The 144,179-nt window shown below is 40.0% G+C and overlaps 2 protein-coding genes across 3 annotated transcripts; both read left to right on the forward strand.

The window, feature by feature from the left end:
- The first annotated feature begins 17,268 nt into the window (after positions 1-17,268).
- Positions 17,269-24,188, forward strand: LOC132344360 (serine/threonine-protein phosphatase 2A 65 kDa regulatory subunit A alpha isoform-like). The gene is made up of 2 exons (XM_059883873.1): positions 17,269-17,856; positions 22,373-24,188. The coding sequence occupies exon 2, from the start codon at positions 22,406-22,408 to the stop codon at positions 24,173-24,175; it is 1,770 nt and encodes a 589-aa protein (XP_059739856.1). The 5' UTR covers positions 17,269-17,856; positions 22,373-22,405; the 3' UTR covers positions 24,176-24,188.
- Positions 24,189-27,615: 3,427 nt separating this feature from the next.
- On the forward strand, positions 27,616-58,868 carry LOC616695 (serine/threonine-protein phosphatase 2A 65 kDa regulatory subunit A alpha isoform). 2 transcript variants are annotated; one of them, XM_005228364.5, is made up of 3 exons: positions 27,616-29,429; positions 30,021-30,098; positions 58,658-58,868. In XM_005228364.5, exons 1-2 carry the CDS (start codon positions 27,617-27,619, stop codon positions 30,050-30,052), a joined length of 1,845 nt encoding a protein of 614 aa, XP_005228421.1. In that variant the 5' UTR covers position 27,616; the 3' UTR covers positions 30,053-30,098; positions 58,658-58,868. The 2 variants fall into 2 exon arrangements, with proteins under 2 accessions (XP_005228421.1, XP_005228420.1); XM_005228363.5 differs by having other exon boundaries at positions 30,021-30,086.
- The last annotated feature ends 85,311 nt before the right edge of the window (positions 58,869-144,179 follow it).

A 144,179-nucleotide genomic window follows, 5' to 3' on the forward strand; every position in this document is an offset into this window, starting at 1 on the left:
TACCTTTAGAATAAAAAAAAACCTTTTTTTGGCCATGCTACACTGCTTGTGGGATTTTAGTTTTTTTGCCAGGGATTGAACCTGGGCCCCAGCAGTGAAAGCACCAAGTCCTAACCACTGGACCACCAGGAAATCCCCATAGAATAAAATATTTAAACATTCAAAATTACAAAGTCTAAAAAGAAATTAAACATCAACAAAAAATGTAGATATAAAATATATAAGCAAGGATTCTCACAAAAATAATGAAATAAACTTATTATCTACTGTAAGATATTAGCTTTAGTTATTGCAATATTTAGACTTCTTTGATAATTCTATGATAAATGAAAACAAACTTGATAATTGATTTAAAAACATAAAATATATCTAATAATGCTATTTCCCATTCTGGTCTTATTAGAACTTTAAATATATGTTAACAACTATGAGAGTAGAAAAATACTTTCCCCTCTACCCTTCTAGGTCTTTTGGCAGAACCCCCTCCCTGACCCAGATTAAAAGACAGATTAACAGGAGACAATAGAGTGGATACCTCCTGTATACATGGGAGGTATCCAGGAAAATACAATAATTCTCTAAAATGGCCCAAGTAAGTAAAGTAAAGTCACTCAGTCATGTCCAACTCTTTGCGACCCCATGGACTGTAGCTTACCAGGCTCCTCTGTTCACAGGATTTTCCAGGCAATAGTAGTGGAGTGGATTGCCATTTCCTTCTCCAGGGGATCTTCCTGACCCAGGGACTGAACCCGGGTCTCCCACATTGTAGACAGATGCTTAACCATCTGAGCCACTAGGAAAGTGCTGAAATGGCCCAAGCCACCCCTTAAATGTTTCTCCCTCTCTATACCAGGAAGACAAGGATGACTCTGAAGCTCTAGAAATTTTTATCACTGGATCTGACAGTGACTTAAATCTACATAAAAACCTTATCCTAGTTTACTGTGCTTTTCTGAGTGACCTCCCATAACTGGCTCTCCTTCCCCAACCATGTTTCCTCTCAAATACCCATCTCCAGCTAGAGAGGAAACACGGTTGGGGAAGGAGAGCCAGTTATGGGAGGTCACTCAAAAAAGCACAGTAAACTAGGATAAGGTTTTTATGCAGATTTAAGTCACCGTCAGATCCAGTGATAAAAATTTCTAGAAATTCAGAATCATCCTTGTCTTCCTGGTATAGAGAGGGAGAAACTCATATAAATAGGAGATTTTCTTTGTCAGTTGCTTCATTTGCTATTCTCTTCTCCCATTCTGAAGGCCATCTTTTCACCTTGCTTATAGTTTCCTTCGTTGTACAAAAACTTTTAAGTTTAATTAGGTCCCATTTGTTTATTTTTGCTTTTATTTCCATTACTCTGGGAGGTGGGTCATAGAGGATCCTTCTGTGATTTATGTCAGGAGATTATTTTGCCTATGTTTTCCTCTAGGAGTTTTATAGTTTCTGGTCTTACATTTAGATCTTTAATCCATTTTGAGCTTATTTTTGTGTATGGTGTTAGAAAGTGTTCTAGTTTCAGTTTTTCACAGGTGTTTGACCAGTTTTCCCAGCACCACTTGTTAAAGAGATTGTCTTTTCTCCATTGTATATTCTTGCCTCCTTTGTCAAAGATAAGGTGTCCATAGGTGTGTGGATTTATCTCTGGGCTTTCTGTTTTGTTCCATTGATCTATATTTCTGTCTTTGTGCCAGTACCATACTGTCTTGATGATTGTAGTTTTGTAGTATAGTCTGAAGTCAGGCAGGTGGATTCCTCCAGTTCCATTCTTCTTTCTCAAGATTGCTTTGGCTATTCGAGGCTTTTTGTATTTCCATACAAATTGTGAAATTATTTGTTCTAGTTCTGTGAAAAATACTGTTGGTAGCTTGATAGGGATTGCATTAAATCTGCAAGCAGCTCATGCAGCTCAATATCAGAAAATTAAATGACCCAATCAAAAAAATAGGCCAAAGAACTAAACAGACATTTCTCCCAAGAAGACATACAGATGGTTAACAAACACATGAAAAGATGCTCAACATCACTCATTATCAGAGAAATGCAAGTCAAAACCACAATGAGGTATCATCTCATGCTGGTCAGAATGGCCATAATCACAAAGTCTACAAACAATAAATGCTGGAGAGGGTGTGGAGAAAGGGGAACCCTTTTACACTGTTGGTGGGAATGCAAACTAGTACAGCCACTATGAAGAACAGTGTTGAGATGCCTTTAAAAACTAGAAATAGAACTGCCATATGATCCAGCAATCTCACTGCTGGGCATACACACCAAGGAAACCAGAATTGAAACAGACACATGTACCCCAATGTTCATTGCAGCACTCTTTACAATAGCTAGGACAACCTAGATGTCCATCAGCAGATGAATGGATTAAGAAAGTTGTACATATACACAATGGAATATTACTCAACTATTAAAAAGAACACATTTGAATCAGTTCTAATGAGGTGGATGAAAACAGAAAACAGAGCCTATTATACAGAATGAAGTAGTCAGAAAGAATAACACCAATACAGTATATTAACGCATATATATGGAATTTAGAAAGATGGTAATGACAACCCTATACACGAGACAGCAAAAGAGACACAGATATAAAGAACAGACTTTTGAACTCTGTGGGAGAAGGCGAGGGTGGGATGAGTTGAGAGAATAGCATTGAAACACATATATTACCATATGTGAAATAGATGATCAGTTCAAGTTCGATGCATGAAACAGGGCACACAAAGCCAGTGCACTGGGACAACCCTGAGGGATGGGATGGGGAGGGAGGTGGGAGGGGGGTTCAGGATGGGGGACACATGTACACCCATGGCTGATTCATGTCAGTGTATGCCAAAAACCACAATATTGTAAAGTAATTAGCCTCCAATAAAAATACAATAATTAATCTAAAAAAATAGGAGATTTTCCTTGTAAATGTCTCTGACAAAAGACAATTTCTACTGGGTTTTCAGAGCTTTTCTTATCTGCAGTTTCTTAAAAAAAATAATCAGCCTAAAACAAAGTCTCATGCCAAAGAACATACTTTATGGTGACAAATTCTGCTCCCCTTCACATCTAAACAAGTAAATGTCCACTCATCATTCTCCTCCAAAAGCAACAAAATCTCATCTCATCATGAATAATAGTAAATATATAAACTCTTTTAGAAATAATTCCCTTGTGTCATTTAAAAGCAAATGGCTCCTTACCTTTAGAATATGTAAATTCTGCCATTCTTGCTAATTATATAGATTTGAGCAACTGATCCCACAAAAGAATGTTTTGAAGACCACTATTTCATGTATTGATTAAATTTCTTCAGAATTTTTTAAGACCTAAAATTATTTACAAACACTCCCCAGTTATTAACATTTTGTTGTTTAATATTGAGAACTCAAAAATTATCAGATTTGTTTTTTAGGGTTAAATTGTGAAATCCCTATAACCTTTCCAACACAGTGACTTACCCTTTTGCTAGCTACAGAAAACCATGGATAAAATCAAACCTAGAGGACTTCCCTGATGGTCCGATGGATAGGAGACTGCCTGCCAATGCAGGGAACTGGGGTTCTATCTCTGGTCCGGGAAGATCCCACATGTCATGGAGCAACTAAATCTGGGCGAGCCACAACTACTGAGCCCATGTGCCACAACTAGTGAAGCCTATGTACCCGAGAGCAAGAGAAGCCACTGCAATGAGAGGCCTGCACACCACAACTGGAGAGCAGTCCCCACTTGCCACAACTGGAAAAAAGCCTGTGCAGCAATGAAGACCCAACACAGCCAAAAATGAATAAATGAATAAATAAAATTTAAAAACTCAAACTTAGGAAAACATTAGATATGCCAATAGAAATATGAAGAACCATTTTTTTTTAACTCTAGGGAAAAGGAAGGATATTGCAGCTACTGTTGGAATTTTGTATGCTAAAACACACAGAGAGAGAATTTTGAAAAAGAACTTACAATGCTGGTGTGGTGTCCACAGAAGTAGATTAGCAAAATAAAGACAGATGGCAATGAATTAATCTAACACCCAACTCTAACACTTAACAGCTATGTTGCCATCACACACTTCTCTACTGTACTAATTCAGACTTCAACTTGACATAGATCACAAAAATATATGCATGTGTTCAACACCATCTGCTGCATAAGTACAATTAAAGGGAAAGGAGCTTGCCACCATGGGATGTCAGTAGTAATAGCTCATTCTAGGGTAACACTCTTTTAGTGGGAAGAAGTAAAGAGCTTGGGTGGCCCAGTTGCTGACCCAGGTATATTTGCCAAAAGCCAACTGACACCTCTCCCAAAATATTTTCCTGAAAACAGAGTGGCATGATGCACAGACCTTCACATGAAGTAACCCTGTTGTGAACCCTGTTGTGAAAATTTTAAATAAATTTTCAAAATGAATTAAAAATCAGGCTGTATAAATAGACTTTTCATTTGCTCCTGTCAGTAAAGTCCTAAACTAACAAAAATGGGATGTTCAATGTACCCAGTGTGGAAAGGAGATTTTAATGTTCTGTATAGACATAGCTAAAAATATACAGGGAAATCAAATGCCATGCTACTGTACGGAAGCAAAATTCACCACTCTAAAATGTGCCTCTTTGACATGAAGATTAGTTCAGGCTGATTATTTTTAAGAAATAGTAGACTCAATAAAATTTTCTTGTTACCTGATCCTTAACAGCATAAAAGAATTTAGATAAAGGTCCTGTTCCTGGAATAGAGGTGTCACCAATCAACTTTTTCACCTCTTAAACCTAGATCAAGAGGCTTGAGATCTCTCCTAGTTGGGATGTAAGGAGGGGGTCACAGGCATGTCGCCAGCATCCAACCATCATGCATTTCAGGAAGGCCATCATGGGGAGAAGAAAATGAAACATTGGATCACGATGATTCAGATTTTAAATTAATGCAGTGTTCTGACAGACTCCAAACTCTTAAAAGTAAAAGAAAACTTCTTAATAATAAATCAGAAACAAAGGTGACTAAGCAACCAAGAATGTAACAGAGGATATTTGATGCGATTTTGACATATTCCCCGAAACAGTACATTTTGGGTAAATTTGTAAACTAAACCAAATATATTTATGAGGAGAGGAGAGAAAATAAAAAAGTTTTAGAGAATAAGTTGTTTTAAAATTACACCAAGCAGGGCTTCCCTGGTGGCTCAGTGGTAAAGAATCTGCCTGCCAGTGCAGGAGACACAGGTTTGATTCCTAGTCCAGGAAGATCCCACATGCTACAGAGCAGCTAAGACCATGAGCCTGTGTGCTAGAGCCTGGGAACCACAACTACTGAGCCTACGGGCCCCAACTACTGAAGCCCATGCACCTAGAGCCCGTGCTCCACAACAAGAGAAGACACTGCAATGAGAAGTCTGCACACTGCAACTAGAGAGTAGTCCCCACTCACCACGACTAGAGAAAAGCCCTCACAGCAACGAAGACGCAGCACAGCCAAATACATTTAAAAAATCATATCAAGCAGTTTATTTCTAACATCAACCCTAAGACTTAAATATAATTAAAAATAAAACAAAAGGAAACAAAAAGCAACATGAACATAATGTGGTTTGCCCTTACCATAGCTATGAATGTTCAAAAACCCCAAAAAGAAGGAAAACAGCCATAAATGATGATTCAAGCCTTTAATTTCCTGATAATGTAATGGAAGTTGAAGATAATTAATGCAATTAACCAACATCAAAGGAAAATAAACTTTGAGATAGCTGCACCTATAGTTATGCAACTCTGCTTCCCAAATGCTCCAGGACATTCCAAAATCATGAAAGGAGGAAACAGATAATGGGTTCTCACTTTTACATGGAATATATGAGATGCTGTGAGATTTAAATACAGAGTGCTTAGGAGTGTTTTAACTCTATGAGATGCTACATTCACTATCATGGTAATCCAAGTCTATGCCCCGACCAGTAACACTGAAGAAGCTAAAGTTGAACGGTTCTATGAGGACCTACAAGACCTTTTAGAACTAACACCCAAAAAAGATGTCCTTTTCATTATAGGGGACTGGAAGGCAAAAGTAGGAAGTCAAGAAACACCTGGAGTAACAGGCAAATTTGGCCTTGGAGTACAGAATGAAGCAGGGCAAAGGCTAATAGAGTTTCGCCAAGAGAACATACTGGTCATAGCAAACATCCTCTTCCAACAACACAAAAGAAGACTCTACACATGGACATCACTAGATGGTCAACACTGAAATCAGATTGATTATATTCTTTGCAGCCAAAGATGGAGAAGCTCTATACAGTCAGCAAAAACAAGACTGGGAGCTGACTGTGGTTCAGATCATGAACTCCTTATTGCCAAATTCAGACTTAAATTGAAGAAAGGGAAAACCACTAGACCATTCAGGTATGACCTAAATCAAATCCCTTATGATTATACAGTGGAAGTGAGAAAAAGATTTAAGGGACTAGATCTGATAGACAGAGTGCCTGATGAACTATGGACAGAGGTTGGTGACACTGTACAAGAGACAGGGAGCAAGACCATCCCAATGGAAAAGAAATGCAAAAAGGCAAAATGGCTGTCTGGGGAGGCCTTACAAATAGCTGTGAAAAGAAGAGAAGCAAAAGGCAATGGAGAAAATTTGAACACAGAGTTCCAAAGAATAGCAAGGAGAGATAAGAAAGCCTTCCTCAGTGATCAATGCAAAGAAATAGAGGAAAACAACAGAATAGGAAAGACTAGAGATGTCTTCAAGAAACTTAGAGATACCAAGGAAACATTTCATGCAAAGATGGGCTCGATAAAGGACAGAAATGGTATGGACCTAACAGAAACAGAAGATATTAAGAAGAGGTGGCAAGAATACACAGAAGAACTGTACACAAAAAGATCTTCATGACCCAGATAATCACAATGGTGTGATCACTCATCGAGAGCCAGACATCCTGGAATGTGAAGTCAAGTGGACCTTAGGAAACATCACTGTGAACAAAGCTAGTGGAGGTGATGGAATTCCAATTCAGCTATTTCAAATCCTAAAAGATGATGCTGTGAAAGTGATGCACTCAATATGCCAGCAAATTTGGAAAACTCAGCAGTGGCCACAGGACTGGAAAAGTTCAGTTTTCATTTCAATCCCAGAGAAAGGCAATGGCAAAGAATGCTCAAGCTACCGCACAATTGCACTCACACGCTAGTAAAGTAATGCTCAAAATTCTCCAAGCCAGGCTTCAGCAGTATGTGAACCGTTACCTTCCAGATGTTCAAGCTGGTTCTAGAAAAGGCAGAGGAACCAGAGATCAAATTGTCAACATCTGCTGGATCATCAAAAAAGCAAGAGAGTTCCAGAAAAACATCTATTTCTGCTTTATTGACTATGCCAAAGCCTTTGACTGTGTGGATCACAACAAACTGTGGAAAATTCTTCAAGAGATGAGAATACCAGACCACCTGACCTGCCTCTTGAGAAACCTGTATGCAGGTCAGGAAGCAACAGTTAGAACTGGACATTGAACAAAAAACTGGTTCCGAATAGGAAAAGGAGTATGTCAAGGCTATATATTGTCACCCTGCTTATTTAACTTATATGCAGAGTACATCATGAGAAACTCTGGTCTGAATGAAGCACAAGCTGGAATCAAGATTGCCGGGAGAAATATCAATAACCTCAGATATGCAGATGACACCACCCTTATGGCAGAAAGTGAAGAGGAACTGAAGAGCCTCTTGATTAAAGTGAAAGAGGAGGGTGAAAACATTCGCTTAAAGCTCAACATTCAGAAAACTAAGATCATGGCATTCGGTCCCATCACTTCATGGCAAATAGATGGGGAAACAGTGGAAACAGTGGGTGGCTTTATTTTGGGGGGCTCCAAGTCACTGCAGATGTTGATTGCAGCCAGGAAATGGTAACCCACTCCAGTGTTCTTGCCTGGAGAATCCCATGGACAGAGGAGCCTGGCAGGCTACAGTCCACGGGGTCGCAAAGAGTCAGACACGACTGAGCGACTTCACTTCACTTCACTTTACTTACTCCTTGGAAGGAAAGCTATGACCAACCTAGACAGCATATTAAAAAGCAGAGACATTCATTAGTTTGCCAACAAAGGTCCGTCTAGTCAAAGCTATGGTTTTTCCAATGGTCATGTATAGATGTAAGAGTTGGACTACAAAGAAAGCTGAGTGCCGAAGAATTGATGCTTTTGTACTGCGGTGTTGGAGAAGACTCTTGAGAGTCCCTTGGACTGCAAGGAGATCCAACCAGTCCATCCTAAAGGAGATCAGTCCTGGGTGTTCATTGGAAGGACTGATGTTGAAGCTGAAACTCCAATACTTTGGCCACCTGATGTGAAGAACTGACTCATTTGAAAAGACCCTGATGCTGGGAAAGCTTGAAGGCAGGAGGAGAAGGGGACGCCAGAGGATGAGGTTTTTGGATGGCATCACCGACTCAATGGACATGGGTTTTGGTGAACTCCAGGAGTTGGTGATGGACAGGGAGGCCTGGTGTGCTGCAGTTCATGGGGTTGCAAAGAGTCGGACACAACTGAGCGACTGAACTGTACAGTAAGGAAAACATAAAGTAAAAATAAAATATGAAAAACTTATAACTCATGGTCTTATAATTCTTTATTCTAGAATCAATTAAAAAAATTTTTTTCACCTGATGGATAGCATTAACTAGCTTTATAACAGATGCTCACCCAAAGAAATGCAAATCACATTAAGAAAAAGCCTACTTTAGATGTTTCCTTTTCATCACATGGAGCCAGACTGAAGAGCTAAGAAGAATGTCCCATTTCTACATAATAGCCACTAATGGTAAAGTTTGCAAGTATTTGGGTAAATTTTGTTAAAAACATGGCTTGGCTTTAAGACAAGTTTAGATTCATCACCTACATGCGCAATTCACAAAGGTTATGCAAAAGACTAAAGGACAGTTGTAGTAGTTTGGCATGAGAAACTGGACAGGTAACTTATCACTCCCTCAATAAAGGAGGGGAATTAATGGTTTCCCTGGGTATCTCCATGTATACAGGAAGTATAAACTCTATTAAACTCCTGTTAATCTGTCTTTTCATCCCAGCCAAGAACACAGAAGGGTAGACGGAAAATTAATTGTTCTCCCCGACAACAGAAACTCATAATGAAAGAAAATGTACAGTGCTATTCAAGTGCAAAATTCTTGGTCAGCCTCCCTGCTTCTTCAGCAGAGGGCACTCTGCAATGAAAAGTGGCCACCTTCCCACTATAGTACCCAAGAGTACAGTTGAATGAAGTGAAGTTTCCCACCTTCACTGGCCTATCAGTATGAAGCTCCAAGGGCCGGGCTACAGTGGTCAGTGGTGGTGAATACACAGCTATTCAGGGTTTGCCTGATGCTCAGCCTCCACCCACACTGTCTTCTCGATCTGTTCTAAGCAGGTATGTGTAGCAAAATGATCAATCCTAGGAAAGCTGAGAAGTTACTACAAATTGCTGAAAATATCAGTGGTCTGGCCTTCACACCCCTTACTTAAAAACTGATGGTTTCAGAGGGAAAACACCACGGAAATTCAACCTTCCTTTCTGCTCCAAGATAACGCTAAAAGTCAGATAGCCCTTCCTTCTACTTTCTCAGCACCATAATGGGATCATGGTTACCAGGTTCTAGGAGACTTAGTTACCTAAACAGGCATCTCAGGAAGCTGGGGGAAAAAAGTGCAGCTTAGCAGCTACCAGCACAGACTGGGGAGTCTGACCTGGGTCCTGCCACTTAGCTGTGTGTGAGCTGTGTCATCTGGTACAAGTTACTCAACCGTGCAATGCCCCGGCTCTGTAGTCTGAAATCAGTACACAGGTGTGAGAAATTAAAGGAGATAATGTATGTTCAGTGTTCAGCTTGTGACATAGTAAACACTCTGCATACTTCCATTAAATCATCATTAATAAGAGTAGTTTCTCTTTGTTAATGCCATCTGCTTCTCATTATTTCATTACTCTCTAACTCTCAGAACACAGTCACTTGTTTCAATATTTTAGACTCACAAAAATCAGTTATGTAAACAACTTAACAGTAAAGGCTCTAAAATAAGAATGAATGGTTCCACTTCTCTCTGTCCCTACAGTCCTACTTTATTGAAATAATATTGCTAAAATATAGCAGTAAAACTTTTATAGCTTATTGTTCCATAAATTCTCCCTGCATTAGCGTATATGGCATGCATACACACACACACACACACACACACACACAGTATACATCTTTTCTTTAACTTTTTAAAAAAAACTTCTATCTGACCTCTTTCACGTCTTGCCATGTCCTCCTCCATGGGGTCTTCCTGACCCCAGAAATGAACCCAGGTCTCCTGCATTGCAGGCAGATTCTTTACTGACTGAGCCATACCAGGGAAGCCCCCAGTTACCTATAGTGCTATCTTATTTTTTCCAATATAGTATTCTGGGCTAGACTATGATTTAACTGGTCCCGCATTAATGAATACTCAGGTTGTTCCTGTTTGTATTATAAATAATGCTGCAAAGAACCACCTCTCACATAAATCTGTGCTTATGTATGTAAATATATCCATACAGTAAATTCCTAACAATGGCAATGCTCAGTCAAAAATCATGTACTTTTTAAAAACGTTTTCTCTATACTGCCAAATGGGCACACAAACAGGTTATAACTCTCATACTTGTCAACCACTTAAGAGGATGACTACACATTCACTTTGCTAATATTCTTATTGAATTATTATTTGGGAAATACAAGCTATGTCTCAAATTAAAATGAACAGTTGAACAAGAGCAAGGACACTGCCTTTCCTGTCTTATCTATCCTTTTCTCCTCAACACACACAAATGACAGACTGTTTCACCCATAGGTGCCTTTTAGAACATGTGGATTTAGTGAGTGGTAACCCACTCCAGTGTTCTTGCCTGGAGAATCCCAGGGACGGGGGAGCCTGATGGGCTGCCGTCTATGGGGTCGCACAGAGTCGGACACGACTGAAGCAACTTAGCAGCAGCAGCAGCAGCAACACTGGAGACATGAGAGAGGAGAGTGGGTTCTATGGGTCATCTAGGAAAATTCCATACTCATCACAAGCTTTCCTCCTGTTTTCTCACATTTTCCATCTATCCATGGAAGTATTATTTGCCAGCAATTTCAGAGAACTGTTGTCACAAAAGCTATGGTTTATAAATAAACCCCTTTTTAAACTCAGAGTTCTAGTGTGCATTTTCTATGTCACTGTAGCGCACTAAGTCTTCAGGTGGTGGCACCTTAGTGGCTTCAGAAGTCTTACCAAGACTAAATTACTTCCCCAAAATTTTAGATGGGGAAATTACTATCAATTAATGCAATTAAGATCAATCTGAAAGCTAGCATGGGGTAGCATTTGAATAGTTCAAACCCCAGTAATTCAGATTTGGCAAAAAGTTAAATGGAGCACCAAAAATAGGCCAGAGAACTGTCTGTGGGTCTTACAGAACATTTCAGCAATACTGGGCATAGTACAGTACTGTCCCACCAATTACACAAGGTGGCAGCTAATGGTTTAGGGAGCTGCGGTATTTGGTGACAAGTTGCAGCACTTAAAATGCCAGCTATTAATTTTGTTGTCTATTATTTATTTTAAATATTAGTCATAGAATGTCAACTGGACTTTAGGCTATTAGAAATCCCCTAGATAGTATAATTTCTGTGAAGGGAAATGTACCTATCAGTTTATCCTTTAATGACATTTGTCATTTCTGAATGATGGGAAGGGGTGAAATGTTTTGACTCTTATAAGAGCACTTATTTGTGCTCTCCCATTTTCTTCAGGTAGAAAATGCTGCAAGGCATTCTTCTTTGAGGCATTTTCATATAGAACCAATGACATTTAATACCCATTAAAACCAAGGAATGGAAGTAAACATTTCTGAGCACCTGCTATGTCCCTGACACCATCCCAGGCTTTGTGTTCTAAAGGAGATCAGCCCTGAGATTTCTTTGGAAGGAATGATGCTAAAGCTGAAACTACTTTGGCCACCTCATGCGAAGAGTTGACTCATTGGAAGACTCTGATGCTGGGAGGGATTGGGGACAGGAGGAGAAGGGGATGACAGAGAATGAGATGGCTGGATGGCATCACTGACTCAATGGATGTGAGTCTGAGTGAACTCCGGGAGTTGATGATGGACAGGGAGGCCTGGCGTGCTGTGATTCATGGGGTTACAAAGAATCGGACACGACTGAGTGACTGAACTGAACTGAATTTCATTTAACCCTTATGTATGTACTATTTTGTGTGTGTATTTTTTTACATATATGGAAGTGGACACAGAGAGCTCGAGTAACTTGCTCAGGGATTCAAAGCTTGTTATCTGCCTCCAAAGTTTATGCTCTTTCTACTGTATGGCTGCTTTGTCTGCATCTGTCAAAACTTCAAGAAAATGTTTTCAGATAAGAGCCTAAGCAAAAAAAAAAAAAAAAAAAAAACAGCATTTTCATCCCTGGGAATTTTTAGCATTGAAATGAGCCAGCTTTTCCAATCAAGAATGAATGATAAAGAATGATGAATGCATGCCAATGTCTGACTTATAAACAGACAGAAGAACACTGTACATCATTAGTCAATTCTGGATTGCCTATACTAACAGCCAAGAGTGGACGTGTAGACAATCTGGAATTGAGAACTTTTAAAAATTATATTTGACTTCAGACTGCATTTTTGGCCTACGAATTATTAAAAATAGTAAATTATCACTGCCTTATTATTATGAGATGTTATTTCCTGGACATCAGCTTCCAAATCATAAAACACCAAAACATTAAATTTAAAGACAAAGAATTCCACAGGAAAAATTTTATGCGAAACCACAAAGCAGATAATTGAAGTTTGGACTATATGACTATATAAATTGGTAGCATATGAAAGATTTCACACTCTGGTGTGCTACACTCAGTTCTCTGACCCATGCTTCTTATGAACACAGACTCAATTTATCTTCTTCAGGCACTGGAATTACTTTATTCAAAGATAAAATAACAAATCTATATATAACTTGCATGCCTTTTTTAAGTTGCCCTATCAGGCTCTTAAACTTTTTACTTTTAAATCTGTGTATAATAGAAAAACTTCTTTAAAAAGAATTTTAAGTAGAGATACAAACTGCAGTGCCAATATGAGTACAATTAGCAATATTTTCTTCATTCTTAATTTATTCCTTTACAAATATAAAGTGATCATTAACTCAGGTACTATTCGTGCTAAGTCGCTTTAGTCATGTCTGACTCTTCATGACCCAAGGGACTGTAGCCCACCAGGCTCCTCTGTCCACAGGATTCTCCAGGCAAGAATACTGGGATGGGTTGCCATGCCCTCCTCCAGGGGATCTTTCCAACTCAGGGATCGAACCTGGGTCTCTTATGTCTCCTGCCTTGGCTGGCAGGTTTTTTACCACTGAGCCACCTGAGAAGCCCCAGGTACTATTAGTTACACAATTAAATTAAACAATAATTTCCTGTGGGCAAAGGGCTTTGAAAGAAAGAACATATTTGTTGAGTACTATGGAGAAATTAATAAACAACATGGCATCAGTCAGGCTCTCCTGTCCCACTCTCTCATGGCCTCATACCTTATGTTCTGCAAACAGTGATGTTGCTAACCTTGGTAGCACTGCGCCTGAGTGCCCACTTGGCCATGGGCCACTTTTGTATATCCTAGTATATCAGTAGTCTTTGAAGACTCGCTGCTGCTGCTGCCCAGAGAAAATAAACATGTCTGCAGTCCCCACAGCTCCTTGAGTCTTCTTCCATCTTCCCTGGCTGCACCTTATCTATCATGGGTTCAGTGAACAGTGTGAGTGGCAAGACAATTGGTATAGCCAGGAGCATACCTAGCAGGTAGGGGAGCCTGAGGCAGGGAGGAAGCCAGTGGCCACCACAGAACATGTGGTATCTGGTGGCCGCTGTCCTCTCAGTATGGGCCCTGATGGAAGACTGGGAGGTGGTGAATGGGTCATTGGATAATATTGAAAAGACACTATAGGCACTGAGCTCTCACTTGCCAGACAAATCTCCACACACTGCTGCTAACACCGTGAGGTGGATTTCGTTGACTGCCTTGAAGGCAAACATGGGGAATGCTCTCCCTGACGTTGCACAAGTGCACAGAGAGTATTATAAAGACGTTACAAGTGGTGAGCTTTCGGAAAAAAAAGTGGTGCGTGCTGCCGCTGACACCATGGGGTGAACTTTATTGACTGCCTTGAAGGAAAACATGGAGAATGCTCTCTGTGATGCTGCACCAGTGCATGAACTGCAGAGATGTGCAAAGGAACTAGAGCAACAGATGCAGATGCTAGGACGAGAGCTGCATGGCCTTGGGGACCATGGTGTCTCAGAATGCCAGGTGACTCACATAGGGTGCACCTAATCAAACACACAGCCTGATGAAATGGATCAATGCTGCCATCTGCACCATGCAGACCAACACAGGAGAGTTCCCAAATACCATAAGTAAATGGCATACTTGTGCCAAGTTAACCCAAGTGGTGAGAGAATTGGGCATGAGACAGGCGATGTTTAACCTAAATGCCTGGAGCCCAGATGATAAGCCTTTTACCGGTGGTATGTGAGACACCATTTTAACCAGTGCTCCATCTGCCTATTTTGGATCCCTATCTGCTATACTTACACCCTATGTGGGGCACCTCATCTGGCCAGCTTGAGAAACACAAAAAGGCAGCAGCAGCAGGCTAAAGGGATTAGAACGGTGAAAGCCCCCAAGCAGGGTTGAGCTGGTAAAGGCCCCACCTGGGTAACAGCAGTACAAGTGTGAGCTGATTCGCTAGCAGCAGGTCTTGACAGAAACAAAATTGATAAGCAACCTAATGCTGTACTCCTAGAGCTGTGGAAGCAATTGAGCCCGGAGCAGCAGTTTACTAAGTGTGGAAAGCACCCACAGCATGAGGTAAGGCAGTTCAGATAGAGGACTTTATGCCAACTGGAGATGTCTCTGTTGATGCCATTCTGTTTTGAATAGGGCTCAGGTCAAGGTACCCACCCAGAGAGCCCAAGCAGGGACTGGAGGCCCCATGTGGAACATGTAATTCACTGGTCGCTGACCAATGTACAAAGAGTAATGGCCCTTGTTGACCCTGGTGATGAATGCAGCCTGGTACATGGCAAACCAGAACAGTTTCCTGGCCGCAGTACATATATCAATGGCTACAGTGCCCAAAGCATTGAAGTAGAGGCTGTGTCTTTACCACTGGAAATTGGGCAGCTTCCTGTGTGAGTATACACTGTATATGTGTCCCCAATTCTGGAATGTTTTGGGGATAGATGTCTTGCAAGGTCTTGTGTTGCAGACCTCTGTGGAGGAATTCTGTCTCCAAGTGTGTGTTGTGAAGGCAGTCATGAGGGGATATGCAGAGCATCCCCCACAGATGTTGCTGACACCCTGGAGGGCAGAAACTGTGAGACAATATCGTCTACCAGGTGGCCACAAAGAAATAGGCACCACCATTGCTGAGCTGGTGAAAGTGGACACGTACGTCCTGCACAGAGCCCATTCAACTCCCTGTGTGGTCCATCCAGAAGCCCAGTGGCTCTTGGCAGATGACTGCAGACTACAGGGAACTGGATAAAGTGAGGCTGCCTGTGCATGCCACCGTGCCATCCATCCACGACTTGATGGACCAGTTAACTACAGTGCTGGGCACTTATCACTAAGTGGCGGACTTAGTGAATGCTTTTTCCTCCAAAGCTATAGCTGCTGAGAGTCAAGACCAGTTTGCATCCACTTGGGAAGGGTGTCAGTGGATGTTCCAAGTCCTTCCCCAAGTATATCTACATAGCCCAACAATCTGTCACGGGCTGGCTGCAGGAGATTTGGAAAAATGGAACTGCCCTGCATTGATGAAACTCTTTCATTATATTGATGATGTGCTACTAACCTCTGATTCTTCTGCAGATGTAAAACAGTGTACTGTGAAGGCTGTGTCCCATGATGTACACTGTACTGTAAAGGCTATGTACTATGATGTAGACAGTGAACTGTGAAGGCTGCACCCTCCTACTGAGGTAGTAGCTTGGCTACACCAGCATCTGCATCACACAGGGACAAAATCCATGTGGGCAATTGCCAAAGGGTGGGATCTTCCTATTTCTTGGAGAGAAATAGAAGATGCCTGCCATGATTGTTCCACACGTGCCTGGGAAGCTCTTCACCCCCACAGGCTGGCAGCCACTGATGGACAGGTGGTGAGGGGGAGAATTTCTTTGACTCAGTGGCAAGTGAAATTTGTAGGGCCTCTGCCACTAGCAAAGAATGCCAGCTTTACTTTAATAGCTATAGATGTAGCTACAGGTTCGCTGTTTGCCTGGCCATGTAAGGCTGCTGACTAACGCTGTACACTTAAGGTGCCTGACTGCCTGACAGCCATGTATGGCCATCCTCTGATTATAGCGAGTGACCAGGGTACCCATTTCACTGGAAAAGAAGTCCAGCACTGGGCACAGAGGCTGGGAATTCAATGGGTATTTCATGTCCCTTATCACCCACAGGCAGGGATCTGATTGAGCCATATAATGGTTTGTTAAAACAAGGCTTGAAGCTGTCTATTGATTCCCCGCTTCTTGAAGGGGTAGACCCGACACATATGGGGGGTTTTACAGATTCTCAATGAAAAACCACACAGGGGTGGAATCACCCCGGTGGAGGCTCTTCTGCATCGTGCTACTGCACCAATACAACTGCAGGTGGTAACAACAGATATTCGCCTAAATCCTGGCTATGGAACCCAAGGTAATATCCTGTTGCCAGCCCCAACAGAGACTGCACAAGGACAGATGGTGGACTGGACTTGGCCATGGAAGATAAAGACACCCCACATGTGGTGGGTAGCTTTCCTAGCCCCATGTGGGCAAGGGCTGCAACATGACTTTCAGGTTGTACCCTGGGTGACAAGCACCTGGTCCCCTCATGTGCAGGTCACCTGGCCAGGACCACAGGGAACTGCCTCAGTGTTGAAAGGTGTATTTGTACTCTCCCTGAGGTCTATCATGAGTTCCCCTGTTATGCTCCGTGTGGAGCCACAGGATGTGAGAAATCCATGACGTGCAACGCCTAACCGGAGACCCAGTGCAAGAATGGTGGGCAGCCTGTCCAGTCCCTGGCATTGGAGTTTTCTCTGTGTTGGGTGTGTAGCCTGCACTCTAGTGGTTTGTTATTGTAGCTTTCACTGTTGTTGTGGAATATGGGTACAAGCAGCAGCGGTGTTCACCAGAAAGAAGCCACAGAGGGCCGAGCCTATGTAAACAGTGGGACAGGAGACCCTGAGGGGTGGATTGTGGAGAAGTTAACTGACAACACGGAGTCAGTCAGGCTCTCCTGTCCCACTCTCTCACCGCCTCATACCTTACATTCTATCAACAACGATATTGCTGACCTTGGTAGCACTGGGCCTGCGCACCCACTTGGCCATGGGCCACTTTTGTCTGTCCTAGCATATCAGTAGTCTTTGAAGACTCCCTGTGGCGGCGGCTGCTGCCCAGAGAGAATAAACATGACTGCAGTCCCCACAGCTCTTCAAGTCTTCTTCCATCTTCCCCGGTCACTCCTTATCTACTCTGGGTTCAGTGAACAGTGTGAGCGGCAAGACAACTACTTACCATGAACACGGGATTCCGAAAGTACTTTATATCCATGATTTTCTCCAACTCTTAAGACAATTTCTGTGAGGAGAGCATTATTATCCGCCATTGTTGGAATGAGAAAGCCAAGTCCGTAAGAAGCGCCAGGTTCCAGTGATTATAACCAGCCACCTGGGTTCTATCTTCTAAACCACGCAGCTGCTGCTTCTAAACTTCAGGAATCCTGAGAAGCACCAGCTGAGAGTGACAGAGGTGAGTTTCAGCCCCTAGTTCACCGCTTCATATTTGGGGGACCTTTAGGAAGATGAGTCATCTGACTCTTCATTCTCTTATCTGTAAAATGGGAAAAATAATGAATTTAAAACTTAGAGTGGAATGAAAAAGATTTATATATATAAATATATTAAAAGTATACATTGGAATCACTTTGCTGTACCTAGGAAACTAACACAATATTGTAAACTATATTTCAATGAAAAAAATTTTTTAACTTAGGGAGGATGCAAACGTTAAATGACTGCTGGGAGGGATTGGGGGCAGGAGGAGAAGGGGACGACAGAGGATGAGATGGCTGGATGGTATCACTGACTCGATGGACGTGAGTTTGAGTGAACTCCTGGAGTTGGTGATGGACAGGGAAGCCTGGCGGTCGCAGAGTCAGACACGACTGAGCGACTGAACTGAACTGAACATGCTGATTAATATTATTAATTTCCAGAAATGTACAGTACAAATACAAAAATAATTTTGTAAAATGGAGCAGGACCATCCTATGAAGGAATAAATGTAGGAATACAAGGAGTCAGTATAGTTGTGTTAATCGAGACTATAAGCCTTCCAGAAGCCAAAACAACATACCATACCACTCTCTTTCTCCCAGAACGGATCTTACATCAGTTTCTTAGTGAAAACAGGGTTTTCAGAGTGGAGGAATTCAACTGGGGCCTTATGTAGAGGAAACTATGGCAAATAGCAGAGTCCATAAAATGAGTCACAGAAAAGCCTGAAGCAAATATCAAAGGTTGTTCCTTGTAGCAATCCTAACTGAAAGATAAAGGCCCAACACAAACTGTAATTCTGAGGCAGCAGTTGAACACAGAATTAAGCTAATGCCACTAAGGTGTTTTGAATCTATGGGCACTGCAGTCAGTATCAATGTGCTCAGTCTTGTCTGACTCTGTGACCCCATGGACTGTAGCCAGCCAGCCTCCTCTGTCCACGGGATTTTCCAGGAAAGAATACTGGAGTGGCTTGTCATTTCCTTCTCCAGGGGATCTTCCAAAAGAGAGATCAACCAGTCTCTAGCGTCTCCTGAATTTGCAGGCAGATCCTTTACCACTGTGCTACCTGGGTGATTGTTGTTTTTCAGTCACTCAGTTGTGACTTTTTGTGACTCCATGGACTGCAGCACACCAGGCTTCCCTGTCCTTTACCATCTCCTGGAGCTTACTCAAACTCATGTCCATCAAGCAGGTGATGCCATCCAACCATCTCATCCTCTGTTGTCCCCTTCTCCACTTGCCTTCAATCTTTCCCAGCATCAAGGTCTTTTCCAATGAGTTAACTCTTCGAATCAGGTGGCCACAGTATTGGAGCTTCAGCTTCAGCATCAGTCCTTCCAATGAATATTCAGGACTGATTTCCTTTAGGATTGACTGGTTTGATCTCCTTGCAGTCCAAGACACTATTAAGAGTGTTCTCCAATACCACAGCTCAAAAGCATCAATCCTTCGGCACTCAGCCTTCTTTATGGTCCAAGTCTCATACATGACTTGGAATTCATACATAACTACTGGAAAAACTATAGCTTTGACTAGATAGACCTTTGTTGGAAAAGTAATGTCTCTGCTTTTTAATATGCTGTTTAGGTTTGTCATAGCTTTTCTTCCAAGTAGCAAACATCTTTTAATTTTAGGGCTGCAGTCAACATCTGCAGTAATTTTGGAACCCAAGAATACAAAGTCAGTCACTGTTTCCATTGTTTCCCCATCTATTTTCCATGAAGTGATGGGACTGGATGCCATGATCTTCTTTTTTTGAATGTTGGGTTTTAAGCCAGATTTTTCACTCTCCTCTTTCGCCTTCATCAAGATGCTCTTTAGTTCCTCTTTGCTTTCTGCCATAAGGGTGGTGTCATCTGCATACCTGAGGTTACTGATATTTCTCCCGGCAATCTTGATTCCAGCTTGTGCTTCATCCAGCCCAGAATTTCACATGATGTACTCTGCATATAAGTTAATTAAGCAGGGTGACATATACAGCCTTGCTGTACTCCCTTCACGATTTGCAACCAGTCTGCTGTTCCATGTCCGGTTCTAACTGTTGCTTCTAGATATGCATATAGGTTTTGCAGGAGGCAGGTAAGGTGGTCTGGGATTCCCATGTCTTTAAAAATTTTCCACAGTTTGTTGTGATCCACACGGTAAAAGGCTTTAGGGTATTCAATGAAACAGATGCTTTTCTGGAATTCTTTTGCTTTTCTATAACCCAACAGATATTGGAAATTTGATATCTGCTTCCTCTGCCTTTTCTAAATCCAGCTTGGACATCTGGAAGCTCTTGTTCATGTCCTGTTGAAGCCTAGATTGGAGAATTTTGAACATTATTTAGTTAGTGTGTGAAATGAGAGCAATTGTGCACATGCTGCATTGGTAGGTGGATTCTTTGCCACTGACCCCTGCTGCTGCTGCTGCTAAATCACTTCAGTTGTGTCTGACTTTGTGCGACAGAGACGGCAGCCCACCAGGCTCCCCTGTCCCTGGGATTCTCTAGGCAAGAACACTGGAGTGGGTTGCCATTTCCTTCTCCAATGCATGAAAGTAAAAAGTAAAAGTGAAGTCGCTCAGTTGTGTCCAACTCTTAGCGACCTCATGGACTGCAGCCCACCGTGCTCCTCCCTCCATGTGATTTTCCAGGCAAGAGTACTGGAGTGGGGTGCCATTGCCTTCTCCAACCCCTAGGGAATTACAAATCACCTCGAGGGTTTGTTAAAACTCTGATTTCAGAGCTCCACCCGCAATGTTTCTGACTCAGTTGTCTCCAGTAGGGCTGTAGGATTTGCATTTCAACAAGTCCTGGGGGAGGAAGATCCCCTGGAGAAGGAAATGGCAACCCACTCCAGTATTCTTGCCTATGAAATCCCATGGGCAGAGATGCCTGGCGGGCTACAGTCCATGGGGTCACAAAAGTCTGGGAAATGACGAGGTGACTAAACAACAACAACAAGGTGATTTGGATGTTTGCTCACATGTGACACAAGAGTGTGTAAGACCTGAAATATCTCTGAGAAGAGGTGGGAGCGTGTGTGCTTCAGTCACGTCTGACTCTGTGCGACCCTATGGACTGTAGCCCACCACTGGTAGCAGCAGTAAATTAAAATTTCAGCGCCTGTAATTCTGGCCATCTCCCAAGACAAAGAAATTGCCCTAAAGAAGAGTCTGGTTCTAAGAAATAGGGCCGCCCATTTTGCCTACTAATATGTTAGCCACAAAATACACGTCTCGGAGTTTACTGGTCAAAGGAGCCTGCCAAATGCACTTATGATATTAATCACTTTCCGAATAGAAGGTTTGCCAATGATAATGATTTTTTCTATTACAGTTAAAATTCAGTCTTTCCTCCCTACACCGTAAGTGTGGAGTCACTTTCTTCCAAAGACCACAGTATAGAAAGGGGTAGAAAGAGCAACTTTACAATGAGGAAACAAAAATAGCATTTTACCTCTGTGGTCTTCTTCCCAAGGATACACAACCTCAGCCTATCCCTAAGATAAACGTCAAACACATCCCAAGTAAGGGACATTCTACAAAACACCTGAATAGTATTCAAAACGGTCAAAAGTCATGAAAAACAAGAAAAGTGTGAGAACCTATCATAGTCTAGAGGAGACCTGACAACAAAATGTCATGTGATAAACCTGGGTGGGATCTAGGAACAGAAAAAGGGTATCAGATAAAGAAGAGCAAACGAATCTGAACAAAGAATGCACTTCAGTTAACACTAATATATGAATCCTGATCCGCCCATTGTGAACAAAGTACCACACCAAGATAAGATGTTACAAAATGGAAAACTGGTGTGGAATATTTGAGAACCCTTTGTACTACCATAATAATTTTTCTGAAATCTGAAATTCTTCTAAAATTAAAAGTTCATTTTAAATTTCAGTCTTTCTTCTTTATAAGAACTAGATATGCAGACCATTTGCACGTCAAGTTTTCTAATTAATACTGAAATTAGAATCTTCCTCTCCTTTGCATGTGTGCATTAGTCACTAAGCCCTGTCCAACTCTTTGCCACCCCATGGACTATAGCCCGCTAGGTTCCTCTGTCCATGGGATTCTCCAGGCGAGAACCTGGAGTGGGTAGCCATTCCCTTCTCCAGGGGATCATCCCAACCTAGAGATCAAACCAGGGTCTCCTGCATTGCACTTGGACTCTTTACCATCAGAGGCTCCAAGGAAGCCCCGCCCCACTCCCCCAAGTTCCACGCGTTCCCCACCCCCAACCAAACACTGCGTGCTCCCCCCTCCTGTCCTGCACACATCGAAAACCAACCACACGCTACTGCAAAGTTAATCTGGTCCCTTCAGCCAATGGCAAATGGGTGGTAGGTGGGACTTCATTTGTTCAAATGAAATAAAGAAACAGAGGCTCAATTAGGGGTAGCATGGCCAATGACTGTGGGGTCGCCCCAGTAAAGTGGCTCAGGCATCTTCATGCCTTTCTTTACTCCTTCCATTCCACGCATTCCCTATCCCTGTTTTAGCAAAGCGCTGGCTGCAGTCTGAGAGGAACAAAGATGGCAGAGCCTGACAGCGATGACTCGCTCAACCCCATGTCGATCCTCATAGACGAGCTCCAGAATGAGGACATTCAGCTTCGCATCAACAGCATCAATAAGCTGTCCACCATCGCATTGGCCCTTGGAGTCGAAAAGACCCGCAGTGAGCTTCTGCCCCTCATTATAGACATCCTATACGACGAGGACGAGGTCCTCTTGGCCCTAGCGGAGCAGCTGGGCACCTTCACCCCTCTGGTCGGAGGTCCTGAGTATGTTCACTACCTGCTTCCACCCCTAGAGTTGCTGGCCGTGGTGGAGGAGGCCATAGTGCGGGAGAAGGCGGTGGAGTCCCTGAGGGCCATCTCGCATGAGCACTCACCCTCCCATCTCGAGGACCACTTTGTGCCACTTGTGAAGCGGCTGGTGGGCGGCGACTTGGTCAACTCCCGCATCTCAGCCTGCAGCCTTTTCTCCGTCTGCTACCCTGGCGTGTCCATTGCCATCAAGGCAGAACTTCTACAGTGCTTCCGGGATCTGTGCTCAGATGACAACCTCTTGGTGCGGTGTGCAGCAGCCTCCAACCTGGGGGATTTTGCCAAGGTGCTTGAGATTGACGACATCAAGAGTGAGATCATCCCCATATTCTCCAACCTGGCCTCTGACGAGCAGGATTCGGTGCGGCTGCTAATGGTGGAAATGTGCGTGAACATCGCCCAGCTCCTGCCCCAGGAGGCCCTAGAGGCCCTGGTGATGATCACTCTGTGCCACGCTGGCGAGGACACATCCTGGCGTGTCCGTTACATGGTGGCTGACAAGTTCACAGAGCTCCAGACAGCAGTGGGGCCTGAGATCACCAAAACGGGCCTGGTCCCTGCCTTCCAGAACCTGATGAAAGACTATGAGCCTGAGGTGAGGGCCGCTGCCTCCCACAAACTCAAAGAATTCTGTGAAAATCTCTCAGCTGACTATCGGGAGAATGTGATCCTGACCGAGATCTTGCCTTTCAGCCAGGAGCTGGTCTCAGATACCAACCAGCATGTCAGGTCAGCCCTGGCCTCCGTCATCATGGGCCTCTGCCCCATCCTGGGCAAAGATAACACCATCGAGCACCTCATGCCCCTCTTCCTGGCTCTGCTGAGGGATGAGTGCTCTGATGTGCGGCTGAACATCATCTCTAACCTCAATTGCGTGAAAGAAGTGATTGGCATCCAGGAGCTGTCTAAGTTCCTGCTCCCCACCATCATGGAGCTTGCGGAGGATGCCAAGTGGCGGGTGCGTCTGGTCATCGTTGAGTATATGCCTCTGCTGGCTGGACAGTTTGGGCTGGAGTTCTTTGATGCACAGCTCCACTCCTTGTGCATGTCCTGGCTTGTGGATCATGTCTATGCCATCCGCGAGGCGGCCACCAACAACCTGAAGAAGCTAGTGGAGCAGTTTGGGAAGGAGTGGGCCCTTGCCACTGTCATCCCGAGGGTCCTCACCCTGTCTGAGGAACCCAACTACCTGCACCGCATGACTACACTCTTCTGCATCAATGTGCTGTCTGAGGTCTGTGGGCAGGATATCACCACCAAGCACATGCTGCCCACAGTGCTGTATATGGCTGGGGACCCCGTCGCCAATGTCCGCTTCAACGTGGCCAAGTCCCTACAGAAGATCGGGTCCATCCTGGAAAACAGCACACTGCAGACTGAGGTCAAGCCCATCCTGGAGAAGCTGACCCAGGACCGGGATGTGGATGTCAAGTACTTTGCCCAGGAGGCTCTGACTGTCCTGTTTCTCGCCTGATGCTGGAAGAGGAGCCAACGCCAGCCTCTGGTATCCACTCTCCCCCTCCCTCCCCCCAAGTCCCTCCCTTGGGGAGACAGTGCCCTTGGCTGTCACTCCCTGTGCATGTTCTGACCCCAGGCCCCTCCCCCAGCATGGTTCCTGTCCCCAGCCTGGGAATCCAACTTCTCACCATCCACTCCCACGGGACTGGGGGTGCCCAAGGTAGGACAGGGCAGAGACCCTAGGAGGAAGGGTTGTTCATGCTGCGCTGTGGGAAGATGCTGGCATCCCAGTTTGCAGGCTCCTGTTGATATAATGGGGACCCCTCCCCCATCGATTTCTCCACCTCCCTTCCTTCCACCTAAATGGTTGTTTGTGTCAGTTGTGCCATTTTTATTTTATTCCTTTTACCCCCTTTCCAGAGAAATAAAGGTCTAGAAATTTTAAAAAAATAATGAAAATAGATTCATGGGAAAATACATATTTCCGCCAGAAAAAAAAAAAAAAGGTAGCTCTTTCTACAAATCACAAGGATTCTTACTGTTTTAACACCTTCTAAACTTCCTAATTTGCATCATTATTGTTCTAAAAATATTATGTGAAAAGATTGTCACGTTTTCATATTTTTCTCCCTTGCTTCTCTTTAGCTGGACATGAATATTCACCTTTTTTCTATTTGAATGAGTTATTGCCTGTTTTCCCACATCTGCTTAAGTGAATAATATTGTAAGCCTCAATTAACTGTATCTTGAATCTGCAGATTCAATTTCCTTATCTTGGATCCTTTTATTTAATGAACCTAAATAATTCTATTAAACATGAGGCATTCAGCTTCCCTCTAATTATCTGGAGAACTCTGGGAGAGAACTGGGACCACTTTGTTCCAGCTAACCTTAGACTGAGGTGGAAAGTCATCCTCCAGCTCTTTTTGCTACTTTGTGGAAGCAGCTATAAAAGGGAACCAAACACCCAAGAATTTCACAAACATTTGGCAAGGTAAAACGTGAGTGGGGAATTCTATATAGTCTATTAAATAAGAATCAAAAATAGAAGCCTCTTCTGCAGTGCTTGGCTCCAAATAAATTACTTTTTTTTCCCCTGCACCACGGAGCTTGAGGGAACTTAGTTCCTGGACAAGGGATCGAACTGGCACCCTGGGCAATGAAAGCTCAAAGTCTTATCCACTGGACTGCTGGGGAATTCCCCCAAATTAATATTTAAAAAAAAAAAAAAAGATCCATGTAAGAAGTGTGTTGTAAAATTATGTTACGAAGCTGATTTAAGGCAGGGAAATACCACTCTAGGTATAAATTGCAGATTTTTAGCATGGCATAACTGGTTAAAAAGTAGGAAAAAAAGGACCGGCTTAGGTGGTTTAGGCCACAACAGACAGAACAAGACCCATCAAATTAAACCAGTTGCTTCCTCTTACCCACAAAAAGACATTACTAAGTAAGATTCAGAAGTTCAGGTCTTTATGGAGAGTGGCATAACTTTAGAGTTCTGGTAAGGTCTCTGAGTAGCTAAGCAAATGAGCACATTTTAAAAGTTATACTCCAGTTGGAAAGACTATCAGACTGATTTAGGAGACCTGGTTCTACCACTGGTAATGGTAGCTCAGCTGGTAAAGAATCCACCTGGAATGCAGGAGACCCCAGTTTGATTCCTGGGTCTGGAAGATTCCCCTGGAGAAGGGATAGGCTATCCACTGCAGTATTCTTGGGCTTCTCTGGTGGCTCAGATAGTAATGAATCTCCCTGAAATTCGAGAGACCTGGGATCAATCCTTGGGTTGGGAAGAACCCCTGGAGAAAGAAACAGCTACCCACTCCAGTATTCTTGCCTATGAAACCCCATGGACAGAGATGCCTGGCGGGCTACAGTCCATGAGGTCACAAAAGTCTGGGAAATGACGAGGTGACTAAACAACAACAACAAGGTGATTTGGATGTTTGCTCACATGTGACACAAGAGTGTGTAAGACCTGAAATATCTCTGAGAAGAGGTGGGAGCGTGTGTGCTTCAGTCACGTCTGACTCTGTGCGACCCTATGGACTGTAGCCCACCACTGGTAGCAGCAGTAAATTAAAATTTCAGCACCTGTAATTCTGGCCATCTCCCAAGACAAAGAAATTGCCCTAAAGAAGAGTCTGGTTCTAAGAAATAGGGCCGCCCATTTTGCCTACTAATATGTTAGCCACAAAATACACGTCTCGGAGTTTACTGGTCAAAGGAGCCTGCCAAATGCACTTATGATATTAATCACTTTCCGAATAGAAGGTTTGCCAATGATAATGATTTTTTCTATTACAGTTAAAATTCAGTCTTTCCTCCCTACACCGTAAGTGTGGAGTCACTTTCTTCCAAAGACCACAGTATAGAAAGGGGTAGAAAGAGCAACTTTACAATGAGGAAACAAAAATAGCATTTTACCTCTGTGGTCTTCTTCCCAAGGATACACAACCTCAGCCTATCCCTAAGATAAACGTCAAACACATCCCAAGTAAGGGACATTCTACAAAACACCTGAATAGTATTCAAAACGGTCAAAAGTCATGAAAAACAAGAAAAGTGTGAGAACCTATCATAGTCTAGAGGAGACCTGACAACAAAATGTCATGTGATAAACCTGGGTGGGATCTAGGAACAGAAAAAGGGTATCAGATAAAGAAGAGCAAACGAATCTGAACAAAGAATGCACTTCAGTTAACACTAATATATGAATCCTGGTTCGCCCATTGTGAACAAAGTACCACACCAAGATAAGATGTTACAAAATGGAAAACTGGTGTGGAATATTTGAGAACCCTTTGTACTACCATAATAATTTTTCTGAAATCTGAAATTCTTCTAAAATTAAAAGTTCATTTTAAATTTGTCTTTCTTCTTTATAAGAACTAGATATCCAGACCATTTGCACGTCAAGTTTTCTAATTAATAATGAAAATAGAATCCTCCTCTCCTTCGCATGTGTGCATTAGTCACTAAGTCGTGTATGACTCTGCCACCGCATGGACTGTACCTGACACCCAGAGGCCAGGCTACTCTGTCCATGGAATTCTCTAGGCAAGAATACTGGAGTAAGTAGCCATTCCCTTCTCCAGGGGATGATCCCGACCTAGAGATAAAACCACGGTCTCCTCTGAAGCAGGTGCACTCTTTACCATAGAGGCTCCAGGGAAACCCCGCCCCACTCCCCCAACAACCTCTGCGCGTCCCCCACCCCCAACCCTCCGCTGCGTCCTCCCCCGTCCCATCATGCACTCCTCCCAACCCCACCACAGGCTCCTGCGAAGTTAATGTGGTCCCTTCAGCCAATGGCAAATGGGTGGTAGGTGGGACTTCGTTTGTTTGGACAAATGAAATGAAACGCAGGCTCAGGACAGCGTAGCATGGCCAATCACTGTGGAGGAGTCCCTATTAAGGGGCTCAGGCCGGCTGCAGTCTGAGAGGAACAAAGATGGCGGCGGCTGACGGCGATAACTCGCTCGACCCCATGTCGATCCTCATAGACGAGCTCCAGAATGAGGACATTCAGCTTCGCATCAACAGCATCAATAAGCTGTCCACCATCGCGTTGGCCCTTGGAGTCGAAAAGACCCGCAGTGAGCTTCTGCCCCTCATTATAGACATTATGTACGACGAGGACGAGGTCCTCTTGGCCCTAGCGGAGCAGCTGGGCACCTTCACCCCTCTGGTCGGAGGTCCTGAGTATGTTCACCACCTGCTTCCACCCCTAGAGTTGCTGGCTGTGGAGGAGGAGGCCATAGTGCGGGAGAAGGCGGTGCAGTCCCTGAGGGCCATCTCGCATGAGCACTCACCCTCCCATCTCGAGGACTACTTTGTGCCACTCGTGAAGCGGCTGGTGGGCGGCAACTTGGTCAACTCCCGCATCTCAGCCTGCAGCCTTTTCTCCGTCTGCTACCCTGGCGTGTCCATTGCCATCAAGGCAGAACTTCTACAGTGCTTCCGGGATCTGTGCTCAGACAACAGCCTCGTGGTGCGGAGTGCAGCAGCCTCCAACCTGGGGGATTTCACCAAGGTGCTTGAGATTGACGACATGAAGAGTGAGATCATCCCCATATTCTCCAACCTGGCCTCTGACGAGCAGGATTCAGTGCGGCTGCTAATGGTGGAAGTGTGCGTGAACATCGCCCAGCTCCTGCCCCAGGACATCCTAGAGGCCCTGGTGATGATTACTCTGTGCCAGGCTGCTGAGGACACATCCTGGCGCGTCCGTTACATGGTGGCCGAGAAGTTCACAGAGCTCCAGACAGCAGTGAGGCCTGAGATCACCAAAACGGGCCTGGTCCCTGCCTTCCAGAACCTGATGCAAGACCATGAGCCTGAGGTGAGGGCCGCTGCCTCCTACAAGCTCAAAGAATTCTGTGAAAATCTCTCCGCTGACTATCGGGAGAATGTGATCCTGACCGAGATCTTGCCTTTCAGCCAGGAGCTGGTCTCAGATACCAACCAGCATGTCAGGTCAGCCCTGGCCTCCGTCATCCTAGGCCTCTGCCCCATCCTGGGCAAAGATAACACCATCGAGCACATCATGCCCCTCTTCCTGGCTCTGCTGAGGGATGAGTGCTCTGATGTGCGGCTGAACGTCATCTCTAACCTCCATTACATGAAAGAGGTGATCGGCATCCAGGATCTGTCCCATTTCCTGCTCCCCACCATCATGGAGCTTGCAGAGGATGCCAACTGGCGGGTGCGTCTGGTCATCATTGAGTACATGCCTCTTCTGGCTGGACAGTTTGGGCTGGAGTTCTTTGATGCACAGCTCCACTCCTTGTGCATGTCCTGGCTTGTGGATCATGTCTATGCCATCCGCGAGGCGGCCACCAACAACCTGAAGAAGCTGGTGGAGCAGTTTGGGAAGGAGTGGGCCCTTGCCGCTGTCATCCCGAGGGTCCTCACCCTGTCTGAGGAACCCAACTACCTGCACCGCATGACTACACTCTTCTGCATCAATGTGCTGTCTGAGGTCTGTGGGCAGGATATCACCACCAAGCACATGCTGCCCACAGTGCTGTATATGGCTGGGGACCCTGTCGCCAATGTCCGCTTCAATGTGGCCAAGTCCCTACAGAAGATTGGGTCCATCCTGGAAAACAGCACACTGCAGACTGAGGTCAAGCCCATCCTGGAGAAGCTGACCCAGGACCGAGATGTGGATGTCAAGTACTTTGCCCAGGAGGCTCTGACTGTCCTGTCTCTTGGTCCTGTCTCTCACCTGATGCTGGAAGAGGAGCCAATGCCAGCCTCTGGTATCTACTCTTCCCCTCCCTCCCCCCCAAGTCCCTCCCTTGGGGAGACAGTGCCCTTGCCTGTCACTCCCTGTGCATGTTCTGACCCCAGGCCCCTCCCCCAGCACAGTTCCTGTCCCCAGCCTGGGAATCCAACTTCTCACCGTCCACTCCCACGGGGTTGGGGGTGCCCAAGGTGGGACAGGGCAGAGACCCTAGGAGGAAGGGTTGTTCATGCTGTGCTGGGGGGAAAGGCTGGCATCCCAGTTTGCAGGCTCCTGTTGATACAGTGGGGACCCCTCCCCCATCGATTTCTCAACCTCCCTTCCTTCCGCCTAAATGGTTGTTTGTGTCAGTTGTGCCATTTTTATTTTATTCCTTTTACCCCCTTTTCCAGAGAAATAACGGTCTAGAAATTTTTAAAACATGAAATAGATTCATGGGAAAATACATGTTTCCGCCAAAAACAAAAGGTAGCTCTTTCCAAAAACCACAAGGATTCTTACTGTTTTAATACCTTCCAAACTTCCCAATTTGCATCATTATTGTTCTAAAAATATTATGTGAAAAGATTGTCACGTTTCATATTTTTTCTCTCTTGCTTCCCTTTAGCTGGACATGAATATTCACCTCTTTCTATTTGAACGAGTTATTGCCTGTTTTCCCACATCTGCTTAAGTGAGTAATACTGTAAGTCTCAATTAACTGTATCTTGAATATGCAGATTTGCCAAAGTAAAATGTGAGTGGGGAATCCTATATAGTCTATTAAATAAGAATCAAAAATAGAAGCCTTTTCTGCAGTGCTTGGCTCCAAATTGATTACTTAATTTTTTTTTTCCCTGCACCATGGAGCTTGAGGGAACTTAGTTCCTGGACCAAGGATCGAACTGGCGCCCTGGGCAATGAAAGCTCAAAGTCTTATCCACTGGACTGCTGGGGAATTCCCCCAAATTAATATTTAAAAAAAAAAAGGTCCATGTAAGAAGTGTGTTGTAAAATTATGTTACGAAGCTGATTTAAGGCAGGGAAATACCACTCTAGGTATAAATTGCAGATTTTTAGCATGGCATAACTGGTAAAAAGTAGGAAAAAAAGGACCAGCTTAGGTGGTTTAGACCACAACAGACAGAACAAGACCCATCAAATTAAACCAGTTGCTTCCTCTTACCCACAAAAAGACATTACTAAGTAAGATTCAGAAGTTCAGGTCTTTATGGAGAGTGGCATAACTTTAGAGTTCTGGTAAGGTCTCTGAGTAGCTAAGCAAATGAGCACATTTTAAAAGTTATATTCCAGTTGGAAAGACTATCAGACTGATTTAGGAGACCTGGTTCTACCACTGGTAATGGTAGCTCAGCTGGTAAAGAATCCACCTGGAATGCAGGAGATCCCAGTTTGATTCCTTGGTCTAGAAGATTCCCCTGGAGAAGGGATAGGCTATCCACTGCAGTATTCTTGGGCTTCTCTGGTGGCTCAGATGGTAAAGAATCCGCTTACAATGTGGGAGACTGGGTTCGATCCCTGGGTTGGGAAGTTCCCTGGAGAAGGAAATGGCAACCCACTCCAGTTTTCTTGCCTGGAGGATCCCCATGGACAGCAGAGCTGGCGGGCCACAGTCGATGGGTTCACAAAGAGTCGGACACAGCTGAGCGACTAAGCACAGCACTTAGTTTGTTTTCTCCTTCATAAAAAAGTAATCATCATACATTTGAACAGGAGCTCATAGTTCCCAATAGACTTTTTGTATACTGTATCACTGTATCATTTCATCCTGACAAAAACAATACAATTTATAAGGCAGGGATTTTCTTACTTTCACAGATGAGGGAATAGAGTTTAAAGAATTTATGCCATGAGTTGGGTCACACAATGAGAAAGTGGAAAGCAGGAAGTCAACCTCAGGTTTTCTGACTTCCGTTCTCTGGTCTTCACACATCACCACAAAGCTATCTAAAGATGCCTTTTTGCTCTAAATTTCCATTACCCTTTGACTAAAATATGGCTTTGAAATTTCAATTCATAATCTCTCTCCAGCTAACTAAATATGAACATTCCTACATCTCCACTTCCCAAAAGTCAATATGTTTTTCCATTTTAAAATGAGAAAAAAGATTGGAGATTTTTAAAAGCATAAGAATCAATCATAATTTTATCATCTTTTATAGATTTAAAGGGCTTTGCCTGCTTTAAAAAAAAATCAAGGCAATTCTTCAGAGGAGCGTAGGGATCCTTAATAAAGCTGCAGTCTAAACATGGACCAATATGTTATCACAAAACAACATGAGTTATAGAGTCCATGAGCTTGTTTTGTTCCTCAGTCTAAATTGTGGTAGGTGATAAATAACACATTCCTACAAAGGTTAAAGTAATGAAGAGCAAGTAAGTAGGTTTTTTTTTTCATAAATCATGTTTAAAAGCTCCAGTAGACAATATTCCCCCACTTTTGGCATTTTAACTGTGAAATGAGAATCTAAGTGTTGAAAATTAGATTATGAGAAGTGAAAGTAAGATTTTGGTAAAATTCTGGCACTGCCACTTCTCTGTATAAGTATCAATTACACAAGTAATGATTTCAAATTATGTTGAGGGGTAATCTAAAAAAGAATTCTAAATATTACCTCAGAAATGAGAGAGGCAGACTGGTCTTTAAAATACTAGATTTATCTCTATCTCCAAGAGATATCCACACTTCTACGCTGATCACAGCATCATTTGCAATAGTCCAGATATGGAAACAACTCAAATGTCCATCAACACTTGATGAATGGATAATGAAAATGTGGTACATGTATGGAATATTATTTATTCTGTAAAAAGAAGGAAATTCTGTCATTTGCAACAACACATGAAAGTGGAAGACATTATGGTTAGTGAAATAAGCCAGACAGAGAAAAATACTGCATTATCTCACTCATATGTGGAATCTAAAAAGTGAACTCATAAAAGTAGAAAGTAGGATGGTGGTGGCCCGGGGCTGGTGGTGCGAAGGGTAGGAGGGAATTGGGGCTATTGGTCAAAGGGTACATATTTTCAGTTAAGCAGGATGATTATGTTCTGGAGATCTAATGTACTATATAGTGACTATAGTTTAAAATATAGTATTTCATACTTGAAATTTGCTAAGAGAATAGATCTTAAGTTTTCTTAATGAACACAAATGGTAACTATATGAGTTGATGGATATGTTAATTACCTTGATGGTGGTGATCATTTCACAATGTATACATACATCAAAACATCATGTTGTAACTTTAAATATATATAATTTTTAGTTGTCAAATATGCTTCTTTAAAGCTGCTGCTGCTGCTGCTAAGTTGCTTCAGTTGTGTCTGACTCTGTGCGACCCCATAGATGGCAGCCCACCAGGCTCCCCCATCCCTGGGATTCTTCAGGCAAGAACACTGGAGTAGGTTCATTAAAGCTAGGGAAAATATTATAGTTCTCCTAAAATAGCTACAAACTTGGAAAACCAAAATTCTTTCACTAGTCATACAGAACACACATACGTACAACTGCCTCTGTTTTTGAATCCTATTAAAAGTACAGGAGAAAGAGAACATACAAATAAATCTATATTAGTGCTAGAAAGTTGAGGAAGGTATCAGAGGACCAGAGCAGTAAGAAAAGTTATAAAGCAAGTCAAACTAACAGAAACTGTAAACACTATTAAAGAAATTGTAAACTTATCAGGACAAAAGCAAGGAACATGCAAGAAAATGTGGATTTTCTCAGAAACCTGAAATAATCCCCAAACTAGACCCATGGAGGCTTGGAAAAGGAAGAGGCAGTAAGTAAACAGGTGATTAAAGGAATAGAAAGGAGCTGGACTGATCCTCTAACCACAGAACCATGACTGTGGCATTTGCTACAGACTCTAAAGTATTCTCACCTGGAAAATACTATGGACAGAGGAACCTGGTGTGCTGCAGTCCAGAGGGTAGCAAGGAGTCAGACATGACTGAGTGAGCACACACTAAAGAATTTAGATCAACTCTGCATATAACACTAGGGTTTTGACAAGTACCCTCAGAATGTCCCTTGTGGTAAGAGAAGGAGGACACTGCCATGAGTCATGTAAGGCCATTAGGAGGGAACAGTAGACTCTGCATCCAAGAAACAAGCTCCCCATACACCCTAAATGAAAGGGGACGCAGCCATATAGCCCCTGCCTCCCTCAGTGAGTGCTGGATTGAGAATCCCTATCGTTAAAACATTTACCCATTGTCAAGGAAATGGAGATTCTCTCCTGGGATGCAGAAACTAAGCTTGAACTAACCAATAAGGATCAATCAAGGGCAGTTATGTATAAATATGGACGGAACACCAAGAACCCTCATACATTAGAGGAGAATCAACAAAATGAAAGAAAACTACCAAACTCAACAACCAGAAAAATTAACTTCACGAGAAACAGTGTCAGCATAGGAAATAGAAATGTAAGTTTTCAGTGTGGTTTAACTCCATTTAGAAATAACAGGCTTCTCTAAAAAAGGAACTTCCCTGGGTGAAATCTGAAAACAGTCCTGGTACAGGGAGGGCAAGGAGAGACCAAAAAAAAAAAAAAACAGGCACTCCAGATTGGTAGGTGGCAGGGTTAAGCAGCAAGGGAATTACCCAGGAGGCTTGTCTGGGCACCATGAAATGACTAGATCTCCATTCCCACTCGCTGGAATCTTGACTCTATATAGAGACCTTAATAGGTTTGGTCATGTATGCAGTCCAGCCTCAACACACCTGACTCTCTCAAGGCTGTGTCCTTGAAATGGCTTGGGCGAAAAGACCAGAGGATGGAGCATATATTGAAAGGACAGAGGAGGAGCTTCAGACAGCCTGGGTCAAGCAGCAGTCATGCCCTCTCCAGGTCCGCTTCTAATAAGAAGCAACCGAGACCTTGAAAATGTTAAATATTATGGCCACTTTCAAAAAGCTCAGTGGATGGGCTGAGGTCATAATAAAAAAGCAGGACAATAAAATCAGGAGTTCTCCTGGAGTACTATGCAGAAAAATAAAGCTGAAGAGTGTGAGAAAAACTAAAACGCTAAGAAGGGTAGGTAGATTCAGTGGTTCCATTGCACTATTAACAGGAGTTCCAGAGAGAGAGAACAGAATGGAGTTGAGAGAATCATCCAAGAAATAAGGGAAATTTTTCACTGAGCTGAGGAAACATGACTCTTTAGTTGGTAAAATCCACTAAGTGTCCTGTGGTAATGGAGGACGTCAGCATAGGCAAGTACTGGTAGAACTTCTGAACAACAGTAACGGCTTTGTGAGAGGTAAACCAAGTTAGTTACCAAGAAAGGAGAATTGGACTCACATGTACTTCCTGTCCATACCAGGGGAGGCTAAAAGAAAAGGAGGGGGGGAAAAAAAAAAAAAACGTGTCTAAGTGCTATGAATATGTTGCTCATGGAAATGTAAATTGATCCAAACTTTATATCAAGCAACTTGGCAATAACTATGGAAATTAAGAAAGCACATACACTTTGACTGTGCAGCTGCATTTCTAGGAATCTACCCTACAGGTAAATTTGCACAGGTACAAAATGATAACCGCAGATGCATACTGACTGCTACCTACAGTCAACCCCAACCCACCTTGGCAACTTGTCTCCTCCACCTAATCACCATGCCTATTCCTCTCCCTCTTTAACTCTCTCAATTTCCTCAGAGGTCCAACAGGCTGACCGTAATACTATTTCTTCCCCCTCCTAACCACCCCAGGATCTTACTTTTCTAAACAATTTTACATTTCTGTACATCTACAAGCAAGGTTTGGGCTTCCTAGGTGGCACTAGTAGTAAAGAGCCCACCTGCCAATGCAGGAGATATAAGAGATACAGGTTCGATCCCTGGGTTGGGAAGATCCCCTGGAGAAGGTAATGGCAACCACTCCAGTATTCTTGCCTGGAGAATCCCATGGACAGAGGAGCCTGGTGGGCCACAGTCTATAGGGTCACACATAGTTGGACACAACTGAAGCGAATGAGCATGCATGCACAAGCAAGGTAATGATATATATTGGGAAAGTATTTTTATGCCCAAATACTTCTCATTTCAATATAACCAGTGTATGGGGTGTGGAGAGTTTGGGGGAGAATGGGTACATGCATATGTATGGCTGAGTCCCTTCACTGTTTAACTAAAACTATCACAACATTGTTAATCAGCTATGCTACTGCTGCTGCCAAGTCTCTTCAGTCGTGTACGACTCTGTGTGACCCCATAGATGGCAGCCCACCAGGCTCCCCCATCCCTGGGATTCTCCAGGCAAGAACACTGGAGTGGGTTGCCATTTCCTTCTCCAATGCAGGAAAGTGAAAAGTGAAAGTGAAGTCGCTCAGTCGTGTCCGACTCTTAGCGATCCCATGGACTGCAGCCTACCAGGCTCCTCCGTCCATGGGATTTTCCAGGCAAGAGTACCGGACTGGGTTGCCATTGCCTTCTCTGGTTAATCAATATACCACAATACAAATAAAAAGGTGTAAAAAAAAAAAAAAAAGATAATCAGTGCTATTGGAGAATGCCAAACAGGAAGATTCCAGAAGCCAAGTTTTTCTTATTTTGAAGAAGGTGTCTTTTTTCTCTCTAAATTTCTGACTTTCTTAACTAATGTCACACATAAGATGTGTCACAGTTCTCCCTAGAAGTGTAAGATGTGTTACAATTCTCCCTAGAAGTGTAAGATATAGCTAGAAGTAGTCCATTCAAAGGGAGAAAAGAGCACAACATGAGAAAAGAGACAAAGAAGAGACTTTGAAAATTAAGTCTACAAACTACAGGTTGCCTGGAAAGAGTAGGAGGGTCTCCTCTATGAGCTCAGCATGGGTCTGTTTAAAGCTAATTCAAAACCCTTCCAAATGAGCTTATTAGATTCTAATTTGGTGGCTCAGAACCTAATAAGAATTCAGATCAAACTGTTCTTCTTTCTCAAAGAGAAAGCATTGTCAAAGAGCCAAAATTGGAGTGGGTGTTGGGGGAACTGAGTTATACAGCTTTCACATTATGATTCACCTCTCTACCAGCAAACCCTCCTCCATCTCAGTAGCATCTGTCAGACATTTTTATTCAAATTCCTTTCACTAAGGGCAATCAGAAGCTGAAGAGATGCTCCTACAGAAGTGACCTCCACAAAAATAAAAGTCAATAATGTGGCCAGCTGACACAGAGGATGTCAGGAAGTGCAAACTGACGATGACAAAGAAAAAGGCAAAACTGTGTGAAGCGGGAAAAAAGAAAACAATCACAGGCCAGGATGAAAAATTAGGGCAATTATCTGGATAAGTCCACCTCAAAACGTGCTACCTGTTGATTGACATAAATGTGTTTTCTTCTCTGGTCTCCGTTTTCACAATAGATGGAACAGTGGAACTGCAGTAACAGCTTTCTATTTAAATTTAAAGGGAATATACCTTCTTTGCTCCTGCTTTACACATTATATGTGGTGTGAAGGAATGCTTTATAAATATAATGCTAACTAACAGCTTGGCTTAGAAAATAATATTTGTCTGGATTATCCAGATATCAGTTCCAATTCTTCAGTTAGACTTCTAGAATTGGGTTAACTGGAGTGACTGATTTAGAAGCAACTTAGAGATCACTGTAAGTGAGCTAGGACCGGTACTGATACACCATTTCATCTGAATTTCGAGTTTACACCCATACACAGGTAATCACAAGCACACAAACTCACACCCTCACCACGGAAACACACAAACACACAGTCCCCTGTTTAACAGAACTTTGGGAAAGGTTATTCATATTTAGCAATGTTTAAAATTCTTTCCAAGGTAACTACGATATTGGCAAATTATAATCCTACTTAACAAAAATGAGGAAGGAGAAGGAAACCACTATTTGTTGAGCACCTAATTTGCACCATGTTTTACACTGCGCATTACTTTCTTCATTTCATTAAATCTTTATATAACCCTTGTCAGGAAGGCATTGTGAGATGAGAATCCTGAGGAGGCTTAGAAAGGTCTAGTACACCTTGCCCAAAGTCAAACAGCTAAGAAAAGGCAGGCCCAAGAGACCAAACTAAGATTCATCTTGTTCTGAAATCAGACCCACTGACACTCCACAAATTTAGACTTTATTTACCATGAGGCTGGTACATAGGAGTGAGTCACTTAGTGAGTAAGGTAACCTACTGAGGAAGGAAACCTGACAGGGCAATCCCAGAAAGGGAGCTCTTCCTTTGTCAAATATTGTATTCTCTCTCTTCATTCTCCATAACGGGCCTATTTAGACATTTCCACCACCAAGTATAAGATTTGAGTGCAGAAAGAGACCTAAGAAAGCACCTTGGCCAATGCCTCCCTGTGTCCTTCCCTACATCAGTCAGCTATTTGCTGATGCAGCTGTAACCCCAATATTTATCCCTCCATTCCCAGCTACAGGTCACAGCAGACAGAAATTCAGACCATGGCAAGGGACATGAAGTCAACAAGACATAATTAAGATGAGCACCCATCAAAATAGTTCAGATCTACCGGCCACGATCTGGTTTTATTTTCACTAGTGTTTTATCCAGAGAAGAAAACTAACAGTGCTCTAAGTACACCCACAAGCTTAATTACAAACACCAAAAATAAATTTTAATCAAAATTGCAGATATATAATAAAATACTCAGAGGAAGTTATAATGCCATTTTGCCACTATCCCTTATATGCAATAATGAAAAAAGGCAAATTTCACTTTCTCCCACTAATTTTTAAATTAACAGGTAATACCTCTGTCCTGAGTTCTGATTTCAATTCTCTGTACCTGATCCAAACATCATATTTAAACTAGAAAAGGAAACAGCCCTGCTCTAACTCTTGTGGTTAACTAACTAGCTTCACAAACAAGTGGGGAATTGTCCTTTTTGTCAAATACTGTATAAACTCTTTTAGCTATAATTCATAAAACAATGCACCAAGATTGGCATTATGGTACATTAAATGCAGACTCAGTTCGTAGTCCTCTTTTCATTGTCAAGTGAGAAATTTTGAAGATGAATGAACCCTGGGAATTTCAAGATCTAGAATGTGATACCAGCTGGTGCAAGGAGGAAATAAATTATATCAGGCTACCTGACGTCTCCTGCTGCTGCCTGGAGCTGGGCAGTCTGCAAGGTTGTAAGAGGAAAAAAAAGTCTGCAGTTTGGCCTTGTCTCTCACAGTGTAAGTGGCGGGGGTAGGGGTGGAGGAATGATCTCTTTAATTCTGTCTAAAGAAAGAAAAAATAGATAAGCTGAAGGATACTTTATAGCAAAGCTAATACACTGGATTTTAGAGACTGAGGTGGAATTTTGACGATTGATTCTAGCTATTATAGTTTAATAGATAGGAAGGCTGACATCCTATGATGGCTAGTTTCTAAAAACAGAGATGCATTTTTAAAACCAGACTTGTACTTTTAACCCTCTGGATCTCGGTTGACAAAAGTCACAGTTCAACAAGATGTAAAATCAGTATTTCAGAAGTTTGAATGAACTACTTACTGTTCTATGAATCATTGTAATTCATTTTACATATTTTCAATAGTGTCTCCAAAGTTCATTTGTGGGAGAAACATGTAATAACTACCTACTGTGTAGTGAATTCTGTGCTAAATGCTGGAGATAGTTTTAAATAAGATAAACTCTCTCCTTCAGGGGCCTTCAATTTCTATAACATAATGGTGAAAACTAAACCACAAATATCCATCTGCCCTTTTACAAAATCATCTGGTGACAACAGAAAAATATGTAATGATTATATTAGTCCCTGAACTTCAAGAATGGTGTGAGATAGAGCTACTGTTTGATCAAGGATGGAAATGAGTAAGATATGTCAGGGAGAGGTTATAATTAAAAGGTGTAAAGCTGGGAATAATATGCATAATTTTCAATTTAATCATAATATGCATAATTTCAATTTATACATCCCCCTTAAAGATCTGGTCCATTTTCATGCCCTCAACCATAACCTCTCTCTTGGCAACTCTGAGGTAACCTCATTCTCTGTCCTATGCTGAAAAGTTCTACTAAGATATCTATTACTTTTTGTTTGTTTTAATGTATTTATTTTAACTGGAGGATAATTACTTTACAATGTTGTGATGGTTTTTGCCATACATCAACATGAATCGGCCATGGGTATTCATGTGTCCCAATATCCTGAACCCCCCTCCCATCTCCCTCCCCACCCCACCCCTCTGGGTTGTCCCAGAGCACTGGCTTTGGGTGCCCTGCTTCACGCATCGACCTTGCACTGGTCATCTATTTTACATATGGTAATGTACATGTTTCAGTGCCCTTCTCCCAAATCATCCCACCCTCATCTTCTCCCAATGAGTCTGAAAGTCTGTTCTTTATATCTGTGTCTCCTTTGCTTTCCTGCATGTAGGATCATCGTTACTGTCTTTCTAATTCCGTAATATATGTGTTAATATAAAGTATTTGTCATTCTCTTTCTGACTTACTTCACTCTGTATAATAGGCTCCTCATTAGAACCAATTCAAATGTGTTCCCTTTTATAGTTGAGGAATACTCCATTGTGTATATGTACCACAAGTTCCTTATCTATTCATCTGCCAATGGACATCTAGGTTGCTTCCACGTCCTAGCTATTGTAAAGAGTAATGCAGTGAACATTGGGGTACACGTGTCTCTTTCAATTCTGATTTCCTTGAGGTATATGCCCAACAATGGGATTGCTGGGTTGTATGGTAGTTCTATTCCCAGCTGTTTAAGGAAATCTCCACACTGTTTTCCATAGAGGCTGTACCAGTTTGCATTCCCACCAACAGTGTAAGAGGGTTCCCTTTTCTCCACACCCTCTCCAGCATTTATTGTTTGTAGACTTTGTGATGATGGCCATTCTGACCAGTGTGACGTGATACCTCACTGTACTTTTGACTTGCACTTCTCTAATAATGAGTGATGTTGAGCATTCTTTTCATGTATTTATTAGGCATCTGTATGTCTTCTTTGGAGAAATGTCTGTTTAGGTCTTTTGCCCACTTTTGTATTGGGTTGTTTGTTTTTCTGGTATTGAGTTGCATGAGGTGCTTGTATATTTTTGAGATTATAAAGTTTTTTAAAAAATCAGCACCTCAGTCTTGCTTTCTCCATTTTTGTTATTAAGGCCGTTCTTAAATTCACTCAAATGCAAAAATTTGATATCATCTTTGACTCCATCTCCTTCTTGCACAATTAAATATATCACTAAGCTCTCTCAGGTGTCCTCCAAACTGCCTTAATTTTTCCTTCCACCCCACCACTCCAGTTCAAGTACATACAACATCATAGTTACACTGTGCTAACAACATAGTTACTACTTCATAATCTCCTTCTTGGTTCCTGGGCCTTCAGTGTCACAACTCTCCAGGCAGTCTGCACACCAAATTGTCCTCAACAAATACTTGCTAAATAAATATATGCCAAGTTAATTTCCTAAACCATCATTTCTCATCTTCTTCTCCAGACCATCTTTGACAATTTATTCACTAATTTCAAACAAATAAACTGGAACTCCTTAGTCAAGCACTGAAGATCTTCTTTAAACATATGACCAAGATACTTTTCATGAATCTTCCCTCCTGACTCCTGAACATGGACTTACATCTTCAGTGAAATTCATCCCTTCACTACCCACCCCCAAATACCCATCACTTTTCAGGGTCTTCTTGAATCTTTTCCATCTTTTAAGATGCAATAATTCTCATCTGAAGTTTACTATGTAGCCCCTTTTATTGTTAGAAATCTATAATATCACCTTCTAAATTCCAGTGTAACCTATTAGGTTGAAGCATATGAAATTGTCACTTTTTAATATTTTACCCCCAAAAAATAGCAGTTTCAATATAGTAAGTGGTGTATCTTTCTGCTCCAGAGTTCCTAGGATATCCCATCCATAATGGATATTCAAATCTATTTGATCCAGTTTTCTTTACCATTCTCATTTATAAGCTGGGTGAGGAAGTAGGTAGATAAGAATTTACTAGTACAGAGCTGGCAGTTTCTTTCCAGCGTGATGTTCCTTCAAGACTCATCTTCACTTTGACTTAGCAGTCACATTAGCATGTCTACACTGAAAAGACGGGAGAAGGCAATGGCACCCACTCCAGTACTCTTGCCTGGAAAATCCCATGGACGGAGGAGCCTGGTAGGCTGCAGTCCATGGGGTTGCTAGGAGTCAGACACGACTGAGCGACTTCACTTCCACTTTTCACTTTCATGCATTGGAGAAGGAAATGGCAACCCACTCCAGTGTTCTTGCCTGGAGAATCCCAGGGACGGGCGTGGTGGGCTGCCGTTTCTGGGGTTGCACAGAGTTGGACACGACTGAAGTGACTTAGCAGCAGCAGCAGCAACTGAAAAGACGATTTCCAGCTTCACTTAGGATAGCCTCACCTGTGGAGATAGGATGCTTCAGTCATATCGCTCTGGTAAAATTAATAGGTTCTGTGTTGATTTCCTATTGGCTGGCTGCTATACAATAGAAACTTATTTCCCGGCTGTTCTGGAGGCTAGAAGTCCAAAAACGAGGTGTCAGCAGAGCCATGCTTTCTCTGAGACTTTGGCTAGAATTCTTTCCTGGATCTTCCTTGCTTCTGGTAGTCTCTATCAAGCCTTGGCGATCCTTGACTTGTAGCAGCAGCACTTCAGTCTCTCTCTCCACTGTCACGTAGCCTCTCCACTTGTGTGTCATGTCTGTCGTCTCTTCTCTTCTTATAAGGACACCAGTCATACCAGATTAAGGACTCATCCTACTTTAGTGTGACCTCATTTTAACTAATTACATCTGCAGTGATCCAATTTCCAAATAAGATCATATTCTGAGGTGCTGGGAGTTAAGGATTCAGTGTATCTTTTTGTATATTTTGGAGGGGGAAACAGGTCAACCTATAGGAGGTTCATTCAAAGCTGTAGTTTATCTGAAATGTATACTTTTATAGGATTTACATTTAAATAACTGAAAATTTAAGATAATATATAAATTGAAGTACACATTTAAAGTCAGCAAGCATGCTGGCAGTATGCAGTAGCCTTCTGAACTATTATAAACTTATTCCAGTCCATAATCTTATGCATAGAATGAGTTACAATGTCCTCTTGTAACTTCCACAGTGAGGACTTCAACCCAGGCTTAAGGGGCTCCAGACTCTCATTTACTACCTGGCATGACCTTTTTTGCAACCTCTTTTCTGAATTCATGAGTTTTTACTCTCCTGTGACTGTTATTATCCGTCCTCTACAAATAAATGGAGAAAAGACATCATTTTACCTTTTAACCTTCCTGTTCACTTCTGTTTCTATTTAATTCCCCTGATGTTTCCAAGCACATTCTAACTGAACTCTCCACCATCTGTCTGCATGGATCTCACTCTGGGGCCCTCTTGTCTGCTGTCTGCCTGTCATTCATCTATCCTATTCTCCTTTAGCACCTTAGCCAATGCACTAGACTGTTTCTACAATCCCTTTACACTATATACCGAAAAGAATGTTATCCAATGGAGAGAAAACTGTTGATACTCATAAAGAGAAGACTGCTGTCACACAAACTCAATCCAGAAAATTAATGTACTGAAATAGAAATTCTACAGGCACAAATATATTTACCACAGCATTAGATATCATAATCATTTTTAGTCAATCATTTAAATAAAATTACACATAGTAGGGGAACAGATATCTGTGTGCTTATTTTAATTTTTTTTTAATTTATTCCTTTATTTCTCATGTGTTCCCCATCCTGAACCCCCCTCCCTCCTCCCTCCCCATACCATCCCTCTGGGTCGTCCCAGTGCACCAGCCCCAAGCATCCAGCATTGTGCATTGAACCTGGACTGGCATCTCGTTTCATACATGACATTTCACATGTTTCAATGCCATTCTCCCAAATCTTCCCACCCTCTCCCTCTCCCACAGAGTCCATAAGCCTGTTCTATACATCAGTGTCTCTTTTGCTGTCTCGTATACAGGGTTATCGTTACCATCTTTCTAAATTCCATATATATGCGTTAGTATACTGTATTGGTATTTTTCCTTCTGGCTTACTTCACTCTGTATAATAGGCTCCAGTTTCATCCACCTCATTAGAACTGATTCAAATGTATTCTCTTTAATGGCTGAGTAATACTCCATTGTGTATATGTACCACAGCTTTCTTATCCATTCATCTGCTGATGGACATCTAGGTTGCTTCCATGTCCTGGCTATTATAAACAGTGCTCTGATGAACATTGGGGTACATGTGTCTCTTTCCCTTCTGGTTTCCTCAGTGTGTATGCCCAGCAGTGGGATTGCTGGATCATAAGGCAGTTCTATTTCCAGTTTTTTAAGGAATCTCCACACTGTTCTCCATAGTGGCTGTACTAGTTTGCATTCCCACCAACAGTGTAAGAGGGTTCCCTTTTCTCCACACCCTCTCCAGCATTTATTATTTGTAGACTTTTGGATTGCAGCCATTCTGACTGGTGTGAAATGGTATCTCATAGTGGTTTTGATTTGCATTTCTCTGATAATGAGTGATGTTGAGCATCTTTTCATGTGTTTGTTAGCCATCTGTATGTCTTCTTTGGAGAAATGTCTATTTAGATCTTTGGCCCATTTTTTGATTGGGTCATTTATTTTTCTGGAGTTGAGCTGTAGGAGTTGCTTGTATATTTTTGAGATTAGTTGTTTGTCAGTTGCTTCATTTGCTATTATTTTCTCCCATTCTGAAGGCTATCTTTTCACCTTGCTAATAGTTTCCTTTGATGTGCAGAAGCTTTTAAGTTTAATTAGGTCCCATTTGTTTATTTTTGCTTTTATTTCCAATATTCTGGGAGGTGGGTCATAGAGGATCCTGCTGTGATGTATGTCAGAGAGTGTTTTGCCTATGTTCTCCTCTAGGAGTTTTATAGTTTCTGGTCTTACGTTGAGATCTTTAATCCATTTTGAGTTTATTTTTGTATATGGTGTTAGAAAGTGTTCTAGTTTCATTCTTTTACAAGTGGTTGACCAGATTTCCCAGCACCACTTGTTAAAGAGATTGTCTTTAATCCATTGTATATTCTTGCCTCCTTTGTCAAAGATAAGGTGTCCATATGTGCGTGGATTTATCTCTGGGCTTTCTGTTTTGTTCCATTGATCTATATTTCTGTCTTTGTGCCAGTACCATACTGTCTTGATAACTGTGGCTTTGTAGTAGAGCCTGAAGTCAGGTAGGTTGATTCCTCCAGTTCCATTCTTCTTTCTCAAGATAGCTTTGGCTATTCAAGGTTTTTTGTATTTCCATACAAATTGTGAAATTATTTGTTCTAGCTCTGTGAAGAATATTGTTGGTAGCTTGATAGGGATTGCATTGAATCTATAAATTGCTTTGGGTAGTATACTCATTTTCACTATATTGATTCTTCCAATCCATGAACATGGTATATTTCTCCATCTATTAGTGTCCTCTTTGATTTCTTTCACCAGTGTTTTATAGTTTTCTATATATAGGTCTTTAGTTTCTTTAGGTAGATATATTCCTAAGTATTTTATTCTTTTCGTTGCAATGGTGAATGGAATTGTTTCCTTAATTTCTCTTTCTGTTTTCTCATTATTAGTGTATAGGAATGCAAGGGATTTCTGTGTGTTGATTTTATATCCTGCAACTTTACTATAATCATTGATTAGTTCTAGTAATTTTCTGGTGGAGTCTTTAGGGTTTTCTATGTAGAGGATCATGTCATCTGCAAATAGTGAGAGTTTTACTTCTTCTTTTCCAATTTGGATTCCTTTTATTTCTTTTTCTGCTCTGATTGCTGTGGCCAAAACTTCCAAAACTATGTTGAATAGTAATGGTGAAAGTGGGCACCCTTGTCTTGTTCCTGACTTTAGAGGAAATGCTTTCAATTTTTCACCATTGAGGATAATGTTTGCTGTGGGTTTGTCATATATAGCTTTTATTATGTTGAGGTATGTTCCTTCTATTCCTGCTTTCTGGAGAGTTTTTATCATAAATGGGTGTTGAATTTTGTCAAAGGCTTTCTCTGCATCTATTGAGATAATCATATGGTTTTTGTTTTTCAATTTGTTAATGTGGTGTATTACATTGATTGATTTGCGGATATTGAAGAATCCTTGCATCCCTGGGATAAAGCCCACTTGGTCATGGTGTATGATCTTTTTAATGTGTTGTTGGATTCTGATTGCTAGAATTCTGTTTAGGATTTTTGCATCTATATTCATCAGTGATATTGGCCTGTAGTTTTCTTTTTTTGTGGGATCTTTGTCAGGTTTTGGTATTAGGGTGATGGTGGCCTCATAGAATGAGTTTGGAAGTTTACCTTCCTCTGCAATTTTCTGGAAGAGTTTGAGCAGGATAGGTGTTAGCTCTTCTCTAAATTTTTGGTAGAATTCAGCTGTGAAGCCGTCTGGACCTGGGCTTTTGTTTGCTGGAAGATTTTTGATTACAGTTTCAATTTCCGTGCTTGTGATGGGTCTGTTAAGGTTTTCTATTTCTTCCTGGTCGAGTTTTGGAAAGTTGTACTTTTCTAAGAATTTGTCCATTTCTTCCTCGTTGTCCATTTTATTGGCATATAATTGTTGATAATAGTCTCTTATGATCCTTTGTATTTCTGTGTTGTCTGTTGTGATCTCTCCATTTTCGTTTCTAATTTTATTGATTTGATTTTTCTCCCTTTGTTTCTTGATGAGTCTGGCTAATGGTTTATCAATTTTATTTATCCTTTCAAAGAACCAGCTTTTGACTTTGTTGATTTTTGCTATGGTCTCTTTTGTTTCTTTTGCATTTATTTCTGCTCTAATTTTTAAGATTTCTTTCCTTCTACTAACCCTGGGGTTCTTCATTTCTTCCTTTTCTAGTTGCTTTAGGTGTAGAGTTAGGTTATTTATTTGACTTTTTTCTTGTTTCTTGAGGTGTGCCTGTATTGCTATGAACTTTCCCCTTAGGACTGCTTTTACTGTGTCCCACAAGTTTTGGGTTGTTGTGTTTTCATTTTCATTCGTTTCTATGCAAATTTTGATTTCTTTTTTGATTTCTTCTGTGATTTGTTGGTTATTCAGCAGCGTGTTGTTCAGCCTCCATATGTTGGAATTTTTAATAGTTTTTCTCCTGTAATTGAGATCTAATCTTACTGCATTGTGGTCAGAAAAGATGCTTGGAATGATTTCTATTTTTTTGAATTTACCAAGGCTAGCTTTATGGCCCAGGATGTGATCTATCCTGGAGAAGGTTCCATGTGCGCTTGAGAAAAAGGTGAAGTTCATTGTTTTGGGATGAAATGTCCTATAGATATCAATTAGGTCTAACTGGTCTATTGTATCGTTTAAAGTTTGTGTTTCCTTGTTAATTTTCTGTTTAGTTGATCTATCCATAGGTGTGAGTGGGGTATTAAAGTCTCCCACTATTATTGTGTTATTGTTAATTTCTCCTTTCATACTTGTTAGCATTTGTCTTACATACTGCGGTGCTCCCGTGTTGGGTGCATATATATTTATAATTGTTATATCTTCTTCTTGGATTGATCCTTTGATCATTATGTAGTGACCTTCTTTGTCTCTTTTCACAGCCTTTGTTTTAAAGTCTATTTTATCTGATATGAGTATTGCTACTCCTGCTTTCTTTTGGTCCCTATTTGCATGGAAAATCTTTTTCCAGCCCTTCACTTTCAGTCTGTATGTGTCCCCTCTTTTGAGGTGGGTCTCCTGTAGACAACATATGTAGGGGTCTTGTTTTTGTATCCATTCAGCCAGTCTTTGTCTTTTGGTTGGGGCATTCAACCCATTTACGTTTAAGGTAATTACTGATAAGTATGATCCCGTTGCCATTTACTTTATTGTTTGGGGTTCGAATTTATACACCATTTTTGTGTTTCCTGTCTAGAGAATATCCTTTAGTATTTGTTGGAGAGCTGGTTTGGTGGTGCAGAATTCTCTCAGCTTTTGCTTGTCTGAGAAGCTTTTGATTTCTCCTTCATACTTGAATGAAATCCTTGCTGGGTACAATAATCTGGGCTGTAGGTTATTTTCTTTCATCATTTTAAGTATGTCTTGCCATTCCCTCCCGGCTTGAAAAGTTTCTATTGAAAGATCAGCTGTTATCCTTATGGGAATTCCCTTGTGTGTTATTTGTTGTTTTTCCCTTGCTGCTTTTAATATTTGTTCTTTGTGTTTGATCTTTGTTAATTTGATTAATATGTGTCTTGGGGTGTTTCGCCTTGGGTTTATCCTGTTTGGGATTCTCTGGGTTTCTTGGACTTGGGTGATTATTTCCTTCCCCAGTTTAGGGAAGTTTTCAACTATTATCTCCTCAAGTATTTTCTCATGGTCTTTCTTTTTGTCTTCTTCTTCTGGAACCCCTATGATTCGAATGTTGTAGCATTTAATATTGTTCTGGAGGTCTCTGAGATTGTCCTCATTTCTTTTAATTCGTTTTTCTTTTATTCTCTCTGATTCATTTATTTCTACCATTCTATCTTCTAATTCACTAATCCTATCTTCTGCCTCTGTTATTCTACTATTTGTTGCCTCCAGAGTGTTTTTAATTTCATTTATTGCATTATTCATTATATATTGACTCTTTTTTATTTCTTCTAGGTCCTTGTTAAACCTTTCTTGCATCTTCTCAATCCTTGTCTCCAAGCTATTTATCTGTGATTCCATTTTAATTTCAAGATTTTGGATCAATTTCACTATCATTATTCGGAATTCTTTATCAGGTAGATTCCCTATCTCTTCCTCTTTTGTTTGGTTTGGTGGGCATTTATCCTGTTCCTTTATCTGCTGGCTATTCCTCTGTCTCTTCATCTTGTTTAAATTGCTGAGTTTGGGGTGTCCTTTCTGTATTCTGGCAGTTTGTGGAGTTCTCTTTATTGTGGCTTTTCCTTGCTATGTGTGGGTTTGTACAGGTGGCTTGTCAAGGTTTCCTGGTTAGGGAAGCTTGTGTCGGTGTTCTGATGGGTGGAGCTGTATTTCTTCTCTTTGTTCAGTCGCGCTCCTTTCGAAGAGTTGGATTGCTTTTCTGGGTGCCTGATGTCCTCTGCCGGCATTCAGAAGTTGTTTTGTGGAATTTACTCGACGTTTAAATGCTCTTTTGATGAATTTGTGGGGGAGAAAGTGTTCTCCCCGTCCTACTCCTCCGCCATCTTGGCTCCTCCCTCCTTATTTTAATTTTATATACATTTTAAATATATAATCATTGCAGATGTAATTAGTTAAGATGAAGTCATACTAGAGTAGGGTATGCCCTTAATCTGATATATATTTTATATTATAACAATCCAATAGAATGTTAAATAGCTATTAAAAAATAACTATGAAGGTGTTTAACAACAGTGAACATATATATATAATATTAATAAAAATCTATCATGAAAATGTTTCTCTGATTTTAGTATAGCTATGAAAATATTTTAAGAAGAGAATAGTGATACTAATTGATTCTAGAAGTGGTAGAAAATGTTTAAATGTGTGGTGAATTTTAAAGCTAGCTAATAGAAGAGCATAAATAGCATATGCAATTATCAAACTACTAGAGATAAAAACTGAAACAAAGGAATTTCAATAAGTAAAACAAAAGGCTAAAAATTAAAAGAGAAATCATGGTTAAGAGAAAACATGAAATAAATCAGATGGCAAGAATGCATCCTACATATCCAGAATAACAGTAAACGTAAAAGTGATTAAATAACTATGTTGAAAGACACAGTCTCAGGGGAAAAACACAAAATAAATTCTAGACAATTGTTTACAACAGACATTCTTTTTCTTATTTCACTGAAGTACCCTTGGACTGCAAGGAGATCCAACCAGTCCATCCTAAAGGAAACCAGTCCTGAATATTCATTGGAAGGACTGATGCTAAAGCTGAAACTCCAATACTTTGGCCACCTCATGTGAAAAGCTGACTCATAGGAAAAGACCCTGATGCTGGGAGGGATTGGGGGCAGGAGGAGAAGGGGATGATAGAGGATGAGATGACTGGATGGCATCATGACTCAATGGACATTAGTTTGAGTAAACTTGGGAGTTGGTGAGGACAGGGAGGCCTGGCGTGCTGTGATTCATGGGGTCGCAAAGAGTTGGACACGACTGAGCGACTGAACTGAACAGTTGATTTACAATGCGTTAATTTCTGCTGTACAGCAAAGTGACTCACTTATAAATATATTCTTTTCCATTCCAGTCTATCACAGGATATTGAAGACAGTTTCCTGTGCTATACAATAGGACCTTGTTGTTTATCCATCCTATATATAATAGTTGACATCTTCTAATTCCAAATTCCTAATCCTTCCTTCTGCCCTCCTTCTCCCCCCTTGGCAATCAAGGTCTCTTCTCTGTGAGCCTGTTTCTGTTTTATACATATGTTCATTTGAGTCATATTTTAGATTCCACATATAAGTGATAAGTGATATCATATGTTACCTGTTTACTTCTTACTTCACTTAGGATGATACTCTCTGTGTCTATACATGATATTGCAAATGGCATTATTTCATTCTTCTGAATGGCTGAATAGTATCCCATTTTATATGTGAACCACATCTTCTTTATGCATTCATCTGTCAGTGGACATTCAGGTTGTTTCCATGTCTTGACTATTGTAACTAGTACCGCTATGAACATAAGGGTGCATGTATCTTTTTGAATTATAGTTTTGTCTGGATACATGGATAGGAGTGGGATTGCTAGATCATATGGTAATTCTAGTTTTAGTTTTCTGAGGAACCTCCACACTGTTTCAATAATAACTGCACTAATTTATAGTCTCACCAGTAGTGTAAGAGAGTTCTCTTTTCTCCATAATCTCTCCAGCATTTATTATTTATACACTTTTTAATGATGGCCATTCTGACCAATGTGAGGTGGTACCTCATTGTAGTTTTGATTTGCATTTCTCTAATATTTAGTGATGATGAGCATCTTTTCATGTGCTTATCAGCCATTTGTATGTCTTCTCTGAGAAATGTCTATTTAGGTGTTCTGTTCATTTTTCGATGGGGTTGTTTGCTTTTTGTCATTGAGTTGTATAAGCTGTTTCTATATTTTAGAAATTAAGACCTTGTTGATTGCATCATTTGGAAATATTTTCTCCCAATCTGTAGGTTGTCTTTTCATTTTGTTTATGTTTCCTTTGCTGTGGAGAAGCTCGTAAGTTTGATTAGGTCCCATATGTTTATTTTTGCTTTTATTTTTATCGCCTTGGGAGACTGACCTAAGAAAACATTGGGAATGACAGGGAATGTTTTGTCCATGTTCTCTTCTAGGAGTTTTATGATGTCATGTCTTATGTTTAAGCCATTTTGAACTTATTTTTGTGTATGGTAAGAGGGTATGTTCTAACTTCACTGATTCACATATGGCTGTCCAACTTTCACAGCACCACTTGCTGAAGAGATTATCTCAAAAGGTATTCTTAAAATGAAAAATAATGCTTTAAAATACAAGGATGTAAAACGATATCCAAGCTAGATGAAAAGTGGAATGGATTTCAAGGTAAACATTAAAATGCACAAAAACTTTATATTCCTTTTTATATTGGCTAATGACATAATACAACATGGAGATACAATTATCACAAACTTTTTGTGCATGTAATAAAATGGCTTCAAAATATTTAAATGGTAACTACTTACAAAATGAATAAACAATAAAAGGATAAATTTTGAGTCATGAATTTCAGTGGAACACTGTAATCACTTTTTGAAGAAGTTCAGTTTATAAATTAAGTCAGAAGAGTAAGATGACTGACAACTGAATGCCATATACTAAATATCTTATATACTATCTTTTTAAATATCCATAAAAATATTTACAAATGACCATGTTAAGCCATATGAAAATTTTCAAAAAAAATTAAAAAGAACATTTGAATCAAATTCTCTGAAAAGAGTGGAAAGAAAACAATTTTAATTATGAAAACTTTAAGAGTAGCCTTCTATGAATTCCAACAAATTTATAGATCCTTTCCAACAAAAAAAAGTAATTTTACTACATGCTACTTTACTAAAAGTTAAATGGAAAAAAATCTTAAGATGCATTGAAAAACTGTATTTTAAAATCCTCTAGAAATGACTGATAATCAGAGTACTACATCTCAAAACATTGCATTAAGGGCTAAGTGATACCCAAAGAAAAATTTATTGCATTAAAAGTGTTCATTAGAAAAACACAGGCTTCCCTGTGGCTCAGTGGTAAAGAATCTGCCTGCCAACTCAGGAGACCATGAGTTCAATCCCTGATCCAGGAAGATCCTACATGTTGTGGAGTAACTAAGCCCTTGTGCCGCAGCTGTTGAGCCTGTGCTCACGAACTGCAATTATTGAAGCCCACATGCCCTAGAGCCCATGCTCCCCAACAAGAGAAGTCACTGTGATGAAACACCCACACACTGCAACTAGAGAGCAGCACCCGCTTCACAACTAGAGAAAAGCCCAGGTAGCAAGGAAGACCCAGCACAGCCAAAAATAAATGAAAATTTTATTAAGAAAAGAAAACCAAAAAGTTTCATGTAGTTGACCTGAATAACACTGCCAAACAGCTTGACCTGACTTTTATAGGACACTCCATGAAACAACAGCAGAATAAACATTTTTGTCAAATATACATGGAACATTCACCAAGATAAGCTATCTTCTAGGTTATAAAACAAATCTTAACAAATTTAAAAAGACTGAAATAATACAAAATATATTCTCTGAAAATAGTGTGCTATGCATAGTTGCTCAGTTGTGTCCGACTCTTTGTGACCCCATGGACTGTAGCCTGCCAGGCTCCTCTGGCCATGGGGATTCTCCAGGCAAGAATACTAGAGTGGGTTGCCATGCCCTCCTCCAGGGGAGCTTCCTGACCCTGGGATCAAACCCAGGTATCCTGCATTGCAGGCAGATTCTTTACCATCTGAGGTACCATAGGATTAAACAATTTTATAGAAGATAGAGTATATGCCTCTTATTAATTTCTTAAAAAAAAGCAAAAACAAAATAAGCAAAACAGTTAAATCCATGACAGTTATGGAATTTTTTAAATAGTTATATATTCCAATGACACAAACAGAAGAGCAAACTGAAACACAGTTTTGGAACCTGAAAAGCAAATGAACAAGTTTGCTTTTCATAGGTAAAGTTTGTTTACATAGGTAAACAAAATGGTTTACCTATGTAATAGAGTTGAGAAAGCTGAATCCTCTGCAAGCAATAGAGAACACCAAGGAATAACTTGATTTATACCACAGATCCTCCAAAATGCTTCAAAATGTGTTGTTCCAGCTATTTCTGAAGTAGTGATGAAGTAGCTAAGACAAGAAGATAAAATCAACATCTGGTGAGGGAGAAAAAAAAAATCTCCCTTCTCATTTCATGCTGCCAAGTAAGCTTCCTTTCCTATCCAGAAGACAAGAGTTTATTCTCTGGAGGGGAAAAAAAATACAGGTTCTGTAGACTGCAGGATACTATGCACAATTAAGAGAAAGAAAACCACACTAAAACTGTGGTATGTTGTGAAAGTCTGCATGCTGAATGTTGAGACTTCTTTCTTCCTCTCTTGGCTCTCAAAATATGGCAACCAGGATTATACACCACTACCACCCCTCCATCCCCACCCAGCAGGGAAGTGGAAGAGTATTTTTCTAGGAACTCTGACCACTAAGAAAAAATATACTCAATAAAATGACACTGTGGAGTTTCTCTACAGAAAGGTCTAGCCAGAAGCTATACTCAACAAGTCTCAGCTATCTGCAAAGAAATACCCTGATGAGCATTTTAGTGCTCAACTGTTATGCCCTAGACATTAGAAGACCTCTCTCTCTCTCTCTCTCTCTCTCTCTCTCTCTCTCTCACACACACACACACACACACACACACACACACACACACGGGGGTGGGGGGAAAACAAAGCAAAAGTTGGAATGGATAGATTATACAAGGGAAAGAAAGCTTAAAGAAAAACTATTGTTATTTTCCTCATAAGAAAATGAGATGTTGCTTCTCCGAAAGAAGGGAAGGATGCTACAGAAGAAACATTTCAAGAATTAAAAAGAGCTCTTGGAAACAAAAGTTAAATGATAGCTGAACACTTCCAAGAGGTCTAACACCCCAATAAGAGAGTTCCAGAAAGAGAAGACAAAATGGAGAGGAAGAAATCATCAAAACCATTATCCAAAAATACTTCCCACAACTGAAAGACCTGAGTTTCCAGATTGAAAGGATCCACCAATAGATAAAAACAGATCCTCTCCATGTCACATCATCAGGAAATTTCAGAACACTGAGTAAAGAGAGGATCCTCAAAGATTTCAGATAGAGAAAGAAAAATAGGTTCTCATAAAATATCAGAATGACATCAGACTTCTCAGCGGCATCACTGGAAATTAGAAGACAAGGAGGCATTTTATTTTAAAATTCTGAAGAAAAAATGATCTCCAACCAACATCTGTATAGCCAGCTAATTTATTATCGTAAAGATAATTTCTAAAAAGTTACCTTCTCTGAACTCTTCTCTCTAGGGAAGTCATTAAGAGAGGTGCTCTACCATAATGAAATAGTAAACCAAGAGGACAAGAAGACATGGGATCCAGAAAACCGGAGCCAAAGCAAGAGAGGAGAAAGGAATTCTCAGGAGGCCGGTCAACTAAGATACTGAGATGACAATAGGTAGCTTAGAGCCCAGCTCGGTAAGGCAAGAACTGTTCTGAAGGCTACCACAGTGATCTCTTCCAGAAGATGACAATGAATGAACACTTGACAAACATGAATATAATGAGAGGAATTTTGAGTTGATTTAGGGATAAGAATATAGAAAATAAAGCAAATATAGAAAGATAATTAACAGCTCCAAGGCAAATTAAAAATTTTTCTAGAAAGGAAAGTTAAACTGAGTAATCAACTGTGAATAACATTTCCTTGGTTCTCAACACTGGACAGACATTAGAACCATCTAAGGAGCTTTTAAAACTTCAGATACCCAAACCACATCTGGACCAATTAAATCAATAATAGGCATCAGTATTTATGTTTTAAGCTCCCCAAGTGATTTAAATGGGCAGCCAATGTGAAAACCACTGATTTAGTCATAATAATGTAAACAAGAAATATTCATGTAAGCAAAACAACAGCAAATCAGGAGCCTGGGAGTATGGTTAGAAAATGGGGGGAGGGGTGATAAAGATGAGGAGTAGGTGGACAGAAAATTAATTCTTCCTTATATATAAAGGGAAGTCAGTTAATAATGCTTGAAATTGAGACATCAAGAAGTAGCCACAAACACATATTATATAGAGATATGGAGATAATATCAGATGAATCTTCTAAAACACTGGAGAGTAAGAAATACGAGCAGGGGGACTCCGTGTTTCTTATAACATGCCATATAGAACTGCTTGATTCTTTAAACTATGTGCATATGTGACTTTGACAAAAATGAAAAACAAGTTTTAAAAATAAAAGCTAAAATAATAATGTAGAAAATAACCACAAAAAAAAACAAGTCTAGTTTTTTCAAAAAGCTAATTAAGTAACAAAAACATAGCTAAGAAAAAGATAACACACATACATACATACTTGGATTCTGAAATGAAAACATAACTAGAGATAGAGATGATACTAAATAAAATTGTAAAAAAAAATATGTATCACTTTGTACTTAATAAACTTGAAAGCAAGATGACCTGAATGATTTTCTAAACTATGTAAGTTAGTTACCGAAATAGGCTTGAGGTAAAAAACATCAAGACACTGATAACCATGAAAGAAATTTAAAAACCTACCATGACAAAAGTTACCAGGCAGAGAAGGTTTCACAAAGGAAATATTCCTGTACTTTGTATAAACAGTTCAAGATCATAGGAAAATAAAATCTTCTCAAATTATACTGTAAGCTTAATTTAACCTCATTACTATATCAGACCATGGTGACAGTAACGTGGAAACATACATTACCATATGTAAAATATAGCCAGTGGGAATTTGCTGTATGACTCAGGGAACTCAAACCAGGGCTCAGTAACAACCTAGAGGGGTGGGGTGGGGAGGGAGGTGAGAGGGATGTTCAAGTGAGAGGGGTCATATGTAATCTATGGCTGATTCATGTTGATGTTTGGTAGAAACCAACATAATTCTGTAAAGCAATTATCCTTCAATTAAAAATAAAAAACATAAGACTGCTACAAATATAAGTATCAATAAAAATTCTAAGTAAATATTTGCAAATTGAGTCTGTGATTAAAATACTATCATCAAGTAATAAAAATAAAAACAATTTCTATCCTTTTGACCCATCAGATTAGCAGAATATTAAGAGATTTATTATAGTCAGTGTTGGCAGTGGTAGTGGTACTCTCTTGCACTACTGCTGGGAGCATAAACTTTATAGCATTATAAATGAGAAGTTGACAGTTTCAATCCAATCTAAATTTTATTAAGCAGAAGATAGATTTCACCCAACAATTCCACTTCTAAATATCTATTCTAGAAAAGAACAAATACATATATTCAAGGATACTTACTTCAATATTATTTATAAGAATAGAAAATCAGAAACAATCTAAATGTCCATCAATAGAGGAGTGGTTAACTATCTTATGCTTCATATATATTTTGAAATACTGTGTAGCAGTTTTAAAAATGAGACAGATTTCAAAGGAAAAATATGTCAAAACCATAATAAGTGAAGAAAATGTGTTGCCCCATTGGTATAGCTTAAAATTTTATTTGTGTTTGTATGTGTATATATGTATATTATTAAAAGAATTAATTGGATGCATATTAAGCCTTTAAGAATGGTGAGGTGAAGTGAAGTGAAAGTCACTCAGTCCTGTCCGACTCTTTGCAACCCCATGGATTATACAGTCCATGGAATTCTCCAGGCCAGAATACTGGAGTGGGTAGCCTTTCCCTTCTCCAGAGGCTCTTCCCAACCCAGGGATCGAATCCAGGTCTCCTGCATTGCAGGAGGATGCTTTACCAGCTAAGCCAAGAATGATTAAGGATGATCTAATAAGGATCATGAGATTTAAGAGGAGAAGAGTAAAGAGGAGAAGAGAAGAGTAAAGAGTGGAATTTCTGCGTTTGAATTTTTCCAATGAAAATACATTCATGTAACTGTGTGATTAAAGTGTAAATATTGGGACTTCCATGGTAGTCCAGTGGTTAGGACTCCATGCTTCCACTGCAGTGAGCACAGGTTCAATCCCTGGTTAGGAACTAGAATCCCACAGGCTATGCACGGTGTGGCCAAAAAAAAAAAAAAAAATTAATAAAAATTTTTTTAAAAAATATAAAGATCACATATGCATGTGGAAATATCCTTAAAAGAAAGAAAAAAAAATTAAACAATTGTACATTTTGATTTAAGGTGGTATGATCCTGAGCATTTAAAAAAATATTCCAAGGTTTTAACATGGATCTGGGTTGTATGGCTGCTCCAACTCAATGAGAGAGTTTAAAAATTACCAAACATGGCAAGAAGATTTTGGAAACAAAAGTCTGAAGTGACTAACAAGCTAATCTCCCATTTCAAAATGTGTCACTGTTTCACTACTTAGAAAAAAGACAAATATGTCCTTGGAATATTTCAAATTTCAATTGAACTATTTCCTCACTCACAAATTTTGACAATCCAATGAGACACTTGCCTGATGTAAAAATGCTACTGGGTCCAAGCAAGCCTTCCCAGAGTAGATAAGAGGGATTCTTTTTGTTAATCAAACAAGCAACTTAATACATGATTAAAGAGAATATGCAATTGGTCCCAAATTGTTTCCCATTTCTCCTGATAGTAAACAAATCCTGTGACATACATAGACATTTTAGAAATCAAATAACTGAGTGTGATATAAAATGTTTCACCTTTGAGGTACATTAAAGAGTAATCAGTTTGATAGAATCAAATCCTGACTTTACTAGCCTCAAAAATACAACCTTCATATACTAATTTAAGTATCTAAGATATAATTTCTGTCCTGTGGTCCTAAAAATAAGTAGTTAAATATGAAACTTTTTGGCATAGCTTTGTAATAGAGACTTCTCTGTTTTTATCTTGTTTGCAACTTGGTGATATTATTTCCCTTAATTTTTCTGTTTCCTTTAGAGGTAGGATAATCAGGCCATCATTTACTTTAATGAAATTCAGAGAACAGAATTTCCACATAAAACACTGCCAACATACCTCTACACACTTAAGGATCCTTGTTTCTCACCAGAAATATTACGTGGCTACTCCATAATAACAAATTAGACAACAAAAGCACTTAGAGCTTTACATTAATGCTTTGCACTTTGCAGACTCCAGGGGCCCCTTTAAAGTACTGTAGGACTACTATATATAACATATGAAACAAACAAGAACCTACTATACAGCACAGGGAACTCTACTCCACACTCTGTAGTGACCAATTATGGGAAAAGAATATTAAAAGGGTGAATATATGTGTGTATATATATATAGCTGATTTACTTTGCTGCATGACAGAAAATAACCTAAGACTGTAAATCAACTATATTCCAATAAAAAATAATTTAAAAAAATAAAGTACTGTGTGAAGGTGGGGCAGAAGACAATGAGTTGTGAGGTTACTTCCCTGCACCCCCCTCCTTGTCACTTAAATCACCTTTCCTCGCCTTAAGGCTTATCCACTCCCATGTTCCAAGATAAATCCTGACCTTAGTCTTCAGAAATTTAAGTCTATTGCAATGACTTAGGATCAAGTCACTCTACACCTCTGGCTTTGTTTGACAGGGTGCCTAATTATAATTGGTAGGTTTTCCACCATTTTCACAAGGTAAGGTTTCTCTCAGTATCCTTGTTCTAGCAGCTAAGTACATGACTTGTTCTCTAGTTCCAGAATCCCTGAGAACCTAGAGGCTAAACCAGACAGATCTTGGTGTGGATCTCAACTGCAGTACTTGAGAGCTCTCTTACTTTGGGCAAGTTTCTTAGTTTCTCCAAACCTCAGTTTAAAATGGCAGGATAACAATACTTAGCACACAGAAAATGTAGCACAGTGTATGTCACAAAGTAGACACCGGATAAATGTTAATCCCCACCACACACATCTTTTCTGCTGATTTTTCTTTGATAACTGAGCAGTTTATCAGAACCTCTGGAACTGGGAATTTGTCTTGCTGCTCTTTCAAATCTATATGCCAGGCCTAGGGCTAAGCCTCTGAAATAAGTCAGCAACATCTTCTGCCTACTCAAATTTGCAACTTTGCTCAACACTGACGTCTGTGGGACCTGTGTTTCTTGAGACACATGACTGATTTTCTTTTCTCCTGATGATCTTTCAGAATACTATGCTTCATCCTGGCTCAACAGCTCTGTACCACGGGACCTGAGATTTGTACCCCAGTGCCTGCCCTGAACGTTGGGTAATTCAACTGAGAAGTGTCTCCAAAATCCTGCTGAGATGACTCCTGGATCTACCCATGGAATGCCTTCTGAAACTCATGTATCACAAGTGTTTCTCATTTTCAAAGCATAAATAAAAAATAAAAAGTAGTGGGTTGACTTTGCCCCAGGTCCCTTCCCTGACTTTGAGAGAGCTATTTGGATAAGATGGAATCCTACTAAATTATTGCCTGATTCCTATTATATATACCAGCATTATGCTAAAAATTCCATATTCATTATTGCAAATGCTCACAACACTGTAAGGTAGCACTGCACCCCACCTCTTACTAGATGGAAAAATTTAAGATTAAACAATGTTCTCAAGTTGACAAACCAGCAAGGAACAGAGCTCAAAATGTAAACCCTTGTTTGTTTTACTTCAAGGTATCTATAAGAGCTCTTCAAAAATGGTAGATTGCTTTCTCACTCTATCACATTTCCCATCACTACACCATTACCTATAAATTAACAGACTACTTCAAAATGTTTTTTTTAATGTTCAAATTCCCAAAGTAATATACTCCTTGATCAACAAAAACCAGCTCACGAATCTGTATACATATTTCTTTTGTTTAAATGATAGTAACAGCTAGCACTTACCGTTTAGGTTTGCCACCATTCAACGTATGTGTATTAACTCATTTAGGCCTGTGAACTAGGTAATGTTAACATCCCTATTTTATAGTTGAAGAAAGCAAGCACAGAGAGGTTAAGTAAATGGCCCAAGACCATACTGGCAGACCTGTGATGAGAATCTAGGCAGTCTGGCTGCAGAGCCCAAGCTCTTAGCACCATGTTTTACTGCCTCTCATCAATCAGAATAAATGTGTAAATTCTCCACTTAACTTTTCATGTATAAATAACTTAAGGATCTAATCAGTTCCTTTGATATCTGAAGCTACCAAAACCATTTACTGAAAAACAAGGAGTAACATGTTGCTTGTGCATCATACTCTGATTACTCATCACACTTTAGTGTCTGGCTCTTTTTCACCTTAAAGATGGAAGACATAAAATTCTTCAAGTTACTATAGAGGTCACACTTGTCTGAAAAGGGTATATTTCAGTATAAAGTTAGAATCTTTTTCCAAGAAAATAATCTCTCCTCCCATAACAATAAATACTGTTTTATTCCATTTGGTTAGCATTCTTTAGATTCTGGCAGGAATATAGTATACCAAAATCAGGGTTTATCACCTAAAGCCTGTAGTAAAGTTATTTTTAAAAATTTATATACTACATGTTCAACAATCCTGTACATTATAACTTTCTGGTGAGAATAATCAATAAAGCATTTAATTTCTGAAAAATCAGGCTTGTTTTGCTTTTCTATTGAATGAGTCAGTGTCTGGCACATGTAAAGTAAAATGAAGAAAATGAGCTTATAAATCACAGTAATCTCCCAGATAATCACTACTCATTTAGTGAAGGGACAATGTGCTCACTACATGAGGCATTCTTATAAAAGACACCAAGCTGCAATTAACGATCTATAGATCTCATTTGCTCTGAATTAGTAAGTGCTCTGATTCTAATAAATTCTCGATACCTAAGGACGTTTTTCTGATTATTTTTATCTCATGTTTCTTGCCCACAGAGAAAGGAAAAGGAAAATGACTTCTCCTTAAATACCAGCTCAGTACATTCTTTTTCCTCTATTTCTCATATATCTAACTCAGAAATGTATTCCAACCAAAATACTGTCAGAATACATTTAATTTTTTAAAAGGATTACAATATTATTTCTTCCAAGTCTTGTAAATAAAACATTTAGTTATTTTGGGAATACCATGATAATGTTCAAAATATACTTAGCTAATGAAAAAAAGTGCTGGAGAAGACTCTTGAGAGTCCCTTGGACAGCAAGGAGATCAAACCAATTATAAAGGAAATCAACTCTGAATATTAATTGGAAGAACTGAGGCTGAAGCTGAAGCTCCAATACTTTGGCCACCTGATGGGAAGAGCCAACTCATTGGAAAAGACCTTGATGCTGGGAAAGATCAAAGGCAAAAGGAGAAGAGGGTGGCAGAGGATGAGATGGTTACAGTATCACCGACTCAATGGATATGAATTTGAGCAAACTCTGGGAGATCGTACAGGACAGAGAAGCTTGGCATGCTGCAGTCCATGGGGTCGCAAACAGCTGGACATGACTTAGTGACTGAAAAACAATGGAAAAAATCCTAAAGTACCTTCTAAATTACATGGGAAAAAATTAACTGATTTAGCTTTATTTTAAAATATTTATGCTATAAAACATATATTCTAATATTTGAAGTTAAATGATTACCTGTATGCTAAATGTTACACATAAACCAGAATTTGATTCCCCGAAAGATACCATTGCCTGGGTAGAACATATAATACTAATAGCTTCATCATTGCTTTTCTTATAACAAAAGAAATATAATTTCACATTCCTGGAAGGCATTCAGTTCAGTTCAGTTCAGTCGCTCAGTAGTGTCCGACTCTCTGTGACCCCATGAATCGCAGCACGCCAGGCCTCCCTGTCCATCACCAACTCCCAGAGTTCACCCAGACTCACGTCCATCGAGTCAAGGCATTAAGGGTTAATAAATGCAAAGAGGAAAAATCACCAAAGACTCAGGTTTGAGATACAGAAGAATGAATCTAAAACAAATTTCAGAATCCAAACACTCATTAAGTGAAATCCAAAGAAAATCTAACCCACTGTTAATAGGTTTTGTTTCAGTCAAGGGCCCAGAGATGAGGCACTCAGATTAGAACAATGCAAATCAAGTTTAACAGGTAAATTTTTTTTTAAAAAAAGACTTTAATGTTTATAAAGATTGGGCAAGATGGAGTTACCATCCCGAGAGTATCCCTCCTTATCTTAAGCAAGGCTGAGAGAATCTTATGGCTGAACCAAGGCATAGGTCACTTAGTCATATAAAGTGTTACAGGGAGTGTCTTTGAGCAAAGAACAAAACAAGGACATTCTAGGAACAAATGGATTCATCTCAAGTAAGCCGGCAGAGCAGAGGTGTCACTTTGAGAGGTGCCCCAAAGACTCAGCTCTTGAGGAAGTCTCTAAGTATGTAGATGATGCTAATCTGTGCTCAGTGATGAGGGCCTCGAATCTACCAGGTTCCAGTACACCGCTGTGGACACTGGGGAAAGAGAAATCAGAACACAAGAAGGTAACTCAGTTGCAGTCTGGTAAGTGTCTATCGAATCCAAGAAGAGAGAAGGGCCGCAATCAGATACCTGAGTTGTGCTAAAGGGCAAATATCCCATTCATGCCACATCAAGGAAACAGATGAGAAGATCAGACCTCAAATGTCAGGAAGGCTGGTATGGAAAAATCCTTTCTCCAGGACCTGTGACATTCAGAATTCTTTGTAGAATTCTGAAGGCAGGATCACTGATGGCATTTCTGTTACCATAAGCTCCCAGTTGCATTAGAAATGCATCTGCCAAGCAAATCAAAAGAATGTATTTTTCTATGACTTTGGTGAGAAGTGAACTCACATTACAGTAAAAGTAATTAAAGCTTTCTGGCTATTTCAATCTCAAACAAGAGAAGAGGTATTTCTTCCCTGCCTTCTCAAGCAAAACAGTAGTGATAAGTGTTTAGTCTTCATGATGAGATGTTGTCATACTGAATACCAACTTGGGTGAGAAGCTATAAAACACAACGCAGTTTTCTCTTTGGGGATCTCTCTTCTCCATCTAACATGAAAAATAAATGGTCACCTCTTGCTGCTGCTATTTTTTCCTGTCTCTATCATCCTTCCACTCACCTTCCAATTTAGACTTTTCATTTGCTGTCTTCAGAGAAAGACACATAAAGAAACTTGTTAAGAATTATATATTTAAAATACATTATCTGAATGTCATACGTTACATGTTTATGGCACTTTTTTGCATCTATTTTCATTGTTTCCTCATTTAAGGATTTTAAAATTTCTCACCACCAGCACCATGCTCTACAAAGATTTTGATGTAACATACAAGAATCCATACAGCAAAGTAAGACAAATAAAATTGAGAAAGAAACACAGTAATGAGATCAGGTAAAATATAAATTAGAATTGATATATAAATTCCAGGGAGCAATTCAGGATGCATATCAGCCACCCATGGGAAACTTCACTATAGTGTAGAGCACAGAGAAGGCAATTTGTACTTGAACTCACTGGAAGCTAAAGAAAAAGAGGAATCTGGTCTTTTACCTGATTTATAATGCCCAGAATATTTACCTATTGCCCTCTAATTTGGGGTCACTGAGAACACCAGAAATCTGACCTCTGTTCTATGTTAGAATAGGTTATCTGAGCTGAAAAGGACTGAAGATCATCTAACCCAAAGAGTACTAGAGGGAGGGATCAAGTGAGTTTCCAGTCTGACAAAGAATAGAAGAGCCAGCTGTAGAACCCTGACAGCTGGAGTTGAGTGAATTTTTCAATCAGCAAGTTTGCCACCTCTCTCTATTGTAGAGCAGGTTACCAAGAATCTAAGAATCTTCTGTTTGGGCCTCTTTAAATTTAAACAGGGCTTCCCTGGTAGCTCAGATGGTAAAGCATCTGCCTGCAATGCAGGAGACCTGGGTTCAATCCCTGGGTTGGGAAGATCCCCTGGAGGATAGGGGATTGCCCTAGGTTCATACTTACAATTAAGAGAAAGTGTAAAGTGAGGAGGTGAGCATCATATGTATATTTTCTAGAGCCTTCTTAGAATCAAAAGGGAGACAAAAGAGTTCCCACGTCAGGAAAATACAAACTGTTTTCATATACCAGTTCCTACTCTATTTAGTAGTGTATCTATCTCTCTCCAGCTTCTCCAATGAATTCATTTTTCTGGTTAGAAGGAATTATCAGAAATTGGTGAGACAAAAATTCCTAGAACACACATGGAGCTAAGAATCACTAGTATTTTCAACAACCAAAGTAAACAGAGTTCAGAGAATAAAAGGATCACTCAGTAGTGAAATCAGAAGGACTATTTCTTAAAAGTCAGACTAAATCAGCATCTTTTGTTGCTTTTTTGTATTTTTTAATTTATTTTTTAATTGAAGGGTAATTGCTTTACAGAACTTTGTTGTTTTCTGTCAAACATCAACATGAATCAGCCATAGGTATCACTAAACCGTGTCTGACTCTTTGCGACCCCATAGACTGTAGCCCACTAGGCTCCTCTGTCCATGGGATTTCTCAGGCAAGAATACTGGAGTGGGTTGCCATTTCCTCCTCCTGGGGATCTTCCTGACCCAGGGATTAAACCCGCATCTCCAGCTTGGCAGGTGGATTATTTACCATTGACCTACCAGAGAATCCCAATTGGCATCTATATCTGCCTTTTTAAAAGTTTAAAAACAAGCTCTGGAATGGTAAAACTGATCCACAAGCGAGCTAACTGTGGAACAAAGCCCGACACTATCTAAAGGAATACAACTAACCCCAACATTTAGTGTAAACTTCACACAGTCCAGCAGCCAATAAAAAAACTACTAGACCTATGAAGAAGCACGAAAACTTGACATATAACCATGAAAAAAATCAATTGATATATAGAGATCAAGATTCGACAAAGAGGAAGGAATTAACAATTATATTAAAATCACAATGGAAAATATAATTGAGATGTTCTAATTTTCTAATAAAAACATGAACATAATGAGGAGAGGACAGAAAATATAAAGTCAAATGAAAGTTTTAGGAATGAACAACATAATATGTAAAATTCACTGAACACAGCAGATTGGATACTACAGAAAAAAATATGAAACTTGAAGACATTAGCAATATAAACTAACCAAACTGAAGCACAAGCAGAAAAAAATCTGGAAAAAAATGAATAGAAACTCAACAACCTATGGAACAATATTAAGTGGTCTAATGTACTTATTGGAGTCACAGAAAGAGAACAAACAGAAGGAAGAACAGAAAACTTATTTGAAAAAATAATGGTTGAAAAATTTCCAAATTACGTAAACTATAAGCCCCCAGAACCAAGAGTATCAATGAATCCCAAGAAGAATAAACAAAAAGAAAACCAGAGAGAGGCATATCATAATCAAATTGTTTAAAAGAGAAAATATTAAATGCAGCCAGAGGAAGGTGGAGAAAAGGTGCTTTATGTACAGAGGAACAAGACTAAGAATCATTGCAGAGTTCTTGTTAGAAACCATTAATGCCTAATGACAACAAAATGACATCTTTAAACTAGTCAAAGAAAATGTCAACTTAAGAATTGTAATCCCAGTGAAAATATCTTTCAAAAATGAAAATGAAGGAAACTTCTTGTTTCAGCTCCAATATGTAAAGAACTTCGAAGATGTCACACCTGTCCTTACAACAAAAATACACTGAACAAACTGAAAAATCAAGATTTTACTTGGAGCCATCAGAGAATTGAGGTCACAGGGCAAACATCACCTTGAAATCTGGAGAGACAGATGCATCCAGAGAGGCATAGCCAAGATTCCCTAACCTGGAGCAGAAGCTGTGGGAGCATAAGCTACTAGGAACCCTGAATGGGAGGGCTGACCAGTTGCTGGAGACTGAGAATGCACGAGTGTGAGAGTAGGAAATTTCTGAGGGTCACTTCTTGGGGGCCCCCACCTTCTCACAGGCTTTACCTCCAGGAAACTGACCAGGTTCTCACAGTGAAGATCTAAGAAACACTCATGACTCTGGCAAGGGAAAGGGAAGAGTAATCACTAAGAAACATGCCTTCTCCATGATGAAGGTCCACTATCCAGAGGAAAAGACTTTTCCAGAGCTTTATTACAACTGGAGGAAGGGAATTTCTCCCACTCCAGCCACTTATCTAGCATTCCTGTCTCACTGAAGACAGAATTTTTTATAGGAGCTATACCTCTTGGATTAAGAATCTGCCTGCCAGGCAGGGGACATGGGTTTGATCCCTGGTCCAGGAAGATCCCACATGCTGTGGAGCACCTAAGCCCATGCACCACAACTACTGAGCCTGTGTTTTAGAGCCCAGAAGCCACAACTACTGAGCCCATATGCTGAAACTACTGAAGCCTGCTCATAGAGGATGCTCCACAACAAAAGAAGCGGGCACAATGAGAAGCCCACACACCACAACGAAGAGTAGCCCCTGCTCGCCACAACTGGAGAAAGCCCACACACAGCAACGAAGACCCAGTGCAGCCATCAGTAAATAAATACATAATTAAAAAAAAAAAAAAAAGCTGTACCACTGGGTAGATAAATGTGGAATACCTATGCAGAGGAATACTACTCAGCAATAAAAAGGAATAAATTACTGCAAATGCAACAACAAAACAGATAAATCTTAAAAACTTTATGCTGTGCAAAAGAATCTCAATACAAAAGAGTATATACTGTATAATTTCATTTATCTGAAATTCATTTGTTTTAAAAGGCAAATCTAATTTATAGTGATAGAAAGCAGATTAAGTGGTTGTTTCTGGGCACAGATAGATACAGAATTAACTAGGAAAAGCTCAAGAAAACATTCTTGAGTTATGGCAACATTCTAAATCTCTTGTAGTGATGGATACATGGGTGTATATATTTGTCAAAACTCATCAAAAATGAACACTTAAAATAAGTGTATTTGGGTGCCAAATCTTTTTTTAAAACTTTGAAATTTTTCTAGTCTACATGGTAAGCATATTTCATCTTGCTCCTTCTTGAGCAGAACTAAGAATGTCCCCTTCACCAATACTCACCAGACTGATCCCCAGACTTGAAACCAGCAACTCTATCATCCCATATTCTTCTCTTCTGAAGAGAAAAACAATAGGAATTACACTAATCTTTTGTCATCCCTTGCATTTACTGGCCCTTAAATTATTTTTTTATTTACCACCATAAATTAATATTTATTGAAGATTCATAGAATGCTTTCCAACTCCTCTTTTTCTCATGTCACATACTTAGTACTGCCATAATGTTATTTTAAATAAGTTAATAAATTAGTTAAATGAATAAATTATTATAATTTCTTCATTTTAAAAAACTGATCTTTAATTACATATAAAAAAGGTGGCTGAGACACTGTTCTTTGTCATATCTTAAAAATGTATTGCTTTACCTCCAAGTTCAACCTCACAGTCCTTGTGAAATAACCTGGCCCTCATCTTCCAAACCTCTACCACAGAAACTTGCTCAATAATACCTTCTTTCCTGTTTCTAATTAAAAAGAAAACAAACCCTTGCTCATAAAGCCTTCTTCTTCCCCTATGAAATCCAAAACTCTTTCCTAATGTATTCCCTGATGAATTAGGACAGTGACACAAAATGTTCCTTAGCTAAAGAAGCAATTTTCTCCAGTTGTCACTACATTTATCACTGTTCTCTTTTGTTCACTGACTAGTTGTGTAGATGAATACATGTCATATTGGGGTCCGGGAGCATCTGATGCTTTTCTACTACTCAGTTTGCACATGTTACTTCTTAATGAAGATGGTGATAAACAAAATCAACATAGTCATCCTACATCCTAAATGTAGCCACATGCTACGTTCTCTTGAGTCAATCTTGGCTTACCATTAGCTAAATAGAGATATTAATTTATAAATGCTGATAATCAGCCTTACTACAGAACTGTGTGCAGTAGCTCTACAGAACACAATATACATCTAGAGCCTAAGAAAAGAAATTAAAGTAACCATTTATTCAGTCTGCCAAGGGACTATGGAACCTTATAATTATCTGGCTTTAGATAGAAGAGATAGATTGCAATTGGATACACATGAGGGCACAGGTTTATGCCTCAGCTGACAGACGGCAGAGAAAAAGCTCAAGAGTGCAAGCTTTCTACCAGACCTTTTTAATTTATTTTCCCCAAACGCATCAAATTTTAATGCTGCCTCTCTGACCCAGTATGTTAGCTTTTTTATGAACTTATGATTAACTAGTTCCAAAGTAGCAGGAGCTAAATTTTCTTCCATTTAAAACTAAATTTTACTCATAGAAGTTATAACCCCTAAATACTGGGTGAAAGAGACCAAATGAGGAATGAAAGTATTTTAAAAAGACAAATGAGAACAGAAAATTTAGTCTTGCACTATAATTACCAGAGCATCTAGAATTCTATAAGCCAAATCTAGTCAGGTCCAACCCTGGGCAATTCAACCTAAAGACCAGGGTTCAAGAATTAGCCATATCAGCTACAGCCCAGCAGCTTGGCCCCCAAATGAAGATGATCTCTTTCAGACCATACAGTAATTCATAGCCTTGGATGGAATGGAAACAGTGCTTATAACATGGATATCCCTTTTATTCAAAGACTGTAAGATGTAACACTGTGTTCAGGTGCCGAAATTATGTGGGCAGGATCTGGACTTCCACATATATGACCAGGATATGAGCTTGGTTTGGGGCTGTCCCAGAATGGAAAACAGGGCAAGGTTAACTTTTCAAACATATGGCAGAGACCTCTGGTCAGGTAGCTTCAATCACTGTGAACACTCTTCCTACTCATAATGCATGCTCTGACTACTGAGAGAAGAATTTGGAAAAAAAGATTTGCTAAAGCTGATGACTATATGCCTCTTGAGAAATCTGTATGCAGGTCAAGAAGCAACAGTTAGAACTGGACATGGAACAACAGACTGGTTCCAAATAGGAAAAGGAGTTCGTCAAGGCTGTATATTGTCACCCTGTTTATTTATTTTTTTTTTTTTTTGCATTTATTTTTTTCTTTTTTTTTAAATTTTATTTTATTTTTAAACTTTACATAATTGTATTAGTTTTGCCAAATATCAAAATGAATCCACCACAGGTATACATGTGTTCCCCATCCTGAACCCTCCTCCCTCCTCCCTCCCCATACCATCCCTCTGGGTTGTCCCAGTGCACCAGCCCCAAGCATCCAGTATCGTGCATCGAACCTGGACTGGCAACTCGTTTCTTACATGATATTTTACATGTTTCAATGCCATTCTCCAAAATCTCCCCACCCTCTCCCTCTACCACAGAGTCCATAAGACTGATCTATACATCAGTGTCTCTTTTGCTGTCTCGTACACAGGGTTATTGTTACCATCTTCCTAAATTCCGTATATATGCGTTAGTATACTGTATTTATGTTTTTCCTTCTGGCTTACTTCACTCTGTATAATAGGCTCCAGTTTCATCCACCTAACTTATATGCAGAGTACATCATGAGAAACGCTGGACTGGAAGAAACACAAACTGGAATCAAGATTGCCGGGAGAAATATCAATAACCTCAGATATGCAGATGACACCACCCTTATGGCAGAAAGTGAAGAGGAACTCAAAAGCCTCTTGATGAAAGTGAAAGTGGAGAGTGAAAAAGTTGGCTTAAAGCTCAACATTCAGAAAACGAAGATCATGACATCCAGTCCCACCACTTCATGGGAAATAGATGGGGAAACAGTGGAAACAGTGTCAGACTTTATTTTTCTGGGCTCCAAAATCACTGCAGATGGTGACTGCAGCCATGAAATTAAAAGACACTCCTTGGAAGGAAAGTTATGACCAACCTAGATAGCATATTCAAAAGCAGAGACATTACTTTGCCAACAAAGGTTCGTCTAGTCAAGGCTATGGTTTTTCCGTGGTCATGTATGGATGTAAGAGTTGGACTGTGAAGAAGGCTGAGCGCTGAAGAATTGATGCTTTTGAACTGTGGTGTTGGAGAAGACTCTTGAGAGTCCCTTGGACTGCAAGGAGATCCAACCAGTCCATTCTGAAGGAGATCAGCCCTGGGATTTCTTTGGAAGGACTGATGCTAAAGCTGAAACTCCAGTACTTTGGCCACCTCATGCAAAGAGTTGACTCATTGGAAAAGACTCTGATGCTGGGAGGGATTGGGGGCAGGAGGAGAAGGGGACAACAGAGGATGAGATGGCTGGATGGCATCACTGACTCAATGGACTTGAGTCTGAGTGAACTCCGGGAGTTGGTGATGGACAGGGAGGCCTGGCGTGTTGCGATTCATGGGGTCACAAAGAGTCGGACACGACTGAGCGACTGATCTGATCTGATCTGATACACTGATTAAAAAACTTCCCCTATGAATATTGGTCAAGGAGCAACTCAAAGGATGCAATATGACACTGGTAAAAGAGAACAAAAGCCCCAGAAAAAATTCACCCTCCTCCCAATTTTTATTGATACCTTTGAAGTATATTTTGTAGTAATAAATTTATGTTTAAACCAAGCTCAGTCCACTCACTCTCATCAATACCATTACAACTCATATCTCAACACTTTACCTTAAAAAAAAAAGTCCTTGCACAAGTTAGTAAAAGTTTTAGATTATTTAAGTTCTCTCTCAATAATGGAATGACCTCACAATAAATCTAAAGCAGGAACTCTGTGCTTCTTGAATGTCTAACAAACTTTGGTTTTTCTCTTGTAAAACTTTAGCTCATTTTCTCACATGCTCTACAGGGGAGCTAGGCATGCTGAATGTTCCACAAAAGTAGATTATCCTATATTCTTTTACATGATACCATTTGCTATCATCTCTATCTTCTTAGAATTTAAGCACTTGTCCTCAGTACTGATTAATCTAGACCTTTATCATTTTCAGATAAATTAATGTGTGTGTGTGTGTGTATATATATATATATATATGTATTGGAGTATATATGCTGGTGAGTTTCTGGAGGGACAGGGAAAGACCTTGGATATACATCTTTGCAGCTCTCACTGCACCTAAAAGAGCACTAAAGAGTATTAAATTAATTGGTAGTTCTCTCCCACATAAGCCTGGAATTTGGCAATAGTGACAGAAGGGTCATACTCAAATCCCAGATATGGCAAGTCAAGATCCAAGAAATGAAGTGTAATTCCATCAACAATTACACACCACTTACTATTTATCAGGCAGAAGGACACAAAAATAAGTAAAACATGGCTTCTGTCCTCAAGGATCTCACCATTTAAAAGAAAGAGTAGGGGTAAGCAATTAGATACCATAAGGTAGTGTTATAAAGACAATGCTATGGAGCATCATCACCACCACCATTTATTGAGTACTTACTATGTACCAGGCTCTATTCTAAGAACTTCAAAAGTGTAACTTTAAATCACATGCCCATAACAGCTCTATGAGGTAGGTTAATCCAAGGAAAGATCAAGCCATGTGCTGGAGGTCACACAGCTGATAAGTGGCAAAGATGGCTTCGGACCACAGCAGTTTGACTCCAGGAGTACAAACTCATAACCACTAGGTAATAACGTCTCTCATAACTTCCAGGAGAGTACCATAAAGTCTGTTACTGGACTAGTATGTAATGTCACATGGAAGGATTTTCAGGGAAGATGATACTCTAGTTAATCTAGGAACAAAATCTGAGTTGACTTTGTGGTCATCTTTTTAAATTCAAGCAAATTTAATTATTTTTTTTATTTTGGAACTTTTTAGATAATAAAGAGAGTTCTCATATCCCTCACCCACTTTGTTGTTGTTGTTGTTTTTAGTCACTAAGTCGTGTCTGACTCCTTGTGACCCCATGGACTATAGCCCACCAGGCTCCTCCATCCATGGGATTTTCCAGGCAAGAATCCTGGAGTGGGGTACCATTTCCTACTTCAGGGGATCGTCCAGATCCAGGGCTTGAACCTGTGTCTCCTGCATTAGCAGGTGGATTCTTTACCACTGAGCCACCAGGGAAACCCATAGGGAAAGAACTGGATTAAAAATCTGGACTTCTCAAACTTGTGACCAAACTTGCATGAGTCTACATGAAATCAGGTATAAAGTAGTACTGATAATTTACCTTTGTCTCAGAGTTATTATTGTAATCAAATACTATGCTTCCTAATTCACATATCTTGAGATGAAAGTTACAGGCCTTATTCCCATAAAACTTATTATATATCTATTCCTTATATTATATATACCTAATATTTCATCCATTATTAGGATGAAATCTGAATCTCCAATAAGAGTCCCTGCCCTAAACCAGTGGTCCGTAAGTGTTAAGTATGATCATACTAGAGGCGACACCATTTCACGGAACTAAGTTTCCAGGGAAACAAAGCAAAATAGGGATAAATCCAAAATATGAGAAGCCTATTTCATCTCACTGAAGGCCTGACACTAGAGAGAACCACAGAAAGATGTGAGTCCATCAGGGGTTAACTTCACATATTCACCTAGCTCATCTGATGCCTGATTTGCAAGCCCATGTCAAGGCACAGGCACTTGGGTGGAACTGGGCAAGTAGGGAGCATATCACAGACTTAAAGGCCCCAGCTTTCTTGACTTCAGCATTTGAGGAAGTATAGTTGATGCTGAGGCAACCACTGTAGCATGATTTAAGCCCACGTTATTTATAGAAAAAGATCTGTAGGCAGAAATTAGTTTCTGAAAGATAAAGATACTTATTTTAATTTTTTACTTAGATGACTATAGTGTTTAATAAAACTGTTCTTTTTCAAAGTATTTAAAACAAATTAATGCTTATAATTCTTCAGGCTCTGCCCACAGATGACATGCATATTAAGACTTTATCTGCTAAAGCGAATGAGTAAATTGCATTTAAATACCAACATTATAGGTCTGTTTGTTCTAAAATCTTCCTCCCAAAGATTCCTCCACCCTCTCGCCTCCCTCTTCCAAGCCCAGAAGGTCACTCATTCTTACTGTAGTGCAGAATCATACTTTTGCTTTAGATATTACTGTTAGTCATTGCATTAGTCATTTTCAACTTCCTTGAAGCAATACTGAAACCTTCTTTGCCAACTCCATTACCTGTTATGACTAGAGCTGAAATCATCCTTCTCCACTCTCCACTGCCAAACTCTCAGCCCAATGACTTCAAGGATGTGTGTGTGAATGGGGCATGCCCAGAGGAAAGAAAATAGCAGATAGAAACAAGTCACACAGTATATTATAGCATCTCTGCTGAGCATAATCCCTCATCAGGAAGAAATTTTCTTTCCTCTGCACAATTTTCTCAGTGGTTAAGCCACTTTTTTGCAAAATTAAATCAGAGTTACCAAAAAAAAGGAAAAAAACCACACACAAGGGGTTCATAGACCAGCAAGGGATAGTATTGTGGCCCATAGTAGCCTTTTTTTTTTTAAGAAGAAGAAAAAACTCATCTCTGTACCTTTCCTTCCTATGACCCCAGAGCAATATGATTGTTTCAGAGGATATAATTTTACATTTCAATATCTTCCCAACACATGATGGAAAAAACTGCAAAACTGGAGCCTGAAACCAGAAAGCCATGCAGAGCTGTGTGTGTGTTTTGGAGGGAAGGGGGAGCAAGGAACAGAAAGGAAGCAGAAACCCATTGTGCTATTCTGGTCTGCAGCCAAACCACCCTGCTTACTCCTGCTCCTGGTGCCTCAGGGAGTTTGTTTTTCAAGCTTTTTATGGCAAAAAAAAAAAAAGAAAAACGTATTGGGAAATGGGAAAAAAAATATTGTCTTCAAAGTGATATTATTTAGTCCTATCCCTGTAATCTATAACATAAAAGATGAAGGCATGCAATTGACTTTTTCAGAAAACTCTTACATGAACGAGATTTTTGTATGTAATTGCTGTATCCTCTAAAGATCAAACAACCTCAATTCTTTGATGTTAAAATCTGGAGTTAGTGTTTAATTTTTTTCCCCACCAATCAAGTAGGGGTTTCTTGTCCCCATTTGGCACATTTGGAAGTAAAATAAATGACCTTTCTGCAGGCATCTCAGGAATAAGTGTTTTGGCGTCACATGTTTCATTAGCCCCTGACAGGACAGTGGAGTGCCGGGGTGGAACACAGAGGGTAGCAGTGAGCAGATGCCTTAGAAAAGGTCATGTCTCAATCTGCTGACTCCCTGAAAGCTGGGGAGCTTCTTTTTAGGAAACTCCTCAGTCTTAGAAAGCTGAAAGCTTTAAGCAAGTCGGCTTGCCCTTCTGTATGTCAGACTATTTTCTTTGCATGGAAGAGTGAATGAAAAAATGTCAGAGCTTAGCTATTAATGCTCTCCAAGTAACTGTTATCAAAACATAATAAAATTTTAAAGTTAATCATATGACTTGGTTGTGGTCTTTCCAATGGTGGTCTCTTTTGAAAGATGAAAGACTGATTAGGTAGACAGATTTTTAAACCTATATAATAGATGATTCATAGTATCATATGTAATAAATGTATGTAATATACAAACATCTATATCTAACATAATACATAACATTCATATATACATATATTATTAATTTCAAGCATCTAGCAAGAATTTGATCTCTGGCTTTCTCAAACTTAATGAAAATGAAGATTATTCATAGTGAGAACAAATATATATATTGTTAGGAACCCAGTTTATATTCCTGTGATCATGGTATTATATTAGGAATAAGGAATGGCACCTTTGGGTTTAAATAAATAAAAACAGGATAAGAATAAATGATCCTTACTGACAAAAAAAAAAGGAAATTCATTGGTTTATTGTTAAACAACTTTTTGTTAGTCTAGCAGATGCTCCATTTCTAAGTGGGTTGATCCCTTCCAAAGCCAAATAACACTTTTATATTTTATCAATAAGGATGCTGGATGTCAAAGCTCCCAGTACCCAGTACGTCCTTTTAACTTTTTGCACTAAAATACTCATGAGTATATCAAATCCAATTAGACAAATAATTATATATGGCGCTTCAAGCAGTTTTAATTCATGACAATACTTTCAGGAATGTGGAAAATTATCAAACCTCAAGGCATTGACAGAGAATGAGTCATTAACTTTTCACATAAAAAAATTCATCCATTTACCATTTATTATACACCTAAGACATGCCAGACATAGTGACAGGTGAAAAACGTCAGCACTAGGTCTAAACTCTGTCCCTGTATGTTTTGCTTGAACATAATTATTTCTTATGGGTTCAACTGAGGACTTTAAGCTCTGTAAATGCAGGAAAAGTACAAAGTCTCTACTGCTTTTCATTACTTACATCAATAAAATTTCATAACCATAAATGTTAATTTGTACTTATGAAGAATGGTTAAAATACTGGAGTCCCCTTAAATCTACAACCTTCCTTTCTTTTAATAATTCAAGAGGGCGAATCTTCATCAGCATCTCTGCCTTTGTTTTTCTCAAATTGTTGTTGTTGTTCAGTTGCTAAGTCATGTCCCACTATTTTTGCGATCCTATGGACTGTAGCCCACCAGGATCCTCAGTCTATGGGATTTCTAGGCAAGAATACTGGAATGGATTGCCATTTCTTCTCCAGGGCATCTTCCCAACCCAGGGATCAAACCCATGTCTTCTGCATCTCCTAAATTGGCAGGCTGATTTTTTTTTTTACCACTGAGCCACCTAAGAAGCCATATAGCTGTGGTATTTTTGCTTAACTCCTCCTCTCTTTTAATCCATTAAAGTTACCAGGAGCTTGGCTATTCACCTTGTGAAATTTTACATTACTGGAGGTAGATACAAATCCAGCAACCACAGAAACCCCAGCTTTCAATCCCAGAACCGAGGAGACAACAGCAGTAGAGGTAAGAATAAGGGAATTTTCTATCTTATTTCTCTAGCCAAGTTCAGAAAGTGCAATCAGATTGCCTACTTTCCAGAAATGAGAGCCAAGGGAGCCAGCCAACTTCTTCAAAGGTACTTTAAAAGGAGCATTTGTTCAGTCTCTGCCTCCTCTCAGAAGTATCTTAAAGCCAAAGAAGGAGCCATAAGAAAATATAAAAACTTAAGTTCACCTGTTCTGGCAGAAGACTCCATTACAAATGGCTGCATTTTTACTCTTAAGCAACTATCTCAAATAATAGATCTGAAAAATCTAAACTCTTTAACATTCTCTAAAAAGTCACAAAGAACTGCTGAAACAGTGACATTTTACTATAAATTATTTTCTACTATTCAGTTTAGCATCTTCTTAGAGACACAAGAATTTTAGCCACCAGTCTCAACGTCATATTCACTCATATTAACAGCAGTTAATTCTGGATTTTTGCTTGATATGTTATTAAGAATTTGTTTCTATCAATTCTTTTTTCCCAATTCATTTTTTTACATTTTTGTCATACTTCTCACATTTACTCCTATTATGTCTTCCCTCCAATAATTACTATATAAGCAAGATACACATATATGTATATGTGTGTGTGTGTATATATATGTGTGTGTAATAACTTGGCTGTTCAAAATACAGAAAGATTAGATTTTGGCTTGGATAAAGTGTTCTCTGTAGAGAAGTTTGAGTTGTGGCTTGGAAGTTTGATGGGGAACTGTTCTCAAATAAAATATAGGTTTGATCTCCAGATTGAACTGATAATAAAATAAACGAACATGAGATAAATAGGTTACTGGTATCCTCAGATACCTTGGTTTACTCACGTGATGAAGACCTCACAAGTCATAAAGGCATAAGCGTGCACAAGAACATTTCAGTTTGGCAAATTCCACTCTCCATTTTTTGGGTGGGGTGGGGAACAGCACTAAACCTTTTTGACATGCCTGAAGAGAAGGATTGAAGTCGAGTTCATTATCTCTTTAGTGCAGAAGTCTGGGAAATGAAGCGCCTAGACCAGGGAGACTCAATCCAGCTAGCATTCCTTTTTGTTTTTCAAGCTGCCCTGACAATAATGTGGCAGGGTGAAAAGATCACGAACACTTTATACACATTGTGCTAATTACTGCAAGTACTTAAAGTTGTAATTAGCTTATTATACTGCAGAGATCCTAACATGGCATGTCTTTCAAAAGAATTTCTCTCCAGATCATTAGTGGGAAAGCTAACAACATCTGCTTCAAATAAAATCAACCAATTAGCACAGGCAACTCCACATAGTTTGCAATCAGAGAATTATATTGTGCCAAGTGCTAATTTCAATGTGAATGCTATCTCCTTCTCATATCCCACGCTTTTCTGCCAGCACAGCTGGTGTTTAACACCACTGACTTCAGCGAAGTCTCCCAAAACTTATGTTAATTTGAAATAACCTAATCAGAAGTGTGCAATACAGACTGAGGTTGATCTCAGCTTAATTAAAACTGACCTTGTCATTTCACTGCCTGTAAAACACCATTATCTCACCATTTATCGTTCAACTACCACAAATATTCCATTTATGCGAAAAGCCAGAAAGATGAGTTACAAACCACTAGAGCTGTTTTCAGAAGTACTGTTAGTGCTGGAGTTTAATGGAAGGAGAGGTCTGCCTGTAAGTACCGGGCAACAATAAAGGTAATTCAGAAGACTCAAAATAACTTGTCAGCCCTACCCATGAAGGCTGCTTCTGCCCACTTCCGTTGGCTCGAATGGCACATTCACTCCAGAGACTGACAGGCATTAGCAGATGTGAAGGTTTTCATTTTAAAATTAATATCTCACCCAGTACCTTTCAGCATGCTGAATCGTTCAGTCAATAAGCATGACATGGCAGGTGTGATGTGTACAAGGCACTAAATTCTTCTGCCAAAGGTACTAGAAAACATCTGCTCACATGCGTGTGTGTGCATGTCAATGGATGAACCGCTGAGAAAATGATTGCAAGTGGAATATGTAATATGCTTGTATTCACCAAGATAAAATTAAAAACAAAGATCATATTTTTATGTGGTATACCTGTCATCAAATACACTGTGTTTAACCTGCCTTAAGTCTAGAAGCCTGTGCTTTTATACGGACACGGTCGACTGTCTATCAAATTAAGTAGCCACCATTCTGGTTTTCTGCACATTAACATGGTTTAAAACATATCTCCAGGTTCTCCTTCTAGGCGGGCTTTATTTTCATACTATCTTAGTCCTTAAAGTATTCACGGCCTTGGTACTAACACTGAAAAGCTTATCTCTGAAATAATTCCAAAGACTGACACCAGGAAGACTTTTTCTTTGTCCACAGACCACATGCTTAGCCATAACTCAACACATCTGCTGATGCTTTTATTCCAGCCAAGCAAGCCACCGCCTTGTGCTTGTTCTACCCACCCAGCCAAACCCAGTCTGATCACCAGAGCCCATGATGACTTCACCCCGTAACACTTATTTGCTAAGCCAACCCTTCTGATCAGATACTGACTATCTTGATTATTTAATGTTTTATTTCAGCCAAGTTATAGAGGGATAGTCTCATTTCATTTGTAAGAAGACCCTCTGGTCTTGTGGAACAGGGGACATGGTATCAAAATATTTGCATTCTTGGGCTTCCCTGGCAGTGGTAAAGAATCCACCTGCCATTGCAGGAGACACAGGTTTGATCCCCGGTCCAGGAAGATCCTACATGCCGTGGAGCAACTAAGCCTGTGTGCCAGAACGACTGAGCCTGTGTACCCTTGAACTCATGCTCTGCAACAAGAGAAGCCACCACAATGAGAAGCCTGTACTCCACAACAGAAGGGTAGCCCCTGCTCAGCACAACTAGAGAAAAGCCCGCCCTGCAACAAAGACCCAGTGTAGCCATAAATAAATAAATACAATTTTTTAAAAATTTGAATTCATAACTTGGCTCTGTTAACTCTATGACATTGGACAAGTGCAACCTTGAGCAATACACCAAATTGTCCAAGGCCTAGTATAAATTATTTTACAAAGTTAATTTTAAGGGTTAAAAGAGAGATTATAGTAGATGTGACTGAGTCTAAGAGTCCAACAGATGTCTACTGAGGGAGGTTTGAGGGAGGTAACCAAACATTTGGTGAAATATTGGTTGGAAAAATGTTATGGCCAGCAGGAAAGAAATTTACAAATGAGGAAATAGGAACTACTGTGGTATAATATTCATATGACTAACGTATGTGCAAACCAGACAGGTTATTTATATTCAAGTCACTGTTTTTAAAAGTAAGACAAATTATATTCTGTCACAAGACAACAAACAAAATCCATTTTGATTTGATTTTGAGTGGAGGTGTCTCACTCTCTGAACTCAGGAGGTTAGGGCCCTGTGAGGAGACGTTGGTATAACTGGCAGACATGAACACGTTGCTGCTAAGTGCTACCTTCCCTGATGGAGGATGAAGAGCTTCTGATTCTTTCCCAAGAAAAGCTGAAATAACTTAGGCCATGAAAATTGTTTAGACAGTGTTGTACCACTCACTTGGCCTCTCTTATGATCTTATAATTTGATGGTGAGATACTTCAATTCCAGATTTATGACTGTTACATGATTTCAGTCACTCATTTATCAAAAATTTATTCTTTCCTACCTATATGATCTTGGGCCAGTTACTTCACTTCTTAAAGTTTCAGTCTTTTCCTCTGTAAAATGGTAATACAAGTATCTGCCATTTTGGTTGGAGAGTATATCATATGAAGATAGCTCATGCCAAATATTTAGTGCTTTGCCTGGCACTTAGGAAGTTGTTGTTTAGTCACTAAGTCATGTCTGACTCTCTGTGACCCTATGGCCTGTAGCCTGCCAGGCTCCTCTGCCCATAGAATTCTCCAGGCAAGAATACTGGAGTGGGTTGCCATTTCCTTCTCTGGGGGATCTTCCCAACCCAGGGATCAAACCCGCATATCCTGCATCTCCTGCTTTGGCAGGTGGATTCTTCACCACTGAGCCACCTGGGAAGCCCACTTGGTAAGTACCCTGTAACTAATAGCTGGGCTTCCCTGGTGGCTCAGACAGTAAAGAATCCACTTGGTAATCTTATCTACTTCTATCCCTGCTACTACAGAAAGGAGTAATTTGTACTTCCTAAGATTCTCTTGAACACTGCTCCTTTTCAGATACCTGATGTCACCTTCCCTTATGGGTCCTACTCCCAGGCTAAATTCTTCACCCTCTCTTTAGTTTCACAGACAAAGGTGACAAAGGGCACTATTTGTATTGTACCATTTAGTAGAATGGTACAATATTGGTACCATTCTACATACAACAATGGTACCATTGTACAGGAATAATCTGTTTTAGTCATCATTTTCTTGGCAAATTTTTTAGCTCCTCAAGTGTAGGAATTTTTAACTTATTAACATTTTTGCCCTAGTGTTGATCAAGTTCTGCACGTAGGAGGAATCCAAGAAGTATTTGATTAAACAAATGAATGAATAAATATACTGACATGGTATATAAAGGCATAAACATTAGAAGCATTATTCTGAAATACCATGGTCCTCTGAAGTTTTAGAATACCAACTTCAGAAATCTGTGAACTTTAAATATAACATAAAGTGTTGGCTTCAAAATTTAGACATTGGGAATTCCCTGGTGATCCAGTGCTTAGGACTCTGGGCTTTCACTGCCATAGGCCTGGTTTCAATCCCTAGACTCAGAACTAAGATCCTGCAAGGGCACAGAGCAGCATAACAAACACAAACAACAACGACAAAACTTCAGACATTTCTGGAGCTTATTCCTCTGTTATCATGGTTTCATTAGTGTCCTTTGCGGACCAAATGAATTCAGTCAGAAGGATCTTATTAAAGTTTTCTGCATTTCTTACCACCAGGGAAATTAAATAAGGGACTTTGTAACTTGAGAACTCTTTTTCCCAAAGGCCCAGGTTTGATGAGAGTACCTTCTGTAGGGCAGGACAGCAAGTGGACAAAATGGAGAGAGAATATGTAGACAGGATAGTTTCTTCTCTGTTTTCACTGACAGTCCTGGATTATTTTCACTATTACTACTACTATTATATAGGTTACTTTGGAAATCCATATGAAACAGATTCCAAATAAGAAATTAATTTACAATTAAGCCCTTAGACATGGTAGAAAGCTTTCCAATGAAAATCTTCATCATTTCTCAGAGAACCATTCAGAGAGAAGTACACCTGCACTCAGAATTAAAGAACCAAAACCAAAACCAAACCAAAACTGTATCCACAGATGCACCATTTATCCAAAATAGATATAAACTAAAATAGCTTAAGAGTTAAAACATTTTAATTGGTGTTGATGTGACCCTGAGGTCATTGAATCAACAGATAACTATGTTCTGTATGTTAGGACTAAAACTGTTTTATCATCTCATAATTTTAGCATTGTTAAAATGTGCATGACTTAACCATATGTTGAGCATTCTGGCTTTCCCAGGATTATCTCAATTTCATATTTTCTGTTGTATAAATAAACATGTATTTGTCAGACTGTATATATTCCAATTTGGGATGCAAAAATTCTGGTCTCCATATTTAACTGTAAATTTTCAGTTCATTGGAATGTGTATGGAACCAGAAACTCCAGTCTAGATCACTGGGCTTGTGTTTACAAATGGAAGTATCCAATTGATGCTTCAAAAGAAGTATTGCTCAATCATCTCTGCGTTACTTCACACAGGGACTTATGAAACAAAGAGAGAAAATTCCTAAGAGTGAATGTGGGCCAAATTTGCTTCAGCACAAATTGATAATCCTAGAAATCTCCTCATTGCCCTTTTTCTTATTAGCTCTTTATCCCTTCTTCTTTGACTGCATGGTAAACCCATGCAGTCTTATTGCCCATGTTATAATAACTTCATTCCTAAAAGCCCAGACAATGGATGATGTTTACTTGCTGTTTGCAAACAACAGAATCCACAGCATTGCCAGAAGATGCCCTTGATTCACTTTCAATGAGGAAGGGAATTATAGCAAATCAGAATGCATTGTGTCCAGCTGAGATGGATGCTGACAGAACAGATTCCAGGCAAAATTTCAAAGCACAGAAGTGTATCTTCTGGGCCTTTCCTATAGGGCACCACTCTGAGGCCGACCATTTCCATTGTCCTTCTTTTCAAGATATGTCCACTTCCTGACTCTTTAAAAACCACCTTTTGGCAAAACTAATACAATTTTGTAAAGTTTAAAAATAAAATAAAATTTAAAAAAATAAAAATAAAAACAGTAAGAAAACAAACAAAAAAAACCACCTTTTGTTTTCTCAAGACTTGCTAATTCATCTGATAAAATGAATTGAGACTGATAGCTAATGTCATACTTCCCAGATAATCTTGAATTTGAGTAAGGAACGTCTAGAGGTTCAATATCTTAACCAAAAGCAATGGATTGTGAAAACAAAAAATTCCTTGTACCAAGTTACATTAGTGAAGAACTATTTATCAAGAATTGGAAAAGGTCTGAGATTTTACCCTAGTGGCAAGCTGACAAGTTACTCTGCCACAGTTTCTTGGGTGCTGGCAGAGGACAAGAGATTCCTGGACCAGAGACAAAGGACTTTATTACAGCACAGCCAGCAGAATGAATATCATGCCCGTGTCAAGTCTTCTAAGTGCCCCATTGGGTGATACAGAGGAGATCCAATGGATGTTCTCCTGCAGTGGGTGTGAGTCACAGTTGATGAGCCCCAAACTTAGGGAACCTGATTCTTTTATAATGGGGAGTCAGCATGTCTACCGTTTGCCTCATTAGGAGAAACTTTTTTTTTTAATCATACTAGACAGTGTAAATCTACCTTCTTCTGAAGATTGTTGTGCGCTCTATCCTCCAAGACTATTTGCCATACAAACATCCTAGGAAAAAGAGTCCAGAACAAAGGCCAGTTACTGTCTCTGCTCACAAGCTATGCAAAAATAAGACATCCTTGGAGAATTGTCTCTCAACACCTATTCAGAAAGATTGTCACCAGCTATCCCAAATGATATCTTGTATACTGCTGGTTCACACCTGGAAATAAACACGCATCTTCCTGGGCTTTACCCCAGAGATGCTGATTCGGTAGGGGTGGGGTGCAACAAAATGCACTTCTAACAGATCCCAAGTGAAACTGATGCTGGTGGTTCCTGGACCACCCTTTATGCACTAGTGTAGATGACAACTTACTTCACAGGTGTGTAAAAGCAATTGAAATGAGAATCAGAGGAAAAGGTGGTGACAAAACCCACAATCGGAAAGGAGAGGAGATGGTCTAGTGTCACTCAGGGGGAACAGTATTAGAAATTGGATATCAGGACTAGGTACATAGCAGTGACTTTGTACCTTTGACTTTCAGCTTGGAGGTAACAAAGTCATTTTGTTTTCCTAGGCTCAGGACTCAGAACTGGGAGGTATGATCCTACATGAGCCCTATCTGAAAGGCGAAGTTCATGCTAAACAAAATGCCTTTGTTCTCATTTGTTTCCTTCTTCTACTGAACTTCATTTTACCTTGCACTTGAGAAAGTTTCCTGAGTAGGTGATGTTGCATTTTTCCTCCCCCAAAACATTTATTTATTAATATGGTATAGTCAAGACATGCATGTTAATATTCACATTTGTCACAGACTATACAATAAATGGGCTTCCCTGGTAGCTCAGATGGTAAAGAATCTGCCTGCAATGTACAATAAATACAATAAAAATTTTTTTACTTGAAAAAAATTTGTTTATGCTATTCTGATAAAATAGGCCAAATTATAGCTTTATTTTTATAAACAGAGTTCTCATTAACCTCAGAGACAGTTGCAACATTTGATTCTCTAGAGATACCAATAAGTATTTTGTTATTTATTAGATTTTAAATATGACATAGTGTATGTGTAGTATATATTTAAGTCTCTCTGAGATCAAAATTAAACTTGCCAATTAAAAACATAAATGTAGAGCCTACAATTGGAGGAAAAATCATCCTTTTTCAGTCTTTATCCTCTTCAACTCCTCTACTTTATTGATGTTATTTATGCTCTCTTTGAGGCTTCCTACTCAGTTTCCATGACATCAAATTTTGTAGGTGTTGGAGGGATAATGATTTCATCATTTTAATAAAATGTATCCATGTTTATTACTTTAAAAAAGCAACACAGAAACATATCAGAAAGCAAAGAATTAACCCAAATCAAACAGAAGTAAACAGTGTTAATATTTGGTGAGCAATACACATTTCTCTCTATGCCTGTAGAAACAGGATAAAGAAATGGATAGGTATATGCATAGATGAGAGAAAGAAAGAGAGGTGGGGAAACATAAACAGTGAAACATAGAATGATAAAGACCACCTCATAAAATGGGATAATATTTTAAATGTTGTTTTGAATCAGATGTATTAAAATTTATATGCATTTAAAAGAAAAGAAACTGAAGGAATTTCCAGTTTAAGCAGGTAGAATGAACACATGAGCTTACCTCTAGTACATCTTGAAACCTCATTGAAATAAGAGCAAACGGATAAAGGAGAAAAAAATATACGTATATGACAAATAAAGAGAATGGGGAAAGAACGACAGTGCACGGTTTTGGAGAGGGGAAAGCCAATAGATGAGCAGAAGCCAATACCAGCCAGTGAGAAACACTGAAATATAACAGAAGCTGCAGGTGCCTCAGTAGTGACAGGAAAGGTGACAGGGAAGGCAAGGCTTAAACACTGCCTGAAAGTCTACTTAAGAAATAGTTAAAAACTGGAACCCTCATCCACTGTAAATGTAAAATAGTACAGATACTTTGCAAAGCAATCTGACAGTTCCTCCAATGACTAAACACAGAGTTACCACAGGACCCAGCAATTCCACTCCCAAGACAAACAAAAACACATCCACACAAAAACTTGTACAGGAACGTTGATAGCAGCATCATGCCTAACAGCCCCCAGCGTGGAAGCAACCCAAATGTCCATCAACTGCTGAATGAGAAAACAAGATGTGCTCTATCCATACAGTGGAATGTTATTTGGTCATAAAAGGGAGAGAAGTTCCGACACATGGAGCTACAACATGGATGAACCTTGACAACATCCCAAGTGAATGATACCAGTCACAAAAAGATCGTATACTGTATGATTTCAGTTATGCGAAATGTCCAGAATAGGCAAACCCATAGAGGCAGAAAATGGATTAGTGGTTACCTAGGGCTGGAGTCTGAGTGAACTCCGGGAGTTGGTGATGGACAGGGAGGCCTGGCGTGCTGCGATTTATGGGGTCGCAAAGAGCTGGACACAACTGAGCGACTGAATTGAACTGAACTGAGGGCTGGAAGGGTGAGGGAGAATGGGGAATGACTGCTAAGGGGTACAGGGGAATGACTGCTAAGGGGTACAGGATTTTATTTTCTAAAAGTGTTCTAAAATGCACTGTGGCGATGGCTGTACAACTCTGTGAATTCAGTAAAAACTCTGAATATAATACTTTTAAGTGGGTGAGTTGAATCTCAAGAAAACCATGTTTTAAAAACAAGTAGTCAGTTACATTCCCAGACGCCCTCCCCAACCTCAGCATAGTCAAGGCGCTGGTCCTCCCCTATTTCGTCCAAAGATCAGAGACCTGTTCTCTGGTGAGGGTAAACCTGCAGGCCTCTGAACTGAGTGACAGACAGCAGGCCAACTGATTGACAACAGACGAATTCAACTTCATGGGCTGAATGCTGAAATTCTCAGCCTTTCCCCCTCAGAAACTAACGTGCTCATGGTTCTAGCAAGAAAGAGAAAACCCAAAATTTGAATTTTGCGGGTAGGGAGACAAAAAGCAGAGAAGGAAAATCTAGTAAGGAATTCTACATAATAATGATGTGCCACCTAGCATGTGGTCTCCCACTTAGCGCTCAATAAATATTTTGTGAATTAATAAATCAATAAATGACTAGAGCTGCTGGAGAAGCAACAAGCCATGCACTGCTGAGAAGTGATGTGCTGGCATACTAAATCTTTTCTGGAAAGCAGTTTGGCAATATGTCTCAGGAATGCCCAAAAAAGTTTCCCCCGTAATTAGATTTTTAGTAATTTATCCTTGACAAATCCTCTCAGAAATGGAAGCAAATGTGTATATGCAAAGATCTTCAGCACAGTGTCATTCCATAACCATAAATTTGGGGAAATCTAAATATTCAATAACAGGAATATTATTAAATATATTCAATGTATCTATATATTAAATAAATTCATTGAAATGATTTTGAAGGCCATTTTGCCATTTCATAATAATGTGGAAATGTTACCAACGATTGGTGAAAACATTAGGCCACAAACGCTGGGACACAGAAACATCACCAGCTTTGAAATTAACTCTTGTTTAAACCTAACCTTCTCGGCCCCAATCCAGATGCCACACTGTTTTTGCATCTCTCTCTAGCTCTCTGCCTGCTCTAATCATGCATGATCTCTCTGTCCATCTTCTTCTGGATTCCACTAGTAATTTGTCTGGCCTTTCTTATTCCACTTAATGAGTATTAGTCTTATCCCTTCTCTTCTTTTTAAGCTTCTGGAAGGCAAGAACTGCATCTTTAGTATCTAGTAAAATGCTTTGCACACAAGTAGTATATCTGTCATTTTTCATCAATTCAATAGACAACTATTATATGTTAGTGACTATCTAGAACTACAAAGGAGAAGTTAAAAAAACATAGACGCAGATTCAAGAAATCTGAGTACGGAATTAGGCTGTGTATTACTTTGGACACACTGGTCAGGCCTCAGTTTCCCCAGAATGAAATAAGAATGCCTTAAGTCGGTATTCCCAACAAATCTTAAGATGAGGACTCATGTGCCAGCGATTTATGAAGTGCTCCCAGGAAAGATGGTAGGGGCAAAAGAGAAGGGGGAAAAATAGACAAGGGTGTGACTTCAGGTGAAGTCAGCCTGAGTCTGAGCAGGGGAGCTCTGGATCACACAAATAAAGCCTCAACACGGTCCCTACTTGAGTCAAGGGGGTGGACTTTCATAGTCACACCTGTCAGGCACTGGCCAACGTTCCTCGATGCAGGACCAGGGCCAGCAGTAGGTATGGTAATGCTCAACTCCAGGCACTTGCAGCTCTGTGTCTGGACAACGTGTCTCCAGCAGCCCAAAGCTATGCCTTAAATCACAGAAAGCCTTTGGAAACGAAGGCAGAAGGTGTGGGAGGGGTGGCACGTGGGTGGAGGTCAGTGGCCACTATAGAGGGTAGTGGACTAGGTGACCCCTAAATTGGTTTTCTGAATCAAATTTCAACAATAGTCTAATGTATTTACTACAGAAGACACAATCCTTAAATCTATTTGGGGATACAAAATGAATATATACTAAATCACTGAATGCGAAGTCAATGTACATGCAAACATAAACACCACTAAGAAAAAAGGAAAATGCAGAGCTTAATTTGAAAGATATACAGGAGGTAAGTCTGTGAGTTAGCCATGAAGGAAATGTCCTGAACAACAAAATGTTTCCTTGGAATCCAACTTTCTGTCTCCTCTCTTCATATTCTTTCCAAATCTAGGCTCTCAAATCCTCTGCCTTCTACCCCTTATGCCATTATTTCCTCATCTGTTCCCTCCACAAACACAGACATTTATCCCTGTGTGTTTTCTATTTAGTTCTTCTAGCCTAAAATTTTCATCTCTTTTTCTCCAATTTATCTAAATCACAGTTCCACAACAAAACTTCCACAAATACTTCAGTGACTCTCCAGTTCATAAACTGCCTCCAACACCCACGAAATGATTAGAAACAATATGACAGTGTATAATTAATGTCTAAGTCCTCTGGTACTAAATCTGGCAGCTACAGGCATCTATTCTTTCTCCTTAACTAGACTGTAATCCTCCTAGGACAATGTATTATATCCCTTCACACTACTTGACACAATTCTAGACAAACCAAAGACTAACATATGTGAGAGATGACATCTCTCCTTGATAAAAATAATAACTACCAAATCTAATCACATAAGATAAACTTCACTTCATAAAGTAATACATGAAGACAATGCTGAATCATTGTCCTCATCAGTAAACTGCATCACCAGTTTACTGATGCATTCTCACATGTGACTTTGGGATAATAAAGGAGAAAATGAAAAAAAAAAAAGAAACTCAAAAACATTTTACAAAATACGTATGTTTAAATACATCCTCAGGCTGATTCATTTAGGTGTTTTTTTGTCTGAGGATCATGATTCATTATTGTGATAAGTAGGATTCTATGTAGAGACTTAACAGCTCTTAAGAAAAACAGCAAACAAGGCAGCCTTGGGAAGTAAGAATAAGAGCACAGCAATGTCAAGTTTTTCTGATACAGGAGATGTCTGGTTATAACATAATGACTATGTTCTAAGATCTGGATATCAATATTCAATTTTTTCATATGCTATCTAGAGTCAGTCTTAGGAGAGATTTAAATTTCCACTTTATAGAATACTGCCCCAAATGAGAAAAATATCCATGCTTCCTAGGATTGTGGCTTTTTTTATTTTATTTTATTTTATTTTTAAACTTTACAATATTGCATTAGTTTTGCCAAATATCAAAGTGAATCCGCCACAGGTATACCTGTGTTCCCCATCCTGAACCCTCCTCCCTCCTCCCTCCCCATACCCTCCCTCTGGGTCATCCCAGTGCACCAGCCCCAAGCATCCAGTATCGTGCATCGAACCTGGACTGGCGACTCGTTTCATACATGATATTATACATGTTTCAATGCCATTCTCCAAAATCTCCCCACGCTCTCCCTCTACCACAGAGTCCATAAGACTGATCTATACATCAGTGTCTCTTTTGCTGTCTCGTACACAGGGTTATTGTTACCATCTTTCTAAATTCCATATATATGCGTTAGTATACTGTATTGGTGTTTTTCTTTCTGGCTTACTTCACTCTGTATAATAGGTTCCAGTTTCATCCATCTCATTAGAACTGATTCAAATGTATTCTTTTTAATGGCTGAGTAATACTCCATTGTGTATATGTACCACAGCTTTCTTGTCCATTCATCTGCTGATGGGCATCTAGGTTGCTTCCATGTCCTGGCTATTATAAACAGTGCTGCGATGAACATTGGGGTACACGTTTAGGCTGGTCAAAAGTTTCCTGTGGGTATTTCCATAAGGTGTTATGGATGAACAAACCTTTTAGCTAACCCAATACAAACAGAAAGAGAGCATTTGAGGAAGAAGACAAAAATGTGTTAAGCAGGATACATAGACTGGATTATCTGTGGTTCACTTCTGCTGTGTCAGAGACACTCACCCACCTTCCTCCATGATTCCAACGTCTGCTTCGTAATCGTCCCACTTTGGAGTTGATTAGGTCACCAGGGGAGAGCCCTCAGGATGGGAATTGGCGTCCTTATGAAACAGGCTTCATTGAGTTAGCTTGGTCCTTCTGCCACGTGAGGTCACAGTAAGAAGACAGTCATCAATGAGGAAGCTGGCTCTCACCAGACATCAGATCTGCCAGCATGATCTTGGACCTCCCAGCCTCTAGAACTGTAAGAAACAAATGTTTGTTGTTTCTATCAGTCAGCCACTTTATGGTCTTTTTGTAGCAGCAGCCCAAAATGACTAAGACACCTCCTATCAATGCTATAAACGCTAATCCTTCCAGCAAATGTCTTTCTCCTTATGAGGCCTAACTTGGTTTACGTCTCTTAAAACCAAGAACCCTGAAAGGCTCAAAGCCCAATCCAAACTTAACATCTGCCTTCAACACATGTAGACCCATCACCTTCCAAATCATTCACACTCAAACCCAGCATCACTTTAACAACTTCATCTGCCTCATCACCCTGTCATTTCTACTGCTTTAACATGTCACATGACTGTCTGAAATAAATGTATACCTCTGTGAAATCACAACAGATGAACCTGTTTAAATCCTACTCATCCTTCAAGAACTATTTCAAAGTCAGCTCTTGTCTTATCCCTGGCTCCTATGCCTACCCAAGTATAACCACTCTTCCCTCTCAACTGTTATTGCATAATTGACCTATTTTCCTGCCCATATGAGTACATTCAACTAATATTTATTCTGAACCTACTCCATGTCAGATATTGTTATAAGGTCTAGAAATACACCCATAAACCATACAGATATTAATCTTTGCTAGTAGGGAAACAGAATACAAACAAAATAATAAGAAAAATGTAGAGTAGGTTAAAGAGAGGTGTTGGGGAGACACAGTAAACAGAGAAGGGGTTAGTCAATGTCATGGCATATGCTACTTAGAGAAGATGGGCACACAAGGCTCACAGAAAAGGTGACATCTGAGGAAAGACCAGAAGCAGGTGAAGGAGTGGACCAAGATGGTATCTTAGCATCACTCAATACAGAGAGAGCAGAAAGCACAAAGTCCCCAAGTTTGAAGCGGGTGACATTCTTTGTGGAAAACATAGAAAGAAAGACAGGGCAAGGGGAGAGAAGAAGCAAGAAAGGCTAAGAGAGTGATGAGGGCCTGGATGCTGGAGGCCTTCTCAATCCCAGCAGGACCTGGGCTTTTCTCTGAATGAGACGGGAAGCCACTGAAGAGATTTAAGCAAACACGGTCTAACTTCCTTTTAGCAGACACGTTCCAGGTGGAGTATGCACCTTAGGGGTGAGGCTGAGCAGAAACTGTGAGACAAATTAAGAGGTTGTCCTTTGGCAAGATGCTGGTGGAGACAGTATAGACTTTTCAGCTCCTTACACTCCTCTTGAGAATACAAAAATCAAGTAGATAACACAAGAAAAAGTAATTCAAATGAATCTCCACAAATCCAGAATACAAGGTAGATGCAAGAGGAATGTGGGGGCAGCAGCTCTGTACTACAGGAGGGAAGACAGAGGGGATTTTGGTCATCCTGAGAGCCAGGGAATCCAGAAACTACAGGCACAGCATCACTGCGCAGAGAACGCGTCCCTTCTGGGACTGGAAAGCTCAGCAGGCTCATCTGAGAAAAATGATGGTGACAGGAAGAGGCTCCTCAGACCCCCATCTGAGGTGCATGTGGGAGCACTGCAGGGAGACTGACCACAGGCTCAGAGAAAGGAGAGTCCCACACTGAGGACATATCTCAAGGCAAGGATTTTGAGGGGGAAGAGAGCCCAGATTTGGGAGAATGCGTGGGATGGGAAGCCAACAGAGGCCCTTCTCAGAATTAACTGGAGAGATGGCTACCGCGAGAGACCATGAATGTGAATATTTCAAAGGAACACTAGAGAAGGAGCCCAGAGGTCTGCAGCGTAGAGAACTGTTCTGGTCTAACGTACAGGAACTTATCTCACTTCAACGTGAGTAGCAAAAAAGGAGGTCATTCAATTCTATAGGCAAGACTCCACTTTTTAAAAAAATTCGTTCTTTTCATGAGAATATGGGTGATGTAGATGTTCTACGCTCTGGAAATGGGGCTATTAATATAACACAGCTATCAAAAGTGGAGGAAGAAGGGGAGACTGTGAGAACAGCAGAACAAGCTTGCTGATTGCCTTATAAGTGTCAAAGGAGATTATTCTATAACAGACATTCACGGACAGAGTGAGGGGCAAGAAGAGGTCAAAAGCTAACTCACTATCGCTAGTGGTAGAGAACCCGTAGACAGTAGTCAAGAGGCTCTGTCCCTCCAGCATATGGAGGCTGGGAACTATTTGCATTAGGACCCTAGAGCCTCTGCAGAATGACAAGAACGACCATGGAAGAGTGAGTGGCACTTTCAGACAAGGAGCCACGTTCCCAAACACTTGAACAACTTGGGTCAATTCCTTACTTTCTCTGAGCTTCAGTTTCCTCATCTCCACAATGCCCCTAATAATAAGTATTTTATAAGATCACTGTAAGGACTGGCATGCTAAGTCATCCCTGACCCGCACAAGAGGTCTTGGTTCCCCCTTCTCTCACTCTTCCATCCCTGATCCACACCATTCTTTAAAGGCATCAAGATAAATCCTCTAACCCCCTCTGGAGATCAAATATAATAAGATTGTTATACATTGTTAGGCTACTTCATGGTCTGTCTTTGGAACTTAAAACAGCTAGCACTCACTCCCTAAAAACTTACTTTTATGAAAATTTAACTTCATATTTTCAATAAGACTTTCTATTTAGAATATACATTAATGATGTTTTCAATAGCTTTTTACAGTTCCTGCCCTCCTGTTTTGTCATAGACCATTAAGCAGTTGTTACATTCCATTTGTGGCTGGAGTTGTCTTACTTTGCTTTTACTATGCCATATTGGTGTATAAACCATGTGGGAAAACTCCCAGATGAAAGGCCCTTCATCAATGCAAGACATTAGTATTCTATCTTTTGAGAAGAAGAGTTTACTCTCTAGGCATATGGAATTGAATCTAATTAAGGGCATTTGCATCATTTAGTTCTAGCAAAAGCGAGACTGTCATTCTGTCATATTAATTTTATCTCTGGCACCTTAGTATTTAACAACTACATCTAAAAAGCTGGGATGCTTGGCCATGAAGGAGAACAGCAAGGAAGGAGTTGTGAACAGTATCTTCATTCAATTCACACTTGTTGGCAGTCTGAGGGGGTCCCTGAATACAGCTCTGGTGTTCATACAGCCACAGGGGCCCCAAATCCCTGTTTTCCACAATGGGGTGCAGCCCCAGGAGACAAGAAAAGCACACTCAGTAGACAAATATACAAAACAGGCTGGTTATGTGCAGTTAGACAGAGTGTGACTCCTCTCTGGCCAAAAAGTGAAGGGGAGAATCACAAACCTGCCAGTCAGCAAATACGTATTACCTATGGCTTGAAAAAAGTAAATTGTGTGAACAAATACTTACTCTTACAGGAGCTGAAAATAAGCCAGTCAAATTTCCATGATGCCACACCATGTTACCCCACCCTTACTTAAAACCTTACCAGTTGACCTAAAGGTTAAAATCAAAATCCTCAGTAGGACTGAGATCAAGGATTTCAAACTCAGGCCCTGTATTAGAACAAATGACAACTAGCAGGACACAAGGCCCATACTGCAAGGATTCCATAGGCTCAATTCTACTTGATTTATTGTTGTTAGGACGATAGTATTGTCAGGACTTCTGACTGGTCAAGAGAAGCCAGAAAGCTGGATTTTAAAATCTGATTTTTAAGTAATTCAAACTTAAAATACTATGTAAACCAACATTCTACAGAACAAACAAAAGCAAATCTGGACTAAAGACCAGCATTTTGTAACTTCTTCACAGGCCCAGAACTAGAGAGAAATAAGGAGAGATAATACATTACATATACTTATATGTTTGTTATCATAGCGCTGTGTGCTCAGTTGTGGCTTTGCACCCCATGAACTATAGCCCACCAGGCTTCCCTGTCCATGGAATTTTCCAGGCAAGAATATTGGAGTGGGTTTCCATTTCCTACTCCAAGGGACTGTCCTGACCCAGGGATTGACCCCAGGTTTCTTGCATCTCCTGCACTGGAAGGTGGATTCTTTATCACTTCAACCACATGGGAAGCCCCATATTATATATAACTATATACAACTATAACTATACAGTTATATATGGTTATACGATTTTATTATAGTTACACAACTATTTATAGATATATAGATACACAGTGACACACAGAAGAATATAAATAATGGGAGAATCTTCAAACTAAGACAAGATTTAACCAGAAAAGTTTGCATCATATAGCTACATTCTATATTTTTAATCATTTGGGCAGGAACTGAGCTGAAGTATCACTTGGTACTGATTATAAAAAGAACACCTTACTAAGCAAATTTACAATATCAACAAGACTAAATTAAATCTTAACTTCTTCAGATTAATTGATTCCAGAAACTTATGAGTATACACTAACACAAGGCAATTATGTATGAGCCAAGATAAAAACTGATTCTTCATTAAATTAAAACATAGATTGCTGGTTTTGTCCTATGTACAGAATATATCAATATTCTCAATTGTCATGATTTTGAAAATAGCAACAATTCAAACATTTCGTTACTTTACACAGACACTTCTAGAAATCAGTTAAAAATAGAGGCTTCTAGCTAACATGATTTTCCTACTTTCAACTTACACTTATTATGCTTAAAATACAAAATTGTTTTGAGTGACTTTGTTTTTGCTTCTAAAGATTGGAAAACTGTGCTTCAGTCTGATATATCAGTATATCATTTCACTAGTTTCTTGCATGACACATAAACTACCTTCAAGGAAATTCTGGAAAATAATATTCAAAAATGTTTGAGCAATGGTAACATTCATGTAATAAGTACCTTCTCCCAGGATAAAACTTTTGAACAATAAAGTTATTTGGATATCTAAAATATAGAATATTTTTAAACATCTTCAGTTCAGTTCAGTCACTCAGTCATGTCCAACTCTTTGAGACCCCATGGACTGCAGCACGCCAGGCCTCCCTGTCCATCACCAACTCCTGGAGTTTACCCAAACTCATGTCCATTGAGTTGGTGATGCCATCCAACCATCTTATCCTCTGTCATCCCCTTCTCCTCCTGCCTTCAATCTTTCCCAGCATCAGGGTCTTTACCAATGAATCAGCTCTTCGCATGAGGTGGCCAAAGTACTGGAGCTTCAGCGTTAGCATCAGTCCTTCCAATGAATATTCAGGACTGACTTCCTTTAGAATTAACTGGTTTAATCTCCTTACAGTCCAAGAGACTCTCAAGAGTCTTCTCCAACACCACAGTTCAAAAGCATCAATTCTTCAGTGCTCCGCTTTCTTTATAGTCCAACCCTCACATCCATACGTGACTACTAGAAAAACTGTAGCCTTGACTAGGCAGACCTTTGTTGGCAAAGTAATGTCTCTGCTTTTTAATATGCTATCATGGTTGGTCGTAATTTTTCTCCCAAGGAGTAAGCATCTTTTAATTTCATGGCTGCAGTCACCAATCTGCAGTGATTCTGGAGCCCCCCAAAATAAAGTCTGTCACTGTTTCCCTATCTATTTGCCATGAGGTGATGGGACCAGATGCCATGATCTTAGTTTTCTGAATGTACTCTGCATATAAGTTAAATAAGCAGGGTGACAATATACAGCCTTGACATACTCCTTTTCCTATTTGGAACCAGTCTGTTGTTCCATGTCCAGTTCTAACTGTTGCTTCCTGACCTGCACACAGGTTTCTCAAGAGGCAGGTCAGGTGGTCTGGTATTCCCATCTCTTTCAGAATTTTCCACAGTTTCTTGTGATCCACACAGTCAAAGGCTTTGGCATAGTCAATAAAGCAGAAATAGATGTTTTTCTGGAACTCTTGCTTTTTTGATGATCCAGCAGATGTTCGCAATTTGGTCTCTGGTTCCTCTGCCTTTTCTAAAACCAGCTTGAACATCTGGAAGTTCATGGTTCACGTATTGCTGAAGCCTGGCTTGGAGAATTTTGAGCATTACTTTACTAGCGTGTGAGATGAGTGCAATTGTGTGGTAGTTTGAGCATTCTTTGGCATTGCCTTTCTTTGGGATTGGAATGAAAACTGACCTTTTCCAGTCCTGTGGCCACTGATGAGTTTTCCAAATTTGCTGGCATATTGAGGGCAGCACTTTCACAGCATCATCTTTCAGGATTTGAAATAGCTCAACTGGAATTCCATCACCTCCACTAGCTTTGTTCGTAGTGATGCTTTCTGAGGCCTACTTGACTTCATATTCCAGGATGTCTGGCTCTAGGTGAGTGATCACACCATCGTGATTGTCTGGGTCGTGAAGATCTTTTTTGTACAGTTCTACTGTGTATTCTTGCCACCTCTTCTTAATATCTTCTGCTTCTGTTAGGTCCATACCATTTCTGTCCTTTACAGAGCCCATCTTTGCATGAAACGTTCCCTTGGTATCTCTAATTTTCTTGAAGACATCTCTAGTCTTTCCCATTCTGTTGTTTTCCTCTATTTCTTTGCATTGATCACTGAGGAAGGCTTTCTTATCTATCCTTGCTAGTCTTTGGAACTCTGCATTCAGATGCTTATATCTTTCCTCTTCTCCTTTGCTTTTTGCTTCTCTTCTTTTCACAGCTATTTGTAAGGCCTCTCCAGACAGCCATTTTGCTTTTTTGCATTTCTTTTCCATGGGGATGGTCTGATCCTTGTCTCCTGTACAATATCACGAACCTCCGTCAATAGTTCATCAGGCACTCTATCAGATCTAGTCCCTTTTATCTATTTCTCACTTCCACTGTATAATAATAAGGGATTTGATTTAGGTCATACCTGAATGGTCTAGTGTTTTTCCCTACTTCCTTCAATTTAAGTCTGAATTTAGCAATAAGGAGTTCATGATCTGAGCCACAGTCAGCTCCCAGTCTTGTTTTTGCTGACTGTATAGAGCTTCTCCATCTTTGGCTGCAAATAATATAATCAATCTGATTTCAGTGTTGACCATCTGGTGATGTCCATGTATAGAGCCTTCTCTTGTGTTGTTGGAAGAGGGTGTTTGCTATGACCAGTGAGTTCTCTTGGCAAAACTCTATTAGCCTTTGCCCTGCTTCATTCTGTATTCCAAGGCCAAATTTGCCTGTTACTCCAGGTGTTTCTTGACTTCCTACTTTTGCATTCCAGTCCCCTATAATGAAAAGGACATCTTTTTTGGGTGTTAGTTCTAAAAGGTCTTGTAGGTCTTCATAGAACCGTTCAACTTCAGCTTCTTCAGCGTTACTGGTTGGGGCATAGACTTGGATTACTGTGATATTGAATGGTTTGCCTTGGAAACGAACAGAGATCATTCTGTCGTTTTTGAGATTGCATCCAAGTACTGCATTTTGGACTCTTTTGTTGACCATGATGGCTACTCCATTTCTTCTAAGGGATTCCTGCCCACAGTAGTAGATATAATGGTCATCTGAGTTAAATTCACCCATTCCAGTCCATTTTAGTTCACTGATTCCTAGAATGCCGACGTTGACTCTTGCCATCTCCTGTTTGACCACTTCCAATTTGCCTTGATTCATGGACCTAACATTGCAATATTGCTCTTCACAGCATCAGACCTTGTTTCTATCACCAGTCACATCCACAACTGGGTATTATTTTTGCTTTGGCTCCATCCCTTCATTCTTTCTGGAGTTATTTCTCCACTGATCTCCAGTAGCATATTGGGCACCTACCAACCTGGGGAGTTCCTCTTTCAGTATCCTATCATTTTGCCTTTTCATACTGTTCATGTGATTCTCAAGGCAAGAATACTGAAGTGGTTTGCCATTCCCTTCTCCAGTGGACCACATTCTGTCAGACCTCTCCACCATGACCTGCCCATCTTGGGCGGCCCCACATGGCATGGCTTAGTTTCATTAAATTTCATTCATTCATTTATACAAGGCTGTGGTCCATGTGATTAGACTGACTAGCTTTCTTTGATTATGGTTTCAGTCTGTCTGCCCTTTGATGCCCTCTCACAACACCTACCAACTTACTTTGGTTTCTCTTACCTTGGATGTGGGGTATCTCTTCACAGCTGCTCCAGCAAAGCACAGCCGCTGCTCCTTACCTTGGATGAGAGGTATCTCCAAGGTCTAAATTTACTCATAGAAAACCAAAAAAAAAAAAAAAATCACTCTCAGAATGACAAAGTGAACACTAAATGCAAAAAAAAAAAAAAAATGAAAGAGGCTCCATGTGGATTAGTATAGACAGTAATACTAGATGAAAGTGAAGTATAAGTTTCTTATAGAGTTTAAGTCTGAATGACTGGAAATACACTGTTCGTTGACACAAATAGATAATTAACATGGAGAATCAGCATTGTGCTTTTTGATCATTTCTCCAAATTGGTCTTTCTGCTTTCTTTGAGATTCTCATTTCTGAAACCCACATTCCTACTTTCTCCAGAATAATCTTCCAAAAAGGACTTTGAACTTTTCATATTCCTCAAAAATATTATTAAATGGCTGCTTGAGGACAGGTTTTAGTCAAATCCACTTAAGTTAGCACTCCAGGACTTTAATAATCTGGTATAAAAATCCTTTCTCCCTCTCCTCGTATAATATTTCAGACCTTCTGTTCAGTCACATGAGATCACTCAGCTGGGTTTCTGCAGTGCAGTCTCCTAAGCCTAGAAGATCCTTCCTCTTTTTTAAAAAAATCATTGCGTCTAACACAACACTGTAAATCAAATATACTCCAATCATTTTTTAAATAAATTAAAAAATGGCTATTATGGACCACCAGGGAAGTCCCCACTTCAGAGTATACATCCCAAGGAAATTAAATCAGTATCTTGGATAGATAGCTGTACTCTTTTGTTCAGTGCAGCCAAGTCACAGTGGCCAAGACATGGAAACAACTTCAGTGTCTGTCAATAGATGAATGGCTAAAACAAATGTGATATATATATATATATATATAGATGGAATATTGTTCAACTTTTAAAAAGATGGAATGCCTACCATTTACAGCAACACAGGTGATCCTGGAAGACCTCATGATAAGAGAAATAAGCCAGACATAGAAAGAAACATACAATATGATTTCATTTATATGTGAAATCTAAAAAAGTCAAATTTTAAAACAGAAAGCAAAATGGTGGTTGCCAGGGACTGTGGAGAGCAAGAAATGGAGAGCTTTATTCAGTGGGTGTAACATTTTAGTTATATACAATGAATAGTTTCTAGAGATCTGCTATATGACATCATGCCCACAGTTCACAATATCATATTGTAAGTTAAGGACAATGTGGAGGAAAACTCCAACCCTTGACAAACAGTATGAATGAGAAATAAGCCCTTGCTATATAAAGTTTTGCAAAAATTGAGAGATAAAGAGACCAAAAGCTTGATGGGAAGAAAATAAGCAAAAGATTATATTAAAAGGGCCCTTAAATACATGACAAGATGTTTAACTCCACTCAAACCAAAAGAAAAGTAAAATAAATCTACACTATCTTTCACCTAGCAAACTAACCAAATCAAACTAAACCAAAACTTCTCTGTAACACATTCTGTACAGGTTGTGGGGAAACACAACCCACACTCTCTCATTTCCCCAAGGTTGGGATCCTTTTAACCTTTTAGGTATCAACTCTGATATGATCTTTTGAGAGTAACTTTCCTTAATCACCCAATCCAAAAAAACTTTGTTTACTTGTTTATTTCACTTATTCATTATTTCTTTCCCTTAACCCAGAAAATTAGCTCACTGGAGGAATGGACCTTATCAGTCTTTAATTGCTGCAACTGCATAATAAATATTCAACAGTGATACAATATATGAATGAATGAATGATAGATATGTAAAGGCAAAAAAAAACTCTTTACAGAATAAAAAACATATCTAAGGTATGACAACTTTAGAATAGAATGTATTTATAAATTCTAAAAATATGGATTCTCTTAGAATTTTAACTGTGGTTTGATTTATCAGCTTTCTAAAGATATTAAAATGTAGCAGAAATGAAATTCTACTCTCTGTACATTACCTTTAACATTCTTGTTTTAACTTACAATTACTTTTTCTCACCAAGTGGTCATGATGTATTGTAATTATAACCCTCAAGAAGCACATATCACTACATCTTTAGAAAACACGTAGCAAGGTTATCTCTGGGTGGTGAAATTATAGATTTTTGTTTTCTGTTTTGTTTGGGATTTTTGGCATTGAGCATGAATTATTTTCTGTAATTAGAAAAAGGCAATAAATGTTATGTTTTAAAGGGGAAAAAAGAAGTATAGATCAGGAAGGAGCAAGAAGAATGATTGTTTTTTATGTGAATACATTTCATCCTCAACAGTCTACCAGCCCAAGCAGCATAATTGGGAAGAAAAGACCAGGTGTTTGCCTTTCAGCTGCTCAATTCAATACAGGGAGTTGGTTTTTGTTGTTGTTTTTCATGTTTTCTCCCAAATGCTGAGCCCAGTGTTCCCAAACCTTAAAAAATATATTTCTGCAGGTGAATCATGCCAACCTAAATCTGGCTGGACAAGGGCATCAAATTGCATTTAAAAATAAACTTCACTTTTGAATATATACATGGGAAAATGATGTTTTCCAAACTGGCAGAATCAAATTTGCAATTTAAGTAACTATTAAAACAGATTCCTGGGTCCCCTCACAGAATTCCAGTCAAAATCTCCAAGATCAGTCTCATTTGAAAAACCCAAAGCTAGAACTTGGGTTAAGCTTATTCCTAGTCCCCTGTCACCTCAGAAACCCTGAGAGGATTAATTTTTTCAAAAGTCTTTCTCTCTCTCTCTCCAACTGGAGTGTTCTGTCATCATGCCAGAGCTCCACACTTACTGTCAAATGGCATTAGCTCAGCCAATGCCAAAATGAAAACAGACATGAAATAAAGACTCTCAACTCATCTCCCTAGATACCTCATCACAGAAGTCATGAAAGTCATTTTCATGCATCTTATTTTCTCTGAATTCTTTAAAATAGTTACTTGAGTATTTGGTTACATTTCCTGTGAGCATTTGGAGCACTTTGGATTCTGTAACAAATCAATATTATTTTCTCAATAGCTCTGAGAGATTGTAAAAAATTGTGATTGGTATCCACAGAGCATTTTGCCTCAGGGTGACCACCCTCTCAAACATCTACTGACAAAGACTGTGCATCCAAAGGCTTATCGTTTCATCTGTCGCCAGAGCTGCTCAGGAGGAAAAAACGTTGAGCTTTGCCCATTTCTTCTTGCTACCATGATATATTCTTTCAAATCCATGTGTTTGCATGTGCCCTGAAAGAAAACTAATGAATTCTATTTTCTCCACTGACGGCAATTCGAGCTGAGCACAGACGGCAGTGATGCAATTGGTGCTTGATTCATCATGCCCACAGTTCTGCACCTGTGTCACTGCCAGCAGGAGCAAGGCAATGTAACAAAACACTTTGCTCATCCACATCCCCAGGGACGAGTGAATGTACACACCAAGGAAAACAAACCCATAATACAAATTATTTATATTAACGATCAGTATGTACAATTTATACAAACCATTTCCTAAAATGCTGTATCTTACAATGTTTAAAGAGTATCACAGAAATATCTGTAGCTTGTCTGCTCATTAGAAAGAATCCATCAGGGCTGTGGAATAGCTCTTTTTGTGATCATCAACAAGGTAAGTAGTTGCTTATGGGTAGCAGCAGATGGAATATCATAGATGCCCTGGGTGCTTCTCAGGATTTAACCAGTGACCCTGACCCCATCTGGACTTGCTAATATGGTTCATCTTCTTTTGGACAGTAATTGAGAAGGTTTTCCTCTCTGCTATTTCAAGCCCACCACATCTCAGATAGTGCAACCATGCACCTCTTCCAGCCACATCTCCAGAATAGAATCATGAGGAAGGAGTCCTCAAAAATGCTGGGTACCATTTGCTCCATATACCAGTTAGTACTGCTCACATCTCACACACCTAGTCAGCCAAGACACTCAAGTCACTGACAGAACTACTGTGCCTGCTGCATGGCCAGGTGCCCTTTCCTATACTCTATGGCCCCTCCCCTCAAATCCAATCACAGAATTTCAGTTGGGAGATTACTTGAGAGTTCAAGTTAACCAAAAATGTATAAGAATCTGTCATTCTAGTCAGGAAACAGAAACAAAGTCTGTCTTGAAAAGGGGAAAATTCAATATAAAGAATTGTTAACTAGTAAAAGTTGGTTAACTACTAATGGGGTAAACGGAACTCAAGAATAAAGGACTAGTAAACAGAGGGAACGGGAGAAGGCAATGGCACCCCACTCCAGTACTCTTGCCTGGAAAACCCATGGACAGAGGAGCCTGGTAGGCTGCAGTCCATGGGGTCGCTAAGAGTCGGATACGACTGAGCGACTTCACTTTCACTTTTCCCTTTCATGCATTGGAGAAGGAAATGGCAACCCACTCCAGTGTTCTTGCCTGGAGAATCCCAGGGACAGGGGAGCCTGGTGGGCTGCTGTCTATGGGGTCGCACAGAGTCGGACACAACTGAAGTGACTTAGCAGAAACAGAGGGAACAGCTAATTCCCCCCGCTAAGACTGAGGGAGATCCAAGGAAAGAACAGACTTGGAAGAACCCCCATTCCCAACCAAGACTGAGATTTTTATCCCACTGGAGAGGGTTTGACTATGGCCCACTGTATGGCAAAGGAGATCACTGAAATGCCACAGGCAGAGCTGGTTCACAGCCAGTAGTCCACTATGATTAGTAAGAAGCCATTCACCTTAGTGTTGGAAAAAGAACAAAGCTGGAAGATAGACTCCACCCAATTTTAAGACTTATTATAATGCTATAGTAACTATAATGGTCATCTGAGTTAAATTCACCCATTCCAGTCCATTTTAGTTCACTGATTCCTAGAATGTTGACGTTCACTCTTGCCATCTCCTGTTTGACCACTTCCAATTTGCCTTGATTCATGGACCTAACATTCCAGGTTCCTATGCAATATTGCTCTTTACAGCATCGGACCTTGCTTCTATCACCAGTCACATCCACAACTGGGTATTGTTTTTGCTTTGGCTCCATCCCTTCATTCTTTCTGGAGTTATTTCTCCACTGATCTCCAGTAACATATTGGGCACCTACCGACCTGGGGAGTCCTCTTTCAGTATCCTATCATTTTGCCTTTTCATACTGTTCATGTGATTCTCAAGGCAAGAATACTGAAGTGGTTTGCCATTCCCTTCTCCAGTGGACCACATTCTGTCAGACCTCTCCACTATGGCCCGCCCATCTTGGGTGACCCCACACAGCATGGCTTAGTTTCTTTGAGTTAGACAAGGCTGTGGTCCATGTGATTAGACTGACTAGTTTTCTGTGATTGTGGTTTCAGTCTGTCTGTCCTCTGATGCCCTCTTGCAACACCTAGCGTCTTACTTGGGTTTCTGCCGGGAGCCAGCACGGGAGTCCCCACCCATGACAAGGTCATGTGGGAGAGTTCTGGTGGGCAAGGCGAGCCAGAACTTGAGGGGTGCCCCTCTGGGCCTGCCTGAGCGTCTACCCCAAAACCAGAGTCTGTCTGTTTTATTGCTTCATGACTCACCAACTCCTCTGACAGTCACGGGGGGCTATCCCCGATCACCTTTCTCTGAAGGAAATCAACTTAGAGCTCTAGCTAATTAGCCTCTTGGGCATAATAGGAGTGTTTCGATCCAAACCCCTCAGATGGCTCTCTAACTTGCCTGACAGGTTTCCCCAGACTCCTACAGCTACACATATGATTGTTTACAGTCTCCAAACCACGAGAGGCATGGGAAGCTTAACATATTCAAATAGTATAGAGCCTCTCGGAGAGTTAGAAATTGTTAGAACTAGTAGAAGATTTCATTGTTGAGCCAATGCTTGCTGCCAAGTTTCCACATCCCCTGTATTGTATCCTTGGAAGTGTATTAATTAATATAGTTGGTACATAGAAAACATAAGTAGTGGCCTTGGTGCTAACAACTTTAGACCCTTAAGGTAATAAATTCTTCGCTTGTTGTAAACCCACTGCACCTCTGCCCTATAGGAATGCAACTTTATCTAACACCTTCGGAGGATGGCGCCAAACTTTAAAATAATTACTTTTAGAGAAAATAAGTCTTATGGTTGACAAACCTTTATCAGAGTCATAAAATGTTAACAGGCCTTCTGGCCAGAAGATGATGTAAATCACCTAAACCATTTGTATACGATAAGTTTGCAGAAAAGAAAGCCTGGTCTTGATAAGGATCAAAGACTGCTGACTTTGCATGATTTCACACCCCCTATTATCCTCTATGCACAACTTAAGGTATATAAGCTCCCTTTAAAAATAAAGCTATGGGCCTTGCTCAACAGGCTTGGTCTCCCTGTGTCGTTCTTTCTTGCTTCCTTTTCTCTCCTTTTCTTCTCTATCTTTTCAGGCCAAAATAATTGGAGCGTGGAGGTCCTCTAGGACCACTTACTTGCCTGGGCTTCTAAGACCCACTTGAGAAGGTGCCTAAGCTGGGGCACCTTCAGTGATTCAAGAGGGTGCCTGCAGCCTCCGTGGTCAGAGCTAACCTGATGTCACAGGTTATATTGATTTTCCACATAAACCAGTTATAAAGAGCCTCTAAAATCTCTCAGGCTTTGCTATTCTTTTCGCCAACGCTGTCCTCCTGAGGGAATCAATCCCTGGATCCAACCGGGGCTGGACCCCGGTAGGTTTCTCTTACCTTGGACGTGGGGTATCTCTTCACAGCTGCTCCAGCAAAGTGCAACCGCTGCTCCCTACCTTGGACGAGGGGTATCTCCTCACCGCTGCCCCTCCTGACCTTGAAAGCGGAGTAGCTCCTCTCGGCCCTCCTGCACCCGCACAGCCACCACTCCTTGGACCTGGGGTTGCTCCTCCCGACCACTGCCCCTGACCTCGGGGTTGCATTAGCTGCTCCCGGCTGCAGCCCCTGACCTCGGGCATGGGGTAGCTCCTCCTGGCCACTGCCCCTGGCATCGGGGTTGCAGTAGCTCCTCCTGGCTGCTGCCCCTGGCCTCGGGCGTGGGGTAGATCCTCCCAGCCGCAGCCCATGGCCTCGGGTTTGGGGTAGCTCCTCCTGGCCACCGCCCCTGGCCTCGGAGTTGCAGTAGCTCTTTCCAGCCACCGCCCCTGGCCTCGGGGTTAAGGTAGCTCCTCCCGGCCACCGCCCCTGGCCTCAGGGTTGCAGTAGCTCCTCCAGGCTGCTGCCCCTGGCCTCAGGCGTGGGGTAGCTCCTCCTGGCCACTGCCCCTGGCCTTGGGGTTGCAGTAGCTCTTTCTGGCCACTGCCCCTGGCCTCGGGGTTGAGGTAGCTCCTCCAGGCCTCGACCCCTGGCCTCAGGGGTGTGGTAGCTCCTCCCGGCCACTGCCCCTGACCTCGGGCTTGTGGTAACTCCTCCAGGCTGCTGCCCCTGGCCTCGGGCATGGGGTAGCTCATCCTGGCTGCCACCCCTGGCCTCGGGGTTGCAGTAGCTCCTCCCGGCAGCCACCCCTGGCCTCAGGTGTGAGGTAGCTCATCCCGGCCACCGCCCCTGGCCTCGGGGTTGCAGTAGCTCTTTCCGGCCACCGCCCCAGCCTCTGGCGTGGGGTAGCTCCTCCTGGCCACCGCCCCTGGCCTCGGGGTTGAGGTAGCTCTTCCAGGCCCCCACCCCTGGCCTCAGGGGTGCACTATCTCCTCCCGGCCGCCACCCCTGGCCTCGGGGTTGCAGTAACTCCTCCAGGCTGCCGCCCCTGGCCTCAGGCGTGGGGTAGCTCCTTCCAACCGCAGCCCATGGCCTCGGGCATGGGGTAGCTCCTCCCGGCCGCTGCCCCAGCATCCGGGTTGCAGTAGCTCCTCCTGGCCACTGCCCCTGGCCTCAGGTGTGAGGCAGCTCCTCCCGGCCGCCACCCCTGACCTCAAAGATGCTTACTCCTTGGAAGGAAAGTTATGACCAACCTAGATAGCATATTCAAAAGCAGAGACATTACTTTGCCAACAAAGTTCCGTCTAGTCAAGGCTATGGTTTTTACAGTAGCCATGTATGGATGTGAGAGTTGGACTGTGAAGAAGGCTGAGTGCCGAAGAATTGATGCTTTTGAACTGTGGTGTTGGAGAAGAGTCTTGAGAGTCCCTTGGCCTGCAAGGAGATCCAACCAGTCCACCCTAAAGGAGATCAGCCCTGGGATTTCTTTGGAAGGAATGATGCTAAAGCTGAAACTCCAGTACTTTGGCCACCTCATGCGAAGAGTTGACTCACTGGAAAACGACTCTGATGCTGGGAGGGATTGGGGGCAGGAGGAGAAGGGGACGACAGAGGATGAGATGGCTGGATGGCATCACCGACTCAATGGACATGAGTTTGAGTGAACTCCGGGAGTTGGTGATGGACAGGGAGGCCTGGCGTGCTGCGATTCATGGGGTCGCAAAGAGTCGGACATGACTGAGCGGCTGAACTGAACTGAACTGATAATGTTATAGTAAACAAGTTAATGTGGTATTGGCAAAGAATAGATAAACAGATTTAATAGGTCAGAATAGGGAGCACAGAAATAGACCTCACAAGTACAGTCAACCAATCTTTAACAAAGGAGCAAACACAATTCAATAGAGAATGGAGAAAGATGAGTCCAACAAATGGTACTGATCAACCAGGCATCTACATGCAGAAAAGAAAAAGAATCTAGGCACAAACCTTACATCTTTCACAAAAATTAACTCAAAATATATCATATACCTATGGGTAAAATGCAAAACTATAAAATTTCTATAAGATAATGTAGGATAAAATCCAAGTGATCTTGGGTTTGGCAATGAGTTGTTAGATACAACATCAAAAGCACAATCCATGAAAGAAAAAACTGGTAAGTTGAACTTTATTAAAATTCAAAATTTCTGCTCTGCAAAAGACACTGTTAACAGAACGAAAAGACAAGCTACAGACCGGGAGAATATTTTTGTAAAACATATATCTGATAAGGACATATATCTATAACAACATATCTAAAGCACTCTTAAAACTCAACAGTAAGAAAAACAACCCAACGTGAGCAAAATATCTAAATAAAAACCTCACCAAAGAAGATATGTAAATGGCAACTAAGCACAGGAAAGGAGGCTTGATATCATGTGTCAATAGGGAACTGAAAATTAAAACAACAATGAGGTACCACCACATCCTTATTCAGTTGAATTCAGTTCAGTTCAGTTGCTCAGTTGTGTCTGACTCTTCGCGACCCATGAATCGCAGCACGCCAGGCCTCCCTGTCCATCACCAACTCCCAGAGTTCACTCAGACTCATGTCCATCGAGCCATTGATGACATCCAGCCATCTCATCCTCTGTCGTCCCCTTCTTCTCCTGCCCCCAATCCCTCCCAGCATCAGTCTTTTCCAATGAGTCAACTCTTTGCATGAGGTGGCCAAAGTACTGGAGTTTCAGCTTTAGCATCATTCCTTCCAAAGAAATCCCAGGGCTGATCTCCTTCAGAATGGACTGGTTGGATCTCCTTGCAGGCCAAGGGACTCTCAAGACTCTTCTCCAACACCACAGTTCAAAAGCATCAATTCTTTGGCACTCAGCCTTCTTCACAGTCCAACTTTCACATCCATACATGACCACAGGAAAAACCATAGCCTTGACTAGACGGACTTTGTTGGCAAAGTAATGTCTCTGCTTTTGAATATGCTATCTAGGTTGGTCATAACTTTCCTTCCAAGGAGTAAACGTCTTTTAATTTCATGGCTGCAGTCACCATCTGCAGTGATTTTGGAGCCCAGAAAAATAAAGTCTGACACTGTTTCCACTGTTCCCCATCTATTTCCCATGAAGTGATGGGACCGGATGCCATGATCTTCGTTTTCTGAATGTTGAGCTTTAAGCCAACTTTTTCACTCTCCACTTTCACTTTCATCAAGAGGCTTTTGAGTTCCTCTTCACTTTCTGCCATAAGGGTGGTGTCTTCTGCATATCTGAGGTTATTGATATTTTTCCCGGCAATCTTGATTCCAGCTTGTGTTTCTTCCAGTCCAGCGTTTCTCATGATGTACTCTGCATATAAGTTAAATAAGCAGGGTGACAATATACAGCCTTGACGTACTCCTTTTCCTATCTGGAACCAGTCGGTTGTTCCATGTCCAGTTCTAACTGTTGCTTCCTGACCTGCATATAGGTTTCTCAAGAGGCAGGTCAGATGGTCTGGTATTCCCATCTCTTTCAGAATTTTCCACAGTTTATTGTGATCCACACAGTCAAAGGCTTTGGCAGACCCTTATTAGAATGCCTAAAATCAAAAACAGTGATAACATCAAACACTGATGAACATGTGGAGCAACAGGAATTCTCATTCACTGCTGGTGGGCATGCAAAATGGTCGTTGTTGTTTAGTCACTCAGTCGTGTCCAACTCTTTGCGACTCCATGGACTGTAGCACACAAGGCTTCCCTGTCCCCCACCGTCTCCCAGCATTTGCTCAAACTCATATCCCTTTGGAAGGCAGCTTAGCCCCACTTCCCTGGTGGCTCAGACAGTAAAGAATCTGCCTATGATGCAGAAGACCTGGGTTCAATCCTTGGGTTGGGAAGATCCCCTGGAGAAAAGCATGGTAACCTACTCCAGTATTCTTGCCTGGAGAATTCCATGGCCAGAAGAGCCTGGCAGGCTACAGCCTATGTGATTAGAAAGAGTCAGACATGATTGAGTGACTTTCACTTTGGCAGTTTCTTAAAAAGGTAAACGTTATCTTATCATACAATCTGGCAAATACACTCACTGATATTTGCCCAAGAGTTGCAAAGTTATGCCTACATAGAAAGCTGCACACAGATATTTCTAGCAACTTTACTCATCAGTCAGTTCAGTTGCTCAGTTATGTCCAACTCTGCAACTCCATGGACTGCAGCATGCCAGGCCTCCCTGTCCATCACCAACTCCCAGTGTTTACTCAAACTCATGTCCATTGAATCAGTGATGCCATCCAACCATCTCATCCTCTGTCGTGCCCCTCTCTTCCCGCCTTCAATCTTTCCCAGCATCAGGGTCTTTTCCAGTGAGTCAGTTCTTCACATCAGGTGGCCAAAGTATCAGAGTTTCAGCTTCAGCATCAGCATCAGCCCTTCCAATGAATATTCAGGACTGATTTCCTTTAGTATGGACTGGTTGGGTCTCCTTGCAGTCCAAGGGACTCTCAAGAGTCTTCTCCAATACCACAGTTCAAAAGCATCAATTCTTCGTCACTTAGCTTTCTGTATAGTCCAACTCTCACATCCATACATAACTACTGGAAAAACCATAGCCTTGACTAGACAGATCTTTGTTGGAAAATTAATGTCTCTGCTTTTTAATATGCTGTCTAGGTTTGTCATAGCTTTTCTTCCAAGGAGCAAGCGTCTTTTAATTTCATGGCTGCAGTCACCATCTGCAGTGATTTTGGAGCCCAGAAAAATGAAGTCTGCCATTGTTTCTCCATCTACTTGCCGTGAAGTGATGGGACCGGATGCCATGATCTTTATTTTCTGAATGCTGAGTATTAAGCAAGCTTTTTCACTCTCCTCTTTCACTTTCATCAAGAGGCTCTTTAGTTCTTCTTCACTTTCTGCCAAAAGGATAGTGTCATCTGCATATCTGAGGTTATTGTTATTTCTCCCAGCAATCTTGATTCCAGCTTGTGCTTTATCCAGCCCAGCATTTCTCATGATGTACTCTGCATATAAGTTAAATAAGCAAGGTGACAATACATAGCCTTGACAGACTCCTTTTCCTGTTTGGAACCAGTCTGTTGTTCCATGTCCAGTTCTAACTGTTGCTTCCTGACCTGCATATAGGTTTCTCAAGAGGCAGGTCAGGTGGTCTGGTATTCCCATCTCTTTCAGAATTTTCCACAGTTGGTTGTGGTCCACACAGTCAAAGGCTTTAGCATAGTCAATAAAGCAGAAATAGATGTTTTTCTGGAACTCTCTTGCTTTTTCAATGATCCAGTGGACATTGGCAATTTGATCTCTGATTCCTCTGCCTTTTTTCAATCCAGCTTGAACATCTAGAAGGTCACAGTTTCCATACTGTTGAAGCATGGCTTTGAAAATTTTGAGCATTACTTTACTAGGCTGTGAGATGAGTGCAATTGTGTGGTAGTTTGAGCATTCTTTGGCATTACCTTTCTTTGGGATTGGAATGAAAACTGACATTTTCCAGTCCTGTGGCCACTGCCGAGTTTTCCAAATTTGCTGGCATATTGAGAGCAGCACGTTCATAGCATCATCTTCCAGGATTTGAAATAGCTCAACTGGAATTCCATCAGCTCCACTAGCTTTGTTTGTGTGATGCTTCCTAAGGCTCACTAGACTTCACATTCCAGGATGTCTGGCTCTAGGTGAGTGATCACATCATCATGATTATCTAGGTCATGAAGATCTTTTTTGTACAGTTCTGTGTATTCTTGCCACCTCTTAGTAATATCTTCTGCTTCTGTTAGGTCCATACCATTTCTGTCCTTTATTCATAACTACCAATGTTTGGAAGCAACCAAGATGTCCTTCAGTAGGTAAATGGGTAAAGCATCTGCCCACAGTGCAGGAGACCTGGGTTCGATCCCTGGGTTGGGAAGATCCCCTGGAGAAGGAAATGGCAACCCACTCCAGTACTCTTGCCTGGAGAATCCCATGGACAGAGGAGCCTGGTGGGCTACAGTCCATGGGGTTGCAAAGAGTTGGACACAACTGAGCGACTTCACTCACTCACTCACTCACACCAGTGGACAGATCATCAAAACAGAAAATTAATAAGGAAATACAAGTTTTAAATGATACATTAGATGAGATGGATCTCATTGATATCTTCAGGGCATTCCATCCAAATGCAGAAGAATACACCTTCTTCTCAAGTGCACATGGAACATTCTCCTGGATAGACCACATCCTGGGCCATAAATCAAACCTCAGTAAATTTAAGAAAACTGAAATCATATCAAGCAACATCTCCTAACACAACGTTATGAGACTAGATATCAATTACAAGAAAAAAATTGTAAGAAACACAAACACATGGAGATTAAACAACGCGTTTCTAAATAACCAACAGGTTACTGAAGAAATCAAAAGGGAAATCAAAAAATTTCTAGAAACTAATGACAACGAAAGCATGACAACTCAAAACCTATGGAATGCAACAATAGCAGTTCTAAGAGGGAAGTTTATAGCAATACAATCTTACTTCAAGAAACAAGAAAAACAGCTAATAGACAATCTAACTTTACACCTAAAACAACTGGAAAAAGAACAAAAAAAAATTAGTAGAAGGAAACAAATCATAAAGATTTGAGCAGAAATAAATGAAAGAAACAATAGTAAAGATTAATAAAGCTAAAAGCTGGTTCTTTAAGAAGATAAACAAAATTTACAAACCTTTAGCCAGACTCATCAAGAAAAAAAGAGAGAAGAATCAAATCAACAAAATTAGAAATGAAAAAGGAGAGGTTACAACAGACAATGCAGACATACAAAGGATTATAAGAGACTATTATGAACAACTATATGGCAATAAAATGGATAACCTGGAAGAAATGGACAGATTCTTAGAAAAGTTCAATCTTCCAAGACTGAACCAGGAAGAAATAGAAATTATGAACAACCCAATTACAAGCACTTAAATTTAAGCTCTGATAAAAAATCTCCCAAAAAAAAAAAAAAAAAAAAAAGCCCAGAACCAGATAGCTTCACAGGAGAATTCTATCAAACATTTAGAGAAAAGCTAATGCCTATCCTTCTAAAACTCTTTCAAAAAATTGCAGAGGAAGGAACACTTCCAAACTCATTCTATGAGGACACCATCACCCTGATACCAAAACCAGACAAAGACAACACAACAAAGAAAACTACAGGCCAATATCACTGATGAACATAGATGCAAAAATCCTCAGCAAAACTTTAGCAAACAGAATTCAGCAACACATCAAAAACTCATACACCATGATCAAGTTGGGTTTATTCCAAGGATGCAAGGATTCTTCAATATATGCAAATCAATCAATGTGATACACCATATTAAGAAATTGTAAGATAAAAACCATATGATAATCTCAATAGATGCAGAAAAAGCCTTTGATAAAATTCAGCACCCATTTATGATTAAAACTCTTCAAAAAATGGGCATGGAATGAACCTACCTCAACATAGTAAAGGCCATATATGATAAGCCTACAGCAAACATTATTCTCAATGCTGAGAAACTGAAAGCATTCTCCCTAAGATGAGGAACAAGACAAGGGTGTCCACTTTCCCCACTATTATTCAACATAGTTCTGGAAGTCCTAGCTTCAGCAATCAGAGAAGAAAAAGAAATAAAAGGAATCCAGATCAGAAAAGAAATAAAGCTCTCACTGTTTGCAGATGACATGATACTGTACATAGAAAACCCTAAAGATAGTATCAGAAAATTACTAGAGCTAATCAGTGAATTTAGAAAAGTTGCAGGATACAAAATCAATACACAGAAATCACTTGCATTTCTATATACTAACAATGAAAAATCAGAAAGAGAAATTAAGGAATCAATCCCATTCACCATTTCAACAAAAAGAATTAAATATCTAGGAATAAACTTACCTAAGGAGACGAAATAACTGTACACAGAAAATTTTAAGACACTAATGAAAGAAATCAAACCAACATAAACAGATGGAGAGATATTCTATGTTCCTGGGCAGAAAGAATCAATATTGTGAAAATGACTATACTACCTAATACAATCTACAGATTCAATACGATCCCTATCAAATTACCAAGACATTTTTCACAGAACTAGAACAAAATTTTCACGATTCATATGGAAACACAAAAGACTCCAAATAGCCAAAAGCAGTCTTGAGAAAGAAGAATGGAACCAGAGAAATCAACCTTCCGGACTTCAGGCTAGACTACAAAGCTAGAGTCATCAAGACAGTATGGTACTGGCACAAAAACAGAAATATAGACCAATGGAACAAGATAGAAAGTCCAGAAATAAACCCATGCACCTACGGGTACCTTATTTTTGACAAAGGAGGCAAGAATATACAATGGGGCAAAGACAGCCTCCAATAAATGGTGCTGGTAAAACTGGACACCTATATGTAAAAGAATGAAATTAGAACACTTCCTAACACCATACACAAAGATAAACTCAAAATGGATTAAAGACCTAAATGTAAGACCAGAAACTATAAAATTCTTAGAGAAAAACATAGGCAGAACACCCGATGACACAAATTAAAGCAAGATCCTCTATGTCCCACCTCCTAGAGTAATGGAAATAAAAACAAAAGTAAACAAGTGGGACCTGATTAAATTTAAAAGCTTTTGCACAGCAAAGGAAACTATAAGCAAGGTGAAAAGACAACCCTCAGAATGGGAGAAAATAATAGCAAATGAAACAACTGACAAAGGATTTATTTCCAAAATATACAAGCAGCTCATACAATTCAATACCAGAAAAACAAACAACCCAATCAAAAAGTGGGAAAAATACCTAAACAGGCATTTCTCCAAAGAAGACACAAACATGGCTAACAAACACATGAAAAGATGCTCAACATCACTCATTATTAGAGAAATGCTTATCAAAACTACAATGAGATATCACTTCACACCAGTCAGAATGGCCATCATCAAAAAGTCTACAAACAATAAATGCTGGAGAGAATGTGGAGAAAAGGGAACACTTTTGCACTGTTGGTGGGAATGTAAATTGATACAGCCACTATGGAAGATGGTATGGAGATTCCTTAAAAAAAGTAGGAATAAAACCACCATATGACCCAGCAATCCCACTCCTAGGTATATACCCTGAGGAAATGAAAATTGAAAAAGACACATGTATCCCATTGTTCATTGCAGCACTATTTACAATAGCTAGAACATGGAACCAACCTAGATGTCCATCGATAGATGAATGGATAAACAAGCTGTGGTACATATACACAATGGAATGTTACTCAGCCATAAAAATGAATGCATCTGAGTAAGTTCTAATGAAGTGGATGAATCTAGAACCTATTATATGGAGTGAAGTAAGTCAGAAAGAGAAAGATAAATATTTTATTCTAACACATATATACGGAATCTAGAAAAATGGTACTGAAGAATTTATTCACAGGGCAGCAATGGAGAAACAGACATAGAGAATAGACTTATGGACACACGGAGAGGGGAGCAGAGGATGAGATGTATGGAAAGAGTAACATGGAAACTTACATTACCAAATGTCAAGTAGATAGCCAATGGGAATTTGCTGTATGGCTCAGGAAACTCAAACAGGGGTCTGTATCAACCTAGAGGGGTGGGATGCGGAGGGAGATGGGAAGGAGGTTCAAAAGGGAGGGGATATATGTATACCTATGGCTGATTCATGTTGAAGTTTGACAGAAAACAACAAAAGTCTGTAAAGCAATTATCCTTCAATTAAAAAAAATTAATTAGAAAACCAATTTGCATTCCTAACAGGTTCCCAGGTGATGCTGCAGCCGCACTGAGAGAACCACTATTAATCTGTAGCAGCAACACTGATGCACACTGTATTTTTAAAATCCCAATTTCCAAGTGACAGTCTGGGCCAATCAAAGCCACATTACTGGGGGTGGGACCCAAGCATGAGTGTTTGTAAATCTCCCCAAGTGGTGCCAATTCCAACATGCAAACAAAACTGTGGACTATAGCCCACCAGGCTCCTCTGTCCATGGGATTTCCCAGGCAAGAATATTGGAGTCAGTAGCCATTTCCTTCCCCAGGGGATCTTCCCGACCCAAGGATCAAACCTGTGTGTCCTGCATTGGCAGGTGGATTCTTTACCACTGAGCCACCTGGGAAGCCCCACCATCACGCTTATTCCTTCCCTCTTCCAAAGGATGTGGGTCTTTCCACCCATATGCTATTCTCTCAGCCTTCAATGCCCTTTCACCTCTTATAGTATGTTTAGTTAGTTTATGTCCACCCACAATAAACATAATGAATAAAGCAGGACACTAAAAGTAGTAAAGATTTTTAGTGTTAGATTTACACTTGATCTTAGCCAAAAGTCAAGAAGCAACTGTTAGATTTTAAAACTTCTATATATTAAAGCTTTTTTTAAAAATGTAGTATTAGGCAAAGAATAAGCAGCTTACATGTCAGGAAAATTATTACTGTTCTTAATTTTAAAATAAAAAGTTATCTTCAATTATCCTTAATTTTAAAAGAAAAAAATTCTTACAAGGCAACAAGAAAATAACAGAAGCCAAAATAGAGAATGGGCAAAAGAAAAAAAGAGGTGATTCACAAAATAAACACAAATGACCAATGAGCACGTAGAAAAAAAAATGTTCGGCTTCATTAGTAAACAAAAGGAGGCAAGTCGTCCAGTTGGCAGAGACAAAAATGCAAAGCATCCACAGATAGCAAGGAGGTAAGCAAACAGATATTCAAATACATTTCTGATCTGAAGAGGAAATTAGTATTAACTTTTAGGATAGGAATTTGGCTACACCTTTACCAAGTTATTTCCTCTAGGAAATTTTCTGACAGAAATAATCATATACTTATGCATGGCTTAGTCAAATAGGATACTTCTCAAAGGATCATTTCTAATAACCAAAAATCAAAAACAGCTTATCAACAAGAGGGGATAGAATGCTGTCAGTCCAGGAAAGAACAATGGAAGCACCTAATGGCATAGGACAGAGGTCCATAAACTTTCCATACAATTCTCAAGCACATATTTCAGGGTTTGTTTGGACCCTAAGGTCTTGATCACAACTACTTAACTCTGCCATGTGAAAGCAACCACAGACATTACATAGACCAAAGGACATGGCTGTATTCTGAGAAAAGTTTAGGCAGGACACTGTAATTTGACTTTCACATAATTTTCAAGTGTCATAAAATAATCTTCTTCTCTTGAGTTTTTCCAACCAACCATTTAAAAATTTTAAATCCATTCTTACCTGGAAGGCTGTACAGAAACAGGTGGCAGGCTGGATTTGGCCTGCAGCTATGGTTTGTCAACCTCTGGCAGAGAAAAATACTCAGAAAATAGTGGTGAGGGATGAAAGTAGATTACATAAAAGAATGTAAACACAGAGAAAAGACTGGAATCTGAATATCTGAGATTGGAGCCCCAAGTTTTTTCAATGCTCCACAGACACAGCCAGATTTGAGAGTCACTGCAATAAAATGTTTAACAGTGCTAATTTCTGAAAGATGACATTATGGCTAATTTATTTCTTTTCTGTGTTTTCTTGGATTTTCCAGATTTTACACAATAAATAAGTATTAATAATCAGGAAGATGTTAAAATAACTAAGAAAAATTTCTTGCTTAGCATTTTTCAGCCTCGATCCTCATGACATTTTGAGCCAGATAAGCTTTTGCTGTGGGGCTGTCCTATGCACCACAGCAGGTTAAGCAGCATCCTTAGCCTCTACCCACTAGAAACAAGTAGCATGTCCCCAGGTGTTAAAACCAACAACCAAAAATATCTCTAGATATTGCCCAGTGTCACCTGGGGAACAAAATCATCCCCAGTCGAGAACCACTGGCTAAGAAAAAAAGATCTGACCTTGAGCAGAAAAGTATAACCTCCTCATATTTTTGTGAGAGGAGAAAAGATGGAGTGTTGTACTCATCTTTCTAATCTTTAGGCCTCTATGAAAGGCTCTGTTTGTCCCAACCATACAGTAATAAAAAGATACTGTTTATGAGAATAAACATTGTAACTGTGAGTGCAGGGGAGTTGGAACATAATTTCTCATTTTCACTTTTTCACAACCCTCTGATTCATCAATGTTCTGGACCTAAAACCCTTCAGAAAGGTGAATTTGTTGACTTACTGAGATATTGAGTCACATGAGTTTTGTACCCATGAAGAGGTTACTTAGGCTCCTATAGTTGACAGTGTGAAGGGGAGTCTTACAAGCTTATTTTTATACAACGTGAGGAAAAGTTTTGCACTTGACCCTTTTCATTATGAAATGTTTCTTGCTCGGTCATATCTGACTTTTTGTGGCCCCATGGACTGTAGCCCGCCAGGCTCCTCTGTCCACGGGATTCTCCAGTTAAGAATACTGGAGCGGGTAGCCAGCCATACCTGTCTCCAGAGGATCTTTCTGACCCTGGGATCGAACCCAGGTCTCCTGTATTGCAGGCAGACTCTACCTGCCTACCAATGCAGGCAGCCACCAGAAAAGCCCCTTAACTTCAGACATACAACACAGAACTGAGAATTATGTAATAACCAGGTACTAGCCACCAGAGAAGTGGAATAAAATCTTATAATACTATTGCTGTGCTGCTCATCTAAAACATTCCCAAACTCCCCAAAGTAAAAACTTTCCCAAAGTATCGTCCGCATACATTTCTTTATAATTTTTATTAATCAGCCTTGCCAAATGACCAGCAAGGTAGGAAAGACCCTTGAGTAAATTGATGCTTCAGCTCCCCTGAGGCCAAGGTACTGCACACATACCTTAGTGGTTTATAATCAAAAGATAAAGCGCCTCCTGTGCAACTGAGAAAGGGCCCTTGGGAGCCACATCTGAAAGGCTCAGTCCTCTCTCTGATTGTCCACACTTTCTTTCTCCTGCTGCATCCTTTACATTTCTTAAAGCCATAGATGAGTAGAGTCTTGCGAGTCCTTTCAATTATCCAACCTTTATATCTTCACTGATATTTGATCTATGTTCAGAGAACAGGATTACATTTATTCCTGATAGAAAAAGATGTACTGTTTTCACACACCTTTTAGAAAGAGGCTTTCAAGTTTTTTCTCATCTCATACTCAAAACGGATTAAAAATGTATACAGCTGCTAGAAAACAACAGCAGATAGCACGGATGATAGTGACAGATTTGCCTCTTCACTAATTTATAGCATTTTTCATTTTTGAAAACCTAAATGAAGGTGCTTTCCCCTAATAAATTGTTTCTATAAGAAATCCTGCTTTTAATAGCTCCAGATATAAAAATTGGGGGGTTTTGTATAATTCTTCTAATGTACATAATTTACATTCATGACTAATCCATTATCAGGAAAAAAATCATTTTAACAATGTTCAGTGATACTCCCGGGCCATGCCTTGATCTCCCAACCTGTGTTTGGCTCATGTCATGTTCCTCCTGTGCCTTCTGCTCCTGTTGAAATAGCTTCCTCCATATCTCTGCTGATATAAATTCTACTTTTCCTTCAAGAGCTAGCTTAAATCTGGCCTGCTCCATCAGAGTCTGCCTGGCACGCTTCAAAGCCTTCCTATAAATCCATTCCCACAGGACACTCTGCCAGTGTTACTCAGTGTGGATAGCACTATTATTCCATTAGATGGGACTGTGGTTCTTCCAGAAAAATTTTAAGTTCTATAACAATATAAATCTTGTTCAAGAGCTCTTGCTTTATATATTTTTATTCTGAATGCCTAAAAACAATGCCTAAAAAATTACTTTGCACATATTGGGAACTGGATGAGTATTTGTAGATCAGTTTGATAATGAGAATACAGAAAAGACCATCATGTTAAAGAGTTTGGGTTCTAGATCACATACTAGCTGCCCATCTTACTGTGGACAATTTACTTAACCTCTGTGACTCCATTTTCTCATTCACACAATAAGGATAATTATAGAATCTATCTTGTTGCACTGTTATAAAGATTTGTAAAGATTAAATGAGAGAATGCAAGGCAGCTACAGGAAAAACTTCCTGTGTTTCTCCTTTACTCTCACATTCACAATATTTCTGACACCAGGCAGGTGGGCTTTCCACAAACACCAAGCAATCCGGCAACACCAGCTGGGTGCCCTACTGTTCAGTTCATTCTTATGCCATCTACCTGTAGTCAGCATCAGATCAACAGGTTAAGGGCTCAGTCTCATAAGACTGCCCCCACTTTGGATGTCAATCATCACTCCCAGGTTGTTACCTATACCTTCGACTGACCTGCTACAAATTGGGGTTCCCCAAAATTTGCTACAAGAGCTCATGGAAATCAAGGAAATACTCACTTATACTTGCTGGTTAGCTATGTAATAAAGGATATGATAAATGCTATAGATGAACCTGTTCATCTAGAAAGGGTGAGATCTCAAATGGCGCTGAGCTCAGGAGCTTCTGTCCTCATGGAGTCAGGATGTACCACCCTCCCAGCACTTATGTGTTCACCAACCCACCAGGCCCCATCCTAAAGCTACTTAAGAGTCCACCAAGAGTCATCTCATTACAATAAAACACATTGCAATCACCTGAGAAATTTCAAAAGATTTAGGAGCTCTGTGGCAGGCACCGGGGTCAGAGAACAAGCATTAGAACAAAATATCTTCCTAGTGCTCTTACCACTTAGGAAATACAAGGAACTTGGGATCTCTGTGCCAAGAACTGGGGTCAGAGACCAATATATGTCTATTTTCTGTTATTTCACAGTGGCATAGCACACAGCAAATTTCAAAAATGACAGATATTTTAAAAATTATCATCAGTAGGATCAAGAAGGATATTCCTTCTTGCCTCACAATTGTACTGGGGCTTCCCAGGTGGTGCTAGTGGTAAAGAACTTGTCTCCCAATGCAGGAGATATAAGAGACACAAGTTTGACCCCTGGGTTGGAGAGATCCCCTGGAGGCGGGCAAGGCAACTCATTCCAGTATTCTTGCCTGGAGAATCCCATGGACAGAGAAGCCTGGTGGGCTGCAGTCCATGGGGTCACAGAGTTGGACATGACTGAGTGACTGAGTATACACATGTGCACAACCGCTGTACTAACTTTTGCAAGATAAGAAGCTGTTAACATAAAATAAGAGCAACTATCACCAGAGTGCTGTCTCATTCCACATACACAAATGGGTTTGCAAAATCCAACTTTTAAACTCACTATTATAATGTGCAAATAGGCATCAGCAAATCTGAAATAGCTGCATGCCGTGTGCATTATACTGGATAATACTGGTAATATATTCTTCCTGGGCAATGCTGCTTTGCTTCTATCATAAAGAAAGTTGTTGTTGTTGTTCAGTCGCCAAGTCATGTCTGACTCTTTGTGACCCCATGGACTACAGCACGCAAGGCTTCCCTGTCCCTCACCGTCTCCCAGAGTTTGCCCAAGTCTACGTCCACTGAATCAGTGATTTCATCCAACAGTCTCATCCTCTGTAGCCCTCTTCTCCTCCTGCCTTCAAACTTCCCAGCATCAGGTTCTTCTCCAGTGAGTCAGATCTTCACATCAGGTGGCCAAAGTACTGGAGCTTCAGCTTCAGCATCTGTCCTTCCAAAGGGTATTCAGGATTGATTTCCTTTAAGATTGACTGGTTTGATCTCCTTGCAGTCCAAGAGACTCCCAAGAGTCTTCTCCAGCACCACAGTTCGAAAGCATCAATTCTTGCTGCTCTGCCTTCTTTATTGTCCAGCTCTCACATCTGTACATGACTACTGGAAAGACCATGGCCTTGACTATATGGACTTTTGTCGGCAAAGTGATGTCTTTGCTTTTTAACACACCGTCTAGGTTTGTCATAGCTTTCCTGCCAAGGAGCAATCATATTCTAATTTCATGGCTGCAGTCACCATCTGCAGTGATTTTAGAGCCCAAGAAGAGGAAATCTATCACTGCTCCCACCTTTTCCCCTTCTATTTGGCATGAAGTGATGGGCCTGGATGCCATGATCTTAATTTTTAAATATTGAGTGTAAAGCATACATTATGTCTAATACATAACAATCCCATCAAATCAATCCATATCAGAAAATCATAATTATTTAATTCACTAATTGAGTGTTTTTGCACTTTATTACCAAATATGTTATTTTCTGTTTTATATTTTTTACTTCTAATTAAATCCACTACTGGCCAGAAATACATTAAATTTATCTTTATTTTCTTGCATTTATACATTCATTCAATGACTACTGAGAGCAAACTAGGCTCAAGACACTGGATTAAGCTGTCTGAGGCATTCAAAGATAAATAAAATATATTTGATTCTCTTAAAATCTGTATTCTCTTACAGGAGATTAAACACATACACAAATATCCATAACATAATGGAGAGTGGGATATGTGCCAAGGAAGAACTGCTGCTGCTGCTGCTGCTAAGTCGCTTCAGTCCTGTCCGACTCTGTGCGACCCCAGAGACGGCAGCCCACCAGGCTCCCCCGTCCCTGGGATTCTCCAGGCAAGAACACTGGAGTGGGTTGCCATTTCCTTCGCCAATGCATGAAAGTGAAAAGTGAAAGTGAAGTCGCTCAGTCGTGTCCGACTCCTAGCGACCCCATGGACTGCAGCCTACCAGGCTTCTCCACCCATGGGATTTTCCAGGCAGGAGTACTGGAGTGGGGTGCCATTGCCTTCTCTGTGGAAGAACTAAGAGAATTCAAATAAAGAAGAAATCATTTCCAGGTGAAAGGGCAGGGAAAAGCAGCAGCGGCATTTGAAGTGGCCTTCAATACTCAGAGAGGTATGCAAAGATAGAGGGCATTTCACAACCAGGACAACATTTCAGATAGTATATCCAACTGTTTAAATTTGAATATATTCAATTATTAATACCTGTTGCCAATATATAGGTGCTAAGTGAAACTAACAAATTTTTTCAATAGAAAGTAAACAGAACAATAATAATGAATTCTATCATCCCCTATTATGGATCTGATATTTCAAAGCTTTTAGCAGTAATTAGTAAATACTCAGATTGCAAAGATGAATAACATGTTCCTGCTAATAGCAGTTTTGGGATCTGAGTGTACACACACACACAAAACTTCAATTCTTTGCACATAACATCTAAATGCTGAGAGGAAATTCCCCAAGAGGGAATAAGAGGCAATAGTCTTATTCCCCAATCTTCTAGTGCTTCCGAACATACTATCCCCACCAGGCAATGAGCCATGTATTATACAGATCATATTTGGAATATCATGACTAATTCTGGACATGCTGCAATTCAAGAAAAACAATGACAAGCATTTGTCCAAGGAGGAGAGACCAGGGCAGTGAGGGTCTAGAAATCACAAGTTATAAGAAATGGATGGGATAAAAGGGCAAGGATGGTCCACAGCAAGAAGACTAAGGATGGATATTAGAACGATGTGATGGACTCTACTGTTTTAGAGATGGGTGGCATATGGATCTATTATTTATAATGGTTAAAGTGCAGATTTTGCAAATGATTTATTTTTATATAAACTAGAAAGGGATCAATAATATCAAGATACTCACTCTCCCTCATTTACATTTCAGTGTTTTCTTAAATGGTCCATAAGTATAGTTATATGTACACCCAGTTACCTATATTATCTATGTTCCCACACCTCATACGTCCCCGATAAGTCAGACAGTAACTTCCCTAAGGCTCAAATACCATGATACAAAAGAGTTGACATCTGCTACTCTAGAGCTAATGAGAAGAATTAGAAGCAAGAAGGCAGATTTGAGCTCAATCAAAAAAAAAAAAATCGTAAGGTTGTTCCATCAAGGAAATAACCTTCTTAGAAAAGTATTGATCCATCTGATACTAAAAGTACTCAAGGAGAACCTACAGGATTTTTTGAATCATTATAGGAGAGGCCACCACAATGAGGAGGGGCATAATCTCTAAAACCACTTTTAATACTGAAAATCCAAGCAACAGAATAGGTCTGAAAATATCTGGAAACACACCACAGTTGTGTAATTCCAAAACAAATATTTTCCAAAGCCCAGAAATGAAATTGCAACAATCTTTCCTTTTTCTGAAGGAGTTTTCTATCCCTTCAATAAGGGGCACAGTAGAGAAAACTTGAAGGACAGGGAAGCCTGGCGTGCTGCCATCCATGGGGTCACAAAGAGTCAGACACGACTGAGCGACTGAACTAAACTGAGAGATAACTTGGACAATTGTGCACCCCAACCCCAACATGTAAAATTCTTCAACTCAGTTACAATTCTAGGAGCATAGGAATTACTATCACTCACAACTGATGAGAAGAATGAGAACATAGTTTCTCTCAGAAAAAGTCATACACAACTACATAAATAAGCATTTGAATAAGGGGCAACCCATAGATAATTTGTTTAAAATCTTAATTGTTCTGTCAAGCATGGAGAGCTGAATTAAAGACAGGCAATCAAAGGCAGTGATTACAAAGCACTTATCCAGTTGGAGTCATGCTAACAATGGGATCCCCCAGCCATCATGCTAGCACAGATATTATTTTGACATTTTTATAAACAATCTGTTAGACGGAGACATCTCCAGATTCAAAGAATAAATTTAGCTTCCTCAAGTACTAAGCTATCAAACTGGTTAGGGATAAACTGCCTTAAAATGTTACATGACTGAAGGAGTGGGCAGCAGAGAAGAGGCAGATGGACTTCAAGGTGAGTGCCAAGTATTGCTTTTAAGCAGAAATTACCCCAAAAATTAGACACTTAATAATGGGATGACTCTCCAATTGAATATCTCTAAACCTGATGTCCCTTAATGAAAACCAAGCTTGTACAACCATCTTTCAATTACATATTCCCACCTGAATGTCCCACGAGCACATCAAACTGAAGATATTCCAATGTGAACTTTTCATCTCCCTTTCTTCCCCACTTCAAATCCTCCTCTTGTAGTCTCCTATACATTTGCTAATCCCATCCATCATCAATTGCTCAAGCCAGAAACATAGAAGTCACCATATTTCACCTGTAGCAGAGACAGCCTGCTGATCACCAAAACCTCTGTTCTCCTGCACCACATGTGCTATGCACTTTACAAGCGGTCTTATGGCAACTTTCTCTCCTATGAAATGAGAACAAAGGTGATGGAGGCCTTTTTTGGGTCTGGCCCATAAAACTCCTGTGTTCATACCTTCATGCATTTTCTCCCTTCCTAAGGATTAGGAGGACAGCAATAATCAAAGCAATCTTGGAAGATATCTATTGAAGATGGTCCAGGTATGATGAACTGAGATCCCTGAAGGATGAAGCAGATTCCTCTATCACCAATATCAGCAACCTAGAAAACTCTAAATGTGAAAAAGAAACTTGGTTCAAGCTATTACATCTTGGGGTCTCTTTAGTTCACATACCACAATGAAGATTTCATATGCCACAACTGAAAGACTCCACATGATGCACAAAAGACCTGGCACAGTCAAACTAAAAACAAGGCAGCACAGCTGATAAAAGTTCATAACAAATTCTCTTGTTACATAATTCGAGTGTGACTTTCTATTACTTACAATGCAAAGGGTACTAATTGATACACTCTTCATTCCAACCCTAGTTCATCCCCCATATAACTCAACAGAACAATATCTTTAAAGTGAAAACCTGATCAAATAACTTCCCACTCAAGATCACTGAAAGATTCCCTAAGGCTTTAGCCCAACATAGTGGGTCCTTTAGCCCATCTAGGTCTCCAAATTCATTTCATGGTCTTCAAATCTGCAAAATTCACATACTGAAATAACAAGGACTCTTTTGTTTCAGAAACACTGAACTTTTCCCTTACACCAAACTTTTCCCTTACACCACACTCCCTTCCCAGAACTACTTTCCTTATGATGCAGCAAGTTCCCCTTCCTGGATAGATGTAGTGGTTTTTGGAACCACATATATCCCGATCCATGATCCATGTTGAAAGACAGGCAGACACATATTATTATGAGACATCTGTCACAGAACTGAGTATAGTAAGAGAAAGCTGGCAACAACTTGAAAGTCCATCCACAGGAGAATGAATAAATGAATTATGACCGTTTAGATAAAACTATGAGGCAATTCTTAAAGAGATGGGAATACCAGACTATCTTACTTGCCTCCTGAGAAACCCAAATGCAGGTCAAGAAGCAACAGTTAGAACCGGACATGGAACTACAGAGTGGTTCAAAATTGGGAAAGGAGTAGATCAAGGCTGTATATTGTCACCCTGCTTATTTAACTTCTTTGCAGAGTACATCATGAGAAATGCCAGGCCGGATGAAGTACAAGGTGGAATCAAGATTGCCGGGAGAAATATCAATAACCTCAGATGTGCAGATGACACCACCCTTACAGCAGAAGGCAAAGAGGAACTAAAGAGCCTCTTGTTGAAGGTGAAAGAGGAGAGTGGAAAGAGCTGGTTTAAGCTCAACGTTCAAAAAATGAAGATCATGGAATTTGGTCTCATCACTTCATGCCAAATAGATGGGGGAAAAGTGGAAACAGTGACAGATTTTATATTATTGGGCTCCAAAATCACTGTGGGCAGTGACTGCAGCCATCAAATGAAAAGATACTTGTTTCTTGGAATAAAAGCTATGAAAAACATATTAAAGCTAGACAACATATTAAAAAGCAGAGACATCATTTTGCCAACAAAGGTCCATATAGTCAAAGCCATGGTTTTTCTAGTAGTCATGTAGGGATGTAAGTGTTGGACCATAAAGAAGGCTCAGTGATGAAGAACTAATGCTTTTGAGCTGTGGTGTTGAAGAAGACTCTTGAGAGTCCCTTGGACTGCAAGGAGATCAAACCAGTCAATCTTAAAGGAAATCAGTCCTGAATATTCATTGGAAGGACTGATGATGAAGCTGAAGCACCAGTACTTTGGCCACCTGATATGAAGAGCTGATTCACTGGAAAAGACCCTGATGCTGGGAAAGATTGAAGGCGGGAGGAGAAGGGGTCAGCCGAGGATGAGATGGTTGGATGGCTTTACTTACTCAATGGACATGAGTTTGAGCAAATTCTTAGAGATAGTGAAGGACAGGGAAGCCAGGCATGTTACAGTTCAAGAGGTCACAAAGAGTCAGACATGACATAGCAAGTGAATATCAACAACAATATGAGGCAATTAAATAAGTGAGATATATATGAATAAATCCAAAGCATATGATGTTGATGAAAAAATGGGTCACAGAAGAACTCACTTACCATGAAAAAGCTGAACTGAACTGAAACATGAAAAACGAAAGATTTACTGTAGAAGTAAAAATACACTTGAGAATGGTATTTCTGGGGAAAGAGGGAGGTAAATTATATCAGGGAAGTATCTACAGGAAGATTCAAATCTGCATACAATGTTTCACTTCTAAAAGAGGATTTAAAGCAAATATTGCAAAAAGAATAAAGCATGGTACAGTGAGGTAACGTTGTACAAGAATGTTCATTCTAATATTCTTTATACTATTTTGTGCACTTGAAATATTTTATATATTATGTAAAATATCATGTTTAGAAACCTTTCTTATCTTCCTTCTCTAACTTCATTAACTTCATTAAAGCTGATTCCACAGTGTATGGTCTACAACCAGAATAATGATAAACATCTAGTCACCTTACTTTAGGAAGAAAAGTTATGACCAACCTAGATAGCATATTGAAAAGCAGAGACATTACTTTGCCAACAAAGGTCCGTCCAGTCAAGGCTATGGTTTTTCCAGTAGTCATGTATGGATGTGAGAGTTGGACTGTGAAGAAAGCTGAGCACTGAAGGATTGATGCTTTTGAACTGTGGTGTTGGAGAAGACTCTTGAGAGTCCCTTGGACTGCAAGGAGATCCAACCAGTCCATTCTGAAGGAGATCAGCCCTGGGATTTCTTTGGAGGGAATGATGCTAAAGCTGAAACTCCAGTACTTTGGCCACCTCATGCGAAGAGTTGACTCATTGGAAAAGACTCTGATGCTGGGAGGGATTGGGGGCAGGAGGAGAAGGGGACGACAGAGGATGAGATGGCTGGATGGCATCACTGACTCGATGGACGTGAGTCTGAGTGAACTCCGGGAGTTGGTGATGGACAGGGAGGCCTGGCGTGCTGCGATTCATGGGGTCGCAAAGAGCTGGACACGACTGAGCGACTGAACTGAACTGAACTTTAGGAAAGATATAATCAAGCTAAGAAAGGTTCAAAAAAGCAACTGAAATAGTACACTGTATTGGTGCAACTGTGGAAATACAGTGTAGTGTCTCATACACTGCTGGTAGAACTATGAATTAGCATAACTTAAACACGAAAACAATCTGACAATGTCTATTAAAGGAAAGATGCCAGGAAAGGAAGACAGGGAAGAAGAAGGGAAAGAGCCCAAGTCAGTTTACTAGGGTTTCTGGTACTGCCTCCTGAGGAGCTGTTTGAGCTATTAACAAAGATTCTGGCCACACCAAATGTTTAAGTTGCTAACCAATATGGCAAGAGATAAGAAAATTCTATTTCGTTACTGATTCTCTTTTCAAGCTTTACTTTAGTTTTCTTGTAACAATAAATGTCCTTAACCATAAGGTTTGCCTATAAAAGCTCTCATTCTTGTATTTCTACTTACACAGCAGCCAAAGATTCGCTAGGCTGCTGGAGGACAATTTTTCCTAAGATTGAATCTGGCCCACCACACTTATATCAAAGAATCTCAAAAGACCTACATGAAGTTAATAAAAATCACACAAGTAGAAATTTTACACTTTGTTGCCAAAAGCAGACAGATGACAGAATGAATAAATAAGTGTGTGTGTGTGCATACAGAGAGAAAAAGAGAGATTGATTTGGATATACAGAGGCAAGAAATTTACAATAACAACTAATCAGGCTTGTTTCTGAAAGTAAAGAATCACATGCCAACATGAAATAAGGCTCTCAACAATTTTTAAGTTGGCAGTTGAAAATTTTCCTAAACACAAATGTCATAGTTACTATGGTAATGTGACTATATCAATCACTAATGTTGAGAAATCACATCATAAATTAGGATTATATTATGGAGTCAAAAACTAGGTGAATTATAACCTTACTGAGCCTTTAAATCATTAGGGAGGAAAGGAGATTTTAAAGGAATTCAGAGAAGAAACAAATGTAAGTTTCTAAAGGGAGACAAGATACAGAATTCCTTTGTATGAGGAGATGGAGAAAGCAGCAAATCTATTTCTGAACACTGATTAGAAGCACTACTTACTACAAACTTCAATTTTCTTAAATATCACTAACCTTGGTATTAACTGGAAGCCTAAATATTATATTTGTTTTGACTCATAAAACATTCACTTCTCTTAAAAACACTGGCATGCCACAATCAGATTTGCAATTACTTATTAACCACCGCACTGACCACAATTTACAATATTAAAAAAAAAAAAAAAAAAAAACCTGACATTCACAGAACGTGTTTTTTTTAACGGGCTGGTGCACTGGGACGACCCAGAGGGATGGTATGGGGAGGGAGGAGGGAGGAGGGTTCAGGATGGGGAACACATGTATACCTGTGGCGGATTCATTTTGATATTTGGCAAAACTAATACAATTATGTAAAGTTTAAAAATTAAAAAAAAAAAAGTCGTTGACTGGTTGTCAGTAAACTGTCAAACCAAAGCTGTCCAGGAAAGCAGAAGGGGAGAGGTCATGAAAAATCAAAACATGTGTGGGTGTGAGAATGGTTTGTTTACTAGAACCCATAATTTATACTAGACAGTTTTAAGCTATTCTTGTGACTGCATTAAGAAAATATTTGCTAAGCACCTGCCCTCTGCTAGAGATTGGAAGGACACAGCAATACAAAGTTTGTCTCCCTCACCTATCGCAGGCCATCAGTCACAACATTTCACAACTCAGCCTCCTTGCAAGCTTGCTCTCTCTCACACTCATCTCCCTCTAGGTTGCTATTGACTGATTGACTTAGTTTAAGACTTTATGACATGTTCATATCTGGGCAATACATACGTTATATTTTTATATTTTTATTTCTATATAACTTATATATGTATATATACACACATATATAATTCACTATAGCACTATGTATAGAAGCAAGAAACTGAAAAAGCTTACATATCTGTGAATAGGGAACTGGTTAGATAATTTGTGGTCCAACAATCAAATTCTATGAAGCTGTTAAAAAGAATGAGATAACATTCTATGAAGTGATATAAAATTATCTCTGCTGCTGCTAAGTCACTTCAGTCGTGTCCGACTCTGTGCAACCCCATAGACGGCAGCCCACCCGGCTCTGCCGTCCCTGGGATTCTCCAGGCAAGAACACTGGAGTGGGTTGCCATTTCCTTCTCCAGTGCGTGAAAGTGAAAAGTGAAAGTGAAGTCGCTCAGTCACATCCAACTCGTAGCGACCCCATGGACTGCAGCCTACCAGGCTCCTGCATCCATGGGATCTTCCAGGCAAGAGTATTGGAGTGGCTTGCCATTGTCTTCTCCGAAAATTATCTCTAAAATATATTAAATGAGATTGAGATGAAAAACTAGTTTATAGTATGCTACAATTTAATTTTAAAGTGATATTGTTAAAATAAAATGTAGACCAGCATTGAAAATCCCCCAAGCAGACAAAACCATTTATGCCACATAAGTAAAACTAAATCTAACTTATTTCATAAACACAAGCAAAACTTAACTTAGGTTACTCCTTATAAATGCCTCTAACAATCATAAAAGAAACTTGAGTCATCTTCCTAAAATGGTATAAGATAAGTACTCTTAACCAATACCCTGCTATCTAGAAATGTCTTGCTGTAACAACCAATCACTGTAAAGGCTGAACAACTTCATCATTTCCACTTTATAAGCTATTCTGTAACGACATCCCTCTGAGCTTCATCTCAGTATTGGATTAGAAGACTCCTAGTTCACAAACTGTTCTTTTGTGCACAATCAACTCTTACTAAATATTATTTTACTATTCTACTGATCTGGTTTTAACTGTTATTATTTCTGGCTTTTTGACAATGTCTGTAATATATTGAATACACACTTACGTATGTATATACACACACACACTACACACATACACAAACACATGGATCTTCCACTTACAATGGGGTTACATCCCAAGAAACCCCATTTTAAATTGAAGATATTATAAGCTGAAAATGCACTGAATACACCTAACCTACCAAACATCATAGTTTAGCCTAACCTACTTAAATGTACTCAGAACACTTACATTAGACTGCTGCTGCTGCTAAGTCACTTCAGTCATGTCCGACTCTGTGCGACCCCATAGACGGCAGCCCACCAGGCTCCCCCGTCCCTGGGATTCTCCAGGCAAGAACACTGGAGTGGGTTGCCATTTCCTTCTCCATACATTAGACTACACTGGGGCAAAATCATCAAACACAAAGCCTATTCTATAATAACGTGTTGAATATCACACTTCAGTTGAAGGTAATTTATTTAATATTGTACTGAAAATGAAAAACAATGGCTCTGGGGGATAGAATGATTGTAAGTGTATTGGTTGTTTCCCCTCAGGATCAAGTGGCTGAATGGGAGCTGCATTTGCCTGGGAAAAGGTCAAAAACCCAAATTCAAAGTACAGTTTCTACTGAATGCAGATCACTTTTGTACCATCATAAGCTGAAAAAATTGTAAGTTGAAATATCATAAGTTGGCAACCATCTGTATACACAAATGCACACATTTATGCATAAACTCAAAATACCTAAGAATCTGGGAACAATGCTTTCCTCCAAGGGAAGGGAACCAAGTGAGTGGAAGATGGGGAAGGAAGGAGACTTACATTTCACTCTTTGTCCTTTTTTGAAACTTGTACCATGTGCATGCCTATACACCAACTATGTAAATAGAATGTTTTGAAAGCAAATACTGTAAAATGTATCTCACATCAGGACTACTACTGTAGTAATCTCCGAACTGCTCTTCCTGTCACTCTCTTCTTTCTATTCAGATAGAATTTACATAACATAAAATTAAGCATTTTGAGGTGTACAATTCCTTGGCTTTAGTACTTTCATAATGTTCTGCAACCATCGCGACCATCTAGTTCCAGGACACTTTCATCACCCTAACAGGAAACCCTGCAGCCATTAGCAGTCACTCCCAATTCTGCTTTCTGTCTCGACTGATTTGCCTCTTCTGGATGCATCATCTATATATTGTACCACACAAAATGTGCCCTTTGGTGTTTGCTCCTTCGGTCCACCCTTCACTCTCCTCCAGAGTTAAATGACCTTCTCATGCCCCACCACAGCATGCTGCACTTGCCTTTCATGTACACTTGTCTCTGTACTTTGATAGAGTTTAGATGTAAGAGGGCAGGGTCCATGCCCACCTTGTCTTCAGTGTGTCCCCACTGCCTAAAACATATCAGTAAATACACGAAATTGAAGGAATGTTTCTGAAACACAATCTGATCATATATTCCCTCACTTATGTAACGAGTTGACTGAATAGACTGGACTCGGTAGGGTGAAAGCAAGAAGTGACTTTTTATCCTAGCATTATTTTCAGATCTGTTTCCATCCCTAGATGATGTCTCAGCTTTGGGGGGAAGCAGAAAAGCCCAGTCTATTTGAGGAAAGAAGCATGGATTGGGGACCTTAACACAGAACAGAGGCAAAAGGAATTTCTAAGATGTCTTTAAAGGGCATTTCAAAGATGGAGATGATGCAGTAGACCTGGAGAGCAAGATATCCAGCTGGAACTGGACGTGACCTTCCAGAAAGAATAGTGCAAAAGGAAAAACCACCATCTGATGGATTTCCTCACTGACTGTACCGATCATCATGTTCAAAAGTTTGTGGCAGAAATAGTGAAAGGTACATAAAAAACTAAACAATTATTAACACCAGGAAGAGTAAGAAATAATACAAGGGAATAGAACTTGGTCAGCTGCAATCTTCCCTGTTTACCACTAAACATAATGATGTCAACATGGAATGATGATTTAATAAAGATAAATCAAAATATAATTATATTGGGAAGATAGAGGGGTGATGAGTACATCTGTACGATGGGGGAAGAGGGCAAGCCAGGGTAGTAATGACAGATAGCAGCTAAATCCTCATTTAGAATAAGACAAAGTTAACAGAGAATGTTTACAATTGAAAATGCCAGACATAACAGGAATTTAGAAGTAAATACTAGACATAGCAGCTGAAAGTATTCAGGTGAAAGTGATTGCCTGTAGAAAGTAGAAATCAAAGGGGCAGAACAGAGTGGGGATAGGGGTGTATTTTGGTTTTAAGTGTGATAGTATTGTTTAAGTCACTGGTGGTCTAAGTACATCACTTTCATAAACACAAACGATTTTTAAAAGCCCAACTGAATCTAAATTGAAAGATCCAACTCCCATTCAGTTTAAAGCTTCTCCCTTCTCCAGCTCAACCCTGAATCTGGCTTATAAATTTAGAGGAGTGAGGTGTATGTTCCCTCTGGGGATGGGCAACAGCCCCTTGCCTTGGAGTCAGCTGAGTGGACTGTATTCTCTGAGAGTGACCCTCTCCCATCTCTGTCCCCATAAGCCTTGGTTCTCTTCTTCACTCAGCCTATACTTCAGTGTATCAGACATCTTCTGTTACCTAGAATAAATGATGCTTCTCTGGCCTGTGTAGACCCCGGGCTTGAAAAACTCTTTCCCCCATCTCCTTTGCCCAGTAAGTTTTCCTCACACTTCATATCTCAGCTCAAACGCTAGTGCTTTCCTCCAAAGAAATGTTCAAAGTCTTAGTAGTGACTCACCTGTGCTCCCTCATGCTTCCCCTAGCACAGCACCGATCACACCATCTTCCTATCAGAGTGTAAGCTCCATGATGGCATAAAACGTCAGTGTTATGCTCAACAAACACTTGATGAATGAATGGTCATCACATTCTCTCTGTAGACAAAATGTTATAGGGAGGCCAACTGTAATCAAAAGCTTGCTTAGCAGACATAGCATCAGAGTTGGGGGAAATGAATTAGTATTTACCCAGGACATTCCTATTTGCACTGATGCCCTGAATTTATCATTAATAGCACCTCCATTTCTCAATCTATAACAATGTCTCAGTTTGGATGATAAATGAGATGGGATGGCACGACATATACCTGATCTCGGGGCAGAAATTGTGCCAGGGCATCGTCTCCTCAGGCTCATGCTGAAGACACAGTCACCATCTCCTCCATCAGTGTTGCCTATGTTGTATAACCACTTAGTCCCCTCCACTCTTGATCCCATGCCCAGTGATCCAGTAATTCATTAGCTGGCCTCAAGTTTAGCCTCAATGAAAAGGCAATATACCATATCTTTATGGTGTTTCTACATAACTCTGCTACGATCTATTATATTTATTTTATAGTTTAACCCTTCAGGCCATCCTATTTTCCTAGGGAAGACAAAATAGTGAGCTGTGGATACTGTCACCCTCAAGGTCTACCTACAGAAAGCTTGTTCGCTGGCGTCCTTGATACCTCAGTCACAGTGGTGCAGCGCCTGTGTCAGTCCATATATACTCTATCTATGAATAAGAAGGTGACGGCAGTTTCATATTTATCAGACAAGGAGAGGACATTTGGATTTTGTGTGAAGAGCCTCATACGGCGAAAAATAACCTTTGAACTTCTCCCAGCAAAATTCAAGCACTGAGAAAAAAAGGAAGAGGGAATTCCAATCTAAGTCTCCTTGAAAATTGTATATCTGAAGTGAGAAACCAAAAAGGTTTCAATCTGGCCCCCAAACTACAACTTGTTTTTCAATCATGGGATTCAGTTTCCAGCTTAGTTGGATCTATTTTTGAAATGTTTTAAACTCTTATTTGTTGTTTGAATCCTTCTTTGAGGGAAAAGAGTCACATTATGATATAGAAATCAAAATGGGAAGAGTCACATTATGACTGAAGCTGAAGCTCCAATACTCTGGCCACCTGATGTGAAGAGCTGACTCATTGGGAAAGACCCTGATGCTGGGAAAGACTGAAGGCAGGAGGATAAGGGGGTGACAGAGGATGAGATGGTTGGATGGCATCACCGACTCCATGGACCCTCTGGACTGTAGCCCACCAAGCTTTTCTGTCCATGGAGTTTTCCAGGCAAGAATACTGGAGTGGGTTGCCATTTCCTTCTCCAGGGCAATGGACATGAGTTTCAGCAAGAGATGGTGATGGACAGAGAAGCCTGGAGTGCTGCAGTCCATGGGGTTGCAAAGAGTCAGACACAACTGAGTGACTAAACAACAATAACATGACATGGAAATAAGAACTTCACAGTTGGTAAAACTCGGCATGTCACAGCAGTATGCAGAGGGTTCACAGTGCCAGAGAACCTGGCAGGACTCCACGAGTAGTCCTGCATTCCTTCACTCCCTTTCTCAAATGCTTCTAATTCTCACTCCCTTGGCTACTGGTCTTGTAACCGTCTTCCTCTGTCAGCCACCTTGGCTCCAAGTCAGCAGCAGTAGCAGCCACCTGTCCCTTTATAAATGTGGGGTATAAGGCCGCCGTGACTGTGATGAGCCAAGATTAAAGCTGTGACTTCAGTCAATCCTCCTTCTGCAGCTAGGCCAGACAGGGCTCCTTGTAACAACGTGATATTGTGTGATCTCCTTGTAAAGAGAGGATTCAGTTCTCTAACTAGGATCTTCATCAGACCTACTTTCTTCAAGACTCTGGCCATTTGCAGTGATGGTACACAAATAACACATTAAAAAATGGAGCTCTAAACAGTAAAGAATTAGCTTGCAGTGCAGGGGACCCAGGTTCATTCCCTGGGTTGGGAAGATCCCCTGGAGAAGGAAATGGCAATCCACTCCAGTATTCTTGTCTGGAGAATCCCATGGACAGAGGAGTCTGGCGAGCTACTATCCATGGAGTTGCAAAGAGTTGGAAATGACTGAGAAACTGACTTTTTTTCACTGGTGCAAAAAATGACCTGAAAGACTTCACTGTTCTAGGAGAGCTGCAGACTGAGGGAAATTTCAAACTATCAACCCAACCTAGCTACCTATTCAAATTCAATAAGCAGACTGATGTTAAACAAAGTAATACTTATTCCCCATATTTTTTGGCCTCACAAAGGGATTATATGTTTGCATATATTGTAATTAGTTCCCATACAATGCTAAAATTTGGTTACAGGTAGGGAATAGGAGGACAAATATAAGTCAAACATTTTGAAAAACAAAGATTAATGGGAAATTGCTTCTCTAATATTTAACAAAAAGAAGAGGAAAAATAGCAAAAAAAGAATTTATGAGTTTAAACCAAATAAAGAATCCACAAACTTCATAAACTGATAGCAAAACAAAGAAGCAGAATTCTAAACCAAACCAACATGTCATAGGAATGCTTTCCACTTAATTTTCCCCCTGCCCCTCAAACAATAAATTGTGTATCATCAAAATCATGTAAATTCTCACTCATAACCCCAAATCTGGAGAGACTCCAACTAAGTTGGCATCTCTAGCTTTTCCTTCTGTTGACAGGACCACAGTGGAAATGACTGCTGGAGAAATAAGTAAAATAGAGGAAGTTTTTAAAAAGAGGCTCACCTTTGGATAAAGTGAGGGCTCCAGAGCTGCAGGTTGAATTAGGGAGCAAATCCGAAGTCTATGGTACCCAGTCCCTCCCACCATGTGAATAAGATATATCTCTATCCAGGTGAAGGAAACCTGGTTCAGAGCATTTAACAAAGTATCAAAAGCTGAAGGATATAAAGTAAAATACACACCTTTATGGAGTCCCCCATTCTCTGCCATGTCAACAGAGTGTAAAAAGAGATTAGGCACTAAATGGCTAATTTTCAACTGGGGCTTACAACACAAATAACACTGATCTCAGATAAAGTGGAAAATGACAAGGAAGTTATCTATACTGTAGAAGAACAATTAAAAATCATAGATAGAGCTGTCCAGGTAAAGTATTAGAAAATAAAAATAACAAGGTAAATATGCAAGCATGCCACAGCAAAAAAAAAAAAAAAAAAAAAGGCAGACGGAAAGAAAAGACAAAGAAATTCATCCAAGCAAGTTTGTATGTTACCTAAGGAACAGAAGAAAGTTACTTTAACAATAATTAAACTATAGAACAACATATTATGGGCTCCATAAAACAAGAGCTTTTTTAAGACTATATTTTTATCTTTGCTTGAACATTCATATGTCCAGAAGAGTATAAAAGTCACCAATAACATGGGTTATATATAGGGGAAGTTAACTGGATGGGTAGAAGAGAAGAGAAGGTACTCTCACATGGAGGTTTTCTTTGATTTCTGAACAACGTAAATACATTATCTAGTTTTTTAGATGAACAAGAAATATATTCTGGTTGATAACAAAAGAACATAAGCTCAAAAGCAGGATGATAAAAGGAGATGAAAGGGGAGATTGCAGACATAAACAAATCGAGGATCAAATTCCTGCAATACAGAACTAATAAATAAAATGGATAGAAAGGGCACAGAATTGATAAGACTGAGATTCGCTCAACCGGAGAAGAAAAAAATAAACTCGAGACATCACAATGATCACAAATAAAAAAGTTAAGATATCAGAGAAAAACTAACAATTATAAAAGTTTTTTTAGGAAACCCAAAACAAAGGTATTACTTTGTTTTGGGAACAAATAAAAGGTGTTCTATACCAGAGAACTCACTAAAAATAACAGAGAAGTATGCAAAGTAACAAAAGAAACTTTTCCTGAAGTTAAGCAAGATGTGAATATGCAGAATGAAAAGCTTCACAAGTACAAGGAAAACTGATGCAGAGCACTCCTCATATTCTATTTAAGTTTTTTAACGTTAAAGATTGGGAAATAATTCTTTAGGAAATCCATGGGAAAAGAGCAAATTGGTACATTGGGTACTGAGACTAATAATGAGAATCAGGCTGTGATCAGTCCTTCTCAGAGTAACATTCAAAGACACAACAGTGGAAATGTGACCATGATGTTGTAAAGGAAAGTATACCCAAGGGTATTATACTCAATCATGATGATATTCAAATAAAAAGGCAACAGGCAGATGTTTTCAACCATTTAAAACTCCAGGAAACAAGCCTTTCTTAGAAAACAAGATTACATGAGTATGCAAGCTATCCAGTTAAGAGATATATTAGAATGAAGAACTTGGGAATGAAGAATATGTGGTAAAAAAAAAAATTGATGATAAAGGACTCATTTAAATTTTAATTATTTGTTGTTGTTGTCCAGTCCCTAAGTCATGTCCAACTCTTTGCAACTCCATGGACTGCAACGCACCAGACTCCCCTGTCCTCCACCATCTGATGGAAATGGCTAATATGGATTAATTTTAGGTAGTGGAACTTAAGAGTGATTTCTTTTCCTTGTTTACTGCTTAAATTTTATAATTAGGAAGTATTCATTTTATCAAAACAAAAGAAATAATATTTAAATGTAACAAATATAAACTTTAGTAACTCAAAAATGATAAGATAAAGAGGAGCTGGGGCAGTTGAAGAATAAAAATGATAATATCTTCATACTTCATATCAGGAATTTAAATTAAAACTAAAGAATATATATGTATACACACACACTCACCCAAAAAACTCTTAATTCTTCATAACCTAAAAGGAAGCATGGGATCATTTAGGAAATAATAACCCTTATGGTAATGAAACAATGATTTAAATGGCAACAATTCTTTGGGGTTTATTTCACTGAATTTTAACTTTTGTTGAGATTTTAAAACAAATGGTTCATGTAGTCTTATTTTAAAGTATTATCTTTATCCTTTCTATACAGTTACACAGAAGAATATTTGGAATCATGGTCACTAATACTAACATGGATTAATTTTAGGTAGTGGGACTTAGAGTGATTTCTTTTCCTTTTTTACTGCTTAAATTTTATAATTAGTATAATAAGTATTCATTTTATCAAAACAAAAGAAATAATATTTAAAAATACATAAGCCAAGCTGTACAAAGACCAAATGCACTTTCAATTTAATTCCAGGAATATTTTTATGAGCACTTACTATGTACCAAGTCTAATGTTAGTCTAACGCTGAAAATAAAAGGGAAGAGTGGAAAGCTAAGCATGAATTCACATCCTAGCTCAGGCAGGCACTTAAAGCCAGTGAGACCTTGACAAGTCATTTAATGTGAGCCTGTTTCTTTTTCAGTAAAAACTGGGAACATAACTATATTACTATGAGGACACAGTGAAGTGTTAAAGCATATAAAGCACTTGTAACAGCATCTGAAATGCAGCAGAAACAAAATGTTAGTGACTGTGATTTTTTATACTTGCATTACTTCTGTCAAAAATCATGATTTATTGATAAAAATTCTGCCATCATTTTTGGTTCCATTATCATCAAGGTGGTCTAAAATTCATAAAACTCTTTATAAAGTGTGTGAGCAGATAATAAAAATGTTTCAAAGCAGGGGAAGTTTTTTTTTGGTTAGGAAATTACATAAAGTAAATTAGTTCTTTAACCTTTTTGATAAATGAAACTCAACGTAGTCACATTACAAATGACTAAAGCCATATGATAAAAGCTTTGTATTTACCAAATTATAAGCTATTATTACCAAAGTATAGAGTATGTTTCATTAGCCCTGAGGCAAGGAACTTGAAGTATCTTAATTGCTTGTTGCTTTTCCTCCACCTATTGATAAACTTGAAGATAAAAGGGTAAGTTTGATTTACTCAGGCAAAGAGAACAGATGTTGTATGTTGTAAATTTTACTAAAGGCCAGTAAGATAAGAGAATGCATTTACATGCTTGTCTAACTCTTTGCAATTTAATTTATATGGTACAAGTTGAAAAATCAGGGAACTTTTGCTTCTTCCTGCCCGGTGCTGATTAAATCAATTTGAAGCATTCCACTAAATTAATCACCCCCAAGACAGTGTTCTTTATGGTTTCTAATGTTCCTATGACAAGAAGAAGACTAGGAGCCATAGATTTCTGATAACAAAATCAGGGAACAAGTCAAGAAAATAGAAGGACACATAAAATAAGTGAGAAGAAAAATAATTTCTAGATTAGATAACTATGCCTAGGGTTAAAAGTCTCAACTCTCTGAAGGAGAGACTGTCGTTGCCAGTCGGTGACGAGTCATCAGTGACACACTGCTTGAAGGGGGGAAAAGGTACAAAGTAAATAAAAAAAAAAATGTAACAGAGAGAGAGAGAACATTTAAGAGGATGGCTTAGCTTTTATTGTAATCGAAGCTTTATAAGGAACTTCCCATCCCCAAATTTGCCATACTCTACAACTCTCCTCAAAGGCTGGACTATAACCTATCAGTTTCACAGCTACAGGAAAAAAGAAAAGCCATCATTCTTCCCTCCTTTGATTTTGGCCCAGACTGAAAGACCGTCCTGCCATGTTAAACACTCAAACAGGAGCAGGTTGTGGAGATGCAATATAACTGAAGTTATTCAATTCATACCAGAAGTTGGATATTGTTATTTTTTCTGTTGTCCTCTAGGAATTTTAAAAACTCCTAGTTTCAATTAACTTTGTTCCAGGTTTTAAACAGTTGAGAAAAACCAAGTGCAAGCTGAGTAAGGGATCAGGCCAAGCTTTTATTATAAATTCAGAAATAATAATACTAATTACCATTTATAGAACACTTAGTATTCTCCAGGTAGGGGGCTGAACCCTTCACATACATCATGTATTTATTTTCTCATAAATGTCCTAGGCATCCATGCTTAGTCACTCAGTCAGATCCAACCCTTTGCGACCCTTCAGACTTTTGGACTGTAGCCCACCAGACTCCTCTGTCCATGGGGTTTTTCAGGCAACAATACTAGAGTGGGTTGCCATTTCTTTCTCCAGGGGATCTTCCCAACCCAGGGATCGAGCCCACATCTCCTGTGTCTCCTGCATTGCAAGCAGATTCTTTACTTGCTGAGCCATTGGGGAAGCCCTAAGGTAGATATTCTTTTTGTTTTACAAATGAAAAAGCACAGGATCATGACAATTCAGTAACCAGAGATTACATATCTGCCTATGACAAAAGATTCTTTGTTTTTTTGACACAAGATTCTATCTCTCAGGCCCTGTTCTCCTTCTGGGTGACACCTTGGAAGGCCTACCTGGCATTGAAATGCTCAAATTCTCAAAACAAAACAAAGCAAAAACCACAACATTCTCTAAAGGGGGTTTTCTTTGCTGCTTATTTTTGTCCATTCTGTGCTCAGGAATTTCAGCTTATATAGTCTGTCGTTTCCTCCCAATCTAAACGACTATTCAATAACTTCTAGAGGACTCAGTGAAGCAGGGTTTAGTTGAATACAACAATAAAGACTGGATTCCCCACCATGGAATGAAACAGCTGAGCAACAATCCAGTTGATCAAACAAAATTATATAACAAGCCACAAATGGAATGTTATGGTTTCCATTTTAATTTCAAGTCCTTTCAAAATACTAGCAAATGTAGATGAGAAAATTGTCTCTGCTTTGATCCTGTCCGTCCTTCTCTTCCATGTTGCTCAGGTTCTGTCCTTTTGTATGACTTATACTTTTCTGGTCCCAGACCAGTTTTCAGGGATGAGATTTTATTTTATGTGGACCTACAGGTGGCGCAGTTGTAAAGCATCTGCCTGCCAATGCAGGAAACACAATCTCTGGGTTGAGAAGATCCCCTGGAGAAGGAAATGGCAACCCATTCCAGTCTTATTGACTGGGAAATCCCATGGACAGAGGAGCCTGGCTATGTTGTCAGAGTAGTCGTGTCAGAGTCAGACACGACTTAGAGACTAAACAACAACAACAATACAATTGAATACAGTTCCTGTGCTTGAAAAATTCATGTCTAGTGAGGAATCCAGATATAGACCATCATCATAATGAGATGTGATAAATATGTGTTTAGAACTGTGCTGTGCTGTGCTTAGTCACTCAGTCATGTCTGACTCTTTGCAACCCCATGGACTGTAGCCCACCAGGCTCCTCTGTCCATGGGGATTCTCCAGGCAAGAACACTGGAGTGGGTTACCATGCCCTCATTCAGGGGAATTTTCCCAACTCAGGGATTGACCCTAGGTGTCCCATATCGTCGACATTCACTCTTGCCATCTCTTGTTTGACCACTTCCAATTTGCCTTGATTCATGGACCTGACATTCCAGGTTCCTATGCAATATTGCTCTTTACAGCCTTGGACCTTGCTTCTATCACCAGTCACATCCACAACTGGGTATTGTTTTTGCTTTGGCTCCATCCCTTCATTCTTTATGGAGTTATTTCTCCACTGATCTCCAGTAGCATATTGGGCACCTACTGACCTGGGGAGTTCCTCTTTCAGTATCCTATCATTTTGCCTTTTCATACTGTTCATGTGGTTCTCAAGGCAAGAATACTGAAGAGGTTTGCCATTCCCTTCTCCAGCGGACCACATTCTGTCAGATCTCTCCACCATGACCCGCCCATTTTGGGTTGCCCCACAGGCATGGCTTAGTTTCATTGAGTTAGACAAGGCTGTGGTCCTAGTGTGATTAGATTGACTAGTTTTCTGTGAGTATGGTTTCGGTGTGTCTGCCCTCTGATGCCCTCTTGCAACACCTCAGATATGCAGATGACACCACCCTTATGGCAGAAAGTGAAGAGGAACTCAAAAGCCTCTTGATGAAAATGAAAGTGGAGAGTGAAAAAGTTGGCTTAAAGCTCAACATTCAGAAAACAAAGATCATGGCATCCGGTCCCATCACTTCATGGAAAATAGATGGGGAAACAGTGGAAACAGTGGCAGACTTTATTTTTCTGGGCTCCAAAATCACTGCAGATGGTGACTGCAGCCATGAAATTAAAAGACGCTTACTCCTTGGAAGGAAAGTTATGACCAACCTAGATAGCATATTCAAAAGCAGAGACATTACTTTGCCAACAAAGGTTCATCTAGTCAAGGCTATGGTTTTTCCAGTGGTCATGTATGGATATGAGAGTTGGACTGTGAAGAAAGCTGAGTGCCAAAGAATTGATGCTTTTGAACTGTGGTGTTGGAGAAGACTCTTGAGAGTCCCTTGGACTGCAAGGAGATCCAACCAGTCCATTCTGAAGGAGATCAGCCCTGGGATTTCTTTGGAAGGAATGATGCTAAAGCTGAAACTCCAGTACTTTGGCCACCTCATGCGAAGAGTTGACTCATTGGAAAAGACTCTGATGTTGGGAGGGATTGGGGGCAAGAGGAGAAGGGGACGACGGAGGATGAGATGGCTGGATGGCATCACTGACTCGATGGATGTAAGTATCAGTGAACTCCAGGAGTTGGTGATGGACAGGGAGGCCTGGCGTGCTGCGATTCATGGGGTCACAAAGAGTCGGACACGACTGAGCGACTGATCTGATCTGATCTGTCCCATATTGCAGGCAGATTCTTTACTGTCTGAGCCACCAGGGAAGCCCTTAGAACTGTTACAGCAATATAAAATTTGGAGAAAATTTTGTTGGATGTCTGAAAAGGATTTGGGGCTATAACATTTAATATCATATATATTAATGTAATAGGAATATAATGTATAGGATACAATAAAATAGAAATATATATATATGTATGTATGTATATATATATACTGGGCTTGCAGGTGGCTCAGTGGTAAAGAATCCACCTGCCAACGGAGGAGATGCAGGTTTGATCCCTGGGTCAGGAAAATCCCCTGGAGAAGGGCATGGCAACCCACTGCAGTATTCTTGCCTGGAGAATTCCATGGACAGAGGAGCCTGGCAGGCTACAGACCATGGGGTCACAAAGAGTTGGACACCACTGAGCATGAGCACGGTCACAATTGCAGATGTGCTCAGTCTCTGTCTGGAGTCACACAGAGATCACCTGAAGTACTGCATCTTGATCAATGACACATCTCCACTGTGCTCTGCAAATTAATTACTCACTAGCATGTCACCCTGCTGGCTTGCCCTCTGGATCCTCTAATCTTCATGGCTTCAGTATTCTGTCTGGCAACCACCCATGGGAGGGGTGTATGTGGTTCTGGTTTTCTCAAGGGAAGAGTAACCTTCCTGACAGAGGGCCAGCATGAAAGACTCACTGGGTCAGATTTCACAGGCTGTGGCACCTCTTACGTAACACAGCTGCCCAGACTTTAAAGCTTTTCCCACACTATCTTCTGGGTTTCCCTCTTGGCCCACCACAGGCTCCTGCTTGGAATGGTCTTCAAGATGGCACAAGATTTAAATCCATTCCAAATGTCAGAAAATCTTCTTAAACGTTGTTAAGTATGAAATAAGGAAAAAGAGAGGGATAAGAAGGAAGAGAGCAAGCAGGCAGGCAAAAACAAGGAGAGAGAAAAGGGGGAAATTATACCAAAAAGAGAAATACAAACATCACGAGTCAGTCCAGGAGTGAAATGTGATTCTCATAGCACTAGAACTGCAAAACCTATATGAGAGAGACTGTGAAATAATCTTAAAGGGCAGAAAAAAGTAAACTTCAAAAAATATATATTGGTATTTTTATGAGGATGATATTAAATTTATGGATTGATTTAGATTAACTGATATATTTATAATGCTGTTTTCCTTTCCAAGAACATGGTGTATCTTTCCATTTTTCACGTCTACTTGACCCTTAAACATGTGTTAATAAAACTCAGTCTCACTCATAATATCCCAAAATGTGACAAGAGACATAGTCTGCTGGCAAAGCTGTGAAGATAAATTATACATGACGGCTTAGAATGCAAAGTGGGAAAATTCCTCCAAAGAACAATTTGGCACTATCTGTCAAAATTGCAAATGCATCTGCTCTCTAACCTGGCAATCTCACTTCCAAGAATTCATTCTGTAGGTATACCTACACGTAGAAGAAATATTGTATGTACAAGCTTATTTTCTCATAGTATTGTTTGTAATACCGAAAGATTGGAAACAATCCAAGTGTTCAACAAAAGGATGCTGATTAAATAAACTATAGTACATTCACATAATAAATGTGCAATTAGGAAGCTCTCTATGTACTTAGTCAGAAAGATTCTCATAATATACTATTAATGAAGAAAGGAAGATGCAGAACAGTTCATACAGTACACTACCTTCTGTGTTAGGAAGAGGAGAAAAGAAAATATTTTTTTAGCAGCATAAATATTGGAAGAGCAAATAAGAAACTAAAGGGAGCCTCCTGGTGGCCTAGGGGTTAAGACTCAGTGCTTTCACTGCCGTGGCCCAGGTTCAATCCCTGGGCAGGAAACTAAGATTCCCACAGGCTGCACAGTGCGGCCAAGAAAAATAAAAAGTCCCTGAGAACATTCCAGAATTGAAGACATGACTCCTTGGGTCTAGAAAGTCTTATTGAGAACATCAAGGATAAATAGGAAATATATTTAAAAAAAAAAAGAAACTAAAATAAGTGATCATTCATAGGAGTAAGAGTGGGGATCAAGGAGGACAAGGACAGGGGTGGGAACACAGCTTTTTACATTTTGAAATTGTGAACCATGGGAATATACAGAAATTTGAGTGTAAAATACAATAGATGATATTTATTAAAATTTTTAATGTTGTGAAAGATCTCTTTGGCTTGATTTTGTATCACCCATAATTAGGTTATAAAAGATAATACTTTTTTTAATTCCCCCAAATATCTTAACACTTGATAAGAAACTGTATTTCATGAGTTCCCTTAGCAAAGTGAAATTTCCAACCTTTTGCTTTTTCTACAAGTTAGCCTCAAATCATTTACCCAGCTCTAATCCCCCCAAATGTACCCTTCATTCCAGCCAGTATGCCACCTATAGAGATGTATGAAAGAGTCTCATAGCAGTGGAAAAGAGAAAGAGTTATAAGTTATGAAAAAGAGAGAGAGCCGAGTCCAGACAGGGAAAGAATTATCTAGGAGAGATATTGAGTGAGTCTGTATTAGGACAGTGTAGGTCCAGATTCCCAAATATTTATAACGAGGGTGGTCCCACACTCTTCAACAACATTAACCATCAGGGTATATTAGGCCTGTGTCTTTGGCACTAGAGCTGGTCTCAGTTCTTCTATTAATACTAGGAACAATCTTAAAGCGAAGAACTTGTAGACAGTCGCTACAAACCCCATCACTCAGTACACACTGCATCACTGGTCCTAAGTTTCTTTCTTCCCTTCACCTTGGCCAAGTTACTTAACAGTTTCTCCCACTAGAGGCACAGTGAATTACCAGGGCTGAGGGGAATGTCTGAAGAACTTGGCCACTCTTTTAGGATTACCACATAGAATACAGGACATCCCAGTTAAATTTCAGATAAACAACTACTGTTCAAACATAAATACATCTCAAATACTGCACACAACATTTTTATACTAAAAAAGTATTTGCTGTATATCTGAAATTTGAATTTAATTCAGAATCCTGTGTTTTTATTTATTTAAATGTGGACAAACTTTCCTCCCCTTCATTTTTACCCAGGATTGAACCTATAATTAGAAAAAGTGGGGAGTGGTCTCAGGCAGTTGCTGATCAAGAAAAGGGGGCAGAAGAGAAGGAATGTCCCAAAATGTACATTTCTCATCAACAGAGGAATGGATAAACAAAAGGTAGTATGTGTGTGTGTGTGTGTGTGTGTATATATATATATTTTTTTTAGATGAAAAATATATATTCCTTATCAAGTCTGAGTACAATTCCATTGTGTGTTTATATATAAATATGTATGAAGATGAACTAAAAAGCCTCTTGATGAAGGTGAAAGAGGAGAGTGAAAAAATTGGCTTAAAACTCAACATTCAGAAAACGAAGATCATGGCATCTGGTCCCATCACTTCATGGGAAATAGATGGGGAAACAGTGGAAACAGTTTTGGGGGGCTCCAAAATCACTGTAGATGGTGACTGCAGCCATGAAATTAAAAGACGCTTACTCCTTGGAAGGAAAGTTATGACCAACCTAGATAGCATATTCAAAAGCAGAGACATTACTTTGCCAACAAAGGTTCATCTAGTCAAGGCTATGGTTTTTCCAGTGGTCATGTATGGATGTGAGAGTTGGACT

The sequence above is a fragment of the Bos taurus genome, chromosome X (genome assembly GCF_002263795.3).
Source record: "Bos taurus isolate L1 Dominette 01449 registration number 42190680 breed Hereford chromosome X, ARS-UCD2.0, whole genome shotgun sequence".
Classification (NCBI taxonomy): Eukaryota; Metazoa; Chordata; class Mammalia; order Artiodactyla; family Bovidae; genus Bos; species Bos taurus.

Excerpts from the sequence above, each read along its gene's own strand:
- LOC132344360 (XM_059883873.1), top strand. The coding sequence starts at position 22,406 with ATGGCAGAGCCTGACAGCGATGACTCGCTCAACCCCATGTCGATCCTC.
- LOC616695 (XM_005228364.5), top strand. The coding sequence starts at position 27,617 with ATGGCGGCGGCTGACGGCGATAACTCGCTCGACCCCATGTCGATCCTC. Across the intron at positions 29,430-30,020 it reads GGAGCCAATGCCAGCCTCTG|CTGGACATGAATATTCACCT; the intron begins GTATCTACTCTT and ends GCTTCCCTTTAG.